The 136751-nt window shown below is 42.3% G+C and overlaps 6 protein-coding genes across 9 annotated transcripts in view; all 6 read right to left on the minus strand.

Moving 5' to 3' along the window:
* The window catches only part of st6galnac (ST6 (alpha-N-acetyl-neuraminyl-2,3-beta-galactosyl-1,3)-N-acetylgalactosaminide alpha-2,6-sialyltransferase), a 19988-nt gene extending 6114 nt beyond the window's left edge, over nucleotides 1-13874 (minus strand). The window contains exons 1-4 of the mRNA XM_085761742.1: nucleotides 13827-13874; nucleotides 6401-6851; nucleotides 1868-2036; nucleotides 728-902 (exon numbers count right to left, since the gene is read on the minus strand). Of these exons, the coding sequence (XP_085617868.1) occupies nucleotides 728-902; nucleotides 1868-2036; nucleotides 6401-6427 (371 nt within the window). The 5' untranslated portion in view covers nucleotides 6428-6851; nucleotides 13827-13874. The remainder of the gene's footprint in view (nucleotides 1-727; nucleotides 903-1867; nucleotides 2037-6400; nucleotides 6852-13826) is intronic.
* Nucleotides 13875-22633: 8759 nt separating this feature from the next.
* cep131 (centrosomal protein 131) lies at nucleotides 22634-54431 on the minus strand. 3 transcript variants are annotated; one of them, XM_085761283.1, is made up of 30 exons: nucleotides 54371-54431; nucleotides 52348-52537; nucleotides 51990-52084; nucleotides 47514-47625; nucleotides 47280-47407; nucleotides 46803-46907; nucleotides 45802-45957; nucleotides 45013-45133; nucleotides 44802-44918; nucleotides 43942-44146; nucleotides 43360-43454; nucleotides 43136-43264; nucleotides 40930-41134; nucleotides 40750-40844; nucleotides 39594-39767; nucleotides 38909-39100; nucleotides 37786-37923; nucleotides 37385-37510; nucleotides 36310-36426; nucleotides 36064-36093; nucleotides 34632-34734; nucleotides 33066-33267; nucleotides 31577-31684; nucleotides 30247-30364; nucleotides 30071-30145; nucleotides 28439-28581; nucleotides 27813-27990; nucleotides 26395-26591; nucleotides 23179-23239; nucleotides 22634-23082 (listed from the first exon to the last, which is right to left on the minus strand). In XM_085761283.1, exons 2-30 carry the CDS (start codon nucleotides 52534-52536, stop codon nucleotides 23011-23013), a joined length of 3786 nt encoding a protein of 1261 aa, XP_085617409.1. In that variant the 5' UTR covers nucleotide 52537; nucleotides 54371-54431; the 3' UTR covers nucleotides 22634-23010. The 3 variants fall into 3 exon arrangements, with proteins under 3 accessions (XP_085617409.1, XP_085617410.1, XP_085617411.1); XM_085761284.1 differs by lacking the exons at nucleotides 36064-36093; nucleotides 54371-54431 and having other exon boundaries at nucleotides 52348-52555; XM_085761285.1 differs by lacking the exons at nucleotides 40750-40844; nucleotides 40930-41134; nucleotides 43136-43264; nucleotides 54371-54431 and having other exon boundaries at nucleotides 52348-52554.
* Nucleotides 54432-54916: 485 nt separating this feature from the next.
* rnf213b (ring finger protein 213b) lies at nucleotides 54917-92399 on the minus strand. Of its 2 annotated transcripts, none has more exons than XM_085760645.1 (64): nucleotides 92264-92399; nucleotides 90231-90967; nucleotides 89990-90148; nucleotides 88049-88218; nucleotides 87673-87959; nucleotides 87327-87574; nucleotides 86953-87159; nucleotides 86655-86865; nucleotides 86514-86569; nucleotides 86272-86437; nucleotides 86015-86152; nucleotides 85804-85902; nucleotides 85592-85720; nucleotides 85296-85461; nucleotides 85029-85196; nucleotides 84790-84939; nucleotides 84064-84698; nucleotides 83796-83955; nucleotides 83488-83705; nucleotides 83264-83407; nucleotides 83024-83176; nucleotides 81640-82939; nucleotides 81191-81375; nucleotides 80954-81100; nucleotides 76918-80724; nucleotides 76685-76821; nucleotides 76493-76591; nucleotides 76289-76401; nucleotides 76087-76200; nucleotides 75926-75972; nucleotides 75678-75834; nucleotides 75468-75603; nucleotides 75186-75374; nucleotides 74963-75096; nucleotides 74650-74819; nucleotides 74353-74556; nucleotides 74079-74266; nucleotides 73473-73593; nucleotides 73194-73294; nucleotides 72916-73095; nucleotides 72650-72795; nucleotides 72463-72562; nucleotides 71602-71713; nucleotides 71311-71509; nucleotides 70413-70603; nucleotides 69545-69667; nucleotides 68302-68400; nucleotides 67090-67332; nucleotides 66921-67005; nucleotides 66791-66825; nucleotides 66586-66689; nucleotides 65821-65965; nucleotides 65570-65735; nucleotides 64420-64514; nucleotides 64074-64322; nucleotides 63438-63570; nucleotides 63255-63338; nucleotides 62005-62188; nucleotides 60678-60879; nucleotides 59915-59992; nucleotides 59496-59693; nucleotides 57754-57843; nucleotides 56753-56931; nucleotides 54917-55604 (listed from the first exon to the last, which is right to left on the minus strand). In XM_085760645.1, the coding sequence occupies exons 1-64, from the start codon at nucleotides 92357-92359 to the stop codon at nucleotides 55466-55468; spliced, it is 15405 nt and encodes a 5134-aa protein (XP_085616771.1). In that variant the 5' UTR covers nucleotides 92360-92399; the 3' UTR covers nucleotides 54917-55465. The 2 variants fall into 2 exon arrangements, with proteins under 2 accessions (XP_085616771.1, XP_085616770.1); XM_085760644.1 differs by having other exon boundaries at nucleotides 70413-70606.
* A 4121-nt stretch (nucleotides 92400-96520) lies between these two features.
* On the minus strand, nucleotides 96521-99233 carry LOC146967136 (uncharacterized). The gene is made up of 3 exons (XM_085762180.1): nucleotides 99119-99233; nucleotides 97347-97476; nucleotides 96521-96785 (listed from the first exon to the last, which is right to left on the minus strand). The coding sequence occupies exons 1-3, from the start codon at nucleotides 99231-99233 to the stop codon at nucleotides 96521-96523; spliced, it is 510 nt and encodes a 169-aa protein (XP_085618306.1).
* Nucleotides 99234-105791: 6558 nt separating this feature from the next.
* On the minus strand, nucleotides 105792-126411 carry nploc4 (NPL4 homolog, ubiquitin recognition factor). Its single transcript, XM_085760947.1, has 17 exons — nucleotides 126198-126411; nucleotides 124249-124329; nucleotides 120784-120893; nucleotides 119775-120026; nucleotides 119638-119686; nucleotides 118846-118940; nucleotides 118588-118711; nucleotides 117330-117509; nucleotides 116540-116626; nucleotides 115268-115339; nucleotides 113423-113549; nucleotides 111290-111450; nucleotides 110495-110566; nucleotides 109394-109486; nucleotides 107579-107695; nucleotides 106807-106909; nucleotides 105792-106143 (listed from the first exon to the last, which is right to left on the minus strand). The coding sequence occupies exons 1-17, from the start codon at nucleotides 126210-126212 to the stop codon at nucleotides 105983-105985; spliced, it is 1899 nt and encodes a 632-aa protein (XP_085617073.1). The 5' UTR covers nucleotides 126213-126411; the 3' UTR covers nucleotides 105792-105982.
* Nucleotides 126412-129557: 3146 nt separating this feature from the next.
* pde6gb (phosphodiesterase 6G, cGMP-specific, rod, gamma, paralog b) lies at nucleotides 129558-132629 on the minus strand. Its single transcript, XM_085760798.1, has 4 exons — nucleotides 132552-132629; nucleotides 131038-131217; nucleotides 129764-129804; nucleotides 129558-129665 (listed from the first exon to the last, which is right to left on the minus strand). The coding sequence occupies exons 2-4, from the start codon at nucleotides 131169-131171 to the stop codon at nucleotides 129589-129591; spliced, it is 252 nt and encodes an 83-aa protein (XP_085616924.1). The 5' UTR covers nucleotides 131172-131217; nucleotides 132552-132629; the 3' UTR covers nucleotides 129558-129588.
* Between the last annotated feature and the right edge of the window lie 4122 nt (nucleotides 132630-136751).

Here is a 136751-nt window from a genome sequence, read left to right on the forward strand (position 1 = left end):
ACAACTATATGGGATTTTACAAAACATGTGCCTTCCCAAGATGGATAGAATAAAAGAAGAATGGGAAAGAGAGTTCGGAGCCCTGATCCCTCCCATAATGTGTGGGAAGAGAGTTTGGAGCACATCCATGAATGTTCTATAAATGCCCGACACTGTTTGATTCAATTTACTGTAAAATATTGCACAGACTTCATTACTCCCAAACAAAGCTGCATAGAATATTTCCTGAAGTCTCTCCCTTGTGTGAGAAATGTGAGTCCATGGAGGGAACCCTATCTCATAGTTTCGCTCTCTGCCCCAAACTTCTAAATTATTGGCATGAAATATTTGATTTCTTTTCGTTGATTTTGGGGATTCAATTAGACCCAGATCTTAGTTTAGTAATAATTCTGGGAACATCTGAGGGACTAAGGAAGCTAAATAGTGCACAACAACAACTTCTGGCATATGGCCTTATAACAGCAAAAAAAAACTGATCCTACTCAACTGGAAGAAGAAAGAGAAAGAGGTCCCCTCATTTAAACAATGGTTGACTGAGTTGACAGACACTTTACATTTGGAGAGAATTCGATTTATTCTGAAAGACAAGTTGAGGGACTTTGATCAAATCTGGCAACCTTTGGTCTCTCATCTCGACTTCTGTAAAAAACATGGAAACGTAACTGTCGACTGTTCATTTCTTCATGTGATCAGTTTCCTAATAAACATATTTGAAACGTGTTTTCACCTGAACACGTAGTGGTGACCGTCGATCTCTTTCCCTTTCTTGGAGTTGTTCAGGATGCCTCCGTTTCCCACCACGGCGCAGCGGATGCACTTTGATTGGTTGCTGCGAGCCGGCCAGTCGTCCAACAGCCGCCTGTTGGCGGTCCGGTTGAGGACGGACAGAGTCTCTGACAGAGCTGCAGACACACGCACAAAGAAACAACAACTCAACTCAAGATTCAACAAACAAGGAAAAGGAAAAATAAGGAAAAGGAAAACTTCTATTCAGTGTGTGTGTGTCTTTGTAATTGCATCCGCCCACAGATTGAGCGGCTGCATGTGTGGGCACAGCGTGTTGTGTGTCTGTCTGTGATGAAGCCCACGTTACTTCAATCATTTTGTCTCTTTGTCTGGACACATGTGGAATGTGGCAGATGTTAGATAACAGCTGACAGCTTCACACACGCATACACACACACACACACACACGCATACACATACACAAACATACACACACTTCTGACAACAGTGTGTGATTACAGCTGCAGAAAACGAACCCCAGAATCTGCAGTTTTAAAATATTTAACCTTTAAATTTGAAATATTAAACTTCATATTTTGCTAATTTGCTGCATCTTCCCGAATAAAACTGTGTTTAACTGGATATAATGAAGTCTGTTTAGAGGTAAATTCATGCAAAACCGCTGATGCGCGTTGCCTTCAGGGACAGTTTTTCATCAAGCAGTCTCTGTACTTCCCACTAAAACAACTCTGTGTGGTAACGTTGTGTTATTATCTCATAGCGTGGTGAATGTGCAGGTCACAACTTGTCCACCAGAGTGTTGTGGAGTTGTTGGATTGTGTATTTGATGAGTTTGATGAGGGAAACCAAGAAATCCCATAATGAGCCTCTGTAGCGTAGCTCTGAGCAGCTCACGGCTCTGCTCCGCCGTTCTAAAAAACAGCTTGCACCGACAATTAAAGGTAACGAACCTACTGCTATGACTATAGGGATCATGGCAACGGGACAATTTGCCAAAATTTTGAACTATCCTTTTAAGTACTAGGGAAAAGAAACAGAAAAAGATGAGGTAAAGTTAGAGAAACTTAAAGTTTGGAGGAAACATCTGAAAATAAATAATAAAAAGTGGGCGTGGCCTCACTCTGGTAGTCGATGCCCCCCCAGCCGTGGGCTCCCGGGAAGCCGCTGAGGCGCCGGTGTTGTTGCTGGGTTACGTGTCCGGCCCACTGCAGCACCGGGACGTCCTGCAGGAAGCGGCCTCCAAACTCCGTGTGTGCAACATGGCCGCGGATCCCATCTGGGCATTCCTCCTGGGGGGGCGGAGATAAGGCCTCAGCGTTATCATCACACACACACACACAGCAGGAGTCTCTGGTCTTATCTCCACCATGTGCAACATCCTGCTCGTCCCACATGATCATACACTGCAAAAACTCAACATCTTTCCAAGAATATTTGTCTTATTTCTTGTCAAAATGTCTCAATTTTAGTCAAAACTAATCTCTTTCCACTTAAAATAAGACTCATCACCTAAAAATTAACTTGTTTTTACACAGTTTTCACTTGTTTCAAACTAATTTTCAATTGAAATAAGTAGAAAAATCTGCCAGTGAAAGCAAGTTTTTTGTGCTTGTAATAAGAAAGAAAAACTTGCTCCACTGTCAGATTTTTCTACTTATTTAAAGTGACAATTTGCTTGAAAGAAGTAAAAAGTGTCTAAAAACAAGCTACTTTTTAATGTGATGAGTCTTAGTTTAAGTATAATTAGATTTATTTTGACTAGAAATAAGACAAATATTCTTGGTAAGATTTAGAATTTTTGCAGTGTAGTTAGTTACACAGTTAAAGAGGACAGAACGCAGGCTACTGGACAGACAGACAGAGACAGATAGAGACAGAAAGACAAACTCATGGTGAAATGTACACGGACACTTTGCTGATGCAGGAAAACTCCGAACCACAGACGTAACGAGGAGTTTCCATGAAACACACGGAAACACACGGACGCTCGTTAGCAGCTCCGTCTCCTTCACTGAGCTATGAGCTGCATGGTTCTCTGTGGAATCAATTATGGTTCAGCCTGTGTGTCTGTGTGTCTGTGTGTCCGTGTGTGTGTGTGTGTGTGTGTGTGTGTGTATGTAGTAAGAAACTCAAATGAATAAGACAGTGATCACCATATGCACTGCAAAAACTCAAAATCTTACCAAGAATATTTGTCTTCTTTCTTGTCAAAATGTCTCATTTCTAGTCAAAACTAATCTCTTTCCACTTAAAATAAGACTCATCACCTAAAAATTAACTTGTTTTCAGATAATTTTCACTTGTTTCAAACTAATTTTCACTTGAGATAAGTAGAAAATTCGGTACCACTTTACTTGAAGGTATCGTCATAAGAGTAACATGACACAGTCATGAACGTTTAGTTTAGTTTAGTTTATTAGTTTATTAAGGGACAATGTGCAATTACATTAATCATTTAAAGGAAAAAATGAAAAGATGATTGCACCAGATTTAGCTCCCAGCTAATTTCCATCTGTAACGTGTCATAAACGTGTCATAAACATTATGTCAATGTCATAACGTTGTCATTAAAGCAGAAGTAAGTGATATATTTGTGTTAATATAAGTCTTAAATAGTTATATCTTCCGACAGCAATCACTCACATAGAGTGTTTGGACAGAAACACGGGTCTGTCAGTCACTCTGCTCTGCTCTGAGCCGAGGAGAAAACTTTTATCGTATCCTACAGTTTTTATCCAATGAGGAGAGAGAACGGCATGCAGGGCTGTGTGTGCAGCCAAGGGATGCGCCTGAATGTGGTGACGTGGGGACGAGGACTGTTATGGTGCGTTCAAGGCAACTCGTGTTTTTCCGACCTGTGAAGTCGTACCAGTTCGATCTGGTACGAGTTCACGGGTCGGAAGTTACGAGTGGCCGTTATAGTGACTTTCACCGGTAAAACAGGTCGGAAAAACACGAGTGGGTTGCCTGGAACGCTACAAAGTCGTAAGTTGTGACTTGAAGCTGTAATTTACGATTTCAAAAGCCTGCCTGGAACGCAGCATTAGCCAAAACGACCGGACCACTTACTTCTGCTTTAAGTGTCATTCGGTTTTTGTAGGGTTAGGGTTAACCGAATGACACTTAATGACAACGTTATGACATTGACATAATGTTTATGACACGTTCATGACTGTGTCATGTCACTCTTATGACGATACCTTCAAGTAAAGTGGTACCGAAAATTCTGCAAGTGAAAGCAAGTTTTTTGTGCTTGTAATAACAACGAAAAACTCAGATTTTTCTACTTATTTCAAACGTTGAAAAAGGTAAAAAGTGTCTAAAAACAAGCTACTTTTTAATGTGATGAGTCTTATTTTAAGTGGAAAGAGATTAGTTTTGACTAGAAATGACATTTTGACAAGAAATAAGACAAATATTCTTGGTAAGATTTTGAGTTTTTGCAGTGCACATGGAGACATTATTTCATTTAACACAGAACCCTGTTACGTCCCCCATGAGGCGTTCAAAGACTGAATGTTTTCTCCAAATGGAGCCAGCTCATGGGGCAGCATGTGTTAATGACGCACACACACACACACACACACACACACACACACACACACACACACACACACACACTCTGAGGGAGGAGACGAGCTGGAGAAACAGCGTCACTCTGGCGCTGGGAGCCGTGACGGGTCAGACACGCCCAGCCAGCCGCCGCCCAGCGACAACATCTGGAGCATGAGGCTGAAACCAGAGGTGGTTTCCACTGTAATTAATCACTTTGGATTTTTGGGTATTTGTCAATAAATCTCATGACAAAAACAAATAAAAATCCTCAGTGTCATGATCCTGGTCCTCCTCTCAGCCTCAGACTCTCCAGCGTCACTCACAGCTGCTGCTGCTGTAAAAATACTCCCCACGGCTCCAAATGTGGATTCATCCGCAGCTGAAAATAGTCCAGGTCTGTTTTTAAGTGAAGCGGCTATATAGAGTAGTACTATATAGAGTACTCTAGAGTAGAAGATACAGTAGAGGTGGTGAAGAGTCTCTGGTGTCAGGGCCACACACACAGTGACAGAATATTACACACTGCAAAAACTCTAAATCTTTCCAAGAATATTTGTCTTATTTCTCGTCAAAATGTCTCATTTCTAGTCAAAACTAATCTCTTTCCACTTAAAATAAGACTCATCACCTAAAAATGAACTTGTTTTTAGATCATTTTCACTTGTTTCAAACTAATTTTCAATTGAAATAAGTAGAAAAATCTGCCAGTCAAAGCAAGTTTTTTGTGCTTGTAATAAGAAAGAAAAACTTGCTCCACTGTCAGATTTTTCTACTTATTTAAAGTGGAAAATTTGCTTGAAAAAAGTAAAAAAGTGTCTAAAAACAAGCTGCTTTTTAATGTGATGAGTCTTATTTTAAGTATAATTAGATTTATTTTGACTAGAAATGACATTTTGACTAGAAATAAGACAAACAGATTTTGAGTTTTTGCAGTGCAAACATGTTTCTTTAATGTTTCTCTGTGAAATTGAACTCTGAACCTGAAAAACTAGTTGAGAAAGTTGAGCCAGTAAACGCCACTTCATCAGAATTGTGTCATTTCCTACAAACTCCAACGTGCCACAGCAGAACCAGTCCAGGTCTAAACTCTCTCCACTCTGAGTGTGAACTTCCACTAACCCTTTGATTTACAGGCCGCTAATTACATGATAATGTCTAGAATTAGCCCAGACATAATGATTGATTGTGTAGAAATAGACCAGAAATAATTGGTTATAATTTGCAATCGCAATGAGGAAATTCTGGCCTTCCGCAAAAATTCAAAGCATGAGAAGCAGCATGTGTAATCTTTTGCCCTTATGAAAAACATTACATTACTATGAGATCGACCGTTATTTCTTGACATTATCACATAGTTAGTGGCCTGTAAATTAAAGGGATAGTTCACCCAAAATTGAAATTTCACTCATTATCTCCTCCCCCTCATGTGGACTAAGGGCTGGGAGAAGTTTCAGAGTCCTCCGTGGCTTCTCTGAGTTACAGGGGGTCTCGGCGTAGCAGTGCATGTCCATATAACGGTTGCAAATGGATACCAACTGTCTTCATAACAAAAAGAGACACCAAAAAACATCCAAATACCTCCATGCTGCTCGTATGTAATGTCCGTCTTGTATTGAAGCCCCAAAAACTGGGAAGAACTGGGAAGAGGACAGACCCAGTTCGTCCAAATTTGACGAACTGGGAAGAGGAGCTTCGAGAAACTTCCACTACAAACACGCTTTAAATACAGACTTATTTAATTTTTTTCGGGACAATTTCACATTTCAGGGCTTCAATACAAGACAGACATTACATACGAGCAGCATGGAGGTATTCGGATGTTTTTTGGTGTGTCTTTTTGTTACGAAGACAGTTGGTATCCATTTGCAACCGTTATATGGACATGCACTGCTACGCCGAGACCCCCTGTAACTCAGAGAAGCCACGGAGGACTCTGAAACTTCTCCCAGCCCTTAGTCCACATGAGGGGGAGGAGATAATGAGTGAAATTTACTAAGGTTACCAAACTTTCTGCTCAGCTGGATCAGAAGAAGACGAATCAGAGGAAGAAGAGGAGGAGGAGGAGGAGGAGAAGAGGAGGAGGAGGAGTTGGACTCACAGTCTGTGGAGCGACGTCTTCTCTCATGTAAGTGTCTCCGATGAAGGGAGGCTCTGTCGGCCCGGCTGCTGCTGCTGCTGCTGCGGCCGGCGGTGCAGCGGTTCTGGCGCCGGTCCTGGTTCTAGCGGCTCCATCGGGACCGTTGGTGCTGCTTCTCAACTCTGAAACGTCCTGCACTCTGCCAGCGAAACCCTCCACTGGGGGGTTTCTCTCTGCTGGGGGGCTTCTCTGTGTGGATGTCCGAGGGTTTAAAGTGGGAGTGTGTGTTGGAGCCTGAACTCGCTCAGGCTCGGGCTCAGAGGGGGGATCGGGGTGGAAGGTGGGGGCCAGGGGCTCTGGGGGGAAGGTGGGGGCCGGGGGCTCTGGGGGGAAGGTGGGGGCCGGGGGCCGAGGGCTCCACGCCGGGTCGCTGTGGCTCGTCCTGTCCGGTCGCGGCTCAGAGTCCAGTGAGCTGAGGAGGACAGAACAACATGAAGTCAGTTTCCTGAGGGACGAGGATCTCACATCTGTGGAGCCAGCACCCAGTTAGCTCTGTCTCTGAGTCTCATGTCTTTAAAGGGATAGTTCAACATTTAGGCAAATTCTCTTCTCACTATAACCCCTATAGTCATAGCAGTAGGTTCGTTACCTTTGATGAGTGAAATTTCAATTTTGGGTGAACTATCCCTTTAAAGGGATACCGGTAGTTCAACATTTTGGCAAACTGACCCATTGCCATAATCCCTGTAGTCATAGCAGTAGGTTCATTACCTTTAATTGTCGGTGCAAGCTATTTTTAGAATGGCGGAGCAGAGCCGTGAGCTGCTCAGAGCTACGCTACGGAGGCTCATTATGGGATTTCTTTGGGGTTTCTCTCATCAAACTCATCACATAAACAATCCAACAACTCCACAACGCTCTGGTGGACAAGTTGTGACTTGCACATTCACCACGCTATGAGATAATAACACAACGTTACGACTCTCTGAACTACTTTGTGCTTTTGAAATCCCTCCGCCCAGCAGCCGTGTCTGGAATGTAGCTCCGGCTGCATCTGCCTCTAACACAACTCTGTCTCGTAATTATCTCATAGCGTGGTGAATGTGCAGGTCACAACTTGTCCACCAGAGCGAATAGGGGTTATGGTGAGAGGAGAATTTGTTGCCAAAAATGTTGAACTATCCCTTTAATCTTCACTGAGAGAAATAGTGAGTGTTGGAGGAGCGGTCCTGTCTTCAGTGCTTAAAACACATTTGTTGTTACTTTATTATAACAATGTAAAATCCGCCCGTCGACATCCACCGAGACATTTTTAATTTTTCACTTTCTCTAAGTTTGTTTTGTTTCCGTCGTCAAACACCTGTGAGGTCATTTGTCTCTCTCTGTCGGCATGGAGACCGAAACAGGAAGTGAAACCGTTTGCACAAAAAATTTGACTTTTGTAACTTCAGCTTCTCTGACTCATCGTGCTGCGTGACTGTGTGTGTTTACATGTGTGCCTCTGTGTTGATGCTGTTTTGCATCTTTGTGGTTGTTGTGTTGTTATTTTGTGCGTCTTCAGGATGACTGTGCGTTTTTAATCTGAGCTTTAAGAGGAAACACTTCACACCTGTGTTTATATCTTGTTGCTTGATGACCAACATGTTTATTTCAGTCTGAAAAGAACAGGAAGCAGCAGTCAGGTAACCATGGCGCTCTTCAACTTAAACCTCATTGGCTCTTTTTTTTTTTTTTTTTACACACACTGCAAAAATTCAAGATCTTACCAAGAATTATTATTTCTAGTCAAAATAAATCTAATTCTACTTAAAATAAGACTCATCACATTAAAAATTAACTTGTTTTTAGACAGTTTTCACTTGTTTCAAACTCATTTTCAATTGAAATAAGTAGAAAAATCTGACAGTGGAGCAAGTTTTTCTTTCTTATTACAAGCACAAAAAACTTGCTTTCACTGGCAGATTTTTCTACTTATTTCAACAGAAAATTTGTGTGAAACAAGTGAAAATGATCTAAAAACAAGTTATTTTTTAGGTGATGAGTCTTATTTTAAGTGGAAAGAGATTAGTATTGACTAGAAATGAGACATTTTGACAAGAAATAAGACAAAATTCTTGGAAAGATTTTGAGTTTTTGCAGTGTATAACCCGACAGAGCAGATGTGGCTCTGCTGTGGTAAAAACCTGCAGCATGGTGAACTTATAAAACCCAGGTAATGAGACAGGAAGCGGAGCGGCTGAATTAAAGTGGAATTAGGAACGTGTTCGTGCTGAACGAAGATCAAAAGGTTGGAAAAGCGGAGGCAGAAGAGAGTCAGTGAACGCAGCAGCAGCAGCAGCAGCAGCAGCAGCAGCAGGTCATTCTAGGTGACGTTGTTGTGAAAGAGTTTGTAGAGGAAGAGGAAGGTGAAATGAAGCAACGTCAGTTCTACTGCAGCACTTTATTATTATTATTATTATATTATTATGCAGTTCATATGTCTCTTATTAATTTGATTTGTTGTGTTTTGTTTTGTGGGGATGTCGAACAACACAGAGAAAACTAATTTAATTATAGTTTTCATTTGAATTATTGCTTTCTCTGAAAACGTTCCAAGTCTCAAAGATTTCATTCTGTCTGGGAACTCAAATGTAACAAAGGAGAAATTCATTTCTATTAGAGTAAAAAGAGGGGGGAAAAAAACTTTGACAATTTCCCTTTTCAATACAGGGAGGGAAAAAAAGTACAGCAATGGGAACAAAGCCGATCTTTGTTTAACCACAGCGCCTGCAGCCTTCATGTTCTGATAACCTCTTCCTACAACTTTCAATTTTCAAGCCAGAAAATATCAAAAAATTCTCCCTCAGACCTTGAACTGGTCTCTTTATTTCTCTCCAGACCCACTTCTCCTTCAGATTTCTGACTGACGTTAAGACTGCAGTTCCTGGAGTTTGGGATTTTATTATTATCAAGGATGTGTCAATAAAAATTATGAGTTAGTTCCACCTTTAAGAGCTCCATGTTTCTTCTATTTTGAAGGGTCGATATCTCTCTGGAGCTCTAGTAACAACAGGTCGGTGTCAGCCAATCAGGAAGGAGGAGGAGGCACACTGCAAAAACTCCAAGAATATTTGTCTTATTTCTTGTCAAAATGTCTCAATTTTAGTCTAAACTAATCTCTTTCCACTTAAAATAAGACTTGTTACATTAAAAAGTAGCTTGTTTTTAGACACTTTTACTTTTTTTAAGCAAATTTTCCACTTTAAATAAGTAGAAAAATCTGCCAGTCAAAGCAAGTTTTTTGTGCTTGTAATAAGAAAGAAAAACTTGATCCACTATCAGATTTTTCTACTTATTCAAAGTGGAAAATTTGCTTGAAAAAAGTAAAAAGTGTCTAAAAACAAGCTACTTTTTAAACTATTTTAAGTAGAATTAGATTTATTTTGACTAGAAATGACATTTTGACTAGAAATAAGACAAATATTCTGGGTAAGATTTTGATTTTTTGCAGTGCACTGAGCCTCTCTTCTGATTGACTGACTGTTTTCTGAGTAATCCAAGAGAAAATAGAGCAGATTTCAGAATAAAACACTCAGAGAAACCAAATCCTGCAAAGTTGTTGTTGGATGGATGGATGGTGGGTCCAGGTGGTGAGGGGGCGGGGCTTAGTTGTGACATCACAAAGTGACAGGAAGTCCTGACGGCTGGTTTTTAAAGGCTCAGTTTCTGAATCCAGGCTGTGTGCATTTCTCTGTGGACTGAGGCTTTGATACTTTCACAGTGTTAACATAGAACCTAGAGCTGCTTTATAATCACACTACACATGGACATCTACCTTTATACTGTATGGAGCTTTAACACAAACATCTACCTTTATACTGTATGGAGCTTTAACACAAACATCTACCTTTATACTGTATGGAGCTTTAATACAAACATCTACCTTTATACTGTATGGAGCTTTAAGTTTGTCTAATGTCTATTACATTATAATGTTCTTCTCTTTCCTTCTTTGACTTTGATTCTATTACTCAGTGGGGTCACATTTAAAACAGAAATCCCCTGGGGTCTGAAAACGTCTGTGATGTGATGTTACTTTCACTTTGTTAGAAGCTCCGGTGTTCGGTGTTCATTAAACCGTGAGGAATCTCAGATCAAAAGGAAGTGAGGAGGAACTATTTTTTCAGATTAAAGACGACAAGCTTTTAAAATGAAAGACCTGTGAGCTGCGGTCCTGCATGGGCTGAAACAGGCCTTTGAAAAACAGCCATCTTTTCCATTTCTGTTCCTCCACCCCTCCACCCCTTTACCCCCCACCTCGACTTAATGCATCTTATCTGGAGCTGCTGGCTTTTAAAGCTGGAGCGCTGCCCGTTAATAACAAAGCTTACATTTCACATACGTGTGTGAGAGAGAAAGAGAGAAAGAGAGAAAGAGAGACCACCTCCAGTGAAATAACTCTGGGCTCTTTCCTTTTTTTCTTTCTTTTTTTTTTCATTCGTGCAGCCGAAGCCTGTGTGGCTTCTTTGTTAAAACCACAATGATACAACTAGAGGGGAAATAAGTGGCTGGTTGCGAAAAAGAAACACACACAGAAACTTTTCATGATCTAAGAGCTGAATCATTTCTCTGGTATCGCTGACCTGGATCCTGCTGCTCCGCTCTGCTCTGCTCTGTCTGTGATGGAGGAAACATATGGACGCCATGTACAGAGACTAGAGAGACTCTGCTCTCTGGTGTTTTATTGGCTCTGAACTGTAACATACAGAGTTTAAGAGTCTCAGCTGCACTCTGGAAGGCGTTAACGTCCACCTCAGATTAACACTGAGGGACGTGGAGCATGTTTAAGGCCAGACACTAACAGGCAAAAACACTGTTTTTTCATGCACTGAACAATTTTGAGATTTTGGGCTATGTCTTCTTTCAGAAAGGTCAAAAGAAATGGTAGAAAATCCACGTTAAGGTTTTTATTTTACTTCATTTTGTCTCTTGTCAGTAGATTTCTCCTAAATTCACAAGAAGTTAGTCTGACCCATGTAATATCAGGTATCATTGTAAAGCTCTCTCTCTCCTGAGCAATTATATCGGCTCCAAAAATGGTCATTTCCTTTGTATCCGCAACCACTTGTAAAAGTATGATTTACATTAACAATCTATGGAATTTTACAATACAAGTCTTTAAAGGCTGTTTTTTCTCAAAATGAGTTTTTTCTCAGACTCTGAGCTAGAAATCTCCACTTCAGCAGCACTTACAGACACCAAACCTTCCAGTTTTATTCCTGTCCATATCCTGAAGGTTTTTACAGAGGGGATTGTTGATATATCATTCACAGCCTGATTTATACAACGTTTTATTCCTAAAAACATGGAGAAATTATGTTTTTTAGGGGTGGTGACAGTATTTTCTCATTTACAGAGTGATAAAAAGAGATATCCAAAATCCTCCTCTGTAAAAACTTCTGACTCTAATGTGTCAACAAAATAAAACAATAATTTTGAAAGTGGCTTTATCCATTGTTCAGATTTCTGTTCTGGAAATGTATGCAAATTATATCGCATATTTCATCAGATATTGCCTCAATTACATATTTAAACATAAAATTTGACAAAGCATGTAATACAAAAAATATTTGTTTTAATGTGAGTGATAAACTTGGGAAGTTTCATGGCGATATCTGTTTGTTGATTTTTTTACCCTATTCACCTGTAGTGTCTCAGTTTCCATCCCTGACCATGTGTGACTCCTGTGAAAGCTCCAGTGAGTCAAACACACACACACACAGGTCTATGGAGAAGCAAACACATGACACTCGCTGTCATTTAATCCACGGACGGACGGAGCGGCTCTGTGTCTTTAAAGGGAACTTCCACTTAGTTCTGCACATGGAGCTGAAGTTTCCTTTCCATGTGGCTCAGACAGGAAACTTCAGCTCCAACGCTGCTGCTACTTGCTGCCATGTGGAATTTGGAAAACAAGGACATTTGTCATGTAGAGAGAGAAGCTGAAGAAAAACGCTGTCAGGTTGAATCATGGGAAATGTTGGATTCAGTCTCTACAGTTTCCTTCTTGTTTTGACCTTTTTGTTTCTTAAATATGAGTTTCGCAAGTTCCTCAAGTTCATGCAAGAACCAGATCACAGGTTTGATTTCACACTGATGCTCCAAGTCAAACTTTACACTGCAAAAACTCAAATATCTTACCAAGAATATTTGTCTTATTTCTAGTCAAAATGTTATTTCTAGTCAAAACAAATCTCATTATACTCAAAATAAGACTCATCACATTAAAAAGTAGCTTGTTTTTAGACACTTTTTACTTCTTTCAAGCTGATTTTCACTTCACAAAAATCTGATAGTGGAGCGAGTTTTTCATTCTTATTACAAGCACAAAAACTTGCTTTCACTGGCAGATTTTTCAACTTATTTCAATTGAAAATTAGTTTGAAACAAGTGAAAATGATCTGAAAACAAGTTAATTTTTAGGTGATGAGTCTTATTTTAAGTGGAAAGAGATTAGTTTTGACAAGAAAGAAGACAAATATTTTGAGTTTTTGCAGTGTAAAAAGCTCTTTTCATTCCTATAAGTTTAATTTCATGCACACAACTTTTTCTTTTAAAGTGAACCTGCAGACGGTTTCATTTTTTTTGTCTCTACTCTGGTTTTTAAAAATGCACAATCAGCTTATTTTAGTTCACATGACTCCCTCTGTTTTTTGTTTTTTTTTGCATGTTCCCCATCACCGCCTTTTGTTTCCTTCCTGTTCAAATGTAAATCAGCTGTTGTTGTGTCCACTGAGCATCACCATCATCATCATAGGTCAAGATCCAGCCTTATATGTATCACAAACATTTTGGGAGTAACTGATGTCTAAATGTCTCTTACTATAAGTTGAAAATTTTGTCCAGGGGTAAAAATTGAAAAAGGCTGAAGGGTCACCTGAGGGTTAAATATGAGTTTCGCAAGTTCCTCAAGTTCATGCAAGAACCAGATCACAGGTTTGATTCCACACTGATGCTCCAAGTCAAACTTTACACTGCAAAAACTTAAAATCTTTCCAAGAATATTTGTCTTCTTTCTTATCAAAACGTCTCATTTCTAGTCAAAACTAATCTCTTTCCACTTAAAATAAGACTCATTAACTTGTTTTTAGACAGTTTTCAAACTAATTTTCAATTGAAATGAGTAGAAAAATCTGCCAGTGAAAGCAAGTTTTTTGTGCTTGTAATAAGAAAGAAAAACTTGCTCCATTGTCAGATTTTTCTACTTATTTCAAGTGGAAAATTTGCTTGAAAAAAGTAAAAAGTGTCTAAAAACAAGCTACTTTTAAAAATGTGATGAGTCTTATTTTAAGTAGAATTAGATTTATTTTGACTAGAAATGACATTTTGACTAGAAATAAGACAAATATTCTTGGTAAGATTTTGAGTTTTTGCAGTGCTCATGTCCTCATCATCAGGGGTCACTCACCTGCTCGCCTCCTCCTGCTGCTGTGCAAAGACCGGGAAGTGGCCGGCCGGCCCCGAGACGATGTAGAGGAGGAGAAAGGAGCAGAAGACCAGCACTCCGAACAGCAGCCTCCTCCGGAACGCCATGGTCCCGGTCACAGGGGGCGAAGCCTCCTCCGCTCCGCCCGGAGGAGCATGAGGAGGCTGCTTCTGGCTCTTCCCGGTCCACCGGAGGAGAGGAGGCCGGGGGGGTCAGTGCTGCTGGAGGAGGAGGTGGAGTGGGGGGTTAAAAGGATAGTTCACCCAAAACTGAAATTTCACTCACTATCTACACTGCAGGGACAAAGACTGCAAATTAGCTGAAGCTAGACGTCTTGTATGCATCGCATTTTACATTCTTTGTGGCAATGTTGTATGTATCGTCCCTGCAAAATAAACATTAAAGAAAAAAGAAAAAACTCAAAGTCTTTACAAGAATATTTGTCTTATTTCTTGTCAAAATGTCTCAATTTTAGTCAAAACTAACCTCTTTCCACTTAAAATAAGACTCATCGCCTAAAAATTAACTTGTTTTTAGATAATTTTCATTTGTTTCAAACTAATTTTCAATTGAAACAAGTAGAAAAATCTGCCAGTGAAAGCAAGTTTTTTGTGCTTGTAATAAGAAAGAAAAACTTGCTCCACTGTCAGATTTTTCTACTGATTTAAAGTTGAAAATATGCTTGAAAAAAGTAAAAAGTGTCTAAAAACAAGCTACTTTTTACGAACTGGGAAGAGGACAGACCCTGGTTCGTCCAAATTTGTAGCTTCCGCTACAAACAAGCTTGAAATATAGACTTATTTAATTTTTTTCGGGACAATTTCGCATTTCGGGGCTTCAGTACAAGACGGGCATTACATACGAGCAGCATGGAGGTATTTGGATGTTTTTTGGTGTGCCTTTTTGTTACGAAGACAGTTGGTATCCATTTGCAACCGTCATATGGACATGCACTGCTACGCCGAGACCCCCTGTAACTCAAAGAAGCCACGGAGCACTCTGAAACTTCTCCCAGTCCTTAGTCCACATGAGGGGGAGGAGATCATGAGTGAAATTTCAATTTTGGGTGAACTATCCCTTTAATTATCCCACAACAGGATCTGGGCTCCGGTCCGGGCGTCTCTCAGCGCGGCTACAGAGGACGGAGACGGAGACTCAGGCTTCAGAGTGGAAGGAGAAACTTTATCCTGCAGTGTCAACACTCTCTGAATAATCCCTTTTTAATGAAGCCTCAACACAAAGTGCTGCTGGGTCACACTCTTCATACCCGGCAGGGGCGTGCACAGACGGTTTGAAGGGCAGGGGCAAAAAGGAAAAAAAAGGGCACTGAAGAGGGCACTTTAGCACGCGTTTTGGCTCCAAGAGGGCACTTTAGCACACGTTTTGGCTCCTAGAGGCCACTTTAGCACACGTTTTGGCTCCTAGAGGGAACTTTAGCACACGTTTTGGCTCCTAGAGGCCACTTTAGCACACGTTTTGGCTCCTAGAGGCCACTTTAGCACGCGCTTTGGCTCCAAGAGGGCACTTTAGCACACGTTTTGGCTCCTAGAGGGAACTTTAGCACACGTTTTGACTCCAAGAGGGCACTTTAGCACACATTTCGGCTCCTAGAGGGCACTTTAACGCGCGTTTTGGCTCCTAAAGAGCACTTTAGCACGCGTTTTGGCTCCTAGAGGACACTTTAGCACACGTTTTCACTCCAAGAGGGCACTATAGCCGCGTTTTGGCTCCTAGAGAGTACTTTAGCACACGTTTTGGCTCCTAGAGGACACTTTAGCACGCATTTTTGCCCCTAGAGGACACTTTAACGCGCATTTTGGCTCCTAATGGGCACTTTAGCACGCATTTTGACTCCTAGAGGACACTTTAAAGCACATTTTTGCCCCTAGAGGACACTTTAACGCGCATTTTGGCTCCTAAAGGGCACTTAAGCACGCGTTTTGGCTCCTAAGGGACACTTAAGCATGCATTTTGGCACCCAAAAGGGCACATTAGCACGCGTTTTGACTCCTAGAGAGCACTTTAAAGCACATTTTTGCCCCTAGAGAGCACTTTAACACGCGTTTTGGCTCCTAAAGGGCACTTTAACGCGCGTTTTTGCTCCTAGAGAGAACTTTAGCACACGTTTTGGCTTCCCCTGTGCACGCCACAGCCCCCCAGGACACACACACACACACCCTCTTCTCGCTCATCTAACTGCTCGCAACTAAACTAAAACTAAAATAACTAAAACCACAGCTACAGATGGAGACCGATAACAAGCACAGGAAGACACACAAACACGCACACACACCATCTAACAGGAAGCCAGCAGTCAGGGGCCTCGCTGGGCCTGCGGGGGTCAACCTCAGCCCAGCTGCATGCAACACTCTGTATTATTAGCATACACACAGACCCCCCCCCCCCTCACCCCTCCCTCCCCCTCCTCCACCTCCACTTACTTCTCACCTCTTTGTTAAGTGGTGTCATAAACACAGCAGCTCCAAAGATCTGATCCGAGATCTGTGGAGCTGCTGCTGCCTCAAATCCAACAAATCCTCAAGGGAAGTCGTCTAATGATGATGATCACTGTGTGTGTGTGTGTGTGTGTGTATATGTGTGTGTGTGTGGCTCACTCAGTTTCCCAGACTGAGAGAGAGAGAGAGAGAGAGAGAGAGAGAGAGGGGTGGGAATGGAAAAAATGTGTAGCGGTGTGATAGAGTGATAAAGTCTCATCAGCCCCTGTGTCTCTGATGACACACAACAACAACAACGTGTAGATTAGAAGAAGCAAAACTTAACACACACACACACACACACACACACTGACAGACACACACAAACACACACACACAAATTCACATACACACACTCATGCACCAGTGTGAAAACCCACACAAGTCTCTTCCTTCACTCAGAGCTCTGTGTCTCTCTCTGTCTCTCTGTTTCTGTCCTCGTCTAAAAAACTGTGAACCAGCAGCACTACACAAATAAGTAGTAGAAGAAGAAAAAGAAGTAGTAGTACAAGAATAAGTAGTAGAAGAAGAAGAAGACGGCTTCGTCCTCTCACCAGCAGAAGAAGAAGAAGAAGAAGATCCTGGGCGCTGTGAGGTCTCACTCCTCCTCAGTGTTGAGCAGCAGCAGCAGCTTCTCTCCTCTACAGCTCATCTAGTGGAGCTGCTGCTGCTCTGCCACACTCAGCACTGTGTGATGGGCGGGACCATTGTGAAATGAGCAACAGCTGCTGGCAATTGGTCAACCCCCCCGCCCCAACCCCCTCCCCCTTCCCTCCCTACCTCAGCTCAGCTCTAGAGCATTGGGTGGAGAGAGACAGAGAGAGAGAGAGGCAGTAAAGTTATAGACATGAGCCGGCAGCTCTGAGGATCTGTGCTACAGTATGTGCTATTGCAAAAAACTCAAAATCTTTCCAAGAATATCTGTCTTATGTCCAATCAAAATGTCATTTCTAGTCAAAACTAATCTCTTTTCCACTTAAAATAAGACTCATCACCTAAAAATTAACTTGTTTTCAGATACTAGAACTTGTTTCAAACAAATTTTCAATTGAAATAAGTAGAAAAATCTGACAGTCAAAGCAAGTTTTTTGTGCTTTTGTGTAATAAGGAAGAGAAACTTGCTCCACTGTCAGATTTTTCTACTTATTTCAAGTGAAAATCTGCTTGAAAGAAGTAAAAGTGTCTAAAAACAAGCTACTTTTTAATGTGATGAGTCTTATTTTAAGTAGAATGAGATTTGTTTTGACTAGAAATGACATTTTGATTAGAAATAAGACAAATATTCTTGGTAAGGTTTTGCATTTTTGCAGTGTTAGTTCACAATGTGTGAGGAGGAGAGACCCCCAACACACACACACACACACACTGAAACTGTCAGGAGGCAAGAGGCAACACGCAGGAGACACTTTACTGTCCTCCTCCTCCTCCTCCTCATCCCTCCGCACTGCAAAAACGCAAACTCTTACCAAGAACATTTGTCTTATTTCCAGTCGAAACAATCTCATTCTACTTAAAATAAGACTCATCATGTAAAAAGTAGCTTGTTTTTAGACACTTTTTTACTTCTTTCAAGTATATTTTCACTTGAAATAAGTAGACAAATCAGATTTTTCTACTTATTTCAATTGAAAATGAGTTTGAAACAAGTGAAAATGATCTAAAAACAAGTTAATTTTTAGGTGATGAGTCTTATTTTAAGTGGAAAGAGATTAGTTTTGACTAAAATTTAGACATTTTGACAAGAAATAAGACAAATATTCTTGGTTTTTGCAGTGCGTCCACCCAGAACCAGCAGCACCGAGCCTCGGGCCGGCGGCGGTGGTGGCGTGCTGCTGCTGCTGCTCTGGGTTCAGATTCTCTGTGAAAAAGAAAACGGAAATACGCCCGAGAGAAGGAGGAGGAGGAGGAGACACGTTTCACTGAGCGCCACCAGTTGCTGCTGCCGCCTCAGAGGAAGTGAGTGAGCTGCAGGGCGAAGGAGAGAAAGAACAGAGGGAGGAGAAGGAGGAGAAGTGGGTCAGCTGTGGACGTTACAGGCTGAAACATCCCTGAGGTGGTTGGAACATGTCAGAGAGGAGATTTTACATTATAGCAACAAGAAACAGCGTTAGAGACGTTTCAGAATTAAAAACTTTATTGACACAGTGTCAGTGGAGCAGCAACAACAACAGCTGCTGCTCCGGCTCAGGATGATGATGAGAGAGAGTCTGCAGGGATTTTTAAATAACTGTGTAATTTACAGTAAAGAAGCGTCTTCGTCTTCTCCAAAACCATGAGTTATGGTGTGAGGAGAGCAAGGGATGATGGGAAGGCAGAGGGGGAGGGGGGGGGGGGGGTGATTGGTGGTGGGGGGGGCAGAGACAAGCAAACAATTGTGTGTTTTCCCACAGCGAGCAGCACAGACTGTCTCTGAACCATCTTTTGTTTCTCTTTTATTGTCATCGCCTCTAAGAAAAGTTCAACATAACCAAAGTGGGAATGAAACAATGTAACACAACAACGGTGCGTTCATTGTCAAAAGCTCAAAATCTTTCCAAGAATATTTGTCTTATTTCTTGTCAAAATGTCTCATTTCTAGTCAAAACTAATCTCTTTCTACTTAAAATAAGACTCATCGGCTAAAAATGAACTTATTTTTAGATCATTTTCACTTGTTTCAAGCTAATTTTCACTTGAAATAAGTAGAAAAATCTGCCAGTGAAAGCAAGATTTTTGTGCTTGTAATAAGAATGAAAAACTTGCTCCACTATCAGATTTTTCTAATTATTTCAAGTGAAAATCAGCTTGAAAGAAGTAAAAAGTGTCTAAAAATAAACTACTTTTTATGTGATGAGTCTTATTTTAAGTGGAATTAGATTGTTTTAACTTTTGAATAGAAATAAGACAAATATTCTTGGTAAGATTTTGAGTTATTGCAGTGTTCATGAGCGACGTGTTCGGACACAAGAGGGTTACACAACAAAAAGAGAGGAGGGGGCAACTGGAATGATGATGTGTACAAAGTGACAGAAAGAAATAAAATAATAACAAACAGGGGAACGTGTGTGTGTGTCTGTGTGTGTCTGTGTGTGTGTGTGAGTGTGAAACCGTGACAACATGAAGGTCACGTCAGGTCACAACAGGAGGAGCGGTGGCACCAACACACACACACACACACACACAAAGGCAAGGCTTATTGGCACTTGTAGGACGGGCATGCGTGAGGAATGCCAACTCACATGCCCCCCACCCACACACACACACACACACACACACACACACACACTCCACCGCCAGCAGCAGCAGCAGCTCCAACCGTGACCTGATGGAGCTGGTTTTAATATTTGGTTTAACGGTTAACGAGGTGGTTTCATTACCCACAATCCCCCTGGTGCTACTGTAACGTTACACTTCATATAAACCAGCGGTTCCCAACCTTTTTTTTTTTTTGGGCTCGTGACCTCATTGTGACATCACAAATTTCTGGCGACCCCGCACCATCAAGATGCAGCAGCTATGTTGCATTTTATTTGAACTCGATTTATATTTGAGAAAGTGAAAGTATAGAATACAGTTGTTTAAGATTGACTGTGGTGTTTTTAATCATAATTTTAAAAAGAATAATAATTAGTTAAAGGGACAACGAGGAGTTTCTCCATCGGGCTCAGTCCCTTTCATTTGATTTACACATAAAAGAGGTGACACATGTAGCATTTCTTCACCTAAAAAATATAGCTAAAATCAGACAAATTCTGTCAATGAAAGATGCTGAGATCCTTATTCACGCCTTTGTAACATTCAGGATCGACTACTGTAATGTCCTCTTAGGACTACCCAAGAAGAGCCTTCATGGATTGCAAATGGTTCAGAAAAATTCCGCGACAATAAAAAAGTCTCACATTAATGTGGATGAATCTCCGTTACCACTTGTTAATGGTCCATTTTAGATAAATCTATGGTTTTGTCTCTATGGTTATTTTGTTATTATTAGTGGTGGTGGAAATGCTGGGCGAGCCGACCAGCGTTTCTTTACTTTCGGTTTCGTGGCGAGTCACGAGAATAACGTCGCCGAATCGTCTTCCAACCTCTGACTTTAATTCTTGATGAATGAAAACATGAGTCTGTCTTGCGCCGGTCAAAGAATTTCACGGTGCGGAGGCTCATGGTAAATGTAGTGAAAACACTTCGCTTTCCAAAACTCCTCGTTTTCCCTTTAAAAAAAAAAAAAAAAAGTCTTTTAAAAGTTTTTTTTATCAATTACTAGACATTTCTGGCGAACCCATTTGAATTCCAGGCGACCCCACGTGGGGTCCCGACCCCAAGGTTGAGAAACACTGATATAAACTGTCCAACGCACTGGATCAAAGAACCTGTGACAGTTTGACTCCTCTGACCTTCAACTGGAGCGACAACAACAAGATGAAGGTCAAAGGTCACGACAGGAGGAGGAAATAAATAAAAAAAGAGGAAAAATAATTTTTAAAAAAGCAGAATAAATAAACTCAGTGAGAGGGAACGAGCTCCGAGATAACAGGCTTCACTTCCAGGTTTAGAGTTTCTCTCTGTGGCACAAACTCCTGTTACACCCTCACCCCCCTCCTCCCCCTCCTCACCCCCCGACCCCACACCGCCACACACACACACACACACACACGACCCCACAGCGACTCCAGCTACGGATCCTTCTGAGTGAAATCTCATCCACAAAGACTCGTTGTGTCTCAGAGCGACGTCGCCGTGAAATGTGACGGTGAAGACGATTAAAACAAAAAATAACCAACTGATACTTTATATGTGTGTGTGTGTGTGTGTGTGTGTGTGTTTGTGTGTGTTGAGTCTGATGTGTTTTGTCACAGCTGCGGCCCACACACACACACACACACACACACACACACACACACACAACCTACATGGCTGTGGTCACATGACCCGTGCCCCCTTCGCTCCGTCCCCGCTCTGCTTTCCTAATCCTATAAACATTTTCTATGCACATTCCTCCCTCCTTCCCTTCTCTCCCTCCTCTCCTCTCCTCCTCTCCTCCCCCTCCTCTCCTTCCTTCCTCCCTACCTCCTCCCCCCCTTCCTCCTCTTCCTTCTGTCTTACATTCAGGAACTTTCAAAGCCACTCTCTCTCCAACCATTTCCCTTTGACCTCAAACACGCCGCCACATTCTTCTCCTTCTGGTTTCTTCTCTACCTACACTCACTGTCCTATCTTTTATTCTTTCTAGCAACTTCCCTCCGTTCTTCTCTCCTTCTGTCACTTTGTCTCGTCTCTACACTTTTATCGTTATGGGATGAATTTAGTCTAAAAGAAAACAAGCAGGACGGAGCCACGGGGACACGCTGGAGACGCTGGAGATCCTGTAATTAGCACTCATGGTCTCCAGGGCTCTGGGACAAAACACATGACTCAGCACGGAGCAGCGGACAGTGGGAGTGTTTGGTGTTGCTGCGATGCTGCTGCCCCCTCCACCTTCTACCTCCTGCTTTACACTGCAAAAACTCAAAATCTTTCCAAGAATATTTTTCTTATTTCTTGTCAAAATGTCTCAATTTTAGTCAAAACTAATCTCTGTCCACTTAATAAGATAAGACAAATAAGACTCATCACCTAAAAATTAACTTGTTTTTAGACAGTTTTCACTTGTTTCAAACTGATTTTCAATTGAAATAAGTAAAAAAAATTGTAAAAATGTACGCACATCCCTTGCTTGGGGTGCTGGGCCAAAGGGAAAGTAGAAAAGAGAAGAAATAGCCCGCACAACCTCGTTTTGCTCCAGAATATTTTACTGACAACGTTTCAGGCTTCTCAGCCCTTCATCAGGTCATCATCATCAGAGAGATTTCTTCTCTTTTCAATTGAAATAAGTAGAAAAATCTGCCAGTGAAAGCAAGTTTTTTTGTGCTTGTAATAAGAAAGAAAAACTTGCTCCACTATCAGATTTTTCTACTTATTTAAAGTGGAAAATTTGCTTGAAAAAAGTAAAAAAGTGTCTAAAAACAAGCTCCTTTTTAAATGTGAAGAGTCTTATTTTAAGTAGAATTAGATTTATTTTGACTAGAAACGACATTTTGACTAGAAATAAGACGAATATTCTTGGTAAGATTTTGAATTTTTGCAGTGTGTACACCGGTACAGGCCTGAGCTGGTTTCAGAAAACATCTGGAACTGGTCTCTGTGGGGAACAGGGAGGCGTTCCTGCAGTGGGAGGGGGAGGGGGGGGAGTGGGGCTGGGGGTGAGGGGGGGTGAGATACAGTCAGGAAAAAAAATGCACAGCTATCATCCAAGAAGAAGGAGAAGAAGGAGACGTCCGTCGTAGTGTTTTATTGACTTCCACCTGGTCGATGGAGTTTCAATGAGGGAAATTCCAACACAATAAGTTCCTTCATGTCCGTTGTGGTGGTGGGGGGGTAATGTGGGGGGGTAATGTGGGGGTGGGGGGTGGGGGGGCAGTTCACCCGGGCCCAGTGCAGTTCCCCATGTAGTGTTTTCCAGCTGAGGTAGGACCAGGTTCAGTCTCTGGCTCCACAGGTTCAGTCTTGTCGGGAGCCAAACAACACAAAGTGACGACGACACAAAGGCTGCAGCTCCGGGTGGAGTGTGTGTGTCTGTGTGTGTGTGTGTGTGTGTGTGTGTGTGTGTAGAGGGGGGGGCTGGGGGTGTAGATCAGGTCCTGGCCTCCTGTCACTCACTTCTCCAGCAGCTGTTTCCTCTGCTGCTCCCACAGAGCCTCCAGGTGGTCGGCCCGCTTCAGAGCAGCCTATCAGAGCACAGATACACCTGTCAATCATCTCCTCACAGCTGTTTTCTCCTGTGTGTGTGTGTGTGTGTGTGTGTGTCTGTGTGTGTCTCTCACCTCGTGCTGCTTCCGGAGGTTGTTGACCGTTTCTTCCTTCTTCAAGATGGCCGACTTCACCCTGGGAAATCACAGAAAAATAAAAGTGTCAGAAAAACTCGGAGCTAAAAATGTGACTGTTTGATTTAGTTTAGTGCTGCAGCTATCGATTCTTTTTGTAATTGATTATTCTACCTATTATTTTATCGATTAATCAGTAATCTATGGTGTTTTTCCGTATTTAATTACTTTTTTTTTTATTACTTACTATTAAAAGGACGTGTTTGCAAATGAACAATCAATAACTGTGATGTACTCACATGCTCATTGCTTAGTAAATATAATATCTGTGTAATATTTGTGCATCTTAGCGCGTTTTCACACCTGCTTTGTTCCGATTCAGCAACTAAACCGATACAGCTGTTGCATTCGTTTTTTGGGATTGTTTGTGTCCACACATGGTAACAGCTCCAAATGGTCCAAAGCTGTAAACAAATGCCATGTGCTAACAAACTCTTCTCTTATTGGTCAGAAAAAAAGTTTAAAAAAGTATTATCCCAGTGAATATTAAAATAAATCTGACAAGAAAAAAACGCTGTTGAAGCCCAGACCAGACCCAATCCGGGGCTTCTGTGTAGCCTTTTTCGGTCCTAATCCAACCCGAACACGGGAAAAAGAAAGAAAGAAAGAAGCGACCGGAGTGATCCTCGACCAGAACTCGGCCTGAATCACGCGGACCGGTACGAACCAGCAGCCTGGTCGTTGAGAATCACTAAAAACCAGCAGCGTGTAGTGCACCCTTAAACTCCAGTCTCTATTAACCACGGTTAACAGGAGTGGTGTGAGTGTGTATGAGAGACAGAGGGTGCCTGTATAAAAAGAGGAGTGTATGTTCACTCCAACAAAAGAAGAATTAAATGAACCCAGCAGTGTTTTATTTCATTTCCTTGAGCTCATGTCAGCGACGTCGTAACCAGCTCAGTATCGAGTCACGTTACACTGTCGTTCTCACCAGCGTTCATCTGGATCAGCCAACACATTCAATGCACATGTTTACATTATGTTGCTTTAAACTGTGTGGGACCCGCTCAGTGGACTTGACTGGATGCTTTCTGTTTCACTGCTGCGTCACTGAGGAGAAGAGTGTCTTGAGCTACAGTGAAGGCAGCCTGGACTCGGTGGTCCTACTCCTCTGATCTGGTCTCTCTCCTTATCTTCTGTCTTTTCTCAGATCGCTCCACAGAACTCTGGCAATGCCGTGTGAAACACAAGCAGTGTTTGCCGCCGTATATCGCGAGTGTAATTAGTTAAAGGGACAACGAGGAGTTTTGGAAAGCAAAGTGTGTTCACACTACATTTCCCATGAGCCTCCGTGCACACAGGGACATTCTTGGACCGGTGCAAGATGGATGAAAGCGAAAACATTTGCCAAGAATGTTTTCATTGATCAAGAATGAAAGTCGGAGGTTTGAAGATGATCTGATACCGTCGTAGCTCTGACCATAAACGATGCCAACTAGCGATCCGGTGGCGTTATTCCCATGACCCGCCAGGCAGCGTCCAGGAAATCGAAACTAGGAAATGCTGGGCGAGTCGACCACTAAATAATAATATCAACTATAACTATGAACTATAAAGACAAAACGATATATTTATTTATATCAAAAATGGACCCATTAACAAGTGCGTATAGATTCATCCATGTTAATATGAGACTCTTTTATAACCAAAAGCAAACTCCTCGAGGCTCTTTAAACGAAGCCTCGATTTAGGAAAAATTGCCTCGATCATTTTTGGTAATCAAATTACTCAAGTAATCGTTTCTGCCCTAATTTTGTTGCTTTCACCTCCTGTCACACAGTGAAAACAGAGAAGCAGCGGACTGAGGCCTTAGCAAGTGCTGTTGTTTGTCTAGTTTCCATGAGGCAGCGTGGACCCAGACCTCCTCACCCAGCACCGGCGTGTCCCGTGCTCTCGGTGCCGCTGCAATAAAAGCAGCACGTTGTCGCCGGTAACGAGGTCAAGCTCAGGGATGGCTGCAGCCTCGGGTTTCTGCTCTTTACAAACCAACACATCTTGAGTTTCCACCTTTTATTCGTTTTTGAACCGCGGCTTTAATCCGTCGGCCGGAGTTCCTGTTCACACCTCAAAACAACCACACACACACACACACACACACACGTCTCCAGTTTCCCGTGTCACATCATGATGCAGCAGTTTAACACTTATGAAACGACCGTCCCCATGGATACGGCTTTAATGAATCACCTCCTAACTTTTTCATCGTTACGGCGTTTTCAGGGGTGAAAACTGAATTTTTTTTTTGGAAACGGGTTCCAGAGCGGGAAAATCTGAAAACGCCGCCTCAGTGTTTTCGTGTAGACGCCCAAAACAGTAACGATGATGTCATACCCCCACCCTATGATGGACGTAACAACCTCATCCTGAATCGGAAGAACGTTATCACTTCTTTTGATTTCAAAGAAAAGAAACTATGTACTATAGTAAACCTTCATATTTTATTGGGGAAGTTTCATATCCATAAATGTAAATTTCAGAATTCTTCACCATCATTTAAGTTGTTTTTGATTGAAGTTGATTATTATTTTAAGTCTCTTAATTTAATTACAAACAAGAAACGTATATCAATAATGAACATACATTCAGAAATGTTTAATGAATAATCTGTCACAATAACTATTATTGTAATTTTCATGGGATACGAGGTCTGTCACCAAAGTTTATTTTCCTTTATTGTTAACTTGATTGTTTTTTCTTTTTTTTCTTTTGCTTGTTATACTGTCATAATTGTAACTTTATTGTTACTGTTGTAATGAATGTGAGCTGGAAAGACAGAAATGTTGCTGTTGCTACAACTTTAAATAAAGACGAAAAACCTTGTCCTGAATCTTGTGCGTTAAATCATCATCGATCGACATATTTGCATATTTAAAGAAGAGATTTGTTGGGGCGGTGCGTGGCGCAGTGGTTAATGCGGCCGCCCCATGTAGAGGCTACAGTCCTTAACGCAGGCGTCCCCGGTTCGATTCCCGCGTTGGGCAGACCTTTCCTGCATGTCATTCTCCTTCTCTCTGCCTCCCCCTTTCCTGTCTATCTCACTCACTATCAAATAAAGGCAAAAACGCCCAAAAATATACTTAAGAAAGAAGAGATTTGTTTTGGGTGAAGCTGCGTTTCGGTGTGGATGAGGTCTGGGTCTGGGTCTGGGTCTCTCACCGTTGGTGGACTTCGGCCAGCTCCTCCTCCTTCTCCCTGGTGACTCGCTCCACCTCGAGCCGTAGCCGCGCCCGGGCCTCCGACACCTCCACCTTCATCCTGCGGTTCTCCTCCTCCATCAGCACCAGCCGGTCGGCGAACTCCTGCCGCACCACCTCGGCCAGGCTGCGGCGCTCCTCCACCAGCTTGTCCCTGTTCTGAGGAGACAGGACGGGAGACAGAGGAGTCAGTGTCATGCACCGCGACGTTCGGGGAAGTTTTATGCAAGTTTTATTAATGCAGGTTGCTATCTGTTTTGTTATTGTTGTAACTGCTGCTAATACTATGTTTTTTCTTATACTTACGCATGTAGCTTCCTATTGTTATCTTTTTGTACGGTATGTCTGTCCGTCTTTAAATGTGAGGACTACGGATGGAAATTAGCTTTGAGCTAAATCTGGCATATTTACATGACGTGATGTGCGCGTCACTAAATGTTCATTAATGTGCATTGTACTCGTCACAGAAGCAATAAAATGAAAAAATGAAATGAAAATGAAGTAAACATGTTGATGAAACAAACTATTTTGTTGTTGTTGTTGTGCGCGACGTAGAGCTGCAGCTTCAAATATACCAGCAGAGTTTTTTAAATTGACCGTTTATTCAGCTGGAGCGCTTCGACTACGTGTTCCTACACTACACACACAACTTTTTTTTTTTTTATCCATCGATCCACGGACCACTTGCGTTCCGATCCATGGAGAGCGATCGGAACGGATCACGAATCAACTGTGATCCATTGCACTACTACTTGTAATACTTCCATTTCCCTTCTTGAAGTAAGATTAAGATTAAGATTAACTTTAATGTCCCACAATGTGAGAAATTTGTTCTGGGCCATTCGCCCATGCTGCAGCCACAAGTAGCCTAATACAGAACATACAATTACACACGATAACATCACATATCATACAAAAGAGAAAGCCGGAAACATGGTGCATTGGGAAATGAATAAATAGCACCGAATAAAAAGTGCTAAAATTGTAGTATGAAAATTACTAACCTATACGGAACGAGCAAATGCAAGTCACATGAGCTCTGGTCTTATCCGACCTTATTTAACAGCTTGATTGACACATCTGTTCAGTCTGTGAGGAACTCTCTAAGTTTTATATTGAGTTGGTAAAACTGTGTTAATGTGTTACACAAAATGTGTTACATAACAGATTTGGTTGGAATGCCCTTTAATGGACGCAGGATGTAATGAACTAAAAAAAAATTACAAATGTGAATATAATTTGAATATTCAACATAAGAAGCGTTAGAAGTTCAAATCTGATGTGGGTAGGAGACTGACAGCGCTGCTCTTCAGCCAGTGTCTCCAGATGTTTCCAGATGTTCCAGATGTTTCCAGATGTTCCAGGTGTGCAGCAGCTCACCTGTGTGACGTCGTCCACCTCCTGCTCCCTCTGCCTCAGCAGCGTCTGCAGCCTGACGACTTCTCCCTCCGCCTCCATCTGCTGCCTCCTCAGCTCCTGCTGCTTCTCCACGGCAACGCGCTCCGACCGCTCCAGCTCCCGCAGCTCCGCCTGCAGCTTCTCCCTCACACGCTTCACCCTGACGACGGAGAGACAGACACACAACTGGTGACGACATCCATCACACACAGGAAACACTGTCACACACACTCTACTAGGGCTGGGATGATATGCTTTTCTCCCGATTCGATTCTTCTACGATTTTTTGGATGGCGATTCGATTTAAATTGCGATTCTACGATATTGCCGATTCTCTCGATTTTTAGTCTTTAGCATTTTTAACATTTATCTGCACACAAATACTGTAGGAGCCTATAAATTAACATACTCCATTATAAAGTGAACTTTATACCCTTATAACCCTTTTCAAAACCTGTACTCTCTGTATGTAAAAAAGGCTAACAAATGCACATTGCAGAATATTTAAAAAAAAACAAAAACAAAAAAAAGAAATCGATTTTATGTGAATCGATTTTTTCTCCCACCCCTACACTCTACACACACACACATACTGTACACACACACACCTGTTGTCAGCAGCCCTCTCACACTCCTCTTTGTCTTTACTCGTCTCCTCCTCCAGGGTCCAGATCGCCAGTTCGATCTCTTTGTCGCGTTCTCGCCGCAGCTCGTCTTTGAGTTCGCGCTCGCGGCTCAGCAGCCACGCTTCCTACACACACACACACACACATAGATTTACAGTCATTTACACAGTCATTAGGGCCACGGGGCAATCGCACCTTTTTTCCAAATTTTCCCCAAAAAGTTTCTCGAAATTTTTCAGCGTTCTCTTTTTCTCTTTTATCACTTTTTTTCTAGAATTAAAAAAATATATTTTCTTTCGATTTTTTAAAACGGGCGAAGCCTTACCCTAAAAAAAAAAAAAGAGCGAAAAAGAACAGTCATTGGAGTTTAACAAACGTCTACTGCTCAGGCATACTTTCACCTAGAGACTTCATTTGAACTTTAAACTGTAGACACAAGTCTTGTGTATTAGTGTATTAATCCACATGTTGATAGGTCATATAGTTTTTGATCAATCACTGATCAATGACCATGATCATTTTTGGAGAAATTATGAGATTATAATGGGTGTGTGTTGCACGGAATGTTCGTGTCAGAGTGGGTGACATCATCGAAGTTGTCTGAAATCGTCTGAAACTTTTCTCTTTCCACGCTCCTCCCGGACACAATTTACACTCTACACACATGATTTTTTCCAAATTTGTAAGACAAACTTGTTCTGTCTCTCACAATGTGCTCAAAATATCAGAGAGACTTGCAGAATTTGAATTATCAGCCTCTAAGTGCGGCCACGTCTGTCTGTCTCTGCTCCTCATTGACTCCAATACAAAGATTTTCTGAGAGAAGCAGAACGGACCAATGTTTAAACTCGCCAGTGTCTCCAAAATATTTACTGTAGAAACACAATAAACGCCTATCAAAATTTCCCAGAGGAAATTTTCTCGTTCCACCTGTGGCTACAGCCTGACTCCTGGACCTTCCTGAGTCACTGACAGTGTTTGTGTTTCTGGCTCTGATCTACACACTCAGGATTTCCTCCATCTGCCTCCTGCCGATCTCAACTTGTAAACTGAAATCTCACATCTCCCCTGTAGTCCAGTCATTTTATGAAAAAAGGTTGAACAAATTGCAACAGAAGCAAACTGGGATGTGGCTATCTTGAACAATTGCAGTCATCTTGAAATTTAAAGTGGTTTCTTGTCGGCTGACCGATGGAGTTTTCAAGCTGGTACCACCACAGCACCTATATATATACATGTGCCGTCAAAACGGTTGAATTTATGCAAATGTATGCAAATTTGCCTGATGTTAACAAAGAATTTCAAAAAACTTGTAATACATTTTTTGTTTGTCTTAATGTAAGTAATCAACTCAGTAATTTTCATGGAGATATCTAAAGGTTAAAAATTTTACCCTATTCACGTGAGAAAAATAATTAATAGGCGTATAAATGGGCTATATGTGGGTCTTTTTCTAAACTTTCCCCTAATGGGATTCTTCTGGGCTTTTTTTCCCTCACTCAGGACATGTTGAGGATACACAATCAGTTGAGTTTGCTTCTGTTGCAATTTGTTCAACCTTTTTTGGCCTAAAATGACTGGACTACTGACCCAGGCTGAGCAGCATCAACCAACCTCTTTTTTCTTGTAGTTTTCTTCCCACGTCAGCTTCTCGACGTCCAGCCGTTCCTGCTGCGCCTTCATCTCCGCCTGTCACACACACACACACACACACACACACACACACTGCTCAGTACACGGCTGCGGACCGGCTGCAGCTCACAGCTCAGATGGACTTCGTCCGTCCTCACCTGGTGTCTCCTCTCCTGCTCCTCTCTGGTCTTGTCCAGCTCCTCCCTCAGCGCTCGTCCGGCCAGAGAGCTGTTCTCCTCCAGCTGCCGCCGCAGATCCTCCAGCTCCGCTCGCTGCCTGCACGAACCAATCACAGAGCAGGACTCAGCAGGAGGAACACAGTTTTTTAACACTTTTTTATACAATTTCTAAACTTTTTTTTTTTTGAGACAATTTTTATCACTTTTCTTCTAGAAATTTTAAAAACTTTTTTTGGGGGGGGGGGGATTTTTATCACTTTTTTCTAGAATTTTTTTTAGACTTTTTTTTTTTTTTTTTACCTTTTTTGTAATTTTACCACTTTTTTTCCAAATTTTATCAAAAAAAAAAAAAAAATTGGAGAAATTTTACATTTTTTTCTCTCGAATTTTTTTGACTTTTTTTGCGGGGGAGAAATTTTTATCACTTTTTTCTAGAATTTTTTTTTAGACATTTTTTTTCTTTTTTTACCTTTTTTGTAATTTTACCACTTTTTTTCCAAATTTTATCAAAATAATTTTTTTAACTTTTTTTTTATCACTTTATATAACTTTTTTGGAGATTTTTTTAAAACTTAAAAAAAAAAAGTTTTTATCAGAAATTTGTATCACTTTTTTTCTAGAATTAAAAAAAAAAAAGAATTCCAGAAATTTTACCCCAGAAAAAAAAGGGATAAATTTCACCAGTTTTTTTTTTTTTTTTTGAGAAATTTCACCAGTTTTTCCAAGGAATTTCGCTTAAATTTTTCCAAAACTGATTCATAAGTACATTGACCATGAAAGTATTCGTCATTCAGTCTTAGAACAAATATACTGTATGTATTTCTGGTGTCTGTTTCAAAATTTTGTCCATTGGGGGTCCGTGGTCTTATTTGTGTCAATACAGGGGTCCTTGATGTAAAGATGGCGCTGTCTTATACACACACTGTTGTAAATGGGAACGATCAGTGGAATCTGTTGTGTAACAGAAATGTGGAAGCAGAACATAACAATGTTCCGGTGCCATGAATCTTCTTGAAGTTTCCTTCTGAACGACCTTGACGTGTGCAGAACAAACAGATCGGTGTGTAGGTGAGCTGTAACCACGGCAACCAGGTGGACGAGAGGCTTGTTTGTGTCTCTACCTGCAGTAAAAGCTGCATGTGAGACATTTAGGTCCAAACCGTGTAAACTGTACAGTATCAGTGGGCCGTTACCAGGAGCAACAGTGGACTCTGACTCTGGAGCTCTGTGTTTCTGGAGCTGCCTGTGCTCTGGTTTATGAGCCTGCAGCAGTGACCTCTGACCCCTGACCTCTGAGCTCTGACCTCACCTTGCAGCCAGCTGGGCCAGCCGCTCCTTCTCCTCCGACACCTCCTTGTAGAGACGCCTCCTCTGCTGCTGCAGCGACAGCTCCTCCTCCTGGAGCTGCTTCTCATATCTGAAAAAAAGACACAACTCATCACATTTCAGCTGCTGAAATCAACATAAACAATAATGACGACACACGGGCAGAGCACACACACACACACACAAGTGACTAATTAACGAAGGCTTGCTAACGGGGCTTTCATCTTCTAGACTCATTAACTCTGACAGTATGTTCACTGCTTCTCAGAACAAACAGCAGCACTTCAGAGCTGAGCAGGAGAGTGTGTTGTGAACTGTAGAGACTGAAGATCACGTCTCAGCTTTTAATGCATTAAATCCCCGAAATGTGAAATTGTCCCGGACAAAATTAAATAACTAAGTCTATATTTCAAGCTTGTTTTGTAGTGGAAACTTCTCGAAGCTCCTCTTCCTGGTTCGTCAAATTTGGACGAACCGGGAAGAGAAGCTTCCGCTACAAACAAGCTTGAAATATAGACTTATTTAATTTTTTTCGGGACAATTTCGCACTTCGGGGCTTTAATACAAGACGGACATTACATACGAGCAGCATGGAGGTATTTGGATGTTTTTTGGTGTGTCTTTTTGTTACGAAGACAGTTGGTATCCATTTGCAACCGTCATATGGACATGCACTGCTACGCTGAGACCCCCTGTAACTCAGAGAAGCTGCACGGAGGACTCTGAAACTTCTCCCAGCCCTTATAGAGAGCCTAAGCGGAAGCAGGAAGTAACGTCGCCATGGGACCTCAACTCTGAAAAACTCGCCATTCAAATGAACGGAACCGAAAATTTTATTTCGTGATCCGATTGAATTGCGCCATGAGAAAAAAATATGTCCTCTACCTGTTTAAAACATCACGTTTCATGCAGAGAAATCAGCAGTTTATCATAAAACGGCAACAGAAGAAAGTATTTTGTGTAAAGACCGCTCTACGGACTACAGATCTGTGTCCCACAGAAAATACGTCACCAACTGACACGGGAAAGAGCGGCATTTGGTGACGTCACCTACGCGACTTGTAGTCTTTCTGGTTACAGATTCTTCTGAATTTTATTTTACAATAGCTTTACAACAAACTGCTGATTTCTCGGCATGAAACGTGATGTTTTAAACAGGTAGAGGACATATTTTTTTCTCATGGCACAATTCAAACGGATCACGAAATAAAATTTTCAGTCCCGTTCATTTGAATGGCGAGTTTTTCAGAGTTGAGGTCCCATGGTGACCGTTACTTCCTGCTTCCGCTTAGGCTCTCTATAGTCAACATGAGGGTGAGTAGATAATGAGTGCTATTTGAATTTTGGGTGAACTATCCCTTTAAGCTCAACAAAGGAAGCTCGCTCTGGTGTTTTACTCTGAAGCGACTGAGAGCTGCCACCTGCTGTCTGCACCGGTGCATGTCTTCTTGAGGATGCTGCTCAGTGCTCACCTGGTCTTGGCCAGCTCCCTCTCCCTCTGACACTGCTCCTCCTTCTCCTTCTCCAGCTGCAGACGGAGCTCCTCGCACTGGCGGACGTAGCGCTGAGCGGCGCGGTCGTCGACCTGCAGCAGCTCGGCCTCGTGCAGCGTCCGCAGCTTCTTCAGCTCCTGTTTGTGTTTGGAGATCAGCTTCTGGATCTCCGGCTCCAGACCTGAGGGAGGAGGAGGAGGAGGAGGAGGAGGAGGAGGAGGAGGAGGAAACTGATCATGGCTGAGAAATGTTTCACAGCTTTATGCATAAAAACTCAACTCAACTTCATCTTCGAGAGTGAAATAGTTGTCGGGGCAGTTTTAGTTTCTGTCTCTCTGACAAAATGACTAAATAAAGAAACACACACTTCATCGTCACCGCTTGTCGAGTGTCTGTGACTTTTCATGGACTGAGCTCCTCACAGGAGGAAGAAGAGGAGGAGGAGGAGGAGGAGGAGGAGGAGGAGGAGGAGGAGGAGGAGGAGGAGGAGGAGGAGGAGGAGGAGGAGGAGGAGGAGGAGGAGGAGGAAGAGGAGCAGCTTGGTGAGTTTTTGGAAACTGAACTGTACCCTCTTTGTTCATGTTGCCTTCGCTGAGCCAGAAAACAGTCCGAGCCAAAAGGCTGCTCACAGAATAAAAGCTGAGGTTAAGTTTGAGCTTTTCTACATAGTGGTTGTGTTAAAGCTGCAGGAGCCGCGCCAACGGAAACATCCCAAACACTCATGTTGAATATGAAGCCTGAACAGTGTGGATGTGAAAGCAAAGCACCGCTGGACCAGATGATTCCTGTTTGCTCCCCTGGAGGATTGAGGTGTAAATAAAGGTTGAGTTGATAAGAGCAGATGGAGCGAGTTAACCTGCACATTCACCACACTATGAGATAATAACACAACGTTACCACACAGAGTTGTTTTAGAGGGTAAATACAGAGACTGCTTGCTGAAAAACTGTCCCTGAAGGCAACGTGCATCAGCGGTTTTGCATGAATTTCCCTCTAAAACAACTCTGTGTGGTAACATTGTGTTATTATCTCATAGCGTGGTGAATGTGCAGGTCACAACTTGTCCACCAGAGCGCTGTGGAGTTGTTGGATTGTGTATTTGATGAGTTTGATGAGGGAAACCAATTAAGAAATCCCATGAGCCTCTGTAGCGTAGCTCTGAGCAGCTCACGGCTCTGCTCCGCCGTTCTGAAAATAGCTTGCACCGACAATTAAAGGTAACGAACCTACTGCTATTATGACTATAGGGATTATGGCAATGGGCCAATTTGCCAAAAATGTTGAACTATCCCTTTAAGTGTGTTGCAACTTAATGTTACATAACAGATTTGTTTGGAATGCCCTTTAATGGACGCAGGATGTAATGAACTAAAAAAAAACATTACAAATTTGGATGTGAAAGCAAAGCACCGCTGGACCAGGTGATTCCTGTTTGCGCCGCTGGAGGACTGAGGTGTAAATAAAGGTTGAGTTGATAAGAGCAGATGGAGCGAGGTCTTATCTTAATGAAGCCTCGGGGTAACGAGGCTTTAATCGCTCCTCTACCTTTCACTGTGATCTCTTTGATCTTCTTGGTTTTTTCGTCGATCCACTTCTCCCGGCGGATCTTCTCAGTGGCGCTCATCAGGTCTTTTAACTTCTTGATCTCCTGTCGGGGGGAGGGGAGAGGGTAAATAATGGTGGCTGTGTATGTAAACAACACCAGACTGAAGGGAAACGTATTAAAAGGGATAGTTCACCCAAAATTGAAATTTCACTCATTATCTCTACTCACCCCCATGTGGACTAAGGGCTGGGAGAAGTTTCAGAGTCCTCCGTGGCTTCTCTGAGTTACAGGGGGTCTCGGCGTAGCAGTGCATGTCCACCAATTGTCTACGTAACAAAAAGACACACCAAAAAACATCCAAATACCTCCATGCTGCTCGTATGTAATGTCCGTCTTGTATTGAAGCCCCGAAATGCAAAATTGTCCCGAAAAAAATTAAACAAGTCTATATTTTAAGCTTTTTTTTTTTTGTAATTTTACCACTTTTTTTTCCAAATGTTCTCAAAAAAAAAAATTGGAGAAATTTTACCTCTTTTTTTCTCCTCTCGAAATTTTTAAATGTTTTTTCTTTAGAATTTTTTTAAAACTTTTTTTGGGGGGGAAATTTTTATCACTTTTTTCTAGAATTAAAAAAAAAAAATTCCAGAAATTTTACCCCAGAAAAAAAAAGGGATAAACTTCATCAGTCTTTTTTGTTCTTTTCTGATTTTTTAAAACCTTCCTTTTTTTTTTTTTTTTTGAAAAATTTTAACAGTTTTTCCAAGGAATTTCGCTTAAATTTTTCCAAAACTGATTTGACGAACCGGGAAGAGGAGCTTCGAGAAGCTTCCGCTACAAACAAGCTTGAAATATAGACTTATTCAATTTTTTTCGGGACAATTTCGCATTTCGGGGCTTCAATACAAGACGGACATTACATACGAGCAGCATGGAGGTATTTGGATGTTTTTTGGTGTGTCTTTTTGTTACGAAGACAGTTGGTATCCATTTGCAACCGTTATATGGACATGCACTGCTACGCCGAGACCCCCTGTAACTCAGAGAAGCCACGGAGGACTCTGAAACTTCTCCCAGCCCTTAGTCCACAAGAGGGTGAGTAGATAATGAGTGAAATTTCAATTTTGGGTGAACTATCCCGTTAAAAAACAGCAGCACATATTATGTAATAAGCAGAAGAGAAGAGTGTGAGAAAACAAAACCAAATCAAATCAAATTAAATTAAACCAGGACGAGAGAATCGGCTTAGTAACGTAAAACAAAATGAGCTTCGTGATTGAATGTGGAGGTGAGAAGAGAGCGAGGACTCACATGCAGAGACACTGTCCAAGAGAAGGTGCGTGGGACAAACAAATGAAATGAGAGCAGTGGTAGAATGAGACAGAGGTGACGGTGCAGGGGGAGACCTGGTTAGAGGAAGAGAAACAAAGTTACCTCGCACAACGGACCCAGAATTTGCCACACCTAAAGCCAGGGAAAGAAACAGAAGATCCACAGACAGGGACAGAGAAAGGTAGAGAAGAAGGAGAAGGAGAAGAGGAAGAAGAAACAGAGAGAAGACAGTTAAACAAACGCAGCACGACACAAGCAAAAAAGCCAGATGCAGTGAAGTCACACAGGAGGCGGAGCAGAGAGCGAGAGAGAAACCACCAGAGCTTCAGTCTTCTCCGTTCTTCTCACCATCTCGTGCTGCTCCTGCATCTGGGCCATCTTCTTGGTGTACTTCTGGTCCACGTGCTTCAGCTCTCCCACCACGCCTTCACAGCGCTCGCCCAGAGCCTTCTTATCGTTGATGAGCTGCAGGAGCAGAGCAGGACGGATGTCACCAATCACCATGCCTCCATCTCACAGTTATAACCACGGTATTAAACGCCAGCCATGGTTAATTAATCATAAAGAGACCCCAAATACTGTCGCTTTCCAAAAAAGATAATGTCAGAAGAACCATATAGTTCAGGTGAGCTGAAAAGAGACGCGCCCGAGTGGTAAAGTTTGGACTTATTCCCTCCAAACAAACGTATCAAGTCGACGACGGCTCGTCAGCCTGTAAAAAAGTAGCAGCCAGAGGAGGAAATACAGTAGGTCTAAAATGTTTCACCACCTTCAGTTCAGTTCAGTTCTATTTATATCCCGAGGGAAATTGGATTTGCAGCAAGCGTTACAAACATAATAGACAAAAGACAGCATCAAACACATCAACATGTCACTAGCCACAACATAGTGCAGTAATACATAAAGAACAGTACGAATAATAAAAACATACTACTACTAATAAACCACTGTTAATATAATAATAATAATAATAATGCATAATGCTCTGCGAATAGTAAAAATGTAAACAGTCTACACAATGCATTAAAGTGCATAGTGCTGCAAGAAATGAAAAAAATAATAATGCAGGATACACACCTGGCTTTGTACGCCAAAGTTAAGCTAAATGCACAGTAACTTGGTTAAATTATTTTAGTGTCAACGTAAAATTGGATTGGTAGTGGTCTAGATGACAATTAATGACTTTAATATTTCAAACATTTCCCCTGGGGGATTAATAATAACTGGTCCTTTAGCAATAGATCTCTCTCTGGACTTGTATTTGTTGCCTACGGTTCAATGTGAGAGAGAGAGAGAACAATGACCTGGATGAATGAGAATATTCATAGGCATATAGCAATAGATACTTCAAATATTTGTGTGTATATAATTATTAATGTAGTTATATTCTGACTATATTTGATTTGACACATCTGACACCGACCTGGTCGATGAAGGTGAGGTGTCTCTGGATGGTGCCTTCATATTGTTCCTTCTGGAGCTGGAAGTTTCTGCCCAGCTCCCTCTCCGTCTCCTTCACATGTCTGACCGTCAGCTCCCTCTGCTGGGCCTGGAGGAGGAGGAAGAGGAGGAGGAGGAGGAGGAGGAGGAGGAGGAGGAGGAGGAGGAGGAGGAGGAGGAAGAGGAGGAGGAGGAGGAGGAGGAGGAGGAGGAGGAGGAGGAGGAGGAGGAGGAGGAGGAGGAAGAGGAGGAGGAGGAGGAGGAGGAGGAGGAGGAGGAGGAGGAGGAGGAGGAGGAGGAGGAAGAGGAGGAAGGAGAAGATGAGCAAACCAAAGGAAGCCCAGCGACCTGTCAGAGCTGCAGTAAGGTGACGGATGTCCTCACCAGCGCGGCCTGCAGCATGTGGACGGTGCGTTTCTTCTCCTCCAGCTCCAGCTTGATCCTCATCATGGAGCCCGTGACCTCAGCGGCCGTGGCCGACGCCTGTTCGACTCCCACCAGCTCCTCCTCAGACAACACGGCCTGACAACACAGAGCACACAGGTCTGGGTTAGGGACGTCACTATTAGAGATTTTCTTGGTACGACTACTGTCAGAGAAATAATCACAACTATTATATTACAGTTTTTCGCCACTGGTTTGGCTCATTTCTTGAAACAAAAATGTCCTTTTTTAAAGTAACATGGATAAACCTTCAAACTATTTTACAGTTGTTCCCAACAGAATTTAATTTCTCATTCATTTCAACAAATTGCAAATGTCTCAGTACATCTTTGCAAATGATAAGGTACATTAAGCACAATGTCCAAGTGAATAGATCTTGTTGTAAACTGATTGATTCTCAGTCTAATGGTTCTTTTCTCCAAAACAATTCAGCATCATTTCATTGTATAAGTCATCACATGCACAATAGTGTGTTCAATTGTCTACATTAGTCAAAAACATAACACCATGAATACCATATATGAATCACTTGGAACATTTGTTTGATTTGATTTGATTTAGGCCACATATAATTTTCCTTGTTTTGTGTTTATGTGTTTATGTTACAGTATATCTTGCTGTATACAGATTTTCTTTTGACTCTGATGTATGGAAGTTACTTTATGTGTTTGAATAACAATGGTTACAGTTTCCTTGGCAGTATGAGTGCCACTCATACCATTAAATCCTTTTTTTTCCCAGTTTTATACACAATTGTATTCTGTTATCTAGACAAAAAGTACTGTAACTGAATGGGCTGAGGCTGAGACGAGGACATGAGGGACATTTCAGTTGTCCTCTGTCATAACATTTTGACTTGCAGTGCCGCCACAATGCCCAAGGGACGATGCATTTTGGGAGCACTGACTATTTATATGAGAAAGGAATTCAGTTTTGACACAGTGAACTGTACGACTGTTTTTTGCCAAATTATCTTTTTTGAGAATGTAATTTCTGTTTCAAGAAATGAGCCGAACCAAGGGAGGAAAAGTGTAACAGAGAGAATAAAGCCGTGACCTCTGACCTCTCTGTGTGAGCCTGAGGTGACCGAGCGAGGCCTCTCCTGCTCCGACTTCTCCATCTCGTCCAGGAAGCTCATGATGCTCTGCAGCTTGGCCTCGGAGAGCAGAGCGCCCCCGTCAGGCAGAGCGGGGTGGTGGCTCAGCTGCCCGTGGAGCTCCAGGTTGTCGGTGGTCAGAGAGTTGGAGTCTCCGTCCTGTGGGACAGATTACAGTCGGGTCTTTTCTTTAGGAGTAGCTTTGTAGCCTTTAATTGTCGGTGCAAGCTGTTTTTAGAACGGCAGAGCAGAGCCGCAAGCTGTAACATTTGAGTAATTAGATGTGTATCATCATGTGAATATATTATGCAATTAATCGTTTATTTTCATTATTCTGAATTTGTATGCCATTATGTGACCAAATAATTTTCTAGGAGATTGTAGCTAGGTACAATAGCGCATAGGCCTACAAAATAATTTTCCCAAATTTCATTTTCATTTATTTGTAAGACAAAACTCAAAAAAGTATTAAGATAAATATATTTCCATACAATAGTTTCCATTTTCCATACTTTTCCAGACCTGGAAAAGTATAAAATCAAATTCTATACTTTTCCATACTTTCCATAATTGCGTAGGAACCCTGGGAAATGTATAAAATCTAATTCCATACTTTCCATACTTGCGTAGGAACACTGGGGACATGACTCACCTCGTCGATCCAGGCGTACTTCTCCTTGTGGTAGCCCTTGGGCTCCGACAGCCGCTCCGGCTCCTCCTCCAGCAGCTTCAGCGTGTCCAGCAGCTCGTTCAGCGTGGTTTTAGACTGAGCCCTGCTGGACGCCGGCCGCTGCTCCTCCACGCTCACCGACCGCTGCAGAGTCTCCTGAGGCACGGACGCAACAAACATGTTACAGTCAGAGAGGAAGAAGAGAGTTTTTCAAAGGTGATGCCCTCTAGATCACAACAAGAGGTGATAACCAGTCTGTATGTTAGAAAAACAATGACCATATTGTTGTAATGTGTGTGACATGTGACCTACTTGCAACCCCACTGTTTTGTTCCTATAAATGTGTTCATATGTATGTGTGCAATCGTGTATGTATGAAAATGTTTATCATTATTTGGACATATGGGTGTGAGTGAACGTGCAGTGATGTTGCTATAGGTACGCGTCCTGCATCCCTGACACATTAAAATCTGAAAGGACGCAGTAAACTCGCACCTCATTTCTCCCATGAAAAACGATACATTGTGAACAACAACTTGTGTTTAAAATCACAGTAACTACAATTTGTTACCAAGTCGATGCCGACACAAAAAATACGTCGGTATCTGCCTTTTTTTCGGTACCGTGACTACCGAAAACTCTGTTCTTACTTCATGTTTCAGCCTGAGAAGTTGTTGAAGCTCAGTGGAGCTCAAATACAGGAAAGTTTGATGTGTTTTTTTAGTAGCTGGATGAGGAACATTTCTGTTGTTGTTTTTTAAATTAAATTGTGGTATCGAATAAGTATCAAGAATCGTGGAAATTTACTGGTATTGGTACTGAAATTCTGGTATATTGACAACCCTATTTGGAACCCATTTAATTTCCCAGGGACTCACTCAAATCACCACCTGTGTGTGCAACAACACGTGTGTTCAGGTGTGTTCTTTCCTTTTTTGTTGTTTGTTTTGTATCAATAAAGGAACTACGTGGTTGGCATCTGAATTATTTTGCCTCATCATATCGAACCCATACTTACTTTTATTCATTTTACTGATGCTGCTCATGTTTTGTACAAAAAACTTGAAAAATTAAAAAAAGAATGAAAGTGTTTTTGTGCTTGATGAAGCCGGTGACTCTGATCAGTTCAGTTATTTACCTGGGAGCAGTGAGAGCTTCTGTGATTGGACGGAGCCGGGGACACGGCTCTGAAGCTGAGCTCTCCCAGGTCGGCCACAACGTTCAGGTTCGTGTCTGTGGAAACATGTGACCAGCTGTTACTACAGGAGCTGCTCTCATTGAAAACGCTGCACACACACACAGTCAGAGTCACACACACCTGTGTTCTTAGTCTTGATGTCAGTGGGCGACAGGGGGCTGTTGTTGCTCGGCGACACTGGACACCTGTTGCTCAGGGAGATCCTGGGCGGCTTCTTCCGTCCTCCGGCGCCGGACTGTCTCAGGTTTTCCGGCTCGGCCTCGGCGGCGTGCTGCTGCTGCTGCAGACTCTCTGAACCACGCTGGGGTCTCTTCTGCTGCAGCTCCTGTCCCCGCCACCAGAGGGAGACACCAGACACACTCAATGTAATGTGAACGGACGTTTACTGTCAACACAATGTAGGGCTGTTCGATTTTGCCCAAAAATAAAATCTCGATTTTCTTCTCTGAAAAATCGATTTCCGATTACGATTTTTTTGTTAAATGACAAACTATTTTGTGTGCTGTTTGTGTCTTTTTAAATGGACCTAGAGTCTAATTTAAAAAAATATCTATCTATCTATCTATCCATCTATCCATCTATCTATCTATCCACCTATCCATCTATCTATCTATCTATCTATCTATCTATCTATCTATCTATCTATCTATCTATCTATCTATCTATCTATCTATCTATCTATCTATCTATCTATCTATCTATCCATCCATCCATCCATCCATCCATCCATCCATCCATCCATCCATCCATCCATCCATCCATCCATCCATCCATCCATCCATCCATCCATCCATCCATCCATCTATCTATAAACATGAGAGCTGTAACTGTGTAGTGTAAAAGGGCCGTTGGTCTTTTTGGCAACAAAATCCTCGCTGGTCTTAGCAAAATGCCGACATGCTTGTTTCCAGTGTGTGGGGAGAGCAGTGGGAGAGCTCGATGGGAGGAAGGAGGCAGCAGCCATTACTAGGGCTGCCACAAACGATTATTTTGATAGTCGACTAGTCACCGACTATTTTTTTCGATTAGTCGACTAATCGGATCATACGTAAATTGAATGTAAAACATACAGCTTATCACACCAGCATGCAGCTGCCCTTATATACCATCATTAGCTTTCAGCTTGAAGTGTTTAAGGTAAAAATAAAGAAAATTAAGATGATAGTTCATTAAACTTTTAATGAAATATGCAGCTTTAACTGTAGCATAAAGTGCAAACAGCTGAGTAAAATAAGGATAAGGCACTGGCCTAAACAACACCAAAATAAATACTAAATATTAAAGGTTTTTTGTCTTTCCTTCATTTGTCTCTGGCATTAAACATAGCTACATTTAAATAAAATGAGGTGGACACCTGAAACTAAGGAATTGTTCACAATAATAAAGTTTTGGTAGGCCTATCAATCAAATATAACTTGTGCTCAGTGTAAATAATAGGAGTCGTTCTGTTAAAAAAATGACATGTTCCCTTTTTACTGTCACAGAAGGAGAAACATAGAAAGACTCCACCAGAAAGTTCTGTGTGAAACTGCCAAATGAAAACAAGTGAAACTGAGGTGCAGCTCAAACTCAGCAAGGTGTGGACTGTGATGAGAAGCTACCGGAAAATATTGACGTAGTTTTACGCCGGGAGAGAAGACTTCCTCGTTAAGATGAGCGCTCATTACGTGACCAGGACGCTGTGACCGGACGCGGTAACGTTCCAATATTCTCCAACACCGACTCTCAAAGTCTGCGGTTTTATTTTTAAATGACGGACGGCTGTTTTTCAGTCCGTGATTTAAAACAGTGGAGCGGCGGTACCGCTGCTAGTAGCGCTTCTCATTTAAAATGACGAGAGAGAGAGAGAGAGAGAGGAGCGGTGGCGGTGGCTGCGGCGGCGGGGGGGCGGGCGGTGGGTTACACCGGTGCCGCTTGATGAGGGACAAGACAGGTAGAGAGAGAAAAGAGAGAGACCACCTGTAAACTCACCTTGAGTGAGTGAGTGCACGTGTGTATGTGTGGTGGGCAGCTGCAGCGGTGGGTGCGTGTGTGGAAGGTGCCCCAGCAGTTTTGAGAGAAAAACAAAGTTTAAAAAAAAGAAAAGAAACGACGCATCGACTATTAAATTAGTTGTCGACGATTTTAATAGTCGACGTAGTCGTGACTAGTCGACTAATCGTGGCAGCCCTAGTCATTACCATAATTCAGTGCAGCCCAGATTCATGAACGAGGGCTTACCGTAATTACCCTAATTTTCAAAAAATTTCAAAAAATCGATTTTTACGATTCCAAAAAATCGCGATTATGATTTTAAATGGTTTCATCTGAGGTTTAGAGTACGTACATCGGGTGTGTTGACCTGCGAGGCAGCAAGGCGGGCCAGACGAGCTTTCTCTTTACGTGTCGACTTCCTATCGTTCTCCTGATGCTGCTGCTCCAGACAGACGTCCTCCTCCGCTCTGTCCTCCAGCTCCTACAGGACGGAGAGGAGGGAGGAGTTTTAATAAACCTCAGGAGAAATGTGGAGCTGATGAGAGAAGGAAGCAGGAAGCACTGAGAGTCATTTACCTGGGAACACTGGGAACCTCTGGGATTGGACAGAGCCGGTGAAACGGCTCTGAAGCTCAAATCTCCTAAATCCACCACAACGTTCAAATTGGAGTCTGTGGAAATGTAAAATCATCAATAAATCAATAATCAGTTCACTTGCCAGAAAAAAAACATTTGATAAGTTTGTTGTGTCCAGTATCTTAAGTGAAATCAGGGTTCCTACACATTTGAAATTTCCAAATTCCACACTACTTTTTCCAGACCCTAATTTCCAAACTTCTCCGTAAAAAAATTCAAATAATTTGTGATATTTAAGTAAATAGATGTGCTATATAATATTTTTTAAAAAGCATGCAATTTATCTTGTTTTCATTATTCTGAATGTGTATGCCATTATGCAACCAAATAATTTCCAGGAGATTGTAGCTAAGTACAAAATAGTTAACCCAAATAACTTCAGATAAGACCAAACCAAGATAAGATAAATAAAATAAATATATTTCCATGCAATAGTTTCCATTTTCCATACATATCCAGGCCAAATTCCATACTTTTCCGTACTTTCCATACTTGTGTAGGGTTAGGGTTAGGATTACACACCTGTGTTCTTGGCCTTGACGACCGTGGGTGACAGTGGGTTGTTGTTGCTGGGCGACGCTGGGCTCTTGTTGCTCAGGGAGATCCTGGGCGGCTTCTTACGTCCTCCGACGGCGGACTGTCTGGAGTTTTCCTGCTCCGCCTCGGCCGCGGCCGCATGCTGCAGCTGCACCTCAGCAACACGCTGACTTCGCTTCTGCTGCAGCTCCTGCAATCGCCACCAGAGGGAGACAAGAGACTGTGTCACCATCCGGGAAAACATCAGTGAATGATGCTTAAAGACTGACTGACAGGGTTTCTGCAGGTTTCACCAACTCAAGTTTGAGACTTTTTAAGACCATTAGGAATGAAATTTAAGACCTATATCACAAAAAACGTACATGCTGAGTTACAAAATGACTTGCAAAGTAAATTGGCAGTGATATATGTATATAAGTTGCGTGTTAAAGCACAATGATTGTTGCAGGAGCATTTTATTGAGGTAGCGTTACATGGGCATAAGAAAATTAAGACCTGTCTAAAATTATATATACACACAATACGTAAGCAAATTTAAAACTTTTTAAGGCCTAAAATTCAGATTTTCAAATTTTAGTATGTATGTATTTTGTATTTTGATAATGGATGCCTGTAAACTGATTTTGTTTTGAACACATCTGTCCTAATTCTGGACTGCGATGGATACATAACTGAAATATGTATATTTCTTTGTTTAAATGTAAAAACTTTCAATAAAAATGTAAGTGTCAAAAAAAAAGAAGACATTTTAAGGACTAAAAAATCAGACTTTCTTTTGACCATTTTTAAAATACGTCCTGAACTGTGTAGTCATGAGTGATAATAAATGAATGTGAGCTGGGCACCTGGATGGCAGCGAGGCGAGCCAGACGAGCTTTCTCCTCACGGATCCGTTTCCTGTCTTCGTCCTTTTTCTGCTGCTGCTCCAGACGACCGTCCTCCTCCGTCCTCTCCTCCCACTCCTGTTGGAGACACACACAGCGTTAACACTGCAGTCGAAGTGAGACATGGAGAAGATGAGAGGGCGAGACGTCCTGGGAACAGATGATTTTGTACCTTTCTTTTACTGGCGAGGATGCGTTTGAGTGCTGCGTGGCTGGTGTGCTGCTGCCTGTTGGCGAGGCGTCGATACCAGCGCTGGATGGTGACGGCCGCCTGGTTCACCTGCTGGATGAACCTTCACATACGAGACAGAACCAGAGTGAGTCACAGAAACAATTAAAGCCCCAGTTTGTAACTTATTTGGCTTTTTATTATCAAAAATCAAATATTCTTTCATCCGTATTTCACTGAAGTGGAATCACACCCGCATACAAATGAAAGCTTTCTGAGTTGTTACAAGTCGTTACAAATACATAAGTGGGCGACGCACCGAACTGAGGCGGCCATGTTGCATCGTGACCGTAGGTAACCACGGAAACTGAGCGGAGCTGTGGGCTCGGCCTGTTAAAACTGTCACCACTGTGTAGTGTGAGGAAGGACGGAGGCACCGGTGTTGCATTCAGGTGCAGTCAGGCAGACGGCCGTCGGCAAACCAACCGGATGTCATTTTACTCCACCAGAGAAAGACGGTAAAACAATACCACATCACCATGACAACACGTTGTCAGGCCTGTATTGTTTTGCCTCGTGCTGGCGGACCACTTGTTTACATAGACGCTTGTTTATGCTGTTACATGCAGCGTCTGTTGTCTGTCTGACGTCTGCCCCATTTCACCTGAATGCAACATCAAGAATACGTTCAGATATGCAACCGCACCGCTAGATGGGGGGAATTCCTACATATTATACCTTTAAACAAAGAACATGAAGGTTAATAAGTGAGGAAGTGTGTGTGTGTCTGACCTCTCCGCCTCCTCCTCGCTGACCTCCCTCCTGCGCGGCGGCACCGGGGATCTGTTGTTGGAGGCCGACGACATGGAGGAGAAGTTCTTCTGGGACTTTGTGAGCGAGCCGCCCTCCAGTGTGACCTCATCGTTCGCTGTGGCTTTCAGGATGTTGCTAGAAGAAGATGCGATTAAAGGGATAGTTAAACATTTTTGGCAAATAATTGGCCCATTGCCATAATCCCTATAGTCATGGCAGTAGGTTCGTTACCTTTAATTATCGGTGCAAGCTGTTTTTAGAACGGCGGAGCAGAGCCGCGAGCTGCTCAGAGCTACATTAAGGAGGCTCATGGGATTTCTTGGTTTCCCTCATCAAACTCATCAAATACACAATCCAACAACTCCAAACTGCTATAACACTATACTAGGGATTATTATCCATTTAAAAAAAAAACACACGATCAAATCAAGACTTTTACTTAGCTATAAAAAAAATCCTACAGAAAAGGGATGTCACGAGAAATAATCCCAATTATTACGATTGTTATATGAAATAATTTTACAACACTATGAATGTGTAAAATCGCATTATTAATTATATAAACAAAATATTTAAAGTATTACAACAGAGTATTAGGGCCACATTGAGAAAAAAAAAAAAACAGACTTCGAGAATAAAGTCCTAAATTTAAGAGAATAAAGTTGTACATTTCCTACGAGAAAAAAGTCAGTTTGTGATTTTTTTATTTGTCAACGTGGCCCTAATACTCCGTTGTAAAGTATCTATTAATATAGGACCAGTTATTAATCCTTTAGAGGAAATGTTTAAAGTTTTTTTAAATCTTTTTTTTTCTTACAAATGATGTGATGATGTGCTATCATTTAAATTTGCTTCGTGTCTGATCTGCTGACATGGTTTTTAGGAACATTTACGATGAAATAATTGTGGCGTTTAACTGTGAAAACAAGTGCTGGTGACATCCCTACTGCAGGATCAAGACCGATAACCTCAGGACTCACTTGAAGGACGGCCTCTGGTTGGAGCTCTTGGGTGTGAGCGGTTTCTCAGAGTAGTTGTTGTGCAGGATGGTGGTGACTGAGTTTCCCACCGCTCCCTTGTTGCTCCTGAGAAAACCAAGAAGGCAGCGTGACACTCTGCAGGAGACACTCCTCATGTGTTGGCATCTGTATCTGTGTGTGTGTGTGTGTGTGTGTGTGTGTGTGTGTGAGCTCCCCTGGAGGCTTCACAGTAGCTGATACTGTTCATGCTTTGACACAGATTCTCACCACATTACAGACTCAGCCCACACCATTCCTGCAGCCGTATCAGCTGCTCTCATCAGCAGGTATGAAACACGAGGAGCAGGTAGAGATCCAGAATGCAGCAGTGCAGGTATTCACTGTGCTGGCTCAGTCTAACCCTGTGTGTGTGTGTGTGTGTGTGTGTGTGTGTGTGTGTGTGTGTGTGTGTGTGTGTGTGTGAGTGGCGCTGCCCACCTGTTGTTAGCGGTGAAGGTGGCAGCCAGAGCGATGGCCGGCTCTCTCTTCTTCAGGCCGGTGGGAGAGTCCACGCTGCCGGTGCTGCGGGAGCTGGAGTGAGGAGGGAACGATCTGGGCTGGTCGTCCTGGAAACACACAACTCTGATGTTAACAACAACTATTATACACAACACAACATACAGTTTATTAAGACAAACACACAAACAAACAGATGCAGCTGGAGGTAAATACCAGGATGTTCCATGTGGTTCTGTCTGGAGAAGCCTTACTCAGGCTGGCCAGCTTCTTGCGTCCATCTGAGCTGCTGTCGAACAGAGCCAGGTAGTCCTCACTCTGCTCCTGGCTGAGGAGGACAGACCAATCACAGGTTAGGACCAACGCCAGACACTAATACATCCCCTGTCCCGTTCTTTTTGTACATTTAACCAGTTTCTTTCTATCTCTATTCCTCTCTCTGATTTAAAGATGTGCAGTCTGTGGCTCTTACTAGGGCTGTCCAGATTATCATATTTAGATAATGGATTATGCATTGCACGGACATAAAATCGATCAATATCGAAGCTTCGAAGGCCGGGGGTGCGCCAGCGTAACATCTGACGGGGGAGGGGTGCGCGATCGTAGCAGAAATAATGAAAGTAACGGCAAACAAACACTGCATATCTCCAAAATCAGGCAGGTTTCCAGGATGCCAAGTAGCCTACTCATTTTAATGTAACAATTGCCGATGAGAACCGGTGCCAAAAAGGAAAAAAGGGAAAGAAAAAAAAAATCGATCACGGACTTCATGATCGATTACCATGGCAACGAACGAAGCTTCAAAGCTTCGGAGCTTCGAATTTTTTGGGTCAGCCCTAGCTCTAACTCATCTATGAAATCTGAAATCTCTTACATGCTTAGAAAATATGACCAATTTACTATAGAACAACAGAAACATGTTGTTTTTGTTTTTAAACCACACCCTGAGAACAACTGAGCTCTGGTACAGTAGCTGATGTCACAGTGCGATCAATCATTTTCCAGGACATTTGACTTATTTTCTCATTTTCCATGTGTTTTCCATGACTGGAAAATTGGTCAACCGTTTTCCAGGTTTTCCATGTTTTCCAGGACGCGTAGGAAGCCTGATTCTTTACATTTCATTACATTACATACACACATCATTGAACCAAATGATCACCTCAAAACGCTGATGTGGCAGCGGTCAGACAGGGAGATGATTTCACATCTCATCTTATTTATATATGTGTGTGTGTGTGTGTGTGTGTGTGTGTGTGTGTGTGTGTGTGTGTGTGTGTGTGTGTGTGTGTGTGTGTGTCTAAGCTCAAATCCACATAACAAGGTCTTAGCAGCAACACACACAATTAAACAACTCGACACGGAGCAGGGACCTGGTGTCGGGGCTTTTAGTGGCAGCTTTTGTGATTAAATGTTGTAATGATGACAGCTGCAGAGACTCAGGGTCTCATCCTCAAACCCCCTCAAACCCCCCCACTATCCTCCCCCTAACCCACACACACCCCGAGCAAAGGAATTCACTAATACAGCAGCTGATCGTCTGTTGGGGAAAACACCCGTCATAGATAGATGCCATGATGTGAATGCATACACACATATGTTGACCCCCCCCACCCCCCACCCAACCCCTCATCCTGCAAATAGCTCCACACACACACACACAGAGCAGCGTCTGCATCACCAGCCACAGATGTAGAGTGACCTCCAGTCTGGTGTCTGTGCTCCGTGTTTCTGTCTGGTGGTGGGTTCCTATAGAAATGAGCATGTGTGTGTGTGTGTGTGTGTGTGTGTGTGTGTGTCTTCCGGGGGGGGGCTGGAGGTCAAGCCAGCTGGCCCAATGAAAAGCGATCTGACAACACTATTCAGGCAGCACATTCCTCTACTTTCTGCTTTACAAGAAGAGTGATGCATGGAGGGAGGAAGCAGAGGAGGTGGGGGGGGGTTGGGGGGGCCCAATGACAGGCCTGAAAGACTCTGAGCCTTGGAGGAGGAGGGGGGTATTGTGTTGGGGGCATTTACAAAGTCTTTAAATTTAAAGCCCCTCTGCTCTCTGCATCCTCACAGCGTTCCTTCCCACTCTTTTCTTGAACTCATTTTCCAGGATATTTCCAGCAGCTCCAGTCTGATGATGATGAGACGTTATTACACTAATCCTCCATCCCATTCAAGTCTTTTCAACACTTGTACCTTATCTTATTTTGTACATTTATTTAACCAGTTTGTTTTTGTGTTTATTCCTCTCTCACCCCCAGAAATCTGATTTAAAGATGTGCAGCCTATGGCTCCAACTTATCTATGAAATATTCTCTTACATGCTTAGAAATTAAAGAAAACTAATAACAAATCTTTTTATAGAACAATGCAAATATGCGATCCAATACTCCAAAGCGTCACCAGACGAGAAGTTGAGCCATAGTTACTGTAACTTTAGGGTAATTAGCTATGATGCGGTTCGACAGCAACCTGTCAGAATAGAGACGTCCTTCGGCTGCCCTTTTTCTCTTTTTTTTGTCTCCCCAATGACCAGTGCGATCGAAACTTGACATCAGTCACGTGACGAGCGAGTCGGCCAAAGCGGCTGAAAATATTTGCCGTTTTGGAAGCTGTCTTGTCTGAAGTGCAGCCTCGAGCGTTTTTGACGCTTTGGAAGCTTTTGGTGTGAACGCACAGTTGGCGAGATCTGAAAAAGTCAAACAGAGCTCTTTTGTACTACTTTTGTACATTACATTTTATTTTATTTGCTAATGCTGTTTTGCTATTTTATTATGTATAGTTTGTTCTTTATATTCTTGTAATATATGTTGTTATCGTCACTGTGTGTCTGTGTAATGCTGCTGCTGCACTGTAATTTCCCAGTTTGGGATCAATAAAGTATATCTAGTATCTATCTATCTATCTCTGGTAGCTGATGTGATAAATTATTTCCCAGGACAACTCAAGCTTTTCCAGGACATTTGACTTTTTCACCCCTAATTTTCCATGTGTTTTCCATGATTGGAAAACTGGTCAACCATTTCCCAGGTTTTCCAGGTTTTCCAGAATGAATGGGAACTCTGAGGGGGATGTGTGTGTGTCGGGGGGGTGGCAGCTGCTGGACAATAGAACCAGAGCATGCACACTTCTCTTTTCACTGGCTCCTGTTGGAGGGGGTAACCTGACCCCAACCCCCCCTCCTCCTCCTCCTCCTCCTCCTCCTCCTCCTCCTCCTCCTCCTCCTCCTCTAACCTGGGACAAAGCGAGTCCCTGCACCCCGCGACCCTGGCAACAGCCGCCCAGCTTCCCGCTCTCTCTCTCTTTCTCTTTATCATGCAGGAGAAGCCGCCGCGCCACAATCCCTATTGTGTGGAGCTGCTGCTGTGGTGGGGGGGCGGGGGGGTAATGGGGGGGCAGCGGGGCGGCCAGCTGTTGCTCAGCGAGGAGCTGCAGCACCGGGGGGAAACCGGAGCTCTGTCTCCACTCTGTCTGATGAACACTCACTACCCCCCCCCAAAAAAATGCACACATTCTTTCATGTCGCTTCCAAAACACGACCTTCACATGTCGACAGCGTGTACTGTACCGTACTGTATGTGTGTGTGTGTGTGTGTGTGTGTGTGTGTGTGTGTGCTGCAGTAAAGGTCATTTGACAATCTGGCTGAGTCCTGACAGCAGGTTTAGCCAGAGGCTTCGCAGACGGCCTGTATCAGCAGCACATACTGTACTATATGAGCTTTAGTGTGTCAATGTCAGTGATAAGGACCGAGGCAGAGAGGTTTGACCCAGAGGAACAGAAGCAGCAGCGCCGCTGATCGACAGGGAAATATGTCAGAGTTATGAGCAGCTGATGTGTTTTCATGTGTCTAGTTATCACGGCTCCAGACTGACCCCAAAACTTGAGACAGTGCAAGTGAATTTTTTCATCTATTTGCGCAGGTGCAACCAGGAAATTTGTAGGTTTTTTTGTTTTTTAACACTGGTGAAACATGGAAGGGGCGATCATTTTATTCTATTCTGGTAAATAACTCTTGCATTTCCGGTGGAATTATACGTTTACGTTTCCATGGTTTTCAGTCGTTGTCATAGTTGCGGTAAACGCGCCATGGATCTATTAACGCTGGATTTTAACACGGATGTCAATTTGTGTGATATCCATTGTTAAAAGCTGGTGTGATGATCCATGCATTTACCGCAACTACCGAAACCATGGAAACGTAAACATATAATTCCACCGGAAGAGCAAAACCGGCTTACGTTTTTGACATTCGGAAAAAGGTGGATATATATTCCTGAAACACTTTGGTACATAACTATATGTTTGTCTATGTTTTTATATCTCTATATTTGCGTATTCTTCTAATTTTTCACCTTGTATGTTACAAATGCTGCTGTAACAACCAGATTTCCCATGCATGGGATTAATAAACAGTTTTATGACTATGAGATGATTGTATCTGTCATTACAGGACTGAATGAAGAGGAAATGTGAATATAAAGTTGATTTGCTAAGGATCTCCCTTGAAAACGAGGTGATCCACCCCAAGGGGCTTTTTCCTTCAATAAATTAAAAAGTTGATTGACAAGTTGACATTTTCTGCTTGTGCTCCTAAAACTTTAAGTTAGGGAGCGACTGACTGTGCTCCTGGTAAAAAATGTTTGTCTGAAGTCCTGGTTATATACTATATACTGTATGTGTATGTGTGTGTGTGTTTCTACCTTAAAGTGATATTAGCCTGCTGGTTGACCTGCGTGGTGCTGTTGGACCTCCTCAGGTTCTTGATGGAGCGGGAGCTGCCGAAGCCGGCGTCGCTCTGCGGAGGTAAAGGAGGTTTGTTTAAGGGTTATGATTTCAGTCCGGAGGTGCAGTCAGACACAGCGCAGCACCATTCCTGCATCTTGAACAGATTATGTGAAAACTCATAAACAATCTGCAGCTCCTCTGTGTCGCCAGCACACACACACACACACACACACACACACACACACACACACACACACACACACACACACACACACACAGCAGAGCTGTGTTCACATGTGGCAGCAGAGCAGACAGCGCCGCTCAGCTCCTCACCAGCGTGGTGTTGCGTTTCCCTCGGCTGTCGCTGGCCACCGACACGGACACGGAGCGAGAGAAGTACTTCCCGGGCGAAGCGCTGCTGGGCCGTTTGGACATGGAGAGCTGGGAGCCGGACAGGCTGAGGTCCAAGGCGTCTCCGGAGACACCTGAGGGGATGGACGAGGGGCTGCGTGTTGTATGCATCCTTTGGAAGAAAAAAAAACAAAACCTGTAGTAGTAAGAAAAGTAAAGAAAGTGTTAGTGAGGATGTAGACGCAGTCACACATGCAGCTGCCCTGCAGATTGAGCAGCACAACCATAGCAACACAGGAAATAACAGCTTCTCTCCACGGACTGTCGTGTCTCCCAGGGTCACCAACAACAAAACCACTCACTGTTTTTAAGATGGTTCATTGATACAAATAAACTTAATAAACCACTGTTGATAAGGTGTAAAACTAGTGTTGTAGTACTTGGTCGAGCTGGACTCAGGGGTTTTCCTCCAGACCAGTCCAGTCCAGACCACAGCTGCTGTGACAAATGTCTCTGTGTCAGTCTCTCACTTTGGTTTCTGTGATGTAATTCAATAACTTTAAGATAGTTCAAATAGTTGTATAAAGTATCTGCTTGTGTTAAACCATGTGAACAACTTGGTGTCACCAGGAGAAAGCAGGTTATGTGCTGTGTTCTTCTGTTCAATCCAAACTTTGTTTACATTAAATATGGTTTAGATTTTACATCAAATCAGCTTTTTACTTTGTAGCTGAGGAGGAATAATGTAAATATCAAGACACGTGATTATTATGAGGACTGGGACTGAAGACAGTGATGGTCTTGGAAACGGTCTTGCATTGGTTTGGTCTGGGTCTTGGACTTAACTCGCCCCCCTCAAAGTCTTGGGCTTGACTCGGTCTCGGGTTAGCTGGTCTTGCAGGGATCCAGATTGCCCCTAAAATTTGACACAGTGCAAGTACATTTTTCATCTACATGGACATCTGCTACCAGTAGATTTGCCCCTTTTTTAACAGTGGTGAAACACGAAGGAGCGACTCAAAGTATCTGGTATCTGTCATTCCCATGGATCCATTATAACACCATCCATGGTCATTCCAGGTGTCAGGCCAGTGTGTGTAAGGATCATGAATAAAAAGGTCGATTTACACCCCTAAATTTTCTGCTTGTGCTCCTAAAATTTGAAGTTAGGTTGGGGCACTGTGCTCCTGTTAAAAGATGTTATTCTGGAGGCCTGTCTCGACTACAACACTAGTGTAAACCATAGACTGTAAGGTTTAACCAGCAGCTCTCAGCCCGTCTCTCTCTGTGTGGCAGCAGGTGTATGTATATGTATGTTAGCTCCGGTGGCTAACCCGTTATCATCCCCCTCCATCATCACTAGTGTAAACAGAGCTGGTGAACCGTGACAGCAGCAGGTATGAAGATGATAATGATGATGATGATGAGTATCAATCATCGCTTATTATAACACAGCGCTGGGAAAAACAACAGTAATAGTAGTAAGTTAGTAGTAGTAGTAGTAGTAGTCATGCATCAGGCTAAAGTTAATGTTACGACACAATAATAACTTACCTGCTGGCTAACTTACAGCTAGCGTTGAGATGAGCTAGCTCTGTTATTACAGCGATGCTGAAGGTAAATGTAGTTCTTTATATTAAAAAAATATGAAAAATGTAGTTCCCAACCGTCGGAACGTTACAAGAGCATTTGAAAGTGGTGTTTTTAGTGACGTAACACTCATTTACACTGATTTGTTAAATCACCGCTTCGTTTTTTTTTTGGTGTATTTTTTTTTTTAGGGCACAGTTATTATTCAGCTAACGGTTATATTTATTCCAGTGCTAATGTAGGTTTATAACTGTGGAGATAAATAATTTAAACTTGTTTACAAAAGGCAGCATTTCTAGCTAACTGTTCACGTATTTAACGTAACGTTTCTTCCATCAAGAGGAGAAAAAAAAACCGTTGGCTGCTGCTGAACAAGTATAAAGTAAGTCCGCCTGCACTATTTAACGTTACTTACTTCAGGAGCTGGTGGGTAACAACATCTCTGGTGAACAGCGGAGGTTTAGTCCCCGGACTAGGTCCTCTGATGCCCGGTGAAAGTATTCCTCTGGCTCGGTTTGGTGCACAAATTGCGGAGAAGGAGGACGAGAAGGACCGTAATAACGCGGAACAACATCTCTGTGGTAACAACACTAGACTAGCTCCGCCCCTCGCCGGCTGTGATTGGCGGAGAGCGGGCGCCCGTCCCTGGGTCCTCGCCTCTGATTGGCTGAGAGGAGTTGTCTGTCCAGAGGGGGGCGTGGCTTAGGGAGGCAGCCAGCCGTTTGGTTGACTTTGCAGAGGGAGGGAGGCGTGATGATGAGGATGGTGGTGGTGGTGATGATGGCAGAATGACACTTTTCTGTGCATTTCTTCCAAGTTCCCAGCGTTGGGAAACACTTCCAGAGGAGGAAAACAAGACAAACTGGCTCCAGCTCACTCTCACCTCATTTATTAACTCTTCCCTGTCACCACATTTACAAACACACTACACACTACTACTAATAAAAGCACTTTATCAAAGCATTTACACCTTCAAATACTGATCTCAGTTTTCAAACATTAACAATATGTACATCAGAAGAAGGCACTGTTAATCAATATAGGCTATCCTTTCATATGCAATATATTGATTATACAAACAATTGGCACCTGAGCCTGGTCACATGTTAAGGAGTGAGACACCACAGACTATTGTGAAACCACTCACTCAGAGTCTTTATGTGCATAATGTAATTCTTTGTGGTGATTGTTTTGCTTCAGTTTGTGTCTCTCAGTAGTTGTTTTGTTGCTCCTTTATGGTCCCTTTGTGTCTCTCTGTAAATGTTGTGGTCGTTTTCATCCTTTTGTGGTCATTTTGTGGCCCTTTTAAATCTCTTTGAGATCATTTCGTATTCCCCCTTGAGTCATTTTGTGTTTTATGACTTTATGGCTCTAAAAAACATAATATATTAACAGTCACTAAGTACAGCAGCTCCAGACCTTCCCCCCGATTGGCTCATTTGGTAATCCACCCATGTATGGAATGCATTTCTTAACACATTATAACAGCAAAAACACATGAAATTATATATCATCTTCTTTTAAACTCCACAGCCGCCCTCCACACGTCCGCTCCTTGTCCCAGTGTGATGTCCTCCGGTAAAGAGTCCAGCCCCAGCAGAGGTGGAAGGTCTTTCTGCTCCAAATGGCTCTCCAAGGTGTACCTGACGCTGGAAACAGCAGGGAGGGAAGGGGAGAGTGGGGGGTGGGGGGGCATGAAGAAATGTTAGCACTGAAACCATTGTTTTCCCCACACACACAAGCATTCCCCCATTCACTTCCCTGGCCAGCTGCTGCCTCAGCACAAGTGACCTGTGGCCGAGGGGAAACAACTTAAGCTCCTTTTCCCCTGACAGATGGCAGCCTGGAGGGGTCACGCTCCGGCCCTGGAAGTCAAAAGGCTCCAAATCCCAGAGGGAGAGCCCCCCCGGGCCAGACCTCCACACTTTACTCTGATTAAAGCTGTCTACAATCAATGGATTCCTTTAGACTGGGGTGGTAATCTTTTGAACTGACAACAACAGACACACTTCTTTCAGCCACACACTCACAACAAAAGTCTTATTTTTTAAAAGAAATACACTCTTTTGATAAGAAAGAAGGGAATCCACATCAATAATGTAAATCAGGGTTTCTGCAGGTACCAGCAAATCTAATTTAATGCTTTTTAATGCCATTTCAAACATTTTTAATGCCCGTGACTGCAAATACTATACGTGTGCATACATACACTTACCTATATACACATACGCACACCCAATTACTTGGTTCTGCATGTTTATCACACCAATAGGGGTGCTGCACCGACTGCAATTTTCTGGCCTATCACCGTTTTTTAAAAAGCCTGACCTGCCGATTCCGATTTTTGCTGATAGCGATTAAAAAAAAAAAAAGCCAACAGTAGCCTGCCACCACCTAAAAATATTAATTTAGAAAATTCTCCATTTCTTCACCCACGTTTAATTTTACTGTAGCTTAACTGTATAATCCCCCTATTTTTCTGCTCTTTGTGCTCTATAGGGATGTAATGATATCAAAATCTCATTGTATGAATCAATCAATTTTTTAATGCCTTTGAGAATCGAATTTAATTCCTTTTAATGCCATTTAAGGCCTTAATTTTAGCAAAATATATTAATGACTTTTAATGCTTTTTAATGACCCGCGGAAACCCTGTAAATGTTTGGGGAATGTTTTACCATTTGGTGCTTTTGCCTCCTACAGAAACTAAACTCACACATGGTGAATGACTTGTGCTTTCACTACAGGGGTGAATAATAATAATAATACAAATGGCCGGTGCCGTGCTTCTGCTTACTCCCAGTTTGGCCGGTAACAGTCGTCAGGCTCAGCGTTGCAGGTCTTCAGCAGCAGAATCTCATGCAGCTCCAGAGAGAAAGTGTCAACATCTGTGGCGGCGAGGAAACTCTTCAGCCCTTTCCTCTGATCCTCGGTCAGTTTCTGCTGGAACTGTGAGGGCAGTTTCTGAAACGGGTCCTGAAAGACAATCATCCGTTATGTACAATCATATAGAAACGTTTAATTCAGGTTTTTGTTTGTCTTATTCACTACATATAAGAATACACTGCAAAAACTCAAAATCTTACCAAGAATATTTGTCTTATTTCTAGTCAAAACTAATCTCTTTCCACTTCAAATAAGACTCACCACATTAAAAAGTAACTTGTTTTTAGACACTTTTTACTTCTTTCAAGCAGATTTTCACTTGAAATAAGTAGAAAAATCTGACAGTGGATCAAGTTTTTCTTTCTTATTACAACCTTGCTTTCACTGGCAGATTTTTCTACTTATTTCAATTGAAAATTAGTTTGAAACAAGTGAAAATTATCTTTTAAAAAAAGTTAATTTTTTGGGGTGATGAGTCTTATTTTAAGTGGAAAGAGGTTAGTTTTGACTAAAATTTAGACATTTTGACAAGAAAGAAGACAAATATTCTTGGAAAGATTTTGAGTTTTTGCAGTGTATGCTTGGAGGCAGAAACTGTGGCTAAGACAGAATTCCTTTAAGCCCAGTTTTTATTGGGGTCAAACTCTGAGCGGCTGCCGTGTCAGACGGCACACTTTCAACGGATTACAGCCCAGAACATTTAACTCTGTGTGGTGTTTGGGGTCGGTCACTGGCAGCCAGCAGGGGTCACGACTCGAGCCATTATGTGGTCACTGTGGGTGGACTCTCTCTCATGGACTTCACATTTTTAGGCTCTATGAAGGGGCCTTGTATAAATAAATGCACAGTACAGTTGTATTTCGTTTTTTTTGTTTGCCTTATTATTGATCTTCTTTTTTTATTGATACTTACTTGCTTTCTGTTCAGCATCAGCTCAGATTTCCAACATGTCAGGAGCTGCCAGGTGGAAACGCCGTGTTCCAGTTTGCTCTCTCCAAGAGCCTGGAGTGAAAATGAAAACAGGAATTAAAAGGAAAATGTTTTAGACCATTTTAACTCCTGAACTGCTGCTTGTGTGCACTTTACATTTTGAATGCAGACTAAACACTTTCAAATGCTGGGGGTTTTTTTAGGTTCACTGCAAAAACTCAAAATCTTACCAAGAATATTTGTCTTATTTTTAGTCAAAACAAATCTCATTCTACTTAAAATAAGACTCATCACATTAAAAAAGCAGCTTGTTTTTAGACACTTTTTACTTCTTTCAAGCAGATTTTCACTTGAAATAAGTAGAAAAATATGATAGTGGAGCAAGTTTTTCTTTCTTATTACAAGCACAAAAAACTTGCTTTCACTGGCAGATTTTTCTACTTATTTCAATTGAAAATTAGTTGGAAATAAATGAAAATTATCTAAAAACAAGATCATTTTTAGGTGAGGATTCTTATTTTAAGTGAAAAGAGTTTAGTTCTGAATAGAAATTAGACATTTTTTCAAGAAATAAGACAAATATTCTTGGAAAGATTTTGACTTTTTGCAGTGTATAAAATGAGATTTCAGTCTGTTTGATTATATTAATACTGTGCAAGTGTCAAACCTCAATCAACTGGTCCATAAAATGAGCCGGCTGGAGTTCTGTAACTTTCTGATGTCATAACAAACCGTTGCTGCACAGACCTGAAACCTGATCCGGTGGTGAAGTGAAGTCTTTCACAGTTATTGTTGCATGCTAATGCAGATATAGTCTGAGTTTAAACATCTGCACTGCATCTGTGCTCAACAATTCAACTTCTTCAGGACGGAGTCTCATAGATTTCCATAGTTTATAGAAATCACTGGGAACAAGGATTGTCTGGGATATTTTAACCCCCCTGTTGTCCTTTTGGGTCAAATTGACCCAATATTTTCCCTTCCTCCATCCTTCCTTCTTTCCTTCCTTTCTCCCTTCCTTCTTTCCACAATCCTTTTCCCCTTCCTTCCTTCCTTCCTTCGTCCATCATTCTGCTTCCTTCCTTGACCTAATCTGTTCCTTCCCTCCATTTTTCCTTCCTTCCTTTTCCACTTCCTTCCGTCCTTCCTTCCTTCCCTTCGTCCTGACTTCTTCTTCCTTCCTCTTTTGATCCAATTGACCCAATCTGTTCCCTCCCTCCTTATTTCTTCCCTTCCTTCTTTCCACAATCCATTTCCCCTTCCTTCCTTCCTTCCTTCCTTCCCTTCGTCCTTATTTCTTCCCTTCCTTCTTTCCACAATCCATTTCCCCTTCCTTCCTTCCTTCCTTCCTTCCTTCCTTCCTTCCTTCCTTCCTTCCTTCCTTCCTTCCTTCCTTCCTTCCTTCCTTCCTTCCTTCCTTCCCTTCGTCCTTCCCTTCGTCCTTATTTCTTCCTTCCTTTTTGACCCAATTGACCCAATCTGTTCAACTATCTAACTTTTTCCCTTCCTTCTTTCCTCCCATCTCTCCCTTTGTCCTTCCTTCCTTCCTTCCTTCCTTCCTTACTTCCTTCCTTGACCCAGGAGGACAACAGGAGGGTTAAATCAAAGCAGGACCTTTGTCAGTAGAAGAGGTGATTGAACTGTGCATTTCTCCCTGACTGAGCTCATCGGTGTCGTCGTGGCTGCAGTGGAAACATCTGCAGGACTTCAGGACTCTACCGTACCTTGGCCACGGTGCTGGAAACCTGCGAGTGCATCTGCAGAGACTCGGTGAGGAAGGACGACAGCTGACCCCGAGCATCGCCGCCCGTCTTGCCGAGGAAGCGGAGGCCGATCTCCACCACGTGCACGGCGTCGCACACGTCCGTGTACGAGCGCAGCACCGTCCTCATGGCGCCGCACACCGAACCCTTCAGAGGCTCCTGCAGGGAACCGAGGCGGAGAGAAAGTGAAACTGTTGAGCTGAGGGGAAGTGAAATGTGAGGGGAGGAATTTGACCTCTAACAAAGTGGCCTCACAAAAAATCCTACAGGGGGAAACTGGTGTGAACATTCTTCAGCTGGTGTTAGTCAGTTCCAGATGAAGACTTTGGTACCGTAAAACATTCAAGTTCAGTAAAGGAAGTGAAGGGAAGTGATTTTACCTGAGGAATCTTTTTTCTGGCCTCAGACAGAACCACAGAGAAGTCCTGCAGGTGTCTGTTCAGGTACCGGGTGTTGTCCTGAGGGGAGGGGAGGGGGAAAAATTCAAAATCTTACCAAGAATATTTGTCTTATTTCTAGTCAAAATGTCATTTCTAGTCAAAATAAATCTAATTATACTTAAAATAAGACTCATCACATTAAAAAGTAGCTTGTTTTTAGACACAAAATCTGATAGTGGAGCAAGTTTTTCTTTCTTATTGTGCCATCGCAAATGTGTGTTATTGTCTTACAAATGTATATTTATTAATGTGTACTGAATGTGTCTTTGGTATTTTACCTCATTGTTGCTCTTTTTTAAGGTTGCCCTTTATCATCAGGCAGAGGGACTGGCGATGAAAAAAAGCTTTTTTAGCTAACTCGGGTGTATTTACATTTGTTTTTTTTACAATGTTTTATTAATGTACATTGTCCCTTGTCAAATAAATTAAAACTGAAACTGAAGTTTTTCTTTCTTATTACAAGCACAAAAAACTTGCTTTGACTGGCAGATTTTTCTACTTATTTCAATTGAAAATGAGTTTGAAACAAGTGAAAACTGGTTAAAAACAAGTTAATTTTTAGGTGATGAGTCTTATTTTAAGTGGAAAGAGATTCGTTTTGACTAGAAATAAGACAAATATTCTTGGAAAGATTTTGAGTTTTTGCAGTGCATCAGCTTGTTTAGTTTGAGCTAAAATCTGCCTGCTCGTTCTGATCCGTTACCGTTTGGATGATGGGTTTTCCGGCCAGGAAGCGTCGAACCAGCTGCGTCTGGATGCCCGGCAGGTCGTAGCTCCGGTCCGTCTCGCCGCCTTTCTTCAGCGTGTAGTGACGGTGGGACAGGACCAGAGGCAGCAGCTCCCGCTCGGGGCTGCACACGCTCAGCTGCGTCTCTGAGACCCGCTCCAGCTGCACGCTGTACTCACTGAGGGAATCAAACAGGAGCATGTTTCATAAATAATTACCTTTTCATGAGTCTGGGCAATTAAAGTAAAGCCTTAAAGGGATACGTCACCCAAAATCGATAATTCACCAATTTTCTACTCATCGTCAAGCCAAGGAAGGGTTTGGAGAACTTTCAGAGTCATCAAAATACTGCTCGTCCTACACTGCAAAAACTGAAAATCTTACCAAGAACATTTGTCTTATTTCTAGTCAAAACTAATCTCTTTCCACTTAAAATAAGACTCATCACATTAAAAAGTAACTTGTTTTTAGACACTTTTTACTTTTTTCAAGTATATTTTCACTTGAAATAAGTAGAAAAATCTGACAGTGGAGCAAGTTTTTCTTTCTTATTACAAGCACAAAAAACTTGCTTTCACTGGCAGATTTTTCTACTTATTTCAAGTGGAAATTAGTTTGAAACAAGTGAAAACTGTCTAAAAACAAGTAATTTTTTGGGGGTGAGTCTTATTTTAAATGGAAAGAGATTAGTTTTGACTAAAATTGAGACATTTTGACAAGAAAGATGACAAATATTCTTGGAAAGATTTTGAGTTTTTGCAGTGTACTGACCAAGTGTCCTAAAGCCGCCACATGGAAAAGTTGTTCAGAAAATATTAATTTGATCTCTGTTTTTATGCTTGTTGTAGCAGTAGCTCCCAGTGGATGCACGAGATTTGCTGCGAGATGTTGGTTCGTCGTTGTAAACCACTGGATGTAAACACGGATGAACATCTCTCAGCAAATCTCCTGCAGCCACTGGGAGCTGCTGCTACAACAAGGATAAAAACAGAGATCAAATTCATTTTTTCCTAACAACTTTTCCATGTGGCGGCTTCAGGACACTTGGGTCAGTACAGACGAGCAGTATGGAGGTATCTGGATGTTTCATAGTGTGTTTTGGACCATTCAAAAGTGAACTCTATCCACCGCCATTATATGAAAACCCGTCACCAGCCGGACCCCCCCTGGAACTCCTAAAGCGTTTTGATAACTCTGAAAGTTCTCCAAACCCTTCCTTGGCATGACGGTGAGTAGACGATTGGTGAATTATTGATTGATTTTGGGTGAAGTATCCCTTTAAACATCCAGACAGCTGACTGACCTGTCCTGTTGGCCGCTCGTCCTCCTTCCCTCTTTCACCAGGCCGTTGTGAGTCTCTGACAGGAAGTCCACCAGCTTTCGGAGACACGACCCCGGTCCGTGTCGGCTCGGAGTCAGAAACTCTCCGGAGCTCTGGACCGTTAACTGCACCCCACACAGACTCACATCCACACCCAGGTCTGTGGCTGCAGCAACACACACACACACACACACAATTACTCACTCTACTATTCAACCGATGGGTCCATCTCTGTCTTTGAGGTCGTTATTCTTCTCACTTTTGCTCAATACACAGAGTTACTGTATGTTTTTTTTAACTGTTTCAAGAAGAAGAGACCAAATGTTTCCATTGTCTCACTGGATGTTGTGACACCAAACACTGAGGACTGAAGACTGTTTACACCAAACACTAAAGGACAAACATGGATCTGATTTAAACTTCCTGAATCTCCCTGATGTAATAACAACACACTTTTGGTTCATATTTTCATAGTTTTCAAAAGGATAGTTCAACATTTTGGCAAACTGGCCCATTGCCACAATCCCTATAGTCATAGCAGTAGGTTCGTTACCTTTAATTGTCGGTGCAAGCTATTTTTAGAACGGCGGAGCAGAGCCGTGAGCTGCTCAGAAACCCCAAAGAAATCCCATGAGCCTCCGTAGCGTAGCTCTCTCATCAAACTCATCAAATACACAATCCAACAACTCCACAACGCTCTGGTGGACAAGTTGTGACCTGCACATTCACCACATTATGAGATAATAACACAACGTTACCACACAGAGTTGTTTTAGAGGAAAGTTCATGCAAAACCGCTGATGCGTGTTGCCTTCAGGGACAGTTTTTCATCAAGCAGTCTCTGTATTTCCCTCTACAACAACTCTGTCTGGTAACGTTGTGTTATTATCTCATAGCGTGGTGAATGTGCAGGTCACAACTTGTCCACCAGAGCGTTGTGGAGTTGTTGGATTGTGTATTTGATGAGTTTGATGAGGGAAACCAAGAAATCCCATAATGAGCCTCCGTAGCGTAGCTCTGAGCAGCTTACGGCTCTGCTCCGCCGTTCTAAAAACAGCTTGCACCGACAATTAAAGGTAACAAACCTACTGCTATGACTATAGGGATTATGGCAATGGGGCCAATTTGCCAAAATGTTGAACAATCCCTTTAAGTTGTGTAGCAGAACCAGCTCTAGACACGATGGCAGAGGATGAAACAGTTTGATTATTGATTATTGGACCCTAACTCACAGTTTTTCTTCAGCTCCTCTCTGAGGCCGTTCCACACGGTGATGAATCTCTCCACTCTGTCCTGCAGCATCTTCTTCTGGTGTCCTGAGGAGGAGGAGGAGAAAACGTGTGTTAACTTAACTGTGTGTGTACGTGTGTGATGTTGTGTTTTTGCTGGTGTTGTGCGTTCGGCTCTAAATGAACCTGCTGGTATCTGCTGCAGCCGCTGTGCGATGGTCGGAGGAGCCGAGTCCGACGTGGGAGGAAACGCTCGCAGCAGGTCCGACTGCAGAGCCGAGAGCTCAGGGAGGTGGTGCAGCTGCCGCACACACTCAATCTGGGACAAACACACACAACACACACACACACACACAGAGTCAGCACCACACCTCACACACAGGTTCGATTCCCCCACTGCACTGCAAAAATTCAAAATCTTACCAAGAATATTTGTCTTATTTCTAGTCAAAATAAATCTAATTCTACTTAAAATAAGACTCATCACAGTTAAAAAGTAGCTTGTTTTTAGACACTTTTTACTTTTTTCAAGCAAATTTTCCCCTTTAAATAAGTAGAAAAATCTGACAGTGGAGCAAGTTTTTCTTTCTTATTACAAGCACAAAAAACTTGCTTTCACTGGCAGATTTTTCTACTTATTTCAATTGAGAATTAGTTTGAAACAAGTGAAAATGATCTAAAAACAAGTAAATTTTTAGGTGATGAGTCTTATTTTAAGTGGAAAGAGATTAGTTTTGACTAAAAATGAGACATTTTGACAAGAAATAAGACAAATATTCTTAGAAAGATTTTGAGTTTTTGCAGTGTGTGTCCTGCCGGTACCTTCTGGAGGAACATGCTCAGCAGCGGTAACGGTCTCCGTCCTGACGCTTTGTCCACCAGCTGAGAGAAGCGCCTCACGGTCAGTATCTCAGGGAAGGTCCAGAAGGAGGAGCGCTGCGTGGGGCAGTCGGACGGCAGCGACAACATGTTCCCAGGATCCCCGTGGAGCAGGTTCATCAGCGGGCTTCCAGCCAGGCCGTCGTCAGCACGGATACTCTCCTCGGCTACGTCCAGCTTCCTCTGCAGATCCTGGAAACAGGCAGGAGGAGGAGGAATGAGAAGGAAGTGGATTTGATTCTAGATTTATTAATATAATTAATATTGAGCTATTCAGTGAGTTCCTCACCTGAAGCACCGGGTTGATCGACGAATCACAGACCAGCTTCTCCCACTGCTGCCGTCCTTGTCTGGAGGACAGGTTGGGTGTTGCACCGCGGGAACCTTTGAGAGCAGAGTCAGAGTCAGGAGCTGCGTTTCCATTGTTGGTTTTACGCAAAATAAAAGCGATATTTCTGAAATTACGAAAAAGTTGATTTAGATTTAGATTTAATTTATTTGCACAATTTAACAAGAAAGAAAAACAGCATAAAAACAGCAAACCAGATGTGCAGGTGAGAAAATAAAGAAACCCAGAGGGGTTTATAAGAGAAATCTCACCTCATAAAAACAAGAAATAAAAGACCACAACAATAGACAAAACAAACAAAACATAAGAGTATGAAATCAGAAAACAAAAGTAATGTAAAGTATTTTGCAAATGAGCCGTAACTCTTGTAAAGTCAAGTCTGGCGACTGTATTGTTTGGTTATTCACACAGACATGTTATTGTGTGACACCGCCTGAGTTGAATGATTGGACCTCACACGCCAAAGTTTTATTAAAATAACTGGTTGAATCTTTGTAATGGAAGGAATTACTTTTAATCTAAGAACACAAAAAGAGGTATTTATTGAAAATTGGCAAAATGGATTACGTATGTCTCTCTTTACCTTTTTTTCACTTTCACGACTGGAGGTGTTTACCAGTCCCCTTATGTACGCTTTTACTTTCCCCTTGTCTATAGGTCTTCATGTTGATTATTTGTTCGTTTATATGCAAAATCAAAAACCAATAAAAAGTAAATGACAAAAAAAAATAACCCGGTTGAGTGAAAACGGTCCACGGGACGGGACGACTCAAAACAGACGGGAGAGAGAGGGAGAGCCAAGGAAAACGGAAAACATTACCAACGGGATCAGACCTGGAGTGATGTGTAAATGCGAAAAAAGTGTTTCCATTACACTTTTGCGATACACTTTGATATCGGCACATCTGAAAAACTTCCTCATGAAAGCGTTTTGGAGATATTTGAGAGGTTTTTCCGAACGTGGGTGTTTCCAATACCTGTTTTTTTATTGCGATATTTAGGTTTTGCGCATTTCTAGGGGTAATAGAAACATACCTACTGTCACAGATTTTCTACTCAAACAGCAAAAGCGTTGGACGTTCAGAATCACCTGCAGTGGTTTTCACACAGGCTCTGAGAACCAGGTGAACCGTCACGGCCGTGTGGTCCATGTTCTGGTCCAGACTCCTCCCCAGCACACTCAGGTCCTTCTCCAGGTGGCTCCACAGGAAGCTGACAGCATCAAGCGGCCGGGGGTGGATCATGTTCCCAACTCCCTACGACACAGAGACAACAACAGGAGCGTCAGTACATGAAGACCTGTTGTCAAGTTACCAGACAGATGTGTAAGTATCGTCTCACTCTCTGGTTCGTGGCGGCGCCCTGCAGCATGGAGAGGTGCAGCAGCAGCCGCAGGATGGACGACTGAGCCGACGTCATCTGTCTCTCAGGAGCCTCAGACCTCTGAGCAGCTTCTCCCAACACGTGTCCGGTCCGAGTCTGGTCCCTGAGGTCAGATTTCATACAAACATGGAGGAAAACAATTAAATCAAACACTCTGAGCCTCCTCTCTTCTGATTGGCTGACTGTTTTCTGAGTGATCCACTAATAAAAGAGCAGATTTAAGAATAAAACACTCAGAGAAATTAAATCCTGCAAGTTGTTGTTGTTGGATGGATGGTGGGTACAGGTGGTGGTGGGCGGGGGCTTTGTTGTGACATCACAAAGTGACAGGAAGTCCTGACGGCTGGTTTTAAGGCTCAGTTTCTGAATACAGGCTGTGTGCATTTCTCTGTGGACTGAGGCTTTGATACTTTCACAGTATTAATATAGAACCTAGAGCTGCTTTATAATCACACTACACATGGACATCTACCTTTATACTGTATGGAGCTTTAACACAAACATCTACCTTTATACTGTATGGAGCTTTAACACAAACATCTACCTTTATACTGTATGGAGCTTTAACACAAACATCTACCTTTATACTGTATGGAGCTTTAATACAAACATCTACCTTTATACTATATGGAGCTTTAATACAAACATCTACCTTTATACTGTATGGAGCTTTAATACAAACATCTACCTTTATACCGTATGGAGCTTTAAACAGGTTCATACCTGAGGTCTGTGTGTTGAGTGAAGCCACTGACTGCTGAATGGTTTACTCCACCAATTGGAACTCCACACTCAGGACACATAGATACAGCCACTGGTTTCCCACACTACGTGAAGATAGAGAAACATATACAACATAAATATATTTTTTCAAACACCTTTACATCCCAAATACTTGATGCTTTTTAAAAAAAAAAAATGTTAATACCTCTCCCACAAAGCATGGATGTCCATTGGCACAGGCTAAAAAATGATGAGAATGACATTAGAAATATCCTGATGGACTTTTCAACTGCTGAGAAAATAATGATCAAAGCTCCATAATGTAAAATACTTACTGTACACCAGACCTCTCCTGTCTCTACTCAGCCACTGTTTGATGTCACTGGTGTGATCGTCGGGCATCGTCGGCAGGTAGGAGTTCTGGGAAGAGACAGTTAACTGAGTCATTGTGCTGATTTCACAGCAGACAGATTAAAGTGTGTCAGGCGGAGAAGAGAGTCTTACTGCGACGTTCTGGGGCTGCGAGGCGATCTGGAGCAGCGGGCGCAGCAGAGCATTTCCACTGAGCAGCACCGAGTCCAGGTGGACCAGCAGCTCCAGGAGGGTTTGTCTCTGGTGTGGGAGATTCTCGCTGATTCTGAGCTGTGAGCCCGGTCCGCCGATGTGGTTCTGCAGAAGTGACGTGCAGAACTCCCTGAACTCCCTGGATGGGATGTTTGTGAGGAGCTCCTCCAGCCCCGCGGTCTCCTGGAGGTTCAAATACAGCAATGTGTTAGAAATGATAAAAAAAACTAATTTGGCTACCTTCTGCACAGTTTCAGTATCTATTAAAGGGATACGCCAACTTTTTTTTTATGTGTCTTGCCTCACTCCCGTGTCCAAGACAAGCAGATAGACACCATCCTTTCGACTGTGCGTGCAGTAACAAGGGAGATAGAGCCGTATCGCCCGTAATTAGCTTAGCTCAAACACTGGAAGTGTATAGGTAGTGTTAGCCTGCCTCCACCTAAAGTCATCAGAGAAACTCTTCAGCAACTCTAAACGGAAACCGGCGGGCCGATCTTCGTCTCAGAGCTGACAAAACTCTCCGGTAAGGCATCTTGAGCGGTCAAATGCCGCTAACGGGACGAGATCGGTCAAAACGGAGGGTTCAAGCAAAGACGGTTTATTTTGGTTCAAGCTAGCTACATCGAGGGTAGGTTAGCTTCCTATTTCAAAGTAAAAGCACAAATTCTATCGTCATGGTTTTCTGTCTGTAAAGGGCAACGGGTGTTTTATTTTGTGAAAGTAACCGGAAGTGCGTTGGTCACAACGGCTAGCTTGAGTAGCGCCGAATTCGTCCGAACAAAATTGTAAACAGCTGGTATTTAGACAAATTAACGACACACTGCTGATCTAAACGGCTACTTTCTCGCCTAAAAATGTTTGAAATGTTGATAAAGTGATATATTTACAGAGTTTAGAGCTAAAATTAAATCAGCTTCTAACTGCTGATTTCGGCTCAGGTAGGAGGCAGGCTAACACTACCTATACACTTCCAGTGTTTGAGCTAAGCTAATCAGCGGTGCGCCAGCATCTCCCTCGTTACTGCACGCACAGTCGAAAGGATGGTGTCTATCTGCTCATGGACTCGGGAGTGAGACAAGACAGGGAAAAAAAATGTTGGCGTATCCCTTTAAGAAGCTGACGTGGACATGAGACATCATGTATAGTGACCTGTGCGGACAGGCGGATGCTGGCGTCAGGTGACTTGAAGCGACAGGTGACGTGTCTGAACAGAGCCAGAGCCACGAGGCTGATCTGAGGACCCAGCGTCTGCAGAGAGAGTGGTAAAGTGAAGGGTTAAATAAAGATTCAAATCCAAAGTCAGCTGATCAGAGATAAATAAAAAGGTGAAAGTTTAATTTAAACAAAAAATTAACATCATCCTTTTGGCAGGGGTTTTTAAGTGTAAACAAATTTGTTAACAACTATAACGTCTTATTTTTTGACAAAAACTGTACTTGACTTTCCACTGCTTTATAATGTGTGATCTGTTATCAAATGTTTACAAAGATCTTACAAGTTAAAGGTTGGGTCTGGAGTTTTTTGCCCAAAAATTAAACATTATACAAATGAAATCCGTCTTAATCATCACCTATGGGCTTCTAGTCCTGTGTGGTGGTGGCTGTGTCTGCAGTGCCCCCTCCCCCTGACTGTATTTTGGTCTCTTGCTTTGTTTTGTTGTGCACGTGGATGTTTCTGGGTGGAGAGCGAGAGAGTCTGTGTTTTCTCTCCAGCCAATGACGGAGCTCAGGTGAAGCTACGTGCAGCAGAGTAGTCGGCTCAGGGCTGCTAGCTGCACTAGCTGTCTCTGATGCTAACGAGTGCTAGCAGCTAGCACGTCTCTCTCTCTCAGCAGCAGCAGTCAGGACCGCAAAGAAAAAGAAACACAGTCTGAGTGAAGCGCTGGAGCCGCGGACCGATTCCCCACGGTCACCGACAACTAAAGCCTCGACTGATAAGAAGTATGAGGGCAGTTGCTGTGAGCTAGCTCGATGCTAACTTCCGCTAGCGGTAGCGGTTAGCATCCGCTGCTAACACCGTCTTCCCAGTTCACCACAACGGCATAACATATATAAGTATAGTACATAGTATATAAACTCTGCAATATCCTAATACATCTAATGTGTTGTTTATGTTTCTTATTTTATTGGTGATGTGTGTCAGTCTTGTTGTTTATTTTTGCACGGAGCTGACTGTCAACATTTCACTGCATTACATGTATGTGACAAATAAACTCGGACTGTATTTCCTTTCCTTTGTTGTCATGACAACCGCTGCTGCCTGGGGCAGGAGGCTACACAGCTTTAGCCCGAGAGGAGGGGCCGAGTTTCAATGTTTTGTTTACAAACTGCAACAAACAGAACTCCAGACTATACCTTTAAATAATGAGGTGAATCTGTAACGTCTCTCTGACCTGTATTTGTCTGATGAAGGCCTCTGACTTGTTTTCCAGAAGAACCTGGGCCGCGGCGTTCTTCACAGTCCGGTAAGCCTGTCCACAGCAGAGGAACTGGTCCACATTACCCTGAACCAACCGCTTTGAAACAAAAAAGAACATTTTAATGTTTGTTTTCTCACTCATTATAATCACTGTACAAAGGGATAGTAGCATTTTTTTTAAAGTGGGGTTGTATGATCTACAAATAGCCCCTAAGTACTTTAATTGCAGTAGAAGACTCTCTGCACTCCTCCCGTTAGCACGCCAGCCCATAGCCCTACCCAGAGATTTACAACATACAGTGTGAACAGACCCAAAGAAACGGCCTATTTTCGCGGCCTAAAAGAGGTTTTACCTGGAAAAAATACACAGTTCCATTGTTCGCTATAATATAATTTTTTCCAGCCCTTCAAAGTGCAGGAAAAATGCAGTTTTTTTTGCTGATCGGTGGGCGCTAACCCTGGGCGGATGAGTTGGTTAGCTCAAAATAAAAACTGTGTTTTTCCTGCATTTTGAAGGGCTGGAAAAAATTATATTATTAGCGAACAATGGAACTATGTTTTTTTTTTCAGGTAAAACCTCTTTTAGGCCACAAAAATAGGCCGTTTCTTTGGGTCTGTTCACAACACTGTATGTTGTAAATCTCTGGGCAGGGCTATTATGGGCTGGCAATGCTAACGGGAGGAGTGCAGAGAGTCTTCTACTGCAATTAAAGTACTTAGGGGCTATTTGTAGATCATACAACCCCACTTTTAAAAAATGCTATCCCTTTAAACAGCACAGCAAAAGTCCACTTGTAAGACTTCATGTAACAATAAATAATGTAACTGTGATGTTTTTTCACCTGTAGTCGGATGAGATCAGCGGGGAACAGCCATCTGTAGTTGGGACTGTTGAGCAGAGCCAGGATACACCCCTGACCTGAGAGTCTGTCGAGTGCTCTGAGCAGGTAAACTCTGTACCAGTCGTTCCCGCTGTACTCACACACCGCCCTCACCTGCTGCAGGAACTGAACGTCCACCTCCTCACGTCCGCCTGCTTCTCATGAAGGAGCACACAGTCATTTATAAAGGGATATTTCAACATTTTGGCAAATTCTCCTCACCATAATCCCTTCGCAGTAGGTTCATCACCTTTAATTGTCGGTGCATGTTGTTTTTAGATCGGCGGGGCAGAGACGTGAGCTCTGCATGGCGCCTTTACCTCATCAAACTTATCAAATACACAATCCAACAACTCCAAAACGCTCTGGTGGACAAGTTGTGTCCTGCACATTCACCACGCTATGAAATAATCATGTAACATTACGAGACAGAGTTGTTTTAGGGGCAAATTCAGCCGGAACTACATTCCAGACACGGCTGCTGGGCGGAGGGATTTCAAAAGCACAAGTAGTTCCGAGTATTTGCTTCATGTGGTAATGTTACATACCGTAATCTCACAGTGTGGTGAATGTGCAGTTCACAACTTGTCCACCAGAGCGTTTTGGAGTTGTTGGATTGTGTATTTGATGAGTTTGATGAGGGAAAGGCGAAAATACCACGCGTTGTGCAAAGCTCACATCTCTGCCCCACCGATCTAAAAACAGCTTGCACCGACAATTGAAGGTAAAGGCCCTACTCCTAAAACTATAGGGATTATGGCAATGGATCAATTTGCCAAAATGTTGAAATTCCCTTTAAATCATGAAGTAACGCAGCTAACTGATCCAAGTTCAGCAAAACTTCAGCATCATCACACACCTTGAGCTGTGACCAGCAGCTCAGCAGCTCTGTTCAAGCAGATCCTCAGCCTGCCGATGTTGAGCAGGAACTCGGCCGGGTCTTCCCGTCGGTCCGGGGTCTGTCTCCTGGCCACTCGGCTCAGGAACTTGTTGTCTGCTTCTTTCTGCTGCGCTCTGCTCTCCTCTACCTCTCTGGCCTCTGAGCACAGCAGAGAGTCCTGAGAGGAGAAAAAAGAGGTGGTTAGGTCTTTACTACGTCCTGTAGATTAAACGCAGAGAGGACGAGTGTGGACGTGTTTCTATCTTCTACCTGGAAACAGTTGACAAACAGCAGGTAGAGCTCAGTGTGGTCGTCTCTGTCCAGAAGATTCTCCTGCAGGTTCCCCAGGTAGGTCTGAATGTGAGTCTTCACCTGCTCAAAGCTGACAGATGCACAACACGTAAAGGGATAGTTCAGCATTTTGGCAAATTGGCCCATTGCCATAATCCCTATAGTCATAGCAGTAGGTTCGTTACCTTTAATTGTCGTTGTTGCAAGCTATTTTTAGAACGGCGGAGCAGAACCGTGAGCTGCTCAGAGCTACGCTACGGAGGCTCATGGGATTTCTTGGTTTTTCCCTCATCAAACTCATCAAATACATAATCCAACAACTCCACAACGCTCTGGTGGACAAGTTGTGACCTGCACATTCACCACGCTATGAGATAATAACACAACGTTACCAGACACAAGGTAAATACAGAGACTGCTTGATGAAAAACTGTCCCTGAAGGCGAAGCGAATCAGCGGTTTTGCATGAATTCCCTCTAAAACAACTCTGTCTGGTAACGTTGTGTTATTATCTCATAGCGTGGTGAATGTGCAGGTCACAACTTGTCCACCAGAGCGTTGTGGAGTTGTTGGATTGTGTATTTGATGAGTTTGATGAGGGAAACCAAGAAATCCCATAATGAGCCTCCATAGCGTAGCTCTGAACAGCTCGCCGCACTAAAGACAATTCGCACCGACAAATAAAGTTAACGAACCTACTGCTATGATTATAGGGATTATGGCAATGGGCCAATTTGCCAAAATGTTGAACTACATCCCTTTAACACACATGCACTTTGTTGAACGGTGTCTTGACTTCAGCTGCAGCAAGAGACAAAAATGAGCGAAGGGTGCCCCCACCTGTGCTGCAGCAGGAGTTTGGGCAGCACGGACCGGACCACCGGGTTGTTGTCCACACACTCCAGGAAGGGAGTGAGCTCTCTGGTCCTGTACACGTCCTCTGCAAGAGTGAACCGGTGTCATCATCAAAGCATCATGTGGGATCGAGCCTATGTACTATGACCGTTTTATTAATTCCTTCACTGACCGTTGGCAGAGATGAGTAAAGAGAAGAGCAGCTCCACCACGTCCTCGCTGGGCCGCTGAGCCTCGGACAGACAGAACCTGGACACCACCTCCAGGAAGAAGGCGTTACAGCGACCTCTGGTGTCTGCCAGCTGCTGAAGGGCCGCCCTGGGGCACACAGAGTCAACCAACCAGTTATTATTGACACACAACACCGTGACTACTCATCAACCGTGAGCTCTGACTGAATGATTCACCACGTTTCCTCGTTATTTGTCTCAAACTCACTTGACAAGTGGAGAAACAGTCGGTGTGAAGTTGGGCGGCACCTCAGCTCTGCATTTAGGGCAGAAACGCCTGTGCTGCTGCAGACACTTCTGCAGACACTTCAGACAGAAGACGTGCTGACAGGGCAGCTCAGACGGCTCTCTGAACTCCGACAAACACACTGAACAAAGAATACCAAACCTGTGCAGAAAAACATCAGGACAGATGAAATCAAAAGAGATTCATCATCTTATAGATTAAACTTTTTGTTAGATCTCATATTGAATTCTAGTTCAGACCTCAGGTCCCTGCTGATACACTCTTTATGGTAAGAGTTGAGGATGCGGATCAGCTGCTGCAGTGTATCCACGCTCCTCACATCAGCTGACTCCTGCATCAGCTGCAAGAAAACCAGAAAAAACAATCAATCACTTCAACAGTTGGATCCCATCACTAGATAACTGAAAGTAAAGCCCTTATCTGTTAAAATAATGTGTAAAATTAACAGAAAAATACATGAAAAAAGGAGAAAAAGTCACATAAAAAAAAAAATCAGAGTCCGAAACGTCTTCACATACGTTCAGGTGGAGGTTGCAGTGTGTGAGAGCCAGTTCTTTCAATTGATCGTCTTTGTCTTTCACTTTGAAAACCACGTGTTGGATGAACGAGGCAACAACGAGCATCCCGTGCCACAGAGACCTGAGAGGAAAAATGACAATTACAATGAAATTACATTTCCTGAAATGCGTGTGAATGCTGAAAGCAGCGGAAGAAGGAAGCAAAAAAGAGAAAGAAAGAAAGAAAGAAAAGACAGAGAGAGAGGGGGGTAGAAAGAAAGAAAAAAGGAAATAAAAAGACAGAAGAATGGGGGTAGAAGGAAAGAAAGAAAGAAGGAAGGAAGAGAAAGAAAAAAAGAGAGAGATAGAGAAAAAGAAAGAACAATAGAAAGAGACACAGAGAGATGGGTAGAAAGAAAGAAAAAAGGAAGTAAAAAGACAGAAGAATGGAGGTAGAAGGAAGGAAAGAAAGAGAAAGAAAGAAAGAAAGAAAGAAAGAAAGAAAGAAAGAAAGAAAGAAAGAAAGAAAGAAAGAAAGAAAGAAAGAAAGAAAGAAAGAAAGAAAGAAAGAAAGAAAGAATATTAGTAAGTAATAAATCAATAAGCTGTTCCCTGAGTCAGCCTCACCTGATGGAGTCGAGGTGCTGCAGGCAGCCCGGGCTGCAGAGGCTGCTGTACTTCTGGCTGAAGGCTCGGTCCAGACACGGCTGCAGAAACTCCACTCTCTGCACAAAGGACTCACACTGACTAAAGGACGTCACAGTCAGTAGTTTAGTTTCCTCTACGCAGACGCCCAGAGCTGTGATGTCCTCCACCTGCCCAAACAAGAGACAACTGAAGACTGAAACTTATAAAACATGATGCTGACGAGTCGGTGGTTTGACTTATTAGTTCTTCTCACCATCTCCTGCGGCTCAGTCTTGGATCTCCGCTGAGACACGTCAGTGGCGATGTCGGGCTTCAGCTGACAGATGTGGCGGAGTGTGTCCAGTCTGAGGGCAAAGTGTTTGGCAGCAGCCATTATCCAGGCAGGAGAGAGGTCAGGAGCAGCGTTCATGGACTTCTGAAGCTCAGACACGCAGCCCATCAGCGCCCTGGTGAAGATCTGCACACGACACACGTAAAAAGTTGAGGCTGTTGAGCTAAAAAAAAATCTAAACTCTGTCACCTGAATGTGTTTGAATTGTGGTGTCTGTACCCTGAGCTCATCCTTTGACTTGATCTTCAAGGACAGCAGCAGAAAGTCGTGCAGGTAGCAGAGGCCGTACTCCAGTCGCTCCTCATCTGACAGACTCTGTAAGTGGCTGCCGAGCCGGCTGCTGCTGAAGCTGCTCACAAACTGGAGGATCCTCTCCGAGTCGTTAGTCACTGAGAGCAGGAAGAGAACAAAAAAGAGTCTATTTTTCCATCAACATAGAAAAATTATCCTGAAAAAAAGGTCTTTGTAACTTAAGGATCTTTTCATTATTAATCAATATTATTAACATCAGATTATTTCATTTCAGACAAACCTGGCATAAACTCAGATTCCTCCCACAGGCTCTCAAGGTGCTCGGTGATGATCCAGCTGAACGGGGCCGAACAGGCTTCTTCTTCACCATCCAGCATGAAACTGTGTTTTACGAGCACCTCCTGGTCCGACTCACTAGAAAATATGATCGTTAAAAAAAAAGAGTCATGCCTTCTGATGACTGATTAATCATCTGTGAAGTATAGAGGAGTTATCCACAGTACCTTGACTTCTGAGAAGGATTTAGGTCTGAGATCTGTGGATCTGCCAGGACGTCCAGCCACAGTTTGACCAGGCCCGGGCTGAGCCTCTGGTCAGAGAGCAGGTCCAGATTTGCAAACCTATCCATAAGTTCCACCATAGTGGCCAAGATCGGTGTGATGGTGGACTGAAGATAACGCCATAGGGTGTGTCTAACAGGTAAAGACAGTGGGCTCTGAATTAAGCATTTATGTCTCACCCCGAGTTGAGCTAATTACTGTTGATTATTGCACCTGAACATTTACCTGAGAGTTCCCCCCTCCTGCAGAGCCTGATGTTTCTTGGCCTCCATGCTCACCCAATCCTTAGCATAGTACATCAGCTCCTCTCTCTTTGCCAAGGCCTCAGTCAGTCGACTCAACAGCACCCTCTGAAAGTCAGCTGTGAAACAGATTGAAAACGATTGAAGATACAGCACAAGTGTCCTCACAACAACATTAAGCGTAGCTATTTACCTTCTCTGTGGCCTTGACCAGCTCCCAGCAGAGTCAGAAGGATTTGCATGCGCTGCATGCTCCGTGATGTGACGTCATCAGGGTCCCTCAGCAAACCCACAGCTTTCTGGATACATGATCTCACTAAGGCAAGGCTGTCGAGATGAGTGCTGTCTGCCTGTATGTAAAGACAATTACACTTTGTTGAAGCAACATTATATCATTTGTTTTATGCTAAATGATTATAAAGGATCATGAATTGTATTTACCTTAGAGTCATTTCTCTCCCACACTGTTTCACCATCTTCATGGTGTTCTAGTAAAGATCAACAGAACTGTTTGTTTAACATTCATAAAGCAGTAAACTACTTCCTCTTTAATTTGTCATCTAGCAAGACTATTTAATGATCATATGATGCACAGTTTCTACCTGGCAGTGCTGGGTTGAGCAGGTTGCTAATGAGAGTCCCACAGAAACCCAACAGGTTCAGGCTCATGTCCTCTGAATCCCTCAGGTCATCAACATGCACCGACTGCCACACTCCTTTGAGGCAAGACAAAATGTAGCTTTAATTTTAATAATATGCAAGCAACTGCAGAGCAATAATAATCATATTCCATTTAGTGCTCACCTCCTTGGAAACCAATGTACTGAGACTGACTTGGGATCCTAGAGACCTTCACAATGAAAATCACCCAGCAGGGTTGGTCCTCCAGTGACGTCAGGTAATTCATGGTGCAGTATCTGTTGGCAGATGAAATCATAAACTCGGCTGCTACCGTTTTAATGCTTGTATTCAATCAGATCTGCTCAGGAATTTGACATTGAGCCCTACTTTGCTGATGCTATGAGCTCAGAACTGCACTGGGATTCCTCAAGATCCATCTGGATTAACAAGACGTGAAGGGAGTGACCAGCATCTTCAAAGAAACCCCTGACGGAGGCAGAGAAAAATGAGCAAAATGTGAACATTTAAAGATAAAACCAAAATAAAAAGCCATGCTACTGTTATCTGGGCAGTTAGTACCTTATTGTGCTGCAGAAGGAGACTTCAGTGTCAAACTGGTGGAGTGAAAGCAGGAGGATCTTGTCTGAATGCAGCCCCAGAGCATGGGCTACAACTTGGACATCCAATCTGGTCAACAAGCTGGAGAAGGTAGTTATCTATACAAAACCACAAAGCAGACCGCAATGTCAATACTCTGTAAAGATTGTGATGAAATGATGTAAACAAAATTGGAGCAATGGTTAGCAGCTTACCTCAAAATACTTGCTGGACTCTTGACTCTTGCTCAGACAGTCTTGCAGGAAGTCTCGAAGCGAGTGGTGATGCTGCTGCTGGAAGTACATCCTCTGGAGTTTCTCTTTCTCTTGGTTAGCTAAGTCTGAGTATTTCAGCCTCACCACAGCATCAGGGGTGGCACAGTCCAACAAGAGACATTTGGCTAAATCAAAGATTTCCTCTTCCTCATTGACCGCACCAGAACCATCATTGTTTTCTGTCTCCATCATTTCCTCACTCTCAGACATCACTTTGTTCTCATCTTCACCGACCTCAGTGGATTCATCCTCATTCTTTTCCACTGATTCAGTTTCTTCATCTTTTTCAACAACATCTACATCCATTGCATCACCCAACGTGTCAGTCACCTCATTCTGTTCATTGGAGTTGGACTCAAGGGGTTCCTTTGGTTCACCTTCTTCCAATGAGTCACTGTTTTCATCCTGTTGATGCTGTTCTTCTGGACTGTTCTCAACTTTTTGTGCTCTTCTTTCGAGCGCTTGCAAGAGAGCACTAGCGCACGCATCACCATGGTAGCCAACAAAAATGTCAGACAGCTTGAAATTGTCTGTGGCCTCACCGGAGAATTCCTTCACCCATTCCTTCAGTCTGTCAAGAACCCGGTGTTGCCACGGCTCCAGATCAGTGCTTCTGTCCAGCCTGTGTTTTTCAAGCCTGTTGATCAGGGGTACAGGAAAGTGCTCATAGACCTTCTTCTGGTCCTCCACTACCACCAGTCTGAAGTTTGTGTGGACGCGACATTTCACTCTGTGGGAACCAAGACCGAGATCGACATACTGCTGGTTGCTGAGGTAAACATAGTACTGGTTCAAGGCATCATACAGGCTTTCATAAAGATTTTGCATGTTGAGGAGGATGACAGTGCGACCGGTCTCCATGCATGTTTTCACTCGGTTCACGTTCCGGCAGACTTGGGCATATTCTTGGTCCTTTGGAAATCCTGAACCAAAGATGATTTCTGGTTGTGTTTCAAATACTTGCTGTTGAAGGATATGGAGAGCTGCATTGTTAGTGGTCAACAAGAGGAGGTAACGGCTCTCCTGGTTGGAGTCATGATCCAGATTCTTTCTCACCATTTGCAAGGTGCTTGGTCTGGGGATTTCTGTAGGGTTTTGAAGAACCTCTTGGAAAAATCCGACAGGGTCAAAGCCCTCTGGCTGTCCACTGAAGTTACGCAAGATGGCCTCCATCAACTGTCCACCATCTGGCTCTTGCTGTGTGGATTTGACTGCAGCAAAGAGCATTTTGACGAGGCTGTAATAATCTCTTAGACCAAAGAACTGATTCTTTGAGGTTTCATTACAGATTTTCAAGAAGGCCTTTGCGAGAGGTTGGAAGAGGTGTTTGATTTTCAGGAGAACCTGTTGGGAGGATGAACAGATTCCTTTGGCAGTTTCCACAAGCTCATCCTCACTTGGATCCCATCTGGACACAAATATCCCTCTGTTCATCTTTGCTGGGTCAAGAGCCCAGTTGGAGATGCCAACAAAGCCGACCTTCATGTGTGATTCCGGTCTGTCATTGTCAATGCATCCATCCTCCAAAAGAGGATGTAGGGTCTTCAGGGGCATCTGAGGAGAATCTTCTGCAAGTCCAATCTCATCAAGCACCACCACAGACACATACTCATCCATGTTTTTGTCCTTCTGGAACCGAGCACAGTTCTTGAACGTCCCTATGATGCCCTCTGGACTTGAGTGAGGACTGCACTGGAAGGAGACCATATGAACTTGTTTGAGCCTCCTGAACAGTTCACAGTGGGAGTTCTGGCCCTGCATGGCATCAGCAACCACTGTTTTAGCAAGTGATTTGGAGCTGCCAGGCTTTCCAACCAGAAAGAGTGGAATCCTGAGCTCAATGCAAACCACCATGAGAAATACATTCTCTTTGAGAGCAACATTTTTGGCAATCGTCTCCCTTGTTTGTATTTTCTCCAGGACGAAATCTTGACAGGATGAAATCTCTTCTTGTAATGCTGTTGAAGAGCAGAAAGGCTCTGGAAAGCACCTACAAATTTCAGCAAGGTACTCCTCTTTGGCCACAAGTGACGGGTAGTAGCAGACACCAACTGCAAGAATCAGGCACTTCAGCGTTTTTTGAATGTCAGTGAAAAAAGGGTTGTTGAAAAACACCTCACCGTGCTGGTAAAACCAGACTAGCACCTTCATAGACCTCTCCACATCCCTGAGACTCACAAAGCTGCACTCATTTTTCCGACTCCTCATGTATCTCTGGGAGATTGCCAGCACACTGGAAATTATGCCCTTGCAGTTTGGCAAATAATGATCGTCAACTTTCTTCTGGACAATCTGTTTGATGTAGGAAAGTTCAGTTGAATCACTCAGCTGACCAAAATCCCACACCAGAGACGCCATGCTCGGTGGCAGAGGATGAACTCTGTATACCAGCTGCCTCAGAGGGACTTTGCCAAGGCGGTCTTCTGTTTCATTTGCCTTCACCCTGTAGCCTAATCCTGCACGTTCCAAACGCTCCACCATTTCAGGTGAGTGCTTCCTGTAAGGATTGCAAGCAGCTATTATCTTCAAGCCACTATCTGCTTTCAGATGGCTCCCTTTCACTGACTGATCACACAGGATTTCCTTGATGGCAAAGATGGCCTCTGTGGTGTTGGCTTCATCAAAGAACAAAATTGTGTCTAGCTTGTACACTCTACGGTTCTCCGCGGCAAGTATCTCTGCCTGCATGACCTTTCTGTAGATCATCTCTGCTGTAGTGCCACCATGTACCTTGACAAGTACCATGTTCTCCACTGGTCTCTCTTCTCTCTGCAGAGCACAGAGGAAACGGACCAATCTGGTTTTTCCACAACCAGTCTCTCCCATGATGACAACTGGAATTCCACATCTGAACCTCATGTTTATGGCCAACATCTTCATCACATTGTCAGCAGTGAGCTCATATGTTGGGTCTGGATCAAAGTGGTCATCCCTCATTCCTCTCTGTGCACCAACAACATATGAGATCCTTTTGATTTTGTCTTGCCGGGGCAGTTGATCAAAGTCCTCTGTGAGGTTGATCGATTGTCGCTCCAAACCTTCAAAGATTTTTTGTGACATCACATCCTGTATTAGTACCTCATTGCTTTGAGGATCCACTGCGCAGAGTGTGTTTCGCCATTTCTTTATATTAAAGCCCAGAAAAGACATTGAGAATCGGTCCGCGTTAAAGAAGATGTATGGATGGGACTCATTTTCCCAACGCTTGCGAATTGTCAGGCGATCAAGAACATCATCTTCCTGATTGCTTCCAGGATGCAGCATTGGGCTTTCATCAGATGTCTTCAGAGAAGGAGAGGCAAAATCTCTTGCCATTAGAATCATGAACTTTGCAATGAAATCCTTGAAACCAGGTAGCTGGTCAGCCAGGAAATCTGGATCACAGAAAATTGAGTTCTCACAGTCTTTCAGCTGTACATTAAGGAACCAGGAGAAGTTCTTCAGCTCAGCCCAAGATGGATCATCCATTCCACAGTACCCCAGGAAGTATGTGAGACAATCGAGGGGACTCCCCATTCTGGATCTTTCCTGGTATTTAAAGTCATCCAGATTCTGATTGCGATGGTGGAGCTTCAAGTACTGATAGGGTCTTTGCATCCCCTCACTACAAAACTCCTTCTCATCCATGAGTGGATCAAAGGTTTGTTTTGGTACGACCCTCTGATTTATTTGAGCCAACACCTGCTGCACCTCTTTCGGAGCTCTACAATGGATAGTAGGCAGAACATCCACAAGTCCAAGCTTCATCTGTTTGAGCAAAATGAATATATACAATATTTCAAGTCATTCATGATTTCAATTGAAGCCTGATATTAGTTAACAGATGCTATGAATGATGGGTATTTCATACACAGTACAAAAACACAGTGCTAGTGATTGTTGTGACTTCACAGACCTAAACAGTTGTGCCTTTTCTTAATGTATGAAAACAAATTAAAAATAAAGTGACAGTTTGACACTAAAAAGACATTGCTACCTCTTTTGGCTGCTTTTGATGGGATGTGTTCAGGACCTCGACAGTGATCAAGTGAGTTACATTCCTTCTCCATAGCATACCATGGCTGTCACTCAAACAGCCCAGAACCAACAGATGGAACAGGAGCTCCTCCAGACCTGAACGAACCTGACAGACATCAAACATGACAGAGTATTGAGACTTTCACAACCAAAACCGTCGCAAGCTATCTATAGAGATAAAGGTTTGTAGACTTACTCCAGCTGTGTCAATGTGCAAGAGAACAGGGTCCTGCTCTCGCAAGTCTTCCAGTTCCTCTGATAGACTCTTGATCAGGGAGTCTATGTCGACAGTTGGCTCAATCAGTCTGATCCTGATGTGTTTTGCTCCGGGAGATTTTTTCTGGAACTTCTCAAACAAGCGATCCACATACAGGGATTTCCCTATTGACAGAAAGAAGATGTATTCTGTCAAGTATATTATTATAGAAACCAATTTCGACAAATATGTTGCTACTGTGGACCAGATAGACACCACTTATTGGTGTTAGAACTAGGAGTCCCCAAGTTCAAATCTTACTTTAAACATAACAAAATGTAAAAAGTGGCTTCATATAGCTAGTTCCACATAACAAACCTTTGCTATTCATGCCACAATTTGTAAGCATTTTCATAATGTATGCTAATTAGGGTAATCCGATTCCTTACCAACTGCAGGGCGTATAGATGACACCATCCAGACCGACAGCTGATCTGGAGACACCTGGGCGACAGGGAGCAGTGCATTTTGCCTGAAGTGATGTTGCAGATATTTCTTGGCAGTTGCTGCTGTCAGACTCACACCAGCCTGTACTTTGTTATTGCTGAAGAGGGATGGCACGTATCTGTGCTGGTGCACAACTGGACTGACGAGTACCAAACGATAATGCGGGTTGGCACTTCTCTCAAGGGCCTTAAAGTGTTCCCCCAAGACCACACTCACATCATAACCCAGCAGCCCTGGGTTGACAAGAGAATATATCTTCTGATTGTTCAATTTGGAGCCATGACTGAGAGCTCGGCGGAGAAAGATCTCCACCTCCTCCTCTGTGGTCTCCTCCCTGCAGACTAGAACTTCATCAGCAGAGGGCAGAGGCTGCTCTGGACTCGCCATATAAAAAGACAGGGTGCTGGTAAAAACCTCTGTGCTGGGACAAAGCAAAAGATTGGGCTTCCCCTCCTGGAGAAGTGGTGGAAGGTTCCTGATCACGTGTTCCTGGTTCATTTCAGCGAGGCAAGAGAGGAAGCGGGCCAGAGTTGAGATGTCCATGTGCTCACTGAGGTATCGTGACATGTCTTCCCTGAAGAGTTTCCACAGGTTTTCAAGAACGCCCTCATCATTCCCCTGGATGTCATCATCACATGTGACTCCATCGTCTTCATCATTTGAAGAAAAATCCATCAAATCATGAGTCTCTTCAGGGTGTCCTGGTGAGGCTGGGGTTAACTCTGTATAGGGTTTGTATTCAGGTTCTTCGTCATCATCATCATCATAATCAGACTCATCATCTTCAAGTTCAACATGCATTGACTCAACACCTGTTGCATCACTGAAGGCATCTCTGACATCAACCAGCGTGCACTGAGGCTTGATGGGAAAAAGCAGATGCCACAACTGTTGAGGAACGGATGTTTGACTTTCACACACTTTGTGTATCCAGTAGCACAGGTACACCATCTGCTCGCAGGTGTAGTGGTTCAGCAGGCTGAACTTGGAGCGCATCTCACTGATGAAGGAACGCCATTCTTTCTGGCAGCTGTCCATGGAGTGAGCGAGCTTCTGCAGCTTCTCGCTCAGCTCGCCGTAGTACAGGATCTTCTTACCCTCCAGGGACCAAAAGGTTACTGTAATGCATGGTTCCTTTTGAGGACAGCACTGGACCTCAGCATACCAGTCCCTGAAGAGCATGTTGCCAGATTCTTGCATCTGAAGGAGGATCGCGCCAACCCTTTGAACAGCCTCAAAAACCTAGTGCAGGAATCAATACTTGTCATCATCACAGGAATATCACAGCTCTAAATTCAAATATAATGTTGTATGAATGCCACTGACCTCTGTGAACCTGTTGACTTGCTCTCTGCCGTGCTCCCCTTTAGAAGACATGAGCATGAGTTTGTTCTGCAGCTCCAGCAGCTCCTCAAGCCTGTAGCTTTTCACCTCTTCGTCCTTCATGACTGTGACCTGCACCATGTTCTGCAGACACCTCTGCAAACAATCAGAGGAAGTCCAGTCAGTAAGGCTTCATATCTAAGTCTCCACTACTTAACTTTTAATGTAGGACTGTTGACTTACCTTCTGTGTGTTGTCATCAGACCATTCGATGTGATAAACTCCATGGGCGTTGATAGAAGAAGCGAGGGAGAGAGAGGACTGCTCCACAGAGCCGTGGGTCTCCTTCAGGTCTTTCAGCCAGTTCAGTAATCGAGTCGACTCTCTCTGAAAAACAAACATCACTGTCACGGTGCTGAAGCAAAACAACTTGGACTGCTTCCGTCACATATCAGAGGGGTAAATACCAGTTTGTCCGGGAGCTTCTCGTCCCTGCTCTGGGTGTCCCACACCTGCTGAGCACACCTTATGAACTCCTCAAAACCAGCCTGAGGGGGGAGGGAGTAGAGCAGAGGAGCGTAGCCCATCACTGCGTCATGGAAACAGGCCACCTGGTCGATCTCTTTGTCGTTCTCTCCGGCAGATATGGAGGCCAAGTCCACGTAGACCTTCACGTCACTCATATCTGTTGAAGGGACAGAAGAAGAAGAAGAAGGATAAAGACATCTGCTTGAGGAACATCTGGAGATGATGTGGAGGCTTCTTTGTCCCTTACCTCTGAGGTTCTCTTTGACCCAGTTGACCAGAGGTCGACTGGTCAGAAACTCTTGCAGACAGACAGTGTGCTGCTTGGTGACTTTGGACAGCTGCTTTTTGGCCTGAAACAGATCTTCACTGAGGGATCCTAGGACCCTCTGCTTGAAGCTCTCCTCCCCCTGTTAACAAGTCCAGAGCATGGGATTCAAGAATTATTAGAATTTAGAAAAATCTACAGATGTAGATGTACTAAAATTTAATTTAGTGTAAGATTACAAGACTGTTACCACTTGGCTGAGAGTCTCAATTTGTCTGAAGTCCCCAGAAAGCTGCATTTTTTCAGCAATTTTCAGGACAGCACAGGCTGCAGCCGCCACCTCCATCAGCTGTGAGTACTCCTGGATCTGCTTCAGTCTCAGCTCCACCCAGTTCTTCTCGGGTCTGAACTGTCGTTCTGGCTCAGAAAACATCTCCGCCATCAGCTTCAGCTCCTGCTCCATGAGCTTCCCGTCGCCCTGGTCGCCACACTCCTTCAAAACCCGATCAAGCTCCCGGATGGTGATTTCTTCGTTTGCTATGCTGACGCCAAGCTGAAAGAACTCCTCCAGGATGGGGTTCCAGATGTTATCAAAGACCTGTTGTAGAGTAAGAGCGACGGAGGCGGAGGAAGGCTGCCTCTCTGATGCTACGGATGCCGCCACCTCGACCCACGAGGACAGAATCAAGTTGCTCTGATGCAGTTTGTGCATCTCACGGGACATTTTCAAGGCACTCATACCGGTGTTGTACCAGCGGACCTGAGGAGAACCCGCTGCCTTCAACTTTCCATCAGCAGCGTAGGCCTGAACCATCACCAGTTTGTTCAGGCTCACAGTCTGGATTTCTGCACTGTGCTGCTCCTCAAGAACCGACATCTCAGGAACTGGGTGAACAAGAACCAAGTCACTGAAGGAAAAAAGCACACAAACCAAAACAAAACCAGAACAACTGGAAAACATGAATGTGAAACTCACCAGTGATGTTTTCTTTAATCTTTGACATCATCTTTATCAACGTGTCCATCTCCTGTTTCCGCTGCTGGAACAAGTTCAAATCCTTCTCTCTCTGAGCCAGAAGCACTTCTGCGTCCACAGGAACCCGTTCAGATTTGGAGTTTTTCTTGTCTGTAACAGACACAGTGCAGCTTTTATTAATTAACACAGTTCATTTCTGTCATTTCACAGTGTTAATGGAAGTCTGTGTGTGTTCGTACACTGCTGGTAGAGTTTCTTAAACTGGTCTCTGTGGTTCAGGCAGGTCTGCAGGTGTCGCAGAGCCACGTGTCCCTGAAGCAGAGACTCCACCAGAGACTCGACTGCCTTCACACTGGTGTGGACGACGTGTCCTGCAGAGTCGTCCACCTGGATCGACTTCCAGTCACCTGCAGTGAGACAACAGTGACATTGTGGCCATGATACAACCTTTAGGATACAAGAAACATATTTGAACTCTGAATCAATGGAAGACAAAAATGATGTACCACGCAACAGCAGGAAGCCGACAGCTGACTGTGGATCAAGCAGCTGAACCACTGAGTCGTCTTTGAATCGAGCTGCTGACTCGACCACGATGGCCGACAGGACGTTGGCTGGAACATCGCTCACCTTAGTGAAGAGCGTCTGCATCAGGTCGCCCTCCTGCCCTCTCTGAAAACACACACGTGTTGATCCATGAGAAGATCTAAAAAACCATCTCAGTGTATTTTTCTCCTCGCTAAGACTTCTCTCTGGAGCTCTAGTAACAACAGGTCAGTGACCAACAAGACCGTCACATTACCTGGCAGATGGTCTTTATAGCAGACAGACACAGCTCATGGAAACAGGTCTGTACAACACTGTGGCTCTTCTTTACAGTCGCCACCGTCACATCATGGCAACACATCAGGACTTTATTCTCCTCAGTTGTCTGCAAAGAAACACAACTCTGATTCAAACTGTAACAGGAAATCATGGACCTGCTGGCTCCAGGTCTCTCACACAGTCACTGACCTGGGAAATCCTCTTCCTCAGGTCTTTGGTCAGACTCTGAGTCCGGCGGGACGAGACCTCCTCTATGGAGCACTCCACCCTCAGCAGGGCGTCCCACATCTGAGGATTCAACACACCTGTTATTAAAATTAAACGTGGTTTACCTGCAGAAAATAATAACAGAAAATAATAATCCTTGCATTTTTTAAAAGCAAAATAGTTGGTATCATACTTCAATTTCCTGTATGTAGGGGTTCCGATTCTGTGATACAAAGGGTCTTTGCAGCAGCCCATCTCTCCAGTCAGTGATTTGCTGCTGTGTGTTGTGCAGCTGTTTCAGTAACTGCTGCTCAAACTCATCGTCTTTAGGCTAAAGAGACACAAAACAATAAATTCAAAAGAGATACTGAAGCAGTTGATGCTCAAAATAAAGGGATTATCACCTCCATTCTCTTGTGTGAAACAAGTCATGGTGTATTCTTCCCTTACTTTGTTTCTCAGCAGAGTTTCCAGGAACTCTGCCAGTTTCAACACCAGCTGGTAAGACAGGACGACCACCTGGTACTGAGGAACCAGTTGCACCACGCTGCACGTGCTCTTCACCACACTGATGCTGCTCTCGAAGGCTGGACGGATGTTTCCAGACTCAATCATCCTGCAGACACAGAGCAGAAGCTGCAGCGATCACAAAGCCACAGCTCAGCAGCAGAATCTGAACAATCTGTCTCTACCTGTTCTTGTCTGCGTCGACCTTCGGCAGGAGATGAGTCAGAGTCTTTTCAGCTTGCTGCAAGTAGAAAAGGACACAGATAAAGTCACACAGGATCAGTCTATAGATAATAAAGTGATATTTAAACATTAATTATCGTCACCTTTAACTCCTGTTCTCTGTTCGGATACCGTATGTTGCCACATTTCCGGAGCCTGTACAACAGACTCTGGATCAGGTGTTCTGCTTGCATCCCCATCAGCTCCGAGAAATCAGGAACATCCTCAAACGCCACCAGAGACAACCAGCTGATCTGGAGCAGAGGCGTCTGCTCAGCCATGGGTAACAGCGACTGGATCAAACTCATCATCCTCCTGTGGAAAAGAAAACACAGTTACTTCAGTACAGACACTGGATTCAGGGGGAGAAGACGTTAACGCGGCGTTTGAGATGAGTCTCACCCTCTCTTTTCAGGGTAGGGCTGTATCCGCTGTCTGAACTCACTGAAGAGCACATGTTGAAGTCCAGACCAGTTTTCCTCTTCCACAGCTGGACCCAGTTTTTCTGCATCCGCTCCGGCCTGTCGGAGTTTGAAGAGCAGAGGGACGAGCAGAACGAGCTCCGACACCAGGGACTTGGCGCAGTGGTTCATCAGCCCCAGAACAGTGCTGAGGGGGACGGGGAGGAAACATGGTGACAATATTTATCATTTCTCCTGCTCAGTGTCTTGGACTTTCAACTTCAAGTTTAAAATCCTTGTATAATTTTGGTTCTGGAATATTTGACCTGCTTTAACTACCCTTCCCCACTCATTGCAAGCTTTTCTAAAACGTACTATTGTGGATTTTGGAAGCAACTGCCCAGCTCGTCCAGGTGCTTCTTGTCCATCGCGGCCTCTGAGGACACCAGGGAACAGAGCTCGGCCCAGCCCTTCGCCCCGAGGTCGAGTCCACACTTTACAGTGACCTGAAAAACAGCCAGACCCAGAACAAGAGGGCTGGTGCTTCTGCATCCCTCTGAAAACTTCTCCTTCAGTTCTCCCTTTAAGATCTGGACCAAGGTCTCTGAAATCAGTTCGACTGTCTGCAAACAAAACAAAACAAGAAAAACATTTGGTTACTGGCTGATTATCGGAGGTAATACAAAACCAATGCTTTGAATCCTCTTCCTGTTGCACCAACCTTGATCACAGGAGGTCGTGACTTGTCTACGTAGTACTCCATTCTTGAACATGCAGAACTAAGACTCATGTTGAAATGGATCAAGCTCTCAGTCAGGGTGTTGGTGCTCTCTTTGTCTGTTGGAGACCAATTCTGGAAGATTCTGTGGAGCAGAGTTTTGGCCGAGGTCTGCCAAGCGTCTGACATTTCCACACCTTTGGATTTATTTAAGCCAATCATGTGAAGGCCTGTCTGCAGAAAGCCCTGCCGCTCATAACGACCGATGAAGCCTTCGTACAGGTGCAACTCTGGATCAAACACCAATACAGGAGATGTCAATGACCAGATCAGACTGGAAACAACAGTGGGACATCAACAAGCTAAATGCTTCACTTACCCTTAATGTTGGGGTCTGAAGGAATGTAAACATTTCTTGTAGCAGCTGCTGATATCTCCTTGTGTCTTTGTTTCACACCGTACCAGTAGGTGAACCAGATTCCTCTCTGCAGGCGGCTTTCTTCTACAGTCAGACTGGCTTCCACCAAATAGCCTTCCTGTTTTAGTCCACTGAACATTAAGAGTTAACATTAATCAAATGATGAAATAATATTGAAGTTGGGAAGCTCAGTGGAGGTTATTTTGACTTTGTAGTATTTTTGTAGTTTTAGCCATCACCCCAATCATACAGTGAGCTCCAAAACCCTCACCATGACAGGAAGTGTTTCTGGGGACACAATGAAGTGAGGGACCAGTCTGGGGCCCCTAGGGCCCAATTCCAATCCGACCCCTCACGGACTCACTGACTTAGAGGCGCGTTCACGGGAAGTCCGTGAGTGTGTGAGGGCTGTTCCATTGTCAGATCATCAAGTCAGTGAGTCAGTGAATGAGCCCTTACTGCCCCCTTACCGTAAGTCAGCACCGATGCTGACTTTGGGTAGGGGAATTACCCACAGTTCATAGCGTTGTGAAGTCAAACACATGAGATGCCGTCGGAACGCAAGTGTTAAAAAAAAAAAAGTAAATTAACACACGTGGACAGAGAGAGCTCCGCCGCTCTCTTTATTGTTAATGGACAGGAGCAACAACCAAAAAAAAGAAAGAAAGAAAAAAAAAAAGAAGAAGTTTACTGTCAGTATTAACGTGCAGTTTGTGATTATTGATGATGATTTGATCAGATCTGATCCAGGAACATTTTGTTTTGAGTCAGTCCCCCTCACACACCTTGTGCGCGTTGAAAGTACGTAAATTATCGGTCCAAGACCGGAGTCGACAACATTTTGTTGTCAAGGTAACGTGTCGTGAGAGTGTGTAAGTGCTGTTCCATTCATGTTTACAGCATCTGGACCCTCACACACTCTCACACTCTGTCACTTAGAGCTGACGTCACTTTAGTAAGTGAGGGTTCAGGGCTTGAGTCTTTAGGGGGCAGATTGGAATTGGGGGTAGTTGTTCTTCTTATTGACTTTAGAAGTTGTGCAGACAGCTTCCTGTTAGTGGAGCTGAGTTTGTTTGATTTATGAGAAAGTCAATTCACGTTATGTACTGTTAGCTTAGCATTAGCCTTTACCCTGGTCCACCATGATTTTGTGTCCCTCAGAAACACTTGTTGTGTTATCAAACTGATGAATTTGTTTTCTGAATTTGCAGCACGTTTTGTGTTTTCTACAGTTGGGCCACCGTAGAATCACAGCACTGTCATCAAATAAGGTAGATAGCAGTGTGTTTTAAAGGTGTTCAGAAATGGCCGTTTGTCCTGTTTGTTCCGCCTCCTTCCACAAGTTTCCGTACGAGTTTACCCGAGTAAGGAAAACATTTGATTGGGCGTTAGCGAGTGGGCGGGATATTCAATGTTTGGGGCGGGACCAAGCTTGGCGTGTATGTGCATGTGTGTTTAGTGTGTTTAGCTAACGTAGCTACCTGTTAGCTAGTAGGCTTGCTAACTTAGCTAGCTAGGCTAAGTGATGGACCGCAGCCCGCAGCGATCTGGAGGAGGAGAGTGGAGTAGGGACGGAGGAGAGTTTTGTGTCTGTGGTGGTGGACGAGTCTCCTCCATCGTAGGCTACCCCTCGTTGATGAATGACGGATCCTGATATCATTGGCTGATGAATCATGAGCAACGTGACGCATAATTTGTGTGCCTGCATTATCTAATGCGAAAAAAAACTACCCCACTTTCATCCCGGATTTACTCAGAAATAGAATTTTGCACAAAGTTTGGGCTACATCGTCTGATATATGAGTTATTACACTAATTTTAAGACCCATAGTGGGCTCAAATTCAATTTTCTTTTATGAATATACATTTAAAGCATGTACACATCATGAATAGGCTACTCACACAAAATGTGTCAGTTTCAGGGGCTCATACTCTGAGTCCCCATAACACAACATCAGAGTGTCGATGTCCTGATTGAATCTGAACTTCTTGTCCAGCACGGCGTAGACGTGGAAGGTGAAGCTGTTGGCCCCGGGTGGCGGCCTCACAGGGCTGCGGTCACTGTGGAGACACAAACAGATATGTTCAGACTCACAGCCTCACCTACAGAGTTCTGATTGGTCGACTTCAGTCTCGCTCTCACCGTGTGCTCTGGGATGTTGACTTCTCTCCGGCGGCCATCTTGGACTGTTTCCCACTCTTCCCGTCTCCAGACGCGACTTTGGCGTAAGACTTTGTTTCTGGTTCTTTTGGTTTCTGGGTTTGGGACTCTGCAGCGGGACCCTCCTCGCTAGGTTTGGACTCTGGTTTCTCTGGTTCCTGTTGTGTGGCTGAATCGGACTTTGCTGCATCACCATCTGGACTCTTGTCTTTTGCTACTGGAGCAGCTCCGTCGTCCGCCATCTTGGCTCCAGGTGTCGGTCCAGCTTCAGGTTTGTCTTGTTTCATCTTCTTCTCTGCAGTGTCGCTCGCTCCAGCTTCAGTCCCCTCCTTGTTTATGTCGCGTTGTCGTGGCTCGGCGTCGTCCGTCTGTGTTTCCTTGTCGCTGTGAGTAACGACTGGAGTTTGTGTTACTTGGTTTCGACCTTTACTTTTCTTGGTCTGAGTCTGAGCCCACGCCGTCTTGACTCTTCTCTGCTGCTGCTGCTGCTGTTGTCCTTCCCCGTCCTCTCCTCTGTCCAGGTTTTCTTCAGGCTGCTCGGTCTGAGTCTGGCAGCTCGTCGACTCCACGGCCTCCATCTTCTGCTCTTTTTCTGCGCTCTCACCTCTGACACCTGCACCTTTAATGTTGGAGCTCTTACTTCTTCCATGTCTTCTGGTTCTCCTCCTCCTCTTGTCTTTGTCTTGACCTGTCCTGCCGGGGCTGCACGAGCCTTGTTCCTGAAACACACAGATTTATGGAGTTTCACATCAGTTCAGAGTGTTTTCAATTTTTTTTTAAATATATTTTTATATTCACCCTATCTAAACTCTACAGAATGGGCCTGTTAGCTAATAATTTATGTTGGAAATGTCAAGAAGAAACAGGAACATACTTGCATCCTATTGGGGAGTGTAAATTCATTAACCCATTCTGGGAAAAAGTGCTTGAATATACTGTATAGGGAAATGGGTGGGGTTAACAATACCGATATCACCAAGATTGTGCCTACTGGGAGACTAGGGATGTCACGATTATAGATTTTCTTGGTACGATTATTGTCAGAGAAATAATCACGGTACTACAATTATTATGCATTAATTAATTTCACACCACTATGAATGTGTAAAATCTAATAAAGTCTAAATAATTACAATGCTAATTATTTACACAAAAGGTTTTAAGTCTATTAATAAATCTTTACTTCCCGCGTCGGGCGGCCCTTTCCTGCATATCATTCCCCCTCTGTCTACCTCCCCCTTTCCTGTCTATCTCACTATGTGCTATCAAATAAAAAGGCAAAAAGAAAAAAAGATTATTTTAATAAATTTTTGTTTGTTTGTTTTTTTTAATTACAAATGACGCACAAACTTTTAAATTCCTATCGATTCAATGTTACATCAGGTAAATGGACCAGTATCTGTGCATTTACCTTTACTTTGGCGCCACATTTGTCAAGATGGTTCCGACATACTGGTAATCTATTTTGGAAAGTGACGGTATTTAGGAATCTTTGCGATAAATTAATTGTGGTGTTTAATACCACGATTAATTGTAAAAGCAAGTAATCGTGACATCCCTATGGGAGACCAAACAGAACTGCCCAATATACCAAAATATAACCATGTAGTGATAAAGTTAGGGGTTGTTGCAGCTGCTCGAATGATTCTCCGAGTATGGAAAAGTAGCCTACATCCTCTCCAGATGTTAAAAAATGGATAGAGGTGATGTTGGAGGTTGTATCATATGAACACATGTTAGCCAGAATCAATGATGATGTGGATCATTTCAAGAGGTCATGGGACCGCTTTCTCAAATGTAATGATGTTGTGACAATGTGATGACTGACTGCACTGATGTGAATGTAACTGATGAATGTTTAGATTGGTTGTTTCAAATATGAGCATTTATCATGGGCTGTTATAGCCTACCTGAAAACAATACTGTCTGTTTGTAGCCTATATGTTTACATAAAGAATAAAATAAAAAACTTTAATGACAAAAAATATATATATATTTTTTATAAAATGTTCTACCTTATTTCCTCTCCGGGGTCGTTTGGTTGCAACATCCTCCTTCTCCTTTGCCCCCTCCCGGGGTCCGGGGCCGCTGCCTCCTGCTGCCCCCTCCATCTGTGGGGATTTAGGGGAGTCCCTGCTCCCTGCTCCCCGATATCTGTCTGTCTCTGTCTCTGTCTCTGTCTCTGAATATGAAAATAAAGAAGGTGCAGTCAGACCTGAGTGAATGTGTTTATCCAGCTGAGAGACTTTGAACTCTCATAAACCATCTCCAAATGTAACACAACCACAAACAAAGGCAAAAACACCACATAGTTGCCAATGCCAATATATTTTTTGTTATTATCCATATATTGATTGTTTATTCTAGACAACGTTTTCAGATATTTCAAAGTGTCCATCAGAGCTTCCACAGCCCAAAGATATAGGCTATATATATATAATTTTTTTTACTTTATTTTTTCCAATCAATAAAAACAGATACAGAAATACTAAAACATAAACACCAGGGGGATAAACACTACTTTAGGTGCCATTTTGTCCATGTTACTGCCCAAAGATAGGTAATTTTCTATAATATAAAACATGAAAAACAGCAAGTCATCACATTATTACAGTTGGGACCGAATATTTGATGGATTGAATATGATGTTCTAGCTATTGAAAAACACGAAATGTCTCTAATTCATTTGTATCTGAGCCAATTCGCCTGTAACGCGGAAAACAACGAGATTATTTCCTACTGATGAAGAAGTTCAACAACACAAACATTCAACAACATCTTTCTGCAGGAAACAAGTCGCTCAGCTTCAATAAGATGTTTAATCTGTAGCTATATATTAGTTTTAATGAAGCTTCACTCACCTTTCAGCAGCTACGAGTCTACTCTGCATCAAACAGCTGAGATGTAGGAAATGTTTATCAACCTCCCACTGTCACTGACTTTATGAGACGTTAAGGGACCGTGGAGAATTAATCCCGGCGGAGAAGTGGGCGGGGAATTTAAATAATAAACCCGATTATTTCTCTCTGATCACACCTTATTAATTAGTAATCGATTATTGTGATTGATAATCGACGGTTCTGGTCAATAAAAAGTTAAAAGTTGAACCGCGTTGAGGGTTTTTCGGGTTTTATTCGGAGTGTAACTTTATTGACGGTCCCTGAACGCACCAGCAGCCGTTTCAGTTTCATTTCTGTCCGAGTCCCGTCAAATAAGAAACTTACAGTGGAGCTGAGGTGCGTTCAGGGACAAGTGTCACACTGAGTTCCTTAAGTTTCTGCAATATTACATCATATATAGCTACATTATTATTATTATTACATTACAATATCTATATATTGTTTGAGGGCATGAATTGACAAGTAGGCTACATCATATATTTATTTGTCTATCTTGTCTATCTTTATATTATGAGACATATCTTTATGTTGTATATTCAAATGTTTATAATGTTGAATAACTTTTGCTTCTTGTTGGTTTTCTTTTATTTCACTACTCTCTTCTTTGTACTTCACACACTCTGTCTTATTTACCTTTGTATATTTAGGCTTTTTATTTCACTAAGTCACCTGTTCTCATTTACTCTCATTTGAAATGTTAGAAATTAGTTTCTTTATCGTTATTTATAAATATTTAATAACAAAAATGATGATGCTGCATTCAGGTGTTCATAGGAAGTTCAAGACTTCACTTTCCATTTCAGCAGTTTCCTAGTGAAAGTCTGGTAAGTGGAAACCCAGCAGTCAATGATTTACATGACTCAGGATTTCAGTGGTATGAAGTAGGGGAGACTGGGGACAGTTGCAACAAGGGACGGTTGCAACAAGCCTTATTTCTGCAATCAGAAACATGCTAGAGTGATGACACTCACACTGCACATTCACAGTTAGACCCTCTACCCACCAATAATAGAAAAGACATATTCAGTATCTGCTCCTGCTTGTACTGAGACAAAGTTGTTTTAAGGGTATGAAAGTAGCTTTTTTCATGAGCTGTATTTTTGTCATACTGTCCTGACCTTTTGTATGAATTAATCCAAACATACCTGGTTTGAATCACTGTTTTGTTGACTATCAAATGACATGGTTAGCATGTGTCTAGCTAGTACATGATGTTTTGTCATGGCCGACAGGGTGGGGACGGTTGCAACAACTGCCATTTGAATATGGAAGCACTATGCAAATGCAAATGTATAAAATGAAACATTTTTAGCTTAAAATAGGAACAATATATCTATTTTTTTTCTTCATGATGAACAGAACAGCCAATTATATTAAACCACGAGAGACTAAGATTTCAAAATAATTCTCCAGATAACTTCCTATAATGAAATATGCAATTTGTAGTTGTATCTAATTCTATGGGACAGACGTAGTCACATATATTTTCCTTTGAAAATTAGAGAAAAGTAAATTTATTTGATGTCATACAGTGAATAAATCATCCAAAAGTAGAGTACATGTTTATAAAAGTTTCTTGTAGGCTATTGCAAATAGTTCCATTCTTCTTGTCTCACACTGAGCTATTGACTTTTATTACCACTGTTAAGCCTCTGCACATTGACTCAAGGCCTATGTTCCACGCAAAACAAAATTCCAACTGTTCTCTGATAAATATTACTAAATAACTAAATAATACTATAGTATTATTGTAAGACAATGCATATTTTAGGAATACTTTGCTTACTGAGACAAAAATCAAAAGTTAATTAGTGAAATTTAATGTATGTTTAATATGTTGCAACCGTCCCTGATCCGTGTTGCAACTGTCCCCACGTTTGGGGTCAGTTGCAACGTCTGGATTCTTTCATTCAAATGAATATTGTGATTGATGTGTCATATGTAACCATCTTTAAATGGTATGACTAATTAGCTGACAAATGTATGTTTAATCTATAAACGTTTGGTGAGCCTAGTCCAAATAGTCTCTGAGTAACTGAGAAAAATGTAAAAAGTGTTGCAACTGTCCCCAGTCTCCCCTATCTTAGTTCATTATTTCTCTTTCTTTTGGTATTAGGTCATTCTTTTTTTTATTTTCTTTGACCTATTTGTTTAGAATTTGTATGAAATTTCTAATTAAACAAATACTGTATCTGTTGAGAAATGTAAAACAGTAATAAAACAGCTGTGACATGAAGAACTGTGACCCTGACCTGTTCTGATATGTGTTTTTTTTACAGACAAATCCATCCAATAATCACAGATCAAACATATACAGTTTGTTATTGTAGACAGTGAAAGTTTCTCTTGTCTGATTGACAGCTGCTCAGCTCGGCCCCCTGAGATTCCTGATGTTGGGACGCCATCTTGTGGTGAAGATATGAACTCTTGACAAGACTAATCAAACCACAGCTATCATGTAAGGGTTGAAAACAAATCATTTATTAGCTTTACATGTGTTTTTGAAGCAGCTCAGTGAGTGAAGATGAAAGAATAAATAAGTTACAGAGAGGAAACAGTTCAGCTCCACAGAGAAACTTTATCATCATGGTCACCAACAGGAGAAGAGATGTGACCTCACCTGTCACAGCTCGTCCCTCCTGTTGTCCTCCTGGGTCAAGGAAGGAAGGACCAAGGGAAAGAAGGGAGGAAGGAAGGAAGAGAAAAAGTAAGGAAAGATAGAAAGAGAGACGGAACAGACTGGGTCAATTGGATAAAAAAGGAAGGAAGAAGTAAGGGGAAAAGGAAGGAAAGAAAGATTGAGGGAGGGAACAGATTCGTTCAAGGAAGGAAGAAGGGAAAGAAGGGACGAAAGAAGGAAGGGGAAAAGGAAAGAAAGATGGAGGGAGGAAACAGATCGGGGGAGGAAGAAGAAGTACACTGCAAAAACTCAAAATCTTTCCTAGAATATTTGTCTTATTTCTTGTCAAAATGTCTCAATTTTAGTCAAAACTAATCTCTTTCCACTTAAAATAAGACTCATCACCTAAAAATTTACTTTTTTTTAGACAGTTTTCAGTTGTTTCAAACTAATTTTCATTTGAAATAAGTGGAAAAATCTGCCAAGAAAAACTTGCTCCACTGTCAGATTTTTCTACTTATTTCAAGTGAAAATCTGCTTGAAAGAAGTAAAAAGTGTCTAAAAACAAGCTACTTTTTAATGTGATGAATCTTATTTTAAGTATGATTAGATTTAATTTGACTAGAAATGACATTTTGACTAGAAATAAGACAAATATTCTTGGTAAGATTTTGAATTTTTGCAGTGTAAGGACGAAGTGTAAGGATGGAGGAAGGGAACAGATTGGGTCAATTTGACCCAGAAGGAGAGCGTTAAACTAAAGGTTTCTTGATTTTGCGGACCACCACCCTGGTTCTCTTCTTGCCTTTGGGCCGAACTGCAGCGACCGCCACTCTTCGCTCTGACGGCGTCGGCGGTCTGGGTTTCCCTCGGGCCAGAGCTTGATTCCTCACGGATCTCAGAATGTCCACGAAGGCCTCGACGCCGCCAAACTTAGAGGAGAGGTCGGCCAGACGCTCCTTCAGGGCGTTGAACTCCTTGTAGAGGTCACCGAGGGCGTCCGACAGGGGCTGGATGCTGCAGCAACCAATCAGAACCAGGCTCAACAACACAAACAGCTTTCATCATCAGAGAAGAGTTATTATTAAAGGGATGGTTCAACATTTTGGCAAATTGGCCCATTGCCATAATCCCTATAGTCATAGCAGTTCGTTACCTTTAATTGTCGGTGCAAGCTGTTTTTAGAACGGCGGAGCAGAGCCGTGAGCTGCTCAGAGCTACGCTACGGAGGCTCATTATGGGATTTCTTGGTTTCCCTCATCAAACTCATCAAATACACAATCCAACAACTCCACAACGCTCTGGTGGACAAGTTGTGACCTGCACATTCACCACGCTATGAGATAATAACACAACGTTACCAGACAGAGTTGTTTTAGAGGGAAATTCATGCAAAACCACTGATGCGCGTTGCCTTCAGGGACAGTTTTTCATCATCAGTCTCTGTATTTCCCTCTAAAACAACTCTGTGTGGTAACGTTGTGTTATTATCTCATAACTTGTCCACCAGAGCGTTGTGGAGTTGAAAAATGTTGAACTATCCCTTTAAAAGAAGAAAAGTGAGATGAGAGTGGTCACCGTCCGTAGTCGGGCAGCACGGTCCTGTGGTCGTGCAGCAGCAGATCTTTGACCTGCGTCATGATGGCGTACTTCCAGTTGTCTAAGACCAGAGTGAGGTTGGAGCATCCTCTGGTGTTCACTCTCTCTGCTGCAGGCGAAGACACACCAACCAACACCAATCAGAACCAGAATCACATTTATATGCAAAGTATGTGCAGATGTAACAGAAGGTAAAGAACGTGCAAACCAGACTGCCAAGCGGTCATTGACCTCTTGGCAAAACGGTAGTCCGTACCAAACACACCACGCAGAGGGCCAGATGAACACTGCAAAAACTCAAACTCTTACCAAGAATATTTGTCTTATTTCTAGTCAAAACTAATCTCTTTCCAATTAAAATAAGACTCATCATATTAAAAAGTAGCTTGTTTTTAGACACTTTTTACTTTTTTCAAGCAAATTTTCCATGATAAGTAGAAAAATCTGATAGTGGAGCAAGTTTTTCTTTCTTATTACAAGCACAAAAAACTTGCTTTCACTGGCAGATTTTTCTACTTATTTCAATTGAAAATTAGTTTAAAACAAGTGAAAATGATCTAAAAACAAGTTAATTTTTAGGTGATGAGTCTTATTTTAAGTGGAAAGAGATTAGTTTTGACTAGAAATGAGACATTTTGACAAGAAAGAAGACAAATATTCTTGGAAAGAGTTTGAGTTTTTGCAGTGTAGCCGATGTTATGTGGCCCTCTGCGTTGTGTTTGGTACGGACTGCCCCAGGTGGGGTTCGAACTCTGCTCTCCTGCACCGCGGGCGACGATGCAAACCGTTTTAAATAAACAATGAGGTAGTGGTGCAATGAGATAAATAATGAATACTGGATAAATATATATCTGTGTGTGTTATTTACAGCAGGGTTGTGTTGCAATATGTAGCCTACAGTTAAATGATTAAATGATGAGGAAGTGCGTGGTACAGTATCAGATGGTTATTGATATATACCAAGAATACACAACAACAAACAGGAGGAAGAACAGCGAGAGGCAAAGGTTTACGTTCAGTATCAGCACTGAAAATTAGGTTACACTAGAAGAAAAAGAGCAAGAAAGAGAGAAGCAAAGTGGGACAGAGGGAGGAGAAAAGAGACTCCTCCCCTCCACTACAGTGATTTACAGGTCAACAGACACCTGGGTTAAAACTGTCTCCTGTGAAAATGTAGACGGTAAAGAACTGTAGATAATAAACCTGCTTCACTAAGTGTTTCAGGTAAATGATCATAAACCACACTGCAAAACTCAAATATCTTACCAAGAATATTTGTCTTGTTTCTAGTCAAAACAAATCTCATTACACTCAAAATAAGACTCATCACATTAAAAAGTAGCTTGTTTTTAGACACTTTTTACTTCTTTCAAGCATATTTTTACTTGAAATAAGTAGAAAAATCTGACAGTGGAGCAAGTTTTTCTTTCTTATTACAAGCACAAAAAACTTGCTTTCACTGGCAGATTTTTCTACTTATTTCAATTGAAAACTTGTTTGAAACAAGTGAAAATGATCTAAAAACAAGTGAATTTTTAGGCGATGAGTCTTATTTTAAGTGGAAAGAGATTAGTTTTGACTAGAAATGATACATTTTGACAAGAAAGAAGACAGATATTTTGAGTTTTTGCAGTGCAAAGACAAAGGTCATTATAAATAGATTTTTTTTTAAAAGTCAATTAAAAAAAAAACACAAAACATGATAACAAAGTTCAAAGGTGAAAGGCGACTCGGTGGGTTCGGTGTCTGACCTTCGTTCCTGAGCTCTGGTTCTGGTCTCTGGCTGCTTTTCTGTGTCTGAGCAGCACAGAGAGTCAGCGACAGGACCAGCACCAGTCCAGCCGCCGCCGCCGCCGCCATCGCCATCCTCAATCTCTGTCTGCAAATACAAAGTGTCAGAGAGAGAGAGCTGCTCTGAAATGTCGTAAAAAAAACTCAAAACTATTAGGCTACTCCTAAAAGATAAAACAGAAAGAAAAAATAATAAAACGGGAAATAAAACCCACCTGCAGGAGTTGTTGGACTGTGTGTGATGAAGTGTGTGACCTCGTCTGTGCAGCAGCTTATTATGAGTGAAGGAGGGAGGGTCTGCAGGCTGCACTCCCCATCTGAGCCTCACACTCACACACACACACACACACACACACACACACACACACACACACACACACACACACACACACACACACACACACACATAGTTGTGCACTGCAAAAACTCAAAATCTTTCCAAGAATATTTGTCTTATTTCTTGTCAAAATGTCTCATTTCTAGTCAAAACTAATCTCTTTCCACTTAAAATAAGACTCATCACCTAAAAATTAACTTGTTTTTAGATCATTTTCACTTGTTTCAAACTAATTTTCAATTGAAATAAGTAGAAAAATCTGCCAGTGAAGTGAAGTTTTTTTTGTGCTTGTAATAAGAAAAAAGAAACTTGCTCCACTATCAGATTTTTCTACTTATTTTAAGTGGAAAATTTGCTTGAAAAAATGAAAAAAGTGTCTAAAAACAAGCTACTTTTTAAATGTGATTAGTCATATTTTAAGTATAATGAGATTTATTTTGACTAGAAATAAGACAAATGTTCTTGGTAAGATTTTGAGTTTTTGCAGTGTATATAAGGCACAAACACATTTCCTTCAGTCACAGATGTTGTTGTATCAGTTCCTCCTGAGGCCGTGACGTCTGGATGAACTGGACCCGACTCAGTCGCCATCGTTCAGGTTTTAGGTGAAAACATGGAAACACAGAAACATAAAGGAGGTGAAGTCAGTGTAACCTGATCTCCGTCCTCAGGAACCTGCAGCACATGTTTGATGTTGAACGTTCAAACTACACATTCCTCTCGCTCTTCATCTGGTTCACATCTGCATCACACGGACCAGAACTCAGAGCTCAGACCAAACACTAAACTACATATAATATAACATGATAATGATTATCTATGATTAACCATATGGAAACGTGTTTTTATGCATCAACATGAGAGTAAATGTTGAAGCAGATGTTGAGAAGATAAAACTCTCACTTCTTTTGAAAGCAGCTGATGAGTTTTATTGTTGACGTGTGTGTGTGTGATGATGAAAACCAGACTGAACCAGACGCCTGTGCAGCAAATGATCAGTTACTGTATGATCAAAGTATGTGCATGTGACTCCAGCATCACGGACGTTAACCTGTTGCTACGGCGACGGCCTCAGGACTCAGGACTCGGCCCCCCTGCAGAGTCAGAGTCAGGGAGCTGCTGAGTGATGAGGAGGTCCGGCTCCGCCCACAGCTGCAGAAACAGCCGAGATCCTGGTTCAACTCTCCTGTCGTCCTTCTGGGTCATATTGAGCCAAGATCCTGGTTTAAGTTGGAATAAGTTCCTCGTCAGGGTTCGAGGACATCGCCACAGTTACTGTAACAAACATGTAGGCCTAGTGTAATTGCCAATTTTTTCAAATCTTTCTCAATGTCGACCATAGCTTTCAGGTAGGCTACAAATGGAGCATACTATGGAAATATCACTTTTTGAAGGCTGTTTAACATACAGTAGCCTATATTTAGGTGTTTGTTTTGCATTCCAGCCCGCAAAATGTGAGAATTGACAAAAAAAATTATGTAATTTTCAGCCTCCCTAGGTAAAAATCAGCTGTTCAGTTGTCTGATGTAACTAGGATTTGAATTTGACTGAATTAATTAATTAATTTTTGACTGAAACATGTCACAGACACCTGAGAACTACTGTATTTTAATTTGTGGAAAAGGAGCAGAGTTCCTGTTTAAAGGGACAACGAGGAGTTTGTATTTGGTTATAAAAGAGTCTCATATTAATGTGGATGAATCTACGTTACTACAGTAATCTACGCTTTATCGTTATTTTGTTATTATTATTTAGCGGTCGACTCATCCAGCATAGTTTCAGTTTCCCGGACACTGCCCGGCGGGTCATGAGAATAACGCCGCCGGATCGCTAGATTTTAAAGGGACAACGAGGAGTTTGTATTTGGTTATAAAAAAAAAGTATCATATTAATGTGGATGAATCTACGTTGCCCATACTTGTTAATGGGTTCATTTTCGATAAATTTGTTCTTTTAATATTATTATTTAGTGGTCAGTTCACCCAACATTTCCTAGTTTTGGTTTCCCAGACGCTTCCCTGCGGGTCATGGGAATAACGCCGCCGTATCGCTAGTTGGCATCGTTTATGGTCGGAACTACGACGGTATCTAATCGTCTTCCAACCTCCGACTTTCATTCTTGACCAATGAAAACATTCTTGGCAAATGTTTTCGCTTTCGTTCGTCTTGCGCCGGTCCAAGAATTTCACCGTGCTCGTGGAGGCTCATGGGAAATGTAGTGAGAAAAAACACTTTCCGAAACTCCTCGTAGTGCCTTTAAACCGAGCAGACAGACACACACACACTGACTCTTTGTTGTTGTAGTTTTTTTTTTATTATTTTGTTTCAAATCCAGGTGAACAGCGTTACAGCGTCGGCTCCTCAGTCGGCTGAGCTCAGTGGAAAGTGAGGACCTGCAGTAACTCCAAGAGCTGCTCGCTCAGCAAACCGCCCCTGGATCAGTACAAAAGGAACGAGGTCGCTGCCATCCGCTAGCACGATGACATCACATCAACCGCTCTCCCAGGATTCACAGGGAGGGGGGGGGGGGCAGAGGAGAGGGGGCAGGAAGGGCAATGAGATCATCCATGGGCAAAAAAATACAAACTTTTTAAATTCTTTAAATTCTTTCTCCAAATTAATCTACAACTAAAAATATATTCTCACTTCATCAATGGAATTACTGTCAAGAAGCACACGTCTCATAAATAGTTGAATCTGCAGCCCGCCACTCACTCAACACTTCTTCCCATCCCATAAACTGGGAAACAGGCCCGTTTCCCCCGGCAACAGCCCCCCGGTTTTAACTCGACGGTACCGAACGACTTCACTTCACTTCATCTCTCCTCTCTCTCCTCTCTTTCTCTCTCTCTGGTCGAAGCCTGAAACTATCTCAGCGACACAGAACGACTCCACAGCTCAGAGGGATTAAAGAGCCACACACACACAGACACACACACACACACACACACACAGACACACACACACACACACACACACACACACACACACACACACACACACACACACACACACACACTCGTCCAGGTGGAGGGTCGACAAGGTGGAATTATGGGAAATGAGCAGTTTGTTAGCTTCGCATCGTTAGTATTAAAGATGAACTCTTAAAAATCTGCTCTAGTTTCACAGGAGCACCAGAAAAAAGAAAAGAAAATCTGTAAAGACGTTAAAGTCATGCAAAGTCGTTTTGTTTTTCTTTTTTCGGTCTCACACACACACACACACACACACACACACACACCTGAGACGCCTCAACATCTGGACAGCAGCAGCTGTGTGAGGTCCGACTCAGGTTAGAAAAGTTACACATCTGCAGCCACAACTGGACTCGACGACGACGACGACGACTGGAGTTGAAGCTGTTTGAGGTTTTTGGTCCCGACAGAGAGAAAGAACCGGTTTGAACCAACACGACCGGTTTCAGCCGGTTTCAGCCGGATCATCAGAGGTGAAACGACCTCTGACCTCTGACCCCGGCTCCTCTCCACCTGGAAGCAGCTTCACACACACACACACACACACACACACACACACACACACACACACACACACACACACACACAGAGAGGCAGACAGGAACAACCAATCACAGACGAGCTGCCCGTCGTGATCCCGCCCACTGAGGTCACATGACCGGACCTCACTCTGAGCAGCAAAGTCTTTAATGGCTGAAGGAAGAAGAGGAGGAGGAGAAGAAAAGAGGAGGAGGAGGAAGAGGAAGAGGAAGGAGGAGGAGAGAGGAGAAGGAGAAAGGAGCAAGAGGAGGAAGGGGAGCAGGGAAGAAGAGGAGGAAAGAGGAAGAAGAGGGGGGGAAGAGGAGGAAGAAGAGGAGGAGGGGGGAAGAAGAGGAAAAGTGGAGGAGGAAGAAGAGGAGGAGGAGGGAGGAGGAAGGATGAGGAGGAAGAGGAGAAGGTAAGAGGAAGAGGAGGAGGAAAGAGGAGGAGGAAGAGGGGAGAGGAGGAGGGAGGAAGAGGAGGAGGAGAAAAGAGGAGGAGGGAAGAGGAGGAGGAAGAAGAGGAAGAGAAGGAAGAGGAAGGAGCAAGAGGGGGAAGAGGAGGGAAGAGGCAGAGGCAGGAGGAGGGAGGAGGAAGTGGAGGAGGAAAGAAGAGGAGAAGGAAAGAGGAAGAGAGGGAAGAAGAGGAGGAAAGAGGAAGAGGGGGAAAAGGGAGGAGGAAGGAGGAGAAGGAAAGAGGAAGAGGGGGAAGGAGGAGAAGGTGGAGGAGGAGGAAAGAGGAGGAAGAGGATGGAGGAAGAGGAGGAGGAAGAGGAGGAGGAAAGAGGAGGAGGAGGAAGAGGATGGAGGAAGAGGAGGAGGAAGAGGAGGAGGGGGAAGAGGGAGGAGGAAGAGGAGGAAGAAGAGGAAAGACGAAGAGTAGGAAGAGGAGGAGGAAGGAGGAAGAGGAGTAGGAGGATGAAGAGGAGGAGGAAAAAGAGGAAAGAGAAGAGGAGGAGCTAGGGGAGGGAAGGAGGAAGAGGAGGAAAGAGGAAGAGAAGGAGGAGGAAGAGAAAAGAGGAGGAGGAGAAGTGGCAGCACCAGTAGTTTTCTAGAAGCACCTGACGGCGAGTACAGTGATGATGGGGGGTCAGGGGTCGGGGGTCGGTGAGGGGGGGGGGGGGGGGGGGGGCTACATATCGTTCTGCTCAAGTTCAAAACCACCAAACAAGAAGCTACAACTCCAACAAACCAGTGAGACGTTCAGGGACCAGTTCAGGGTGGGAGGGGGGAGAGACGTTAATGTGTGAGTAGCTCTTTGCACCGTTTCCACTCGGGGGGGGGGGGGGGGGGGGGTCAGGGGGGGCGATTCCAAACCTTTCAAAGTTGTTTAATACTGAAAATAAACTCTCTGCTAAAGCTGAAACAACTCTGGAGCTCCTTACACGGCAAAAACTAAAAATCTTTCCAAGAATATTTGTCTTATTTCTGGTCAAAATGTCTCATTTCTAGTCAAAACTAATCTCTTTTCACTTAAAATAAGACTCATCACCTAAAAAACTTGTTTTTAGATAATTTTCACTTGTTTCAAACTCATTTTCAATTGAAATCAGTAGAAAAATCTGCCAGTGAAAGCAACTTTTTTGTGCTTGTAATAAGAAAGAAAAACTTGCCCCACTGTCAGATTTTTCTACTTATTTCAAGTGGAAAATTTGCTTGAAAATGCAAAAAAGTGTCTAAAAACAAGCTGCTTTTTAAATGTGATGAGTCTTATTTTAAAGCAGAATTAGATTTATTTTGACTAGAAATAAGACAAATATTCTTGGTAAGATTTCGAATTTTTGCAGTGTATGATTTCAGGTCCGGGTGGGGGGAGGGAGGGGGAGGGGGTTTGACCAAATGATTGTACGGTTAAGTAAGAAGAGAGGGAGAGGGGGGAGGGGGGAGGAGGGGGCGTCGTCAAGGAGACCAGGACCTATAAACACCTGACTGAGCAGAGTCCAACGCTGAAGATTCAAAATTTTTTAAGGTTTCGCTACAATCAGATCATAATAATAATAATAATAATAAAAAAAAAGAAAAGAAAAAAGAAAATCAAACCCAAAAAAAAGAAAAAAAAGAAAAGACGCTGAATTAAATAACAGTTTCATTCCTCAAATGTTTTTTTTTTTTTTATACAACACAGCAACATCATTTTTTTTCCAGAAGACGTAGTGAGAGTGAGACGGCGCCGATGATGACGATGTTGAGAGGAAACGTCCTCACTGAGTCTCTGCTGTCGTCCTGAGTCTCAACAGGAGTTACTGGAGCCGTGGAGGAGGAGGAGGAGGAGGAGGAGGAGGAGGAGGAGGGGGGGGTTAAGGATGAGGGACAAAAGTGCTTCACTTGAACCCCCTCCTCCCCCCCCAATGAGAGGAGGAGGAAGGAGAGGAGGAGAGGAGGAACCGACAGCTTCTCTTTTCTTTTCTCTACTCAGTGAAGTGATGTAAACACAGCGTCCCTCTGGTCCTGGTGCAAAAACTCAAACTCTTACCAAGAATATTTGTCTGATTTCTAGTCAAAATGTCATTTCTAGTCAAAATAAATCTAATTCTACTTAAAATAAGACTCATCACATTAAAAAGTAGATTTTTTAGACACTTTTTCCTTCTTTCAATCATATTTTCACTTGAAATAAGTAGAAAAATCTGACAGTGGAGCAAGTTTTTCTTTCTTATTACAAGCACAAAAATCTTGCTTTCACTGGCAGATTTTTCTACTTATTTCAATTGAAAATTAGTTTGAAACAAGTGAAAATGATCTAAAAACAAGTTAATTTTTAGGTGATGAGTCTTATTTTAAGTGGAAAGAGATTAGTTTTGACTAGAAATGAGACATTTTGACAAGAAAGAAGACAAATATTCTTGGAGAGATTTAGAGTTTTTGCAGTGTAGCAGTGATGTCGTTGGCGAGTTAAGAGGAAGGCTGGGCGGGTGGGCGGGGCTGTGTGAGATCAGGGTGGTGGGTGGGGGGCAGAGGGGCAGAGGGGGGGTGTTGGGGGGGTTGAGGGGGGGTCTAACTGCGGGGCAGACTGCACATCTCACAGTGCTCGGTGCCGGGCTGGTTCATGAAGGTGCAGTGGAGGCAGGACCACATGGAGGAGGAGGAGGCCGGGGCCGACGGCCCCCCCATGGCCCCGTAGCCCTGGGAGCTGGAGGGCTGCCCCCCCACCGTACCTGCAGCGACAGAGGAGGAGGAGGAGGAGGAGGGGGGGGTTACATCATGTTACCTTAAAGGGATAGTTCAACATTTTGGCAAATTGGCCCATTGGCATAATCCCTATAGTCATAGCAGTAGGTTCGTTACCTTTAATTGTCGGTGCAAGCTATTTTTAGAACGGCAGAGCAGAGCCGTGAGCTGCTCAGAGCTACGCTACGGAGGCTCATGGGATTTCTTGGTTTCCCTCATCAAACTCATCAAATACACAATCCAACAACTCCACAACGCTCTGGTGGACAAGTTGTGACCTGCACATTCACCACACTATGAGATAATAACACAACGTTACCAGACAGAGTTGTTTTAGAGGGAAATGCAGAGACTGCTTGATGAAAAACTGTCCCTGAAGGCAACGTGCATCAGCGGTTTTGCATGAATTTCCCTCTAAAACAACTCTGTGTGGTAACGTTGTGTTATTATCTCATAGCGTGGTGAATGTGCAGGTCACAACTTGTCCACCAGAGCGTTGTGGAGTTGTTGGATTGTGTATTTGATGAGATTGAGACTGATAATCCCTCTATCGGTTTTGCCTATAGCCTATGGCCTTTTTGTATTGTTTGTATCTTTATCTATTTAATCTTATGTGTGCGCGGCCTGAGGTGGGGGATGTGGTGACTTACTGCACAGCTGCTCGATGGTGGCCCACTGCTCCGACTTCTTCCAGGTCTGAGCCAGGTCCTCGTTAGAAGTCTTCACTGCGTCGAGTAGCAGCCCGATGCTGTCCTGCAAACACACACACACAAACACACACACACAGGTTCAGGTTACTTTATTGATACCCAAGGGTAAACTAGTTTTGCAGTCGAGAGTCGAAACAAGCTACAAAAATCGAACAATCAAAATCAGAACAGGACATAAAAAACATAAAACAAGAAACAAATTAGACTCGACAGAAAGTGCTGCAATTCATGAAATAAATATAAAAGCATGAAATAAAAACAAATAATTAAAAATGCCAAGAGCAAATTTCCTACAGATATAGGTTAAAAATAAATATATAAAAAAATAAAACAATGAGATAAAAAGTCAGTCTATAAATAAAATAATTAGATACATGTGATCTATCCACTTAAAGAAAGTGAAAAACAAGTCTGGCTTTTATAGGAGACATGATGCAGCTCATTATCATCATTATTATTATTATTATTATCATCAAACGCTCAGAAACAATGTTTTCATCAAGTTTCCTTTTGAAGCCGGTGACGGGACGGAGAGGCCGAGTGAAAACATCCTCACAGCAGGAAACACTTCCAGAGCGAGGAGGAATGTGGCCGCGTCGAACATGACAAATAGAAAACAAATGGGAACGCAGAGGAGGAGGAGGAAGAGGAGGAGGAGGAGGAGGAGGAGGAGGAGGAGGAGGAGGAGGAGGAGGAGGCTGTGTGGACTCACTCTCAGAGGCATGACTTCATTGGTGACGAGGAAGAGGAGCAGATGGAAGTCCGACACGATGTCCAGGAACTGCGGTGTGGTGCACTGGGACAGATACGTCGCTAAACTGTGAAAGTCCTGCAGAAAACACAGAGAAAAGAACCACATACATCACTTCATCTCAGAGGGTTTATAAAGTTTTGATCACTATAACTTAAAGTACGGTCTAAGTCTTAAAAGTTAGAAAGTTAGAAATGAGTCTGTTGGGTAGATTTCACATCGATAGGACGACGCCAAATGAAACTTTGTTTTCTGTGGAACTCAAATCTTTTTATGACTCTGTCTGTAAAATATGTAGAAACAAGAAAGCTTTCAACACATCCGGCCTCATGGAAAACATTATGGTCTGTATCACTAGATAAAATGTTTGTTTTTCTTTTTTTCTCCATTTGGAGAAAAGAACTTCGGTTCGTTAATGGCCTCGTCTTTCGGTGCCAAGTTTCGGTTCCCAGAAGTTAATGATAATGTGATCAAGATCTGTTAACGCTACGTGGTTGTGGCGTTAGGGCGACCAAACGTCCTCTTTTGACCACTTGTTTTCATTGTTTTTCATGGGGCCATTAAGCCTTTACACAGAATACTCCGGTATTTTACTCCAGACAGTTGTAACACTTTCTGCATTTTTCTCAACAAATCAGAAACCCTTTACACTAGAATATCCAATTTATTACATTTAAAAACCTTAATGTGTCAACTACAAAAACTATGTATGAAAGTGGTTTTAAGTCATATTTTCAGGTTGCAAAATTCATCTAAATAAAGTGACTGCGATGTCGTTTTAGCACATTAACACATGCCAGGGTGCCATCTATCTTACAAAAGCTGCTGGTTGGAACAGAAATATTTGTACCATAATGTGTAATGTAATGTAATTTTCTGTTTGTTAGAATTGATATTATAAAATTGGTATCAAAAATAGTATCGTTCAGGAATTGGTAATGAAAATTTTTGATTGAGATCCAGGCCTAATTTTAGCATATATTTATCTTTATGCATCCTGATACATTGTATTTCTTTATTTTTATGTTTTTCTGTCAAGCTCTGCTTTTTGTGTGATGTTTATTACGCACTCCCTGTACTTCACTGTTGTTTCATGTTTGTATCATGTCTTTAATGTGATAATAAAGTTGTTAAAAGGGAAGAAGAGAAAGAAGAAACACATGGTCGACAGCTTCCTGCTCCAACGGCCTCAATAATTACACAACTCTAAACATGTGACGACGATCTGAAGAGTGAAATGAATTCAAATCATTTGTCGTTCGTCTGCAGAGTCAGAGAAGATGAAGAGTCTCATCTCCTCCATGATTTACTTCGTCACCACCAAACCTCTGGGCTCGGCTTCTTGAATTAAACTTGTGTAAATATTACGATATTGGATTTCATGGACGACTTACAGTTTGTTTTGGTTTTTTTTGCTGCTGTTTTGTTTCGTTGCTACTTCACCATAGCAACTGCTGCCTGTTTCTAATCTATGTTCAACAATCCATGACCAAGATAAACACTCTCTCCCTCTACTGTCTTTATTAACCACAACCCACAACCCTCCACACGCTACAGCACATTCAGATATTTATCAATACAGGATTTCATTTCCAGGAACATGTTTATCATTTACTGGAAATATCTGGACAATGCGGCGCATTTTTACCTTCATGAAAACATTTTGCAGCTCGTGTGTTTCTGATATTACACCTGGTCGATATTATTAATATTATCATTATTATTATATTCCCATTATTAACCCTGCAGCTGTGTTTCATGCATCTTGCGACCTACTTGTGTCTCTCCCAGGATGTCCCGGTTCTCGATGGGGAAGCGTTGTGTGGAGCAGAAGGTGTACTGAGGGTCCTTTGGAAACGTGGTGGTGATCTTTAAAAAAAAAAGAAAGAAAAAAGAAAGAAGAGATTATAACAAATGCTGCATAAACACACGACCATGTGCTTCAACTTCAACTTCAAACAACTTTATTAATACCACCAGGGGCAATTGATTTCAGCAGCTTGCACGGTCCAAAAACACAGTACACACAATAAAATACATATACGACTAAAGAACAGATAGGCAACAATGGGTTGTGCAAACCCCAGCGGACAATATGCAATATCTTTTTTTTTTAATGTTCCCATAAGCTTATATATATATATATAAGTATAAGTAAAAGTATATATACTTTTATATACTGATATTTCATGATGTTTTTCTAGGTTTTATGTTTTGTATTTATTCTGTCTTGTGTGTGTTGTGTGTTATCACAGCGGAGAAGCAACGTGAATTTCGTTGAATTCTTTTTTTCAATGACAATAAAGGCAATCTAATCTAATCTAATCTAATAAGAAATAAGGTAAATAAATAGAATAGAATGCCAAGGAATACAGTGTTGTCAAGGATCAGTTGAATAAAGTGAATAAATACATAAGTTGCACATGTTTGACCAATAAAATGTGCATGGTAAGAGGAATAAAATCATTATAAAGAATTTAAGAGGCGAATAGCAGAGGGGATAAAAGATTTTAAAAAAACGGTTTGTCTTGCAGACAGGTGAGGCATAGCGACAACCGAGACTTTTGATAAAAGACTGATAAAAACAATGCGGAATAAAGGGGCTGACAGAAAAAGAGTTCAGTTTGCGGAGAAGATGGATTCTCTGTTGCCCTCGCTTTACAATGTCTGCAGTGTTCACATCAAATTTCAGCTTCTCATCAAAAAAGGTGCCTAGATACTTATATGAAGGAACTTTTTCCACAGTTTTTGCCATGGATGGTGCCATCTGCAGCTGGGATTTTGTTGCGTCTAAAATCAATTATAAGCTATAACCTTCGTTTTGGACACATTTACGTCCTAAGTTACTGATTGTGTAAAACCACAGGTCTCACTCACGTCTATGATGAGGTACTCCACGGGAAGAGGCCGAGCCAGAAACGTCACATCGTTCCCAAATTTGTCTTTGTCCTGGCGGGAGGAAAAAAAAAACACACACACACAATACTCAACATCTGGATTCAAACCTCTGGATGAACCGAGCGATAACGATAACGAGCAAACCCCGTCATTAGTTACAAGTGTCATGATGTCACTGTGTTTATATGTTTATTATGACGCACGGCACGGGGGCTGGGGCAGGGTTCCTACAGCTTAAGCCAAGTTAAATTTAAGACTTTTGAAAGACGTCTTGAAATGAAATTTAAGACCGACTTCATAATAAACACAAATGCAGAAAAAAGAAAAAAAAACACCACATCAATTACATAGGGTTAGGGACAATTTTACCCACTTTCCTATGTGATCCAAGGTAAAGTGACTGCTACATGAACATTGGATTGTGTCTCTTTCCAGCTGTCCTTTCAAAATAAATGCATAAAAAGTCAGAAAAAACAAACAAACACTGACTCGGGAGCTGGTGGCGGTGAGAAATTTAGCGTTGACGGCCGCCACTAACTTCTCTATGTCGAAATGTTGCCAATTATTTTGAGATTTGAGACTAATTACAACCATAAAATACCACTTACCAAGTGTTAACATTTTTAAGACTTTTGAAAAATTGATTTAAGACATTTTAATGCCAATTAAGGCCTTGTTTTTAGATTAATGAATTCAATGCCTTTTAAGACTTTTTAAGGATCCATAAGAACCCTGTGGGGCTGTTGCCGTGGGGACGAGTGGACGACCTCTCACCTTGAAGAAGACGTCCGGTACGTACTGCTCGGGGCTCGACTCTTTAGCGTAGCCGAGCTCGGCGGCGTCTTTGCACGGCAGTAGGCACTCGTCCCGCACCAGCGCCATGCACTGGTTGGACACCTGGTATCCTTCAAAGTGCACCTGGTTGTCTGGACCGCCTGCACACACACACACACACACACACACACACAAAATCTTTATTTGAGGAACAAAGACAAAACTTAAAGCTCCAGAAATATATTGATTAGACAGTTTTCATAAAAATCTGACTGAAAATAAATCCGTAATAAATAAAATTCACTTTTGCGATGCAACACATACATAATCTGTTACATTATTTAGAAGAAAAGCTTTTTGTTTTTAGGATATGTCCTGTGCAGTGTTGGCAAAATGCATTAAAGGGATAGCTCAACATTTTGGCAAATTGGCTCATTGCCATAATTCTCAAGTTTTAGCAGTAGGTTCGTTACCTTTAATTGTCGGTGCAAGCTGTTTTTAGAACGGCGGAGCAGAGCTGTGAGCTGCTCAGAGCTACGCTACGGAGGCTCATGGGATTTCTTGGTTTCCCTCATCAAACTCATCAAATACACAATCCAACAACTCCACAACGCTCTGGTGGACAAGTTGTGACCTGCACATTCACCACGCTATGAAATAATAACACAACGTTACCACACAGAGTTGTTTTAGAGGGAAATACAGAGACTGTTGATGAAAAACTGTCCCTGAAGGCAACGCGCATCAGCGGTTTAGCATGAATTTTCCTCTAAAACAACTCTGTCTGGTAACGTTGTGTTATTATCTCATAGCGTGGTGAATGTGCAGCTCACAACTTGTCCACCAGAGCGTTGTGGAGTTGTTGGATTGTGTATTTGCTCCGTAGCGTAGCTCTGAGCAGCTCACGGCTCTGCTCTGCCGTTCTAAAAATAGCTTGCACCAACAAATAAAGGTAACGAACCTACTGCTATGACTATAGGGATTATGGCCAAATGTTGAACTATCCCTTTAAGTTCACTTAAATCCAGTGTAGGTGGATAGTTATATAACATTTATCATTCTTTTGACATTTTCAGAGCATTCAGTCTTACTTTTCTTAAAAAAAAACGGCTCAAATTACATAAACCCAACATGAATACATTTAAACAAATCTCATCTCGCCAGCAAACACAACACAAAGCCAGTGTCAGAATAAAAGAAGTTGTGAACACGACCACAACATTATTATCAAAGTGTTAAATCACTGCTGAACTCTCTGAGTATCTGAAGCTTCGGCTCATTAGCAAACAGACGACGCCTTCGCTCCGGGGAAAGAGAAACACTCGTCATGACATCAGCTCTGGCAGCCGCAGCCTCATTAATGCAAATCAAGCCATGAGGTCATCACCACCGTGCTTTGTGCCTTTTGTGCGCTCGAGGAACAAATGTGAGGAGGAGGGGGGGAGGGAGGGAGTGAGTTTATACCGGAGCGGAGTGTAAACACGGCACCGATCCAGAAGAGCACGTGGTTTTTAAAAAAGTATAGTTCACCCAAAATTGAAATTTCACTCATTATCTACTCCCCCTCATGTGGACTAAGGGCTGGGAGAAGTTTCAGAGTCCTCCGTGGCTTCTCTGAGTTACAGGGGGTCTCGGCGTAGCAGTGCATGTCCATATAACGGTTGCAAATGGATACCAACTGTCTTTGTAACAAAAAGACACACCAAAAAACATCCAAATACCTCCATGCTGCTCGTATGTAATGTCCGTCTTGTATTGAAGCCCCGAAATGCAAAATTGTCCCGAAAAAAATTAAATAAGCTCCTCTTCCCAGTTCGTCAAATTTGGATGAACTGGGAAGAGGAGCTTTGAGAAGCTCCCGCTACAAACAAGCTTGAAATATAGACTTATTTAATTTTTTTCGGGACAATTTCGCATTTCGGGGCTTCAATACAAGACGGACATTACATACGAGCAGCATGGAGGTATTTGGATGTTTTTTTGTTTTGTTATGAAGACAGTTGGTATCCATTTGCAACCGTCATATGGACATGCACTGCTACGCCGAGACCCCCTGTAACTCAGAGAAGCCACGGAGGAAATTGAAATTTCAATTTTGGGTGAACTATCCCTTTAAAGAATATATTTCCTCACCTGTCGCCACCACCGTCACAAACTTGGAGCCAAAGTGTCCGTCTCTGGAGAGTCTGCAGGGGTTGGAGTGCCGGTTCTGGAAGAATCCGGCTGTGATGCACTCCTCCGCGCTCAGGTAGTGAGAGTCCTGGTGAGAGGAGAGAGAGAGACGATGATGAAGAGGAGGAGGAGGAGGAGGAGGAAGAAGAGGAGGAGGAGGAGGGGGAGGAAGTGGAGGAGGAGGAGGAGGAGGAGGAGGAGGAGAGCAGATGGTTACGGAGGCGATGCACTGCAAAAGCTCAAAATCTTTCCAAGAATATTTGTCTTATTTCTTGTCAAAATGTCTCATTTCTAGTCTAAACTAATCTCTTTTCACTCAAAATAAGACTCATCACCTAAAAATGAACTTGTTTTTAGATCATTTTCACTTGTTTCAAACAAATTTTCACTTGAAATAAGTACAAAAATCTGCCAGTGAAAGTAAGTTTTTTGTGCTTGTAATAAGAAAGAAAGAAAAACTTGCTCCACTGTCAGATTTTCCTACTTATTTCAAGTGAAAATATGCTTGAAAGAAGTAAAAAGTGTCTAAAAACAAGCTACTTTTTAATGTGATGAGTCTTATTTTAAGTAGAATGAGATTTGTTTTGACTAGAAATTAAATTTTGACTAGAAATAAGACAAATATTCTTGGTAAGATTTTGAGTTTTTGCAGTGGGAGCTGCGTCCTCACTAGGGATGGGTATTGATAAGAATTTAGCGATTCCGATTCCATTATCGATATTGCTTATCGATTCGATTCCTTATCGATTCTCTTATCGATTCTCATTGGGTGAGGAAATAAAAGAGAAATGGGTTTGTTTGCATTAATGCAGTGGTTCCCAACCTTTTTTGGCTCATGACCCCTTTTGACATCACAAATTTCTGGTGACCCTCATTCAAGATGAGCAAGCTCAGATATTTGTATATGCTGCATTTTATTTTATCTTGATTTATTCAAGAAAGTGAATATATCAAGAATATAGTTGTTTAAGATTGTGAAAAATAATTAGTTTATTTATTTATTTATTTATTTTTAATCAATTACTAGACATTTAAGGCGATCCCATTTGAATTCCAGGCGACCCCACATGGGGTCCCAACCCCAAGGTTGAAAACACTGCATAAATGGCTCTAACATTAAAAAAGTTGACAGGACCGACCTGCCTGGACAGGTTAACACTAGACCACTGTGGCTGTGGGGCAGCTGTGCTCACAGGAGGAATTTAACAATGTTTCCATTACATAGTTTTTACGCATCTGTAGGTTATTGTTTTCATAACGTTCGTTTTTATGCGGAGTGAGCGAGTGAGCGAGCGAAAGAGAGAGAGCGCGCCAGAGAAAAGACACAGGGCGCAGCTACCGTTTCACGTGGCTACGAGCAAAACCTGAAAGGAAGTGGTTATAATGAAGAGAGAAAAACAGAAAGAATGGACATGTAGCCTGTTCAGGAGACGTTGTCCTGTCCTCACGACGTGAGGGAGGGAGGACCGGAGGGAGGCTCTGGCTCACAGGTTAGTGATGAAGAAACGTCACTGTCAGCTGCATCTGTCAGCAGCTCCGCTCCACACAGACACGCCACTAACTTTATTTTGTGAGAACAAACGGTGACGTGTGGATATAAACACTAAGCGCCCTCATTTATAATGAAGATTGATTTTAACGGAACGTTACGTAACGTCATTAATCAATTAATGCGCGAGTTTCTGAACCAAACGGAATCGATAAGGGAATCGTTAAAGCAGACACGCACACGATTCCAAGAATTGATCCAAGTTGGAACCGGTTCCGAAGAGGAACCGGTTTTCGATTCCCATCCCTAGTCCTCACCTGGTTTCTCGAGTAGCGGACGGTTCCTATCCTCGTGTCCTCGGAGATCAGGTCTGTGAAGATCCAGCCCACCTGAACGTCACACAGAAAAAACACACTGATGATGACATCACAGTGAAGGCGTTTCCACATATAAAAAAAAAGAAAACAGTGTCTAGAGAAGAAGAGCAGACACATCTAGCATCGGTAGATTCAGATAAAACCACCAGACTGATCACAGAAGGGATCAATATCTCCATCAGATCAAACCCATCAAGCTGAACCAGTTTTCCATTAGACATGTTAAACTTTAACAGACCAATAGAAAAACTGTTAAACTGTCACGATTTAACTCTTTACCTACTGAGATGGCTCCGGCGCCATGTGTGGAGTATTATCACCATAACTCCGTCATAGTTTGTCCAATCAGAACAACTCCAAAGCCGGCCGAGAGCTGACAAGTTGTGCTTTCCATCTATATTATACATATTATCGTAATTACTATATGGATTTTTTTTCTCTCAATGTCAGGTGGTGTACATTGTGTGTTATATGTGACGGACTGTGAGGAAAAATTTCCCTGTGGGACAATAAAGGCATCTATCTATCTATCTATCTATCTATCTATCTATCTATCTATCTATCTATCTATCTATCTATCTATCTATCTATCTACAGTATCTATCTATCTACAGTATCTATCTACAGTATCTATCTATCTATAGTAAGTATCTATCTAACTATCTATCTATCTATCTATCTATCTATCTATCTATCTAGTCTCTCTTTCTTTCTTGCTTTCTACCCCTCTCTCTCTCTCCATCTCTTTCTTTCTATCCACCCTCTCTGTCTGTCTTTATCTTTCTGTCTGTCTGTCTGTCTATCTATCTATGCACGTAATTTCATTTTGAAAGGATGGAAAACGGACAGAGCTAGAGTGGAGAAAGGAAACAGAAATAGAGCAAAAGAGACATAGAGTGATCCTGTGGTGTTTATGAGAAGAATTGCGTAAGAGAGAGTTTGTGTTGAGTTGTGTGTTTTAGTGGTGCAACGGATCATTGTTGATCCTGATCTGTTCAGATAACTGTCCCCGGGAAGGGTTGATAACAACGCCCCAGCTGAATAAAAACTCTACGTCGCACAACAACTACAACAACTACAACAACTCTGCCTTGAAATATCCAGGTTTTCACAGTGAGTCAGCATAAACCACCTGGAAACAGGATTTATTTTAAAGCACCTTGTTGGAGCTGAACCAGCAGCAGAGTGAAGAGGAGAGGAGAGGACACCAACCTTGCACATGCCCAGTTTGGCAGCGATCTCGTCCACCGCTGCAGCTTTGGGATCCTCCAGCATCTCCAGGCTGTTCTGAGTGGCGTTCTGCGACACGGCAAAGAGCAGCGAGCGATGAGCAACCAGCCACACTGCAAAAACTCAACATATTTCCAAGAATATTTGTCTTATTTCTTGTCAAAATGTCTCATTTCTAGTAAAAACTAAGACTCATCACATTAAAAAGTAGCTTGTTTTTAGACACTTTTTTTTACTTTTTTCAAGTAGATTTTCACTTGAAATAAGTAGAAAAATCTGATAGTGGAGCAAGTTTTTCTTTCCTAATACAACAACTGTCTTATTTTAAGTGGAAAGAGATTAGTTTTGACTAAAATTGAGACATTTTGACAAGAAAGAAGACAAATATTCTAAAAATTAACTTGTTTTTAGATAATTTTCACTTGTTTCAAACAAATTTTCTATTGAAATAAGTAGAAAAATCTGCCAGTGAAAGCAAGTTTTTTGTGCTTGTAATAAGAAAGAAAAACTTGCTCCACTATCAGATTTTTCTACTAAAATTTGCTTGAAAAAATTTAAAAAGTGTCTAAAAACAAGCTACTTTTTAAATGTGATGAGTCCTATTTTAAGTAGAATTAGATTTATTTTGACTAGAAATGACATTTTGACTAGAAATAAGACAAATATTCTTGGTAAGATTTTGAATTTTTGCAGTGTAAACCACAAGTAGCAGAGTCTGGATCAGTGAGAGAGACGTTCAGAGACGTGAGGCGACGTGTCGAGGCTCTCTGACCTGTGGGGGTTCGTAGATGGCGGCCACCTCGGCTCTGATTCCCAGTGGGATGTCTGTGTGCTCCGTGTACCGGCCGTACAGGTATCCCATCCGCTGGCTGCCCGTCTTCCTCCAGAAGTCCAGGAAGCGGTCGGCGATGGTGTGGTTCTCAAACATGATGTTGTCCACGTGTCTGTATTTCTGAGAGAGGAACAGAAGCAGAAGCAGAAACATCTTTAGACCTGCAGATATGAGCTGAAAGGAATTTATATGGTTAAAAAAAATTAAAAGCTCTGAAAGTTTCTGGGAAATCTGGATAAACTTTATTAGGCAAGATACTGAGTAATTGGATAAAACCCATTAGTTTTTGACTCCACTCATCCGGTTCAGTTTTCTATTTTTGCTTCAGCAATCATGCTGTTCTCAGTCAGAGTTAGACATGTATGCAGCAAACTATCTTTATTTAATTTACAATTATTATTATAATTTGTGTTATTATTCAAGATACTGTTTGCAGGAGAAGTTATGAATGCAATAAGGTGCATATGGAGCGGATATACATACTAATATTACAGCTATTAGTGTCTATTTTTAGTTACTACTGAAGTTGTACCTATTCTATTTAATCTATCTTTTATTTTTCTAGTTATCATCATCATTTCCTTCTTTTTCTTTGAATAGTTCAGTGGCCTACCACATCAGAAACTGTATAGGAATACTGTGAGGGGAGAGAGAGTGGGTCCTTTTGTAATGTTTAGTATGTTAATGTATTTGTTTACTAGTTTTAAATTATCTGCTTTTCTTTCACTACCTATTTCTTTCAATATGTACTTTGATATGACCTGATGACATTTACTGAAGAGCAACATGTGTAACACACTTTTCCTCTGATAAAAAGTTTAATAACAAAAAATAGACAAATTAAAAGCTCTGACTAAAAGTAAAGGTTCATCCATCTCTGTAAAAGTGGTGCATGTATGGAACAATCTTGAGAATGAATTGAAATAATGTGGGACTGTGAGTGTTTTTCAGTTCTTGCTTGGAATAACTGTTGAATGATGTTGTATATTTGTCAATTATCTTTGCAAAAAACACTTAAGAGGAAATGGGTGATCTGCCAATTGGATAATAGGTGAGAAGAGTAGGCGTTACAAGCTTTTCAGTTAAATTTAAAGTTGTTCTTTTATGTTGCGTTTTACTGTTGCTATGTTAATTAACCAAAATAAAATAAAATCAACCAAGATTCCTCCTCCTCGGTGTGGGTGCTTGGGTCTGTTACCTGTCTGTTGAGTGTGATGGCGCTGGGCTGGCACTTGGTGCAGATCCCCTCGGGCCAGGGGGGGTGGCCTTCACAGCCCGACTTGATCTTACAGCTGATGTTCTCTAGAGCTGCAAACTTCCCCCTGCACGAGGAAGAGGAGGAAGAGGAGGAGGAAGAAGAAGCTCAGGTGTCAGAGCCTGAACAAGAAACACTGAGTTTCTACTGGAAGAAAATAAAATAAAATAAAATAAAATAAAACAAGAAACAACTTCTCACTTGTCGGCTCCACCGGTCAGCTTGCGAATGTATGCGTGGAATGACATGTGCTTCACTGGTGGGTCGAGGTGGTTCAGGTAGTCTTCATCAAAAGGCTGAGGAGGAACAGAGACGATGAGACTGAAACCGTCACAGTGGTGATTTTAAAGGGATAGTTCAACATTTTGACAAATTGGCCCATTGCCATAATCCCTATAGTCATAGCAGTAGGTTTGTTACCTTTAATTGTCAGTGCAAGCTATTTTTAGAACGGCGGAGCAGAGCCGTGAGCTTCTCAGAGCTACGCTTCGGAGGCTAATGAGATTTCTTGGTGTCCCTCATCAAACTCATCAAATACACAATCCAACAACTCCACAATGCTCTGGTGTTTTAGAGGGAGATACATGCAAAACCGCTGATGCACGTTGCCTTCAGGGACAGTTTTACATCAAGCAGTCTCTGTATTTCCCTCTAAAACAACTCTGTGTGGTAACGTTGTGTTATTATCTCATAGCGTGGTGAATGTGCAGGTCACAACTTGTCCACCAGAGCGTTGTGGAGTTGTTGGATTGTGTATTTGATGAGTTTGATGAGGGAAACCAAGAAATCCCGGCCGCGAGCCTCCGTAGCGTAGCTCTGAGCAGCTCACGGCTCTGCTCCACCGTTCTAAAAATAGCTTGCACCGACAAATAAAGGTAACGAACCTACTGCTATGACTATAGGGATTACGGCAATGGGGCCAATTTGCCAAAAATTTTGAACTATCCCTTTAACACGAAGAAGAATCTAAACACAAGAAGGATTTGTTTTTACCTCTAACGGTACACAGTGCACACATTTTCCAAGGGAACCATGGCGACATCTGTAAACAAGAAGACGAGCTGTCAGGGATCTGAGATCTGCATCTAAATATAAATCAGTGGGAGATAAAAACTCTCTGTCTGTCTTACAGCTGTGGGTCTTTGTTCCTGTAGATTTTGCCGTCTTGCTTGGCCAGATACTGGTCGATCTCGTCCTCCTGGACGTGAGGCGATGAGAAGGACCGAGGGATCATTGAGGACGACGAAGAAGCAGATGAAGATGAAGAAGAGGACGATGAGGAGATAGATGGTAGCGATGACGACGTGTGAGGCGTGGCCGTGTCCATCACCTCTCCGGAGGAGGAGGAGCCCGACGGGAACAGGTACAGCATGTCGCCGTGCCTGAAGGAGAAGAGAGGAACGAGATGAAGAGAATATGGACGAAGAGATAAAACAAGAAGCACAAAGTCATCACTAGACACAGCATCTAAAAATATGTAACTTAGAGGGAAAGTTCAACATTTTGGCAAATTGGCCCATTGCCATAATCCCTATAGTCATAGCAGTAGGTTCGTTACCTTTAATTGTCGGTGCAAGCTGTTTTTAGAACGGTGGAGCAGAGCCGTGAGCTGCTCAGAGCTACGCTACGGAGGCTCATTATGGGATTTCTTGGTTTCCCTCATCAAACTCATCAAATACACAATCCAACAACTCCACAACGCTGGACAAGTTGTGAGCTGCACATTCACCACGCTATGAGATAATAACACAACGTTACCACACAGAGTTGTTTTAGAGGGAAATTCATGCAAAACCGCTGATGCACGTTGCCTTCAGGGACAGTTTTTCATCAACAGTCTCTGTATTTCCCTCTAAAACAACTCTGTCTATTTGATGAGGGAAACCAAGAAATCCCATGAGCCTCCGTAGCGTAGCTCTGAGCAGCTCACGGCTCTGCTCCGCCGTTCTAAAAACAGCTTGCACCGACAATTAAAGGTAACGAACCTACTGCTATGACTATGGGGATTATTTGACAAAAATGTTGAACTATCCCTTTAAGAACATAATTATTTTTTTATCTTGCAAGCAAAATTTTAAAAACAAAGACAATGAAACTGTAAAATCTGCTCTGTAATGGAGAAGATCTGTTCCGACTCACTTGATCTTGAGCAGGCTGAGGGTTTTGTTCTGGGAGATGATCTCTCCCGTCTTGTTTCGGTTCAGATAAACAGAAAACCCGTTGGAATTGAACCCAAACTCTTTGGCCACCTGTGGACAAAAGTTTTCTAATTAGAAATGAGTAACACTAGCAGCAACAGTGAGCTAATTATCCTCTAACATCTGCAGTAGGAAACCTCTCAGTGTCTCGCAGATTAACAACGACACATCCACAGCTTGTGACAACATCTGACTGCTGCTGCTGCACGGAGCTATTTAACGTCACATCCCATAAACCTGCAGCCTGACGACGACGCTAATGATGATTTTTTTTGGTTTTATCTGTGCCTCATCATCGCTGCAGGTTTTACTCCATCCAGAATCCATTAGTGACCTTTGGAGCGGCGCTGCTGTTGGACTCAAGAGCTGCACACACAGGTATCTTGGCACTTTGATTCAGGAAGTAAATACACTGATTGCATTAAGACTAAACCACCATCACCACCGCCGCAGTGTGTGTGTGTCTGTAGAGGAGCAGGAAACAGTGTGAAGCTCTGTCATTAGTTCCCACTGTGTGTGAGAGACAAGAGCAGCATTGGATGCATGTTTTTATTCTGCAGAAACAGACGCTGCAGGGCTCAGACCCGTGGTTTTTCCACTCCACCCATCAGCAGCAGGGAATGAAGTGAACACTACTCTCCTCATTGATCTGCAGCTCTACACCGTCCTGCCTTCACACACACACACACACACACACAGACACACAGACACATGCATTTTTAATGAGCTGCTGCCAGGAACGGCCCACTGTGACCACTGTTCTGCTGGAATATACGCTTCTATTTCAATGATTTAGACTCATTTGTGGACAATAATATGTGTGTGAACAGAGGCCAGTCATGTGTTACCAACATGCAGGTCTACTGTATTCTAGGGCTGGGGCGATATGCTTTTCTCCCGATTCGATTCTTCTACGATTTTTTTGGATGTCGATTTGATTTAAATTGCGATTCTACGATATTGCCGATTCTCTCGATTTTTAGTCTGCATCACAAATACTGTAGGAGCCTATAAATTAACATACTTCCATTATAAAGTGAACTTAAAGCCTTTTCAAAACCTGTACTCTCTGTATGTAAAAAGGCTAACACATGCACATTGCACAATATTTAAAAACAAAATTCCCTACTATATTCTCATGTATCCTGTGTGCTGTTGATTAACTTGTTTCATAATGTGTGGGAGTAACTAACAACCTGTTCAGCTGTTTTAATGACAGGTGTTGCATCCATTAGAGCGTTTCCCTGTCATGTTACATGTCAGTACTGGGAGTCAGAGCGGCGGCGGTGCAGGACTGACCTGCTCCGGTGCTTTCTGCTCTTCAGCTTCATCATGAATAAATGAACAATGAGCCGACACAAACACGAGGAAACACAAGGGCACTTTGTGACAGTAATGTATACTTCAGAACCGTAGTTGTGCTGCTCTACGGAAACAACTCAGTGGAGAACATGTCGTACTCTGAGAGACGGACGACTTCTAACACTGTGATTAGAGATGAGATCTAAAATAAAACCCAGCGGTTGAATAATGGCTCTTTGATGAATTATACATCTACCAGTCCAAGTGCACACTGTGCCTTACAACATGTGATATATTACACTATAGGCCACTCTACATTACTCATTCAATATTTATTCTGCACTCTGCTCTACTGTGTTTGTGTCTGGCTCATGTAAAGTAAAGATGTTGTTGTTCATTGTTGGTTTTAGATGCAAATTAAACATTTTTAACCGACATGTTGGTGCATTTCAAGCCTTGTTGTCACAGTTGTTTGCATGTGCACTAGTGTTGTAGTACTAAGACCGGTCTTGATAGATAGATAGATAGATAGATAGATAGATAGATAGATAGATAGATAGATAGATAGATAGATAGATAGATAGATAGATAGATAGATAGATAGATAGATAGATAGATAGATAGATAGATCTGGATTTCTTTCTGAAGACCAGTCCAGACAGCAGCTGCAGTGACATCTTTGTTTTAACCACAAATGTCTCTGTGTCACTGTCTCACTTTGGTTTCTGTGATGTAATTCAATAAGTGACAGATAATTTAAAGTATCTGCTTGTGTTAAACCATGTGAACAACTTGGTGTCACCAGGAGACTTCAGCAGGTTCTGTGCTGTGTTCTTCTGTTCAATACAAACTTTGTTTACATTAACTCATTGAGTGCCGCGCTCCTTTCCAAAGTTTTAGTCAAGTGTACCGGCAAATTAGACCATATTTGACTTTTTATTTTAGAGCCATAGTGTATTCTATATTATTGCCACCAACACATACTGTAGCTCATTTGAAAGGTTTAACTTTATCCTTCAAATGGCCACAAACCGTTTGTTTCTACGTGCCTCCGTTCCTGAGAAAAGTCAAGCTAAACATGGCTGGGTTTCACCAAAATCCCTCCTTTTTTTCTAGAAAAGGAGATAGAGCGTCTTTTATGAAAGGTGCTCTGTTTGTGTCTGTCGCTCTTCAGACACTCACATTTCTGGATCAAAGGGCTCGTATAAGATAAATATACACAACAATTGTTGTTCTATTCACAAAACCACCATCGGGGGCGGGGGGGGCGCCACTAAACAGCAATAACACAGACGCACCGTGCCGTGTCACAGCCTCTCGCCGCGGAACGTGAGGCTCTGCCGGCCACAGCGGCTCGCGAACACCGGTCCCGCCGGTGGTCGTGGTCCTTCTGTGGTACGGGTCGGTGGTGCCGGTCTGCTTTGGTCCAGAGACCATCAGATTTTACCGCGGGAGGACTTTGGGGAGGACACGGTGTTGCTCCAGATGAAGACCGGGCGGGACAGTCGGCTGAGAGCTTCCTGGTTCAGCTCCCAGCTGCTGCAGCCTCGCGGGTGAGAGCGGAGCAGCAGCGGAGCAGCTGCTGCATCCACATGCAGAACTCCGTTTGCAGAAGCTGAGTTATGATAAAAACTTCCAGATCATGAGCTGTCATGTGACTTTGATCGTCATCTATTTCAGTTCTCCTCGTCGTAGAGTCCCCAAATTTACATATAATGTGTATTAAAGTGTCTATTTTCATAATTTAAAAAAAAAAGCAAAAAACGAAAAATTTCGTTTTTGGCACTCAACGCATGGGAACGAAAAACGAGAAATTACGTGGTTGGCACTCAATGAGTTAAATATGGTTTAGATTTTAGATCAAATTGTCTTTTCTTTTTGAGCTGAGGAGGAATAATGTAAATATCAAGATACATGGTTATTATGAGGACTGGTGCTGGATACAGTGATGGACTTGGAAATGGTCTTGGTCTCAACTCGGTCTTGGGTGAGGTGGTCTTTCTTGACTACAACATTGTGCACTAATGCTTAGCCATTGAAGTTGATGATGTCTAGTTGATGCATGTGTGACCTGCTGTAACTGTTACACAAACACACACTTTACCTTCTTCAGAAAAGCAGCAGCAGTTTCCCTCTTGGTCGAGGGGATTTTCCTCATCCCATCCGGGGACTGTACCCTGATGATCTGAGAAAACAAAGAGAGAAAGAAAAACAAATGAAACAACACACCAAACATACACAACAGGGCTCCAGCAGGCTAACTTTTTTTTTTACTAGCAGCACAGTGTCCCCCTAACTTAAAATTTTAGGGGCACAAACAGAAAATTTAGGGGCGTAAATCAACTTGCAAAGCAAATATTCACATTTCCACCATTTCATTCCACCAATGATTGATCTAAATGATCAATCTGCTCATCGTGTCCCAGAGACAATGACAGAGCTGAACACAACTTAACCATAAGCTGGATACACACTCTGTTTGTGTGTCTCTGATGAATAATGTGGATAAACTTTGTTCATACTGAAGATACTGCACACGTACAGTCAACTTAAAATTTTAGGGGCACAAACAGAAAATTTAGGGGCGTAAATCGACTTGCAAAGCAAATATTCACATTTCCCTTTCATTAATGATCCTCATACACCTCAACCTGACACCTGGAATGACGGATACCAGATTATTTGAGTGTTAAAAAAGAAATTTACTAGTTGCATGTGTGCAAGTAGCTGAAAAATGTAATTGCACTGTCTCAAATTTCATGTGCAAAATGCCCCCAATTCAGGAGCAGTCTGCAGCCCTGCATAACATGAAGCTGCTGCTCTCAGCTGTGTGGAGAGTTCCTGAATAACATGGAGCTTGTGCACATTCAAAATGACCCCCCACCTCCCCCTCTCCCCTCTCCCCCCTCCCCCAACACCTGTCAGTCACAACAACAGAGCTCACCCCCCCACCACCACCACCCCCTTCTCTCCCCCCTCTCCCTCTCTTTACAGTGGTGTCAGTGTCAGGACATTATGACAGCGATGACAGTGCAGAAACAGTAATGTTAACATTTAGCTCCAGAGCTTCTAACGTTACTTTACACCAAAAGCAGCTCAAGTTTAATCACATGAACATGTTGGTATTAAAAAAGCAGAGTGGTAAGTGAAGCTGTCACACCATGGCGGCCCCCCCAGTTAATTAAAATACCACTTTTAACACAGCAACAACACCACCACCAACAACATAACAACACCTCCTTGGCTTCAATTATTACATTCACCGAGAATATCCCTGCTAATGTTTAAGCTAATGGGCTAAATACGCTGAGAAACGTTAATTAAAAGACATTTTTATTATGATTATTGTTATTAACACGTGAATTTGTGCGTGTGTTCTCGTTTAGCAAATTAAGCCTCTTGTTTTATTCGGATGTCGCCGGCTAATAATAACACCAAAGAGCTCAGATTAGCCGGCTAGCTCAACAGCTAAACAGGGCCCCGGTGCTAATGCTGCGTTCGCGACAACTCGGAACTCGGGATTTTTCCGGCCTCCTACTTGGAAAAAGTGCAATTAAACCATAGAAATGTCACCTCAAGAGTCGGAGAAAAAAAAAAAACTAACCCGACTTCTCCGAGAATTAGGCTAGTTCACAAAAACGTTATGACATATGCAATATGTATAGATAAAACCTACTGATGTTGTGGTACACAGTAAATTCATGTTGACATTTCTGTTAGATTGTAAACGATCTGTTTCATCATTTTAAATGCTTCTTTTTTTGTAACTTTATTCAAATTCAAAGTTTTAAACATGTTTTTGGTTATTTTGGTCTCCGTTTTGGTCTTTTTGAACACTTTGAAGTCGCCAAATCGGAGTTTCCAACTGGGAGATTAATCCGAGTTCCGAGTTGTCGTGAACGCAGCGTAATGATGATAGCCAGCTCAGCTAAGCTAAAGTTAGCCGTTAGCCCGCCGAGCTAATTCTGCTGCCTCATCACTGCGGGGCTAACAGGCTAACGGCTACCAGGCTAACAGTTAGCATGTCCACAGACAGGCGGCCGTTATACTCACTATGTTGTCGGCCATGTCGCTGGGACCAGTTCCTCCAGACTGATGTCGCCGCGTTAGGACACAGACACACACTCAATAGAAAAATTCACGTAGCGTTACTATGTGTGTGTATGTATGTGTGTGTGTGTGTCAACGAAACTCCATCCCACAACTCAAACACCGGGTGCTACAGACATTGGTGTCCGGCTGTTTCCCCACTGGTCCCACAGCGAAGAGGCGACGGCGGAAACAAGGTGTTTTCACAGCTGAACACAGGTTCCCCATTTTGTTTTCTCTCTTTCTCTTTTTCTCCTTCCCTTTTTTAGTAACTGTCTAGTCTGTGCTATTTAAACAATCCATTATGAAAACGTGGAGCTTTTTCGGGACATTATTGCCTTGATTTTTTTTTCATGCTATTTGTACTTTTTAAAGTCCTATTTAACTTTTTCTGCTATTTTCTTCTCATTAAGAGTGAATGGGAGAAGTCTCTCAAATCTCTTCAAATCATTTCCTTCTTTGAACTTCGACTACTTCAGCATACTTACAGCAACAGACTTCATTCAACCTTTAACATATTGACACATTTTCAACTGTTCAGCTATTACTCAGCTTATCTTAAACAGTTTTTGATTGAAAAACAAAAAACAAATTTATAATGGGTGTGTATTGCGTAAAATGTTCTGGGTTGGAGTGAGTGACAACATCGGCTAAAGTGGGAGAAAACCTCTGACGACTGTTTTCTTTGCATGCTGCTCTGGGCCACAAATTACACTTTACACACATTATTTTCTCCACAGTTGTAGACAAGCTTGTTCCCTCTCAAAGCCTACTACGTGCTCAAAAATGCAGAGGGACTTAGGTCTACAGAATTTGAACTGGGAGCCTCTGAATGTAGCCAGATCCCTTCCTGCTGCTCATTGAAGTAGGAGTTGATTTTCTGAGAAAAGCAGAAATGTTCATGGTGCCATTCAGGTTTTTGTTTTTACTAGTACAATGTGGTTCAAGGGTCAGTAATAAAACTATCATTCATCTCCAGGCCTTTATTTTCACTTTTGTTTCACAGTTTTTTCGTTTTATATGATTATTGTAAATCAATAACATGTAAGATAGATACCTATTCTACTTTGCTGCTTTGGTCAAGTCTGTCTTGTCAAACAGACACTCACAAATTGATTTACAGTGACTGATTATGCTTTATACCTATAGAAAAGTGTTAATAATCCTCATATCTAAATGACCATTTTCATATTAAAAATGGTAGAATATGTTCACCATTTTTAATACCTCATATGTTCAAAAATGTGCCCAGACTCTTAGATAACAACTTTATCGTTTTTAAAACAATTAATTAAAACAGTTTTTAATCAAATTAGAACAAAGTAGACACAGATAACATGGTACCATTCATGTTCAGGGGTCAATAGTCAATCAATCACTTTTGTTTTTCAGTTTTTTCGTGTTATGTGATTAGCTAAATAAATTATATGTAAATAGTTGATACCTTACTTGACCTCTTTGAAAAAAAACCTGCACTTTATCAATATGTGTGTTTACCTTTATCTTTGTGTATAGATTATATAGTCATGCCTCACTCCCAAACTGAGGAACAGTTTGATAAATACATTTTTAAAAAAACACACACCATCTTTATTTTTCTCTTTTTATGCTTTATTTTTTTCCTCATCCTGTAGAGAAGACAAAGCTCCATTACATCTCTCTTTAAACATCCATCCCACTCATCCCTCTGCCATCCCATCCTACATCGCTGCTACAACAGTGCAATCGTCATCAGGGCAAAGTGATCACAGCATCTTCTGCTGTTATAAACTCTCAATGAGAGAAAAAATAAATAATAAAATCTGGACGCTACAGTCAGGATCACAGAGATTACATCACATGTTGAGAAGCTAAATGCAACTTAAGGTGTGAATGTATTGATCCTATATAGACAAACAACTGGCTAAACAACTGGCTAAACACGAAGACGATGAAGGATCGATGGTGACGAGGAGGACGATGATGGAGAACAATGAGGAAAAGATGTCTATTCTGCAAGATGATGCTAAAATAAAACACAAATAGAAACACACAGGGCAGCACAGTGTCATGTCATAATAAACACATACTTTCATATAGTACATTAATATTATACAAGGGGAGGTTTCAAGCCTTTAATCCCTGACAGTACTGACTCACATTTAGAGGTGAAAACACATGAAACACTGATGCATCCTGGTCACAACAGAGGGAGGAGAGGAGGGAAATCTGACGACGACGAGTGATCGATGTTATTATCCCACTGAAAGTTTTACGCTCAGCAATGGCTTCTCTACAGAATACAGGTTTTTAGTTTTTATTTGTTTTTATAGTATGTTTAGTTACATGTTCGGCTCTGATGGATTAAAAAAAAAAACCTCTGAGGTGGAGGAAGAGGTTTTTTTCGCCGAGGCACGTGAAGCGGGAACCCACCTCCTGGACTTCACGGGTCTGTCACTTCTTTATTTAAACTCAGATTTGAGGCTGCATTGCTTGCGTAAGTTTCACGTTTTGTTTGTGAGAAGAGTTCAGAATAGAATAGAAAAGAAAAGAAGAGGAAAGAAAAGAAGAGGAAAGAAAAGGAGGATAGTGAGAGTAGAAGTACACTGCAAAAACTCAAAATCTTTCCAAGAATATTTGTCTTGTTTCTTGAATGTCTCAATTCTAGTCAAAACTAATCTCTTTTCACTTAAAATAAGATTCATCACCCAAAAATTAACTTGTTTTGAGATAATTTCCATTTGTTTCAAACAAATTTTCACTTGAAATAAGTAGAAAAATCTGCCAATGAAAACAGGTTTTTTGTGCTCGTAATAAGAAAGAAAAACTTGCTCCACTATCAGATTTTTCTACTTATTTCGAGTGAAAATATGATTGAAATAAGTAAAAAAGTGTCTAAAAAGCTACTTTTTGTGTGATGAATCTTACTTTAAGTATAATGAGATTGTTTTGACTAGAAATAAGACAAATATTCTTGGTAAGATTTCGAGTTTTTGCAGTGTAGAGGAGGATGCTGGGAAGGTTTTTTTTTAGAGTGACAGTGCAGATCTATAAGTGGCGTCATGAGAATCAAAACAACAGATCCTAAACATGAGCAGATGCTGAGTGAGAGCTGCAGAATCAGAGGAGGAAGAATCCAGTGGAAAGAGACAGAAAGTTGGTTAGTTTTTTTTTTTTTGTACATTTTTTTTTCTCTGTTTTTCCATTTTTTGTGTTTGTTACAGTTCTTTGTGGTAGTTTGTTGTTGGTGTTGTTGATGTCTGCTGGAATAGTTCCTTGTAAAGAGGTGAGACGAAGACGGAGGAGGAGCCCGAGGCAGATGGCTTGATGAAGTGCATGGACGACGATGATGATGATGATGATCCTGCACCAAGGCTCAGATGATACCGTACTTGGCCAGCTCGTTCAGCTCCAGGTGGTTGAAGGCCTCCCAGGGGCAGATGACGGTGATGTCTGCAGAGAAGAGGGAGAAGATGGAGACGTGAGGGTTGTTCAGACACACAAACTGATAAGAGATGAGATGAGAGACTTCAGATGTAAGGTGAGCTCACCTGTGCCTAAGCCCTCCATTCCAGGGATGTCGTCACCAAAGCTGCAAAGAAAGAAAACAAAAAAAAAGCAGATTTAAACACCTGCATGGGGCCAGATTCGCAAAACCTAAAAAAAAATCTTCTTAAGTGTCATTTTTTTCTTCAGTCTTAAGAAGAAAAAAGAGAAGAAGTTTCCCAAAATGTTCTTAAGTATTTTCTCAACTTTCTTCTGAAGAAAAAACTTCAGAATAAATGGTATTCTTGAAATCAAAGTTCTCAAATTTGTTGTTTACTTTTTTCTTAACTTGTAAGATAACCTTGACCTGTCTTAAAATTCCTATGAAGAATAGGGACACTGCAAAAACTCAAAATATTTGTCTTCTTTCTTGTCAAAATGTCTCAATTTTAGTCAAAACTAATCTCTTTCCACTTAAAATAAGACTCATCACCTAAAAATCAACTTGTTTTCAGATAGTATTCACTTGTTTCAAACAAATTTTCGATTGAAATAAGTAGAAAAATCTGCCAGTGAAAGCAATTTTTTTGTGCTTGTAATAAGAAAGAAAAACTTGCTCCACTATCAGATTTTTCTACTTATTTCAAGTGAAAATCTGCATGAAAGAAGTAAAAAGTGTCTAAAAACAAGCTACTTTTTATGTGATGAGTCTTATTTTGAGTAGAATGAGATTTGTTTTGACTAGAAATAAGACAAATATTCTTGGTAAGATATTTGAGTTTTTGCAGTGTAAGCCTCTAATATCACCCTTTTCAACAAATTTTAGACAAGTTTAGACTAGTAGGTCATAGTTTACGTAAATATATTTTTTAATTAATTACACAAAGAGCTTCAGCCACTTTGGCCTATACCCTCTTGTCTTATTTTCCGCTGTTATTCCCATATTATTAATTTTCCCCTGTAGTAATTTTTTTTCGTACATTAATTTCATCCACCATAACCTCAATAAGCTCCTGCCTTGAAAAGTTTCTGCATCTCTTTTTGTCCTTCTCCATGGTCAGTGAGTGACTGACGGTTAAGATGCAAACTATATATACGCTGTTTGTTGGTGCAATGCAATGCAGTGACGTATTTTAAGAAGTTCTTAAGTAGGAAAAATAAGAAATTCGTAAGAAATGACTGTTCTTAAGAAAATATTGAGGAATTGAACTTTCTTATGAACTTCTTAATTTTCTTCTTAAGACATTTCTTAAGGACATATTGGTGAATCCGGCCCCTGAATTCCTCATTATTTCTATCTCTCTGGAGAATAAAAGCTGTAAAGAGATGTGATCCATACCCCTGGATTCCCTTCTTGGGCGGCTTGCTCTTGAACTGACGCGTCTGCCTCTGCTTGAACTTGGGGGGGCCCTTGCGTGGAGTGGCGGGGCCCCCGGTGACACGGGTGGGAGCTTTGGGCAGCTCGAGATTCATGGTGAGTGGTTACGGCTCTGAGGAGCGGTCGTTGTGCTGATTTCTTCTGTTTACAGGACAAAAAAAAAGGTGTGAGAACTCAATAAAGGAACATTTCCACTTTTTTATTCCCTATAAATCCTGTTTCTGTGCTTTTCTTTCTAAGACGCTGTGTTGATGCTCAGCCTCTGTCACCTCTGTGTGACATTACAGACTCTAATCCGCTCACTGACCGGGATTTACACTCATATTTCTCTGTAACTGAATGTCTGAGGTGGTGGACTACCTGGCAGCCTGTTATGTGAGGATGACCCAATTTCCCATAATCCCTAGCTCAAGTTAATAAGCACCCCCACTCTACTCTCTCTTTCTCTCCACTCTCTCTCTGTGTGCTTGAAGCCGCCTCGTCCACATGTAGCTAATCTTGTTAGAACAAGGACAACACGGCAGATATGCTGAACAGGCACTGAGGGTCTAAATGATCAATCCGCTCATCGTGTCCCAGAGACAATGACAGAGCTGAACACGACTTAACCATAAGCTGGATACACATACACACTCTGGATACACACTCTGTTGTCTGTGTGTGATGAATAATGTGGATAAACTCTGTTCATACTGAAGATACTGCACACGTACAGTGGATTTATATCAAAATATAACTATTAAAGCGTCATATCTATGTCTGACTGGACGTCCAGTGAGTGTCCATGCTGCAATCGCTCATGAAATATGTTCAAAACTTTAGTGTTAATAGTAAAACTCTGTATATTTAAATCATGATGAATCACATCACAAGCAGAAGCAGCACATTAAAGGTGTTAAAACATCTAAAACACATCAGCAGCACTGAGAAGCACCGACAACAACCTCCAACACCCAAGTTCAAAGAAAAGAGGCTTTTTTAAACAGAATAATTCAAACATCTTTTCTTTTTAAGAAGAAGTAAGATCGATTGCACATCTGCACCATAAACATCATCCAGTGAAAACAGCTTCAGACTGACTGATAAACACAAAGGAGAGCTGAACTGTTCTCAGATCTGTGTCACAGCAGCTCTGATCCATCACATCGCCATCGTTAAAGAATCATTTCTCTATTTTCTGAACAGCTCAGATTGAATCTGTCAAGTCAAAGTCATCAAAGAATCAATAAAGCAGGAATAAATCTGTAAAAAGAAACTGTAAAAGTTGCTCTAAGGCCTAATTAGAGTAAGAAAAAGTTTGTGTAGAAGTTCCCCAGAGCTCTTATAAAGAAGACGAATTGATCCATTGATTTCTATCTTTTCAGTAAAGATGGAAATATTCATAAACATCCATTGAGTTCCATGATGCAGCTCCATAAATCCCAAATATTGTCAGTGACAGCGTTGTTATCATGTCGTCATGGTGATGTACTCACCGACAGCCAGACCAGTGGGTGTGAGCGCAGCACGGTGTCTGTCTAGCACAGAGTGGAGTTGTATGCTAGGTTCGCTGTGAGGGCCACGGGGGCTGGGGGCCGCTCTTATACCGCAGCCTCCAGGAGATTAACCAGCACCGCCTCCTGTTGCCATGCCAACATGGATGTCAGGACTGACATTTATTTATTTATTTTTTATGGAGATGACACGTTCACTGTCTCACTGTGAGTGGAATCAAGACAGATGCATCAATTATTTAATTATTTTAAGTTTTAAAGTTTTATTTTAACCCTTATTTTATCTGCTTGTCCAGTTTCAGAATCATATTGGGTATTTTTTTGTTTTGGTATTTGGTTTTTATCTCTTTTTTATGTTAAATTGTATAATTCGGATCCAGTGTTTTAACATCAATCTGCCAATTCTTGTGTTATTCTATATTTCTTGTTATATTTTATCCCTTCGTACATTTTATTGAACTTGACTGTTGGGTGGTAGCTATAGTCCACACATACATTCATGGTGTAATAAGATCTAGAGGCTGTGGCAATTAGGCTACTAGGGGCAAGATGTAATAGTGTAATCCTACTGTGAATTTAGTTGCACTGTTCCCTGTTGATTGTGTATGTGTGTGTGTGTGTCTGTGTCTGTGTGTGTTGTTTGGTTGAATGACTGCTGACTGCAGCAAAGCACAGCACTGATTGTCTAAGACGAATTTCCCTCCGGGGTCAATAAAGTTTATTTTGATTTGATTGAAGAAGTTTATTCATTACCAGGTTATATTATTGAAGCCAGTACAAAACAGGAGTTTAAAAAGCTGTTTTTTGTATTTTATAAACTGTGATCAGTTTGTGTATGACCAAATAATAATATAAGAATGATATGAAACACCCTTTTCTTTTTCATTATTAAATATTGTTAAATTGCATTTTGTGTGTCCCCCTCTGGCCCCGCTGGCCTTACGTAACACACCGGCACTGCTGATGTGTAAACTGAGGTCAGATGTTTGAGCTGATGTCAGAGCTTTTATTAGTTGACACCGTCACCATCATCGGTCCTGTTGTTGTCATTGTGTTTCCTCTTTTATCTCCTGCTCCGTCTTATCTGAGCTGCAGCTGCAGTTTCATGTCACGTTCAAGAGAATCAGTGATTAACCGAGGTGTGACGATCAGAGGTGTGGTCCTTCTCCTCCTCCAAATTCCTCTTCCAAAATAAAAAGAAAGAAGTCCTGCTATCCATACACTGCAAAAACTCAAAATCTTTCCAAGAATATTTGTCTTATTTCTTGTCAAAATGTCTAATTTCTAGTCAAAGCTAATCTCTTTCCACTTAAAATAAGACTCATCACCTAAAAATGAACTTGTTTTTAGATCATTTTCACTTGTTTCAAACACATTTTCAATTGAAATAAGTAGAGAAATCTGCCAGTGAAAGCAAGTTTTTTTGTGCTTGTAATAAGGAAGAAAAACTTGCTCCACTATCAGATTTTTCTACTTATTTAAAGTGGAAAATTTGCTTGAAAAAAGTAAGAAATGTCTAAAAACATTTTAGAACAGCTTTTTAAATGTGGTGAGTCTTATTTTAAGTAGAATTAGATTTATTTTGACTAGAAATAAGACAAATATTCTTGGTAAGATTTTGAATTTTTGCAGTGTATATACTCTGACTTTTTGCACTTTATCCAGGTGTTTGTGATGAAACTAACTGTTCATTTTGACGTTCACAGGATGACAGATGGAGACCTGCTGATGCACGGCTGCAGAAACTTCAAGAAAACCTTTAATCAGAGCTGATCAGATGAGTAATGTGAGACAGAATGCTACCTGGGATAATAAAGCAGTTTGCTGATGCAGGTGAGCGATGCAGCAGGAAGCTTCCTGAAAGGCCTCACCACCGGCCCACTGTCCCCGGGTGGTGTTATGCAACCGTCTCACCATCTGCTGCAGACCAAAGCCTCCAATCCTCCAGCTGCTGAACACTCTTAGCTGTGTGTGATATAATAATCCAACACCTGAGACACAGAAACACAGCCCACACCTCAGAAATCAATCAATTAGTGCTGCTAATCAGGACGACTTATTGATGAAGTCAGTACAGAGAGAAAACTGAGATTTCCTGTCAGATTAAACTCCACTCGTATTAATCTACATTATACAACACAACAAGCTCAGTCACATCTCCAGAGCTTTTGATCGTATCTCATGATCCTCGTCCTCACCCTGTCTCCAGTACGTAACGTCCCTTTACTCTGCAGAGTGATGCAGCTGATTTTCACGTTTACTTCCTCTGAGAGTTGCAACATACAACATTACAACACCGGAGTTTTACAACGAATACCGTTGGTCGAATGTACAGTACAGCTTCAATCAATGTGTCAAACACGTCAAATAAACAAATGCACTAAAGAGTCAGAGACGGCTTCAGTCCAACTGCAGCTTTTTGAATGTTTATATCATAATGGATTCTAGGTTTTCCCACAGTGGAAAACAAGTGGATGAATTTGAATGAATTTATATTTATTTAAAGCAGAAGTAAGCGATCCGGTCGTTTTGGCTAATGCTGCGTTCCAGGCACGCTTTTGAAACCGTAAATTACAGCTTCAAGTCACAACTTACGACTTTGTAGCGTTCCAGGCAACCCACTCGTGTTTCTCCGACCTGTTTTACCTGTGAAAGTCACTATAACGGCCACTTCCGACCCGTGAACTCGTACCAGATCGAACTGGTATGACTTCACAGGTCGGAAAAACACGAGTTACAGGCTGCTTTGAACGCACCATAACGTCTTGTCAGCCGATGGAGTTAGCAGCCCCCGCCCTCGTCATGGATCTATTGGTCCTCGTCCCTACGTCACCACATTCACGCGCATCCCTTGGCTGCACACACAGAGAGGACTGCCCCTTTATGCCGTTCTCTCTCCTCATTGGATAAAGGTTGTAGGAAACAAGGAAAGTTTTCTCCTCGGCTCAGAGCAGAGCAGAGTGACTGACAGACCTGTGTTTCAGACCAAACACTCTATAGAAGTGATTGCTGTCGGAAGATAAGACTTATATTAACACAAAAATATCGCTTACTTCTGCTTTAAGTGTCATGCGCCAAAATAAGGGCTTACAAGACACATTTCATATTTAGACAACAAACAAAAATCATGAAATTCACATAAATAATTCACTTTTTCTTAGTGTCCAGGCACTTTTTATGAAAGTAGCTATAGTAAAGACTTAATTTCTAGGGTCGTTGTATAGGGGAGAAAGGTGATGATAATTCTAGGGGCCCAGTGCCCAGTAGGGCCCTAGAATTAGTAGTCTAATATTTGTATGACTGAATTATTCTGCATAAAACCCTGACTAATACTCAAAGTAATGCTGCATTAGCATCAAAACAAAGTAGGCTAAATAAAAAATGATAATACATATGTAGTCGAAGAAAAAAAGTGGAAAAGTCAGGGGCCCATTTTAGCATTCTTTCAGGGGCCCCAGAAATCCTAGCAACGGCCCTGTTCATTTCTGAAAAACCATCCCAACTTTACCCCAAAACAACTCAGGCTTCACATTTTGCATTTTCTGAAACAAAAACCGCCTGGCTTCGTCATATAACGGACAACGCAACATGAAATGCAGTTCATCCTCAGTTACATCTAGATGACATAATGTGCAGAGTCTTCCCTCCTCAGGTAGCGAGTTAAACCGACCTAATCCTGTTGCCAGAGGGAGAATCCCGGCTCTCAACCGGGCACATACTGTAGATCTCTTGTGGCTGTGGTTATAAAACGTAGAATATTAAAGATTTAATGTGTTACTAAGCAGGAATTATGAGACAAAAACAAAGAATTAAATGGTTTTCATTCACAAACACGACATAAAATCTCTGAACTATAGCTCCACTTTGCTGATGAAGATCATGTGATACAGTCAAAAGCTCCTGAATTGTCTGTTTTACATTCACAAATGAATCAGTTAGACATTACGGCAGTCACACTAAACATTTCCAGGTCAGGTAATAATAATAATAATTAATAGGCTAGATATAGATTCAATAGATTTGTTTTGCAGTAGTTTTGCATCACCATTAAAAAAAAAAGACAAAACAAAAGGAAACTTAAACAACACAGGACAGAAACAAAGCTCACTGATCGTGGTTCAAAATCGGAAAGTTAATAAATACTCCATAAAAATGGCGGTGTATAATATAATTGGGGAGTAG

This window comes from Trachurus japonicus, chromosome 19 (assembly GCF_045865225.1).
Source record: "Trachurus japonicus isolate A0001 chromosome 19, Traja_1.0".
Lineage (NCBI taxonomy): Eukaryota > Metazoa > Chordata > Actinopteri > Carangiformes > Carangidae > Trachurus > Trachurus japonicus.

Bases quoted from the DNA above. Each gene is read 5' to 3' on its own strand.
- cep131 (XM_085761283.1), bottom strand. From the start codon at position 52,536: ATGCATACAACACGCAGCCCCTCGTCCATCCCCTCAGGTGTCTCCGGA. The intron at 37,924-38,908 runs GTCAGAGGTCAC...CTGTGTTGTCAG, and splicing joins CCTCAGGCTCACACAGAGAG to GCCGTGTTGTCTGAGGAGGA. The intron at 36,094-36,309 runs GTGAGAAGAACG...CCCTGGCTTTAG, and splicing joins TGCAGGAGCAGCACGAGATG to GTGTGGCAAATTCTGGGTCC.
- rnf213b (XM_085760644.1), bottom strand. From the start codon at position 92,359: ATGGAGGGGGCAGCAGGAGGCAGCGGCCCCGGACCCCGGGAGGGGGCA. The intron at 90,968-92,263 runs GTAGAACATTTT...TGTGTGTTTCAG, and splicing joins GACCCCGGAGAGGAAATAAG to GAACAAGGCTCGTGCAGCCC. The intron at 87,575-87,672 runs GTTGGTGCAACA...TTTTGTTTGCAG, and splicing joins CACGACCTCCTGTGATCAAG to ACAGTCGAACTGATTTCAGA.
- LOC146967136 (XM_085762180.1), bottom strand. From the start codon at position 99,233: ATGGCGATGGCGGCGGCGGCGGCGGCTGGACTGGTGCTGGTCCTGTCG. The intron at 97,477-99,118 runs GTCAGACACCGA...CTTCGCCTGCAG, and splicing joins ACCAGAGCTCAGGAACGAAG to CAGAGAGAGTGAACACCAGA. The intron at 96,786-97,346 runs GTGACCACTCTC...TGGTTGCTGCAG, and splicing joins GTGCTGCCCGACTACGGACG to CATCCAGCCCCTGTCGGACG.
- nploc4 (XM_085760947.1), bottom strand. The intron at 113,550-115,267 runs GTGAGGACTAGG...TCCTCTCACCAG, and splicing joins TCCGCTACTCGAGAAACCAG to GACTCTCACTACCTGAGCGC. The intron at 110,567-111,289 runs GTGAGAGGTCGT...TCCTCCCGCCAG, and splicing joins TACCGGACGTCTTCTTCAAG to GACAAAGACAAATTTGGGAA.
- pde6gb (XM_085760798.1), bottom strand. From the start codon at position 131,171: ATGAATCTCGAGCTGCCCAAAGCTCCCACCCGTGTCACCGGGGGCCCC. The intron at 129,805-131,037 runs GTATGGATCACA...CTTTCTTTGCAG, and splicing joins CCCAAGAAGGGAATCCAGGG to CTTTGGTGACGACATCCCTG. The intron at 129,666-129,763 runs GTGAGCTCACCT...TCTTCTCTGCAG, and splicing joins AATGGAGGGCTTAGGCACAG to ACATCACCGTCATCTGCCCC.